This window comes from Melospiza georgiana, chromosome 8, assembly GCF_028018845.1.
Source record: "Melospiza georgiana isolate bMelGeo1 chromosome 8, bMelGeo1.pri, whole genome shotgun sequence".
In the NCBI taxonomy this organism is placed as follows: Eukaryota; Metazoa; Chordata; class Aves; order Passeriformes; family Passerellidae; genus Melospiza; species Melospiza georgiana.
Window position 1 is genome coordinate 33,198,514 of NC_080437.1, and position 107,973 is coordinate 33,306,486.

The 107,973-nt window shown below is 48.5% G+C and overlaps 1 protein-coding gene across 1 annotated transcript; it reads left to right on the plus strand.

The window, feature by feature from the left end:
• The first annotated feature begins 9,432 nt into the window (after window positions 1–9,432).
• Window positions 9,433–106,282, plus strand: DMBT1 (deleted in malignant brain tumors 1). Its single transcript, XM_058029701.1, has 89 exons — window positions 9,433–9,457; window positions 9,858–9,902; window positions 10,595–10,937; window positions 11,947–12,323; window positions 12,774–13,148; window positions 13,659–13,991; window positions 14,520–14,831; window positions 15,303–15,680; window positions 16,757–17,089; window positions 17,597–17,908; window positions 18,170–18,217; window positions 18,710–18,754; window positions 18,994–19,290; window positions 19,548–19,592; window positions 19,834–20,091; window positions 20,407–20,454; window positions 20,946–20,990; window positions 21,230–21,550; window positions 21,583–21,585; window positions 22,070–22,390; window positions 22,423–22,425; window positions 23,467–23,787; window positions 24,250–24,649; window positions 25,660–26,024; window positions 26,487–26,886; window positions 27,897–28,261; window positions 28,724–29,092; window positions 29,354–29,401; window positions 29,893–29,937; window positions 30,177–30,497; window positions 31,017–31,337; window positions 32,414–32,734; window positions 32,767–32,769; window positions 33,254–33,574; window positions 34,650–34,970; window positions 35,490–35,810; window positions 36,886–37,206; window positions 37,669–38,068; window positions 39,079–39,455; window positions 39,963–40,305; window positions 41,315–41,679; window positions 42,142–42,519; window positions 43,595–43,915; window positions 44,378–44,777; window positions 45,787–46,151; window positions 46,614–47,013; window positions 48,023–48,387; window positions 48,850–49,227; window positions 50,303–50,623; window positions 51,086–51,485; window positions 52,496–52,868; window positions 53,319–53,719; window positions 54,729–55,084; window positions 55,327–55,354; window positions 55,572–55,933; window positions 57,009–57,341; window positions 57,849–58,169; window positions 59,245–59,565; window positions 60,085–60,396; window positions 60,639–60,666; window positions 60,882–61,243; window positions 62,197–62,517; window positions 68,289–68,294; window positions 73,467–73,778; window positions 75,352–75,542; window positions 76,280–76,680; window positions 77,530–77,924; window positions 79,452–79,763; window positions 80,185–80,226; window positions 80,687–80,998; window positions 81,100–81,194; window positions 82,116–82,548; window positions 83,387–83,731; window positions 84,588–84,899; window positions 85,815–86,126; window positions 86,511–86,552; window positions 86,999–87,310; window positions 88,359–88,388; window positions 89,148–89,298; window positions 89,610–89,821; window positions 90,061–90,233; window positions 90,859–91,247; window positions 91,929–92,188; window positions 104,110–104,139; window positions 105,107–105,202; window positions 105,684–105,695; window positions 105,810–105,842; window positions 105,951–105,992; window positions 106,233–106,282. The coding sequence occupies exons 1-89, from the start codon at window positions 9,433–9,435 to the stop codon at window positions 106,280–106,282; spliced, it is 22,461 nt and encodes a 7,486-aa protein (XP_057885684.1).
• The last annotated feature ends 1,691 nt before the right edge of the window (window positions 106,283–107,973 follow it).

Consider the following 107,973-nt stretch of genomic DNA (forward strand, 5'->3'; position numbering starts at 1 on the left):
ATGTCCCCAAAGAGGTATTTGCCCTGTCACATTGGCATTAAGGCCTGAAGTTGTCCTCACCATTCCTTGACTATGTATAAGTCTTCTCCAGTCCTATATAAAATTTTAAGTTTAGGGCAAATGGTGTAGTCCTTAAAGTGCTCTTAGTTAATGTAAATGATGATTATTAATAAATTACATCTACTCTCATATGTTTGTTTTTTAAGCATGCTTCCCTGAAGTGCTCCACCAAATCTTATTTGAAAAGGGTTGTACTGACATTTATTTCTGGTCACTTCAGTAAAAGCCCACGTTATTATTATTCTTAGCTCAAGTTCTTGGTTCAAAACTACACCAATCTTGCTACACTGTAGGGTGGCAGCTACAAAGAGAACAATGGAATAAGTCAATGGCTATTGTCTCTTTCTTTCTGAAGGGATGACTCACCCATCCTTATGAAGGACAGAGGAGATTCATTGTGTTGCTGTATTCACATGGACCAGGGAACACCAAAGCCAGAGCTGCAGCACAGCGAAATCCTCAAGAAAAGCATCTAGGTCAGGGATGAGGATAGGATATAGCAAGAGATGAGATGTACTAAATTCTAACTTGCAAACACAATGCAGAATCTTTCCAGAGTACTTTGAATATTTCTGTGGATCTGATCTGGGTCCATATTTGTTGAGCTTGAAGTCAGTCTAATATATCTGAATATCAGTGAAAGTAATAAAAATATATTCTATATCCTCTCATTTTAAGATGTCTCCACCACCTTTCCCCCTTTCATTCTTTCCATTGGATTTAGATAAATAGACCAATACAAAATTCATCTTCTCTAACCAAGAGATGTTTGCTGAAATTCCTGGCTTAGGCAAGCAAGTCTTGCCAGCTTGTTCCAGCAGGCTGTGAGCCCTTGGACAGTCGGTGTCTGCCTGTGAATTACAGTGCAGCCAAATTCTGGGCCACAAATCCTTGGTTATATAAATAACAGCAAACACAGCATGGAGCCCACTGAACAGACCTCATCTCTGACTTTGAATGGTAAAGAACAAAACCTGCTGCTTGGCCATGCCCTGGTTGTGCCAGGCTGTGCACTGTGCGGGAGGGTGTGACACAGGTTTCTGGCTTGGTTCTGGGGAGTTTTCCAGTGTGGGGACTGAGGTATGTTTGCCCTCAATATGTATCATCATTGTGAAATTTACAAACTGAGAGCTTCACTCGAGCAGTGAGTAGTTCAGCAAATATCTTCAGGATGGATTTCCAGAAGTGTGTTGGAGGCCTGATCATGCAGAGGTTAGGGCAAACACTTAGCTGCCCCAGTGGTTTACAAAGAATTTGGGAAACTAGTCATAGTAGAAAAGTTATGCACATAACTTGTTTAAACATTTGTTAATTCAAATATTTTATTTTAATGGTTTCTCTTGGCTCACAGTTAAATGTCAATGCATATTTGCCATCATGCAATATTTCATACAGCAGTATATGTGTAAAACTGGTTTCCTTTGCTGTGGCAAAATTACCTAACTTCTCTTCCCAGTCTATGAATTGTTACAGAATGCCTTGTAAAGTGGGGGTAAGGTGAAATGTATTTCCAGTTGTCATTGCCCACTCATTCAGTAAATACTGCTGCCTCACATGGTCAGGTGTACAGCATCCCTCACACCATAAAAAGCACCCTGGCAGAAATTACCTGCCCAGTTAGGTGGGGAAAAAAATGTAAATGTGAATGGAAATGGCACATACTACACTTTGTTTTCCATCTTGCTACCTGTATGATTCAGAGAAAATAAAACATGCAAAACAGAAAACTAGATTGTGTTGCACTGAGTACTGGACTGCAGATAGAAATTTCTTTTGTTCATTGGTAATTTTTCTTTGATGCAGATTTTGATTATTAGAGCTGCACATTCCAAAGATAAACTGCTTGATTCTTCTAGATCTTTGGTTACTGCAAGGAAGAATGTAAAAAGTATTAATAAGTTTAAAGATTTGTGACAGATACAAACAAAAATCAAGTTCTACTTTAAATGACAAATCAAGGCACACATAATTTATACAAAGGATACAAATTACTGGGGCCTTGATTAGAAAAAATACAAAACCAGTAATCCTGCCTTTTTCGTTTTGGCTCTTCGGGGTTTTTCCTGGTTTTTGAGCTTTGAAAGAAAATGTTCCTAGAATAGACAAAGCATGGGGCAGCACACATAGATATCTGCTGTCCAGGGAATTCCTGGGAAGACTTTGCAGAAGCTGGGCTGAATAGGGAAATTATCAAATCCACTCTTGGTTAGAAATGTAGACTTACATGTTTGGGAATCACGACCTTCAGTGCAGTTGGCTTCTTTAGGATAAAGAATATTATGTAAATTTAATGTAGCTTTTCTTTCCCTGAGGACCACAGGTGTTTCTCCACATAAATAGACATGAAACAAAAGTACTGTGATACATGACACCACGTGTCACAATAAGTAATTTGTACTGTATTAGTTTTTAAATGTCCTTAAACACTATATATAAAGAAATTTAGCAACAAGTTTTCTTTTAATCCACTAACACTCCAAGTAAATACAGTTTATTATTTTTAAAGTAGTTTAATTCAGCTTTTTTTTTTTTTTTTTTGCATTTCTGTGTTTAAGCAGAAGGAATATTGCTTTAAGATGACTTCTTTTTAATTTTGTTAATTTCTGGGAGGTATATGGGATGAACAGAAATATTGTGGCCAAGGAATTAGTTTCAAATACATTTTCAAAACTCACGGGTTATTAAAAGGCTTCAGAAATATGTAATTCTTGCCAAGCTGTGAGAACAAAGAAAGAAATAATGAGGCTGGCTAAAGGCAGACATAGAAACACACTCTTGGAAAGGTAAAAGAACAGGCAAAAGCATTGAGACAAAATGGTGTATATAAGGTGAGTTTTATCTTTCTGGAGAAGGACTTTGAAGTTTATCAGATTGTACCAGCTTTAAAGTATCATAAAAGTTGAGCAACAGATTATAAACTGATTGGTGATGAGAAGTAATTACTGTGGAACTGTTAAATGACTGATTCCTTTTCTGTTTCTTGCTTTGAAAATACCTTTCACACAGACAGGAAGGTGTTGTCTTATCTATCAAGAGTTCTGTTATCATTATAGTGCAAGAGCGCCATGGCCTCAGAGTTTCCTACCTCCTCAACGTTTCTCATAGGCATCTCCTCTAAGCACTGACTGCTCCTGGTCCTTGCAGCAGCCATCTGACTCTAGTTCCTACCAATCCACTCTTTTATAACACTGTTCTTATTTGCTACAGGTGTGGCCTGTTTACATCAGGCCTGCTCCTAATCTTTAGTAATTGGTTCAGCTGCAACTCTTTGGGGGATAAGATTACATTCTACACCACCTTCATTTACGCATACTGTATCCCCCTACAATAATGCATATTCCTTTCCTTTATACCTCCCTTAGGTTTAGATGTCCACCATAAAGCTCCCAGCAGCAGCACAACACCTCTGGTGGATTCTCTCTTTTGAGCCCCTGTGGTTTTTCCTGCAATTAGGCATTTTTGCAAGTGGAGAGCTGACGTTCCTTGAGCCACTCCCTTTGGCAACTGGCAGCATCCTTTCCTTCCTGCTGGTCCTGCTGGCCTAAAGGCAAGGTCAGGGCAAGAAGGTGAACAGATTAACACTGAAAAGAGCTGGAAGTCTTGAAGCCAACACGCTTTCGGTGTTCACACCACCTCTTCCAGGAGCCACTTGTTCCAGACTCCCCCAATCAGGTGTTTTTTCTCTCAGTAAAACTCAGAAAGGAAACTGAAACATTTAATGAACACTACAGCTAAAAACACTTAAAAGAATTAAGGGTGATTTGAATAGAGGAGTATAAAAAGGGAGTGGAGGTTAAGAGCCAGGTTTGAGGATCAGGAATAACACAGTAGGAAAGAATTCAGCTGCAGGGTCACCAAGGCAGGCGCAGATATGGCCCAATAAGGAGCATCCACCAAAGTTATTCTCACGCTCCCTCCCTCCTGTATTGAAATCCTTCAAATACAGGCAGTTCTGGCTGCTGGGGACATTCATTCACTATGTGACAAAAATGCACATGTGTCATGTCCCAAGGGAAGTGCAGGTCTGTTCATACAAGGGGTTTTGAGGCTGTGAGACCCAGGACACCACCCGAATGTCAGACACAGGCATGGGTGGTGTACAGATAGATTTCACCTGAATGTGGCTTTTCATAAAACAACTGATATTTATTTTTGCCTCTTTCTTAGGCTTAAAACTGAACAGTTTTCCTTTTGTGGGGACAAAGCAAAGGAGACTAAGAGAAAAAGTCTGAGTGCTGGGTGCTTCCCTGGTGGGGTATGGCCCATCTGGTGCAACACAAAATGAAAAGGGACAGATATGGGAATTGAAGTCCTGCAGAACATTCCCGGGCAGATACAGAGACTGATTTTGTTCAAGTTCCCTCTTGCAAGAAGCATATGACAGGAAACCAGTACAGAGTGTTATTGTAAGTAAGTCTTCTTATTCTCTGTTAAACTGAAAGAAAATGATTGATCAATGAACACAGCAGGGCTTTCTATAGCGTTTAACAGGTCTGAGCCACTAAAAATGACAACTGTGATTGAAAAATTCAACAGTTGCCTCATTTTGATTGAAATTGCATAAAAAATATTTGGTTTTTAATCCAATTATAACAGTATATGATATTGTTCAATATATTATGTTCAATATATTATATGTTCAATATATTATATTGAACACTTGCTCCAGCAAGCCACTGACCTCTGAAAAAACAGGTTATACATTAATTGAGGTTGATATTCTTAGACAAATGTCTTAAAGTTTCCTGTGTCTCAAGGCTTTTGACCACAGTAAGACAAATTTGATCCCATGCATTTTATCTCACTAATCAGTGGTCAAGAGCCCAGGCAAAAGTTTTATTTATTCCTGATGTGATATATATCTATATATATATATATATATGTGTGTGTGTGTACATATATATATATATATATATATATATATATATATATATATATACACACACACACACACATATGTGTTCTGCTACCAGGAATGCAGTCTCAATAACTTGCGTTTTTTGTGGACTTTTATAATACTTCATTTTTCACAAAACTTCCTGCTGCTCTAATCTCAATATGTGCAATAGATAAGACAAATAATTTGAGGCATAATTTGTAGATTACATTGGAATTTTATCCTCTACAAATCAAAGGTGCCTGTTATTAAGGCATAGGTCCTCATATAAGTTAAAAAACGGTTACTGGAATTCCCAGAAATGCACTGGTGAGATCCAGGAAGTAGTCTGACATTCATGCGTTCATGAAACTTGCTAGCAGATTTAATTATTGTGGATTAATTTAACATTCAGTCCTTCTCTGTTGCTGAAAGTCCTTGATAACATCCATAGCTTTTCTGTTCACATTGTCTCATAGCAGCTATGGTTGGACAATCTGGATACCCTCAAGTCCATCCCCTTGCTCAAAGCAGGGTCAAAGAAAACAAGCTGCTCAGGACTGCCCAGTTGGTGTGAATATCTTGAATAATATATTGAGGAATCTATAAAATTTCTGGGCACCCTATTCCACTGCTTGTCCAGCCTCACAGTGGAATTCTCTTTCCTCATGTTGAGTTTATTGTAGTTCAGTTTATGCCCATTGCTTCCCAACCTGCCACCAGGCACCACTGAGACAAGTCTGGTTCATTTTTCAAGAATCTTAAAGCAGAATTGACCTCATGAGCCCCTCCCAATGACAATGTGTGATGACTCCACTGAGCACATGGTATTGTTTTTGCTCGTCAGGCTGTCAGGAGCAGTAGAGCTGTGAATAGCAATGCTCAGGCTTCCATTTCTTTATTAACATGTGAGTACAATCGGTTGTATTTAGCATTGTCCTCCAGTTTGTTTGCTCTCCTCAGAAACAGCTTTAACAACTTCTGATTCTGTTTCTGGACTCTGGCCTTTTGTCTTTCTTTCCTCAATTTGAGCACTGTGACCCTTTGCAGGAAGAGCACTCTTTATTCCCCTTGTTCTAGACCCAAGCTGTGCCTTTCTACACAAGGAGGGTTGGAACACACCAGCAAGAATATTGAGTTATGTCCAACTACTGCAGTTTGGTTGTAGCTGGTCTGGTAGCCAAAATAAACAGAGAGATACATCCTGGATGGGTGTAATGAAAAGAATATTGGACCAAAAACCGGCCTGTTTCTAGCTGAGCTCTATTTCTCCTCATCAGGTGAGCAGAAAGAATAGAAATGCAATAAAATGACCCCAGCAGACAGGACTTGTCATTCCCCTAAGTCATCATAAACTCCATTAAGACTTCACACAGACCAACCAAGGAAACCAGCCCAACAGGACTTTTGATTTCAGTTCATCCTTATTTTCTGTGATTGAAGGGGTTGAAGGGGGTCCTGCTGGCAGATGCATCTGAGGACCAAAGATGTAGACTGAGGGAAGACCCTGGTAAACCAGAGCAAGCTCAACAGAGCCCTGCAGGTGAGGTCCACTTAGGGTTTGTTACAAAAAATGGCATGAATTTACTTTTTATTCCTGACTTAATCCCATTTATGATGTGGGGTTTTTTTTGTGTACAAACAGCAGGGAAAAAACCTACAGTTTCAAATGGAGAACTAAGATATAATGATTTTTGAGACCAGGACTCTCTGCTGAAGAATTTATCAGAAAATCTACTGTGAATTTGCTGCTTCATCCTGCAATACCTTACAATCTGCCTAATCAAGCAATTACCTATTAAGAATAAATAAATAAAATTGGGATGGTTGAGGTAAAGAAACACATGTATTCACCAGTCTGGTTCCAAAGGTAACCCTGGGCCAGCACATACAGTTGAAGATAATGTATAATAAAGGGCTGGCATAGAGTTTCTTTTCTTCCTAGCAACACAAATTATCTAGGAAATGGAAACTTTATCGCTCCTCTGTAATCCTTCTGCAAAGATCAGTTAATCATAAAAAATATTGCCTAATAAATCAGACGCAGCATGGGCCAGGCTGACCTTGGGAGCCCAGTTTTTAGCAGAGTATAAAATCTAATGCTCAGTTTTACTGGGATCTCTTGACAAGATGGGTGCCACCAGGGACCTGCTGTGGTTATTCCTGATAAATGCAGCACTCCTGGATGCCAGCTCACCTAATCTACCCAAAAATTATTCTTCCCAAAAAGGTAGGAAAAAGGGTGTGTTACTTTGCTACTCTGGGTCTATACATGGCACTCAGAGGCCAGTTTAATCAACCCTTTGGAAAGATAGGAAGACAGATTGAAATTAGATAACATCAGGTTGTCTTATTAAAAATACAAACCAATCAATGCCACAATTAAGTATTATTTTTGTTGAAGTGAATTTAATGCGATGAAATTATCATTGTTTTGCAGTAGTGTCTTACAGCTAAGTTTGAATCAAATTTAAAAATAAATCTAGCAAGAAAGGACTGAGAGACCTTGTTCTTATAAATCTATGGCTTCCAGTATGGAATTATGAGGGATTGCAGTTTCTTCGGCTATAATGAATATTTGCTTTATAGTACTACTTGCAAATGCACGTGGAACCACTCAAAACTTATTTAGCTTGATATAATTTAGTGGGAAATGCTTATTTAGCTTTATATAATTTAATGGGAGTGCAACATAACGCCAGTTGCTGTGTTGTAGGGTGTCAGGAAGCCCCAGGTGTGTGCATTTTACTAACTTGGGACTTTCAGGCAGGTGGAATAAAAACCTGGGGACTGTAACAATCCAGCCTGCATATGTAAAAGTATAAAACAGTGTTTGGTTTCCACAGAAACCAATATTTAGTATTTCTAAGGACTTTCTAAACACTCTCAGTGTTTAAAAAAAGCTAAAACAACAAAAACCCAACAAATTAATAAAAAAGGTAAGACTCTCACTCCTCTTTCATAGAAAATATCTGAAGTCTTATGTTCCTGCTAGGAATTTCTTCTGACTCAGACACCTCTTTGTTCACTGTTTTTGTAGCTATAAAAAAGAAAAAAACCCTCATTATGTCCATGGGAATATTGGTGATAGAGGGTGCAATGCTAATTTTGCCCACTGCTTTTCAAAAGACTTGAATTATAAAAAGATAAACAAATGAAAACTAGTCCAAGGAAATTAGAATAAGAGACATTTAAATAATAAATAAGAGACATTTAAAACAATGAAATCATAGAACAGAGAAACCAAAAGGGTCTGATATCTGTCTCACTGCATAAAGTCACTTTCTATATATCTGGGAATTACCAAGTACTTTGTGTGTGCTACTCAGATAAAAGAGGCCTGAGAAAGACACAGCACTTGTATAATGCTGTATCAGATCATTTGCTCTGAATAAGCAGGTCACTGATTTATTTTTGCATTAAAATCATGAATACATTTATGCAAGTTTTCTTTGTTCTTGTTTTGGGGATTTTTATTACTCATTTAATTTTACAGATAAACCTGTGTATACAAACAACTGAAAGTACTGTGGTATTTCAAATTAGAAGCACATCTTTAACGGAGTTCCGAACATAATCTGTATTACTCATGACCAGGCACCTCTTCCTGTAAATTTTCAGCATTTCACTTTATCATGTTATCAGTAAGACTTTAATGCTTGGTTTATTGATCTCCCAGAAAATTCTGTCCATTCCTAGCAAATACACATTAAGAATTGCAACTAAAAAATTAAAGTATTAGTCAAAAATCCAAATTATTCTCTTTAGTCTGACCAGACATTAATCCAAGCATGCATGTATAAAAAGCAGGTTTGCTAGTTGGGAGATTTCCCTTCAGTTGTCTCTATTTGCATCCTTTTATTAATTGAAAAGATAATTTTGTGAGGCTACCACACCCTTGTGGAATATGACATTACTAATTATCTCTTATTTCACAGAGACCAGATCTTCGCTCTGCAACTGAGAAGATGCAGCTCTCTAGAGAAAAACATACCCGATATGAATTTGTTTGTCAGATGTATTGTAAATTAAATCTCTGAAAGCAGCCATGTACAACAAGAATCTGAAAGTAATGCACTCATGCAGTCAAAGAATTATAGAATTATTTATTTACAAGTTACAAGGCAATTTAAATAATCCTCTGGCTTAAACCTCCAAAAAGAAGAAGAGACAGTTTAAAACAGATGCTCAGAGACATGTCTGACCTGTAAAGTTGCCAGTGAAGGGAAATCCACAACATCTCAGGGCAACCAAAAAATTAGGGCTCATTTTATAGGAAAAAAGGGTTTTGAATACATGTCCAAAAATTCTTGGTTTCCTTACTCCTTCCACAAAAGATCAGCCTTGAGATTGACACATTGCTCTCCATCTCCAATTTGTCAGGGTTGGACCAAAATCCCTACCACTGGAAGGCAATTGATCATGGTTCTTCACCCACCAGGGACTCACCTGCTTCATCTCCCATCTCTCCATATGCCACAGGCACTGATACGTCCATGTTAATGTCCTCCATTCCTTCAGGTGAGTCTGAATCTCTGAAATTTCTGGCCAGTGCTTTTGAGGAAGCAATAATTCCTGCAGAGTTTGGGGTTTGGTTACCTCCATGGGACAGTAGAGCCCAGGAAAAGCACATGATAATTGAAGCCAAGGGTGGCACTCCTGGTGGCCTGAAACTTGTAGATGGCCAAGGTCCCAACAAGGGAAGGTGCCTGCTTGTGTCCTTGCTGGCTGGAATTTGGCAATGGGATGATGGTTATGTTTCTGGTTGATCCCACAATGAAAAACCACCCTGCTGACAAGCCCAAGCTCTCCATCTGCCATTGGACGGGGTGGCAGCACCATGCCCAGCACTGGGAGAAACCTGGTCATCCTACTTCATCCAACAGAGCCCTAATTGCTTCTTTCCTTTCCTCCCCTGCAGATGCCACCAGTGCCGCAGCCAGCCTGACCGCCTCTGCTCCTTCAGGTGAGTCTGAGTTTATCCTGGGTTTTCTGGCTGCTGCTTCCTGCAGAAACAATTAGTGCCTCAGAGTTTGGGATTTAGTCTTCTCCAAGGCAGAACAGAGCCTTGGAAAACCACAGCAGAATGCAGCTGAGACTGGGAGTCGTAGCAGCTTGAAATTCATAGAGCATTGCCCAGGGCCCCACAAGGAGAGGTACCTGCTTTTCATTTTTGTTGGCTGGAATTTGATGTGTGTTGGGAATGAGTGTAGAATTATGTTTCTGGTTGATCCCACAATGAAAGGCCACTGTGCTGACACCCTAAAGCTCTCAATCTCTCGTGATCCACGGTACCACCAAGAACCCCAGTCTTGGGAGTAACCTGGCCATGTTCCTTCATCCACCAGGAGCTCGCTTGCTACTTCTTCTTTCGTTCCTAGAGATGTAACAGACAAAGATCCGCACAAGTTAAAGTTAGCCATTCCTTCACATTTTTGTTGTCCACATATTTGTGGTGACTTCTATTCACTGAATAGTTAGTGGGGCAGAAGTTTGTGTTTAGTCTTCTCGCTCAAAGGGGAGAACACAACAGTTTAATACAGCCAAGACTGGGAGTTGTGGTGGCATGAAATTCATGGAGTGATTTGTCTGTGGCAAGAGAAAATGCCTTTGTGCTAAAATCTCTTCCCACGTTTTCCACACCTCCTTCTCTCCCAGGTGCCACCATCAGCCTGGTGAACGGCGGGAGCCGCTGCGAGGGTCGCGTGGAGATTTCCCACTCTGGGGGCCGGGGCACTGTCTGTGATGATGGCTGGGACCTGAGCGATGCCCAGGTGGTGTGCAGGCAGCTGGGATGTGGAGATGCTGTTTCTGCAACATCAGGGGCCTACTTTGGACAAGGCAGTGGCAGCATCTACCTGGACGATGTGAACTGTGCAGGCTGGGAGTCATCCATCTTCCAGTGCAGTCACCGTGGTTGGGGTGTCCACAATTGCGGCCACAATGAAGATGCTGGTGTTGTGTGTTCAGGTACAACGGGTTTGACTGCCTGCATACTATGAATTTTTCAGAGAGTGGTCTGAATTAGCTGGAATTAGATGATTTGTTGGGGATGAGGGCAGGGTCATATTTTTGGTTGCTCCCACCATGAGAGACCATTCTGGTGACACTCCTAGGCTCACCATGGCCCGTGTGCCAAGCTGGCAGCAACGTGTCCAGCACTGGGAGAAAGGCAGGCGTGGATCCTCATCCAACAGGCCTCACCGGCCTCTTTCTTTTCCTCCCCTACAGATGCTGCCAACATAACTACAGACAACCCCTTCATCTCTAATTCTTCAGGTGGGTCTGAATTTCTCCTGCGCTTTCTGGCTGCTGCTTTCTGCAGAAACAATTAGTGCCTCAGTGGTTGGGGCTTAGTCTCCTCTAAGGGAGAGCAGAGCTTGGGAAAAGCACAGCAGAATACAGCTGTGACTGAGAGCTGCAATGGGATCAGAATCACCCACCTTAAAGTGCAGCCACAGTGGCTGGGGCGTCCACAATTGTGGCCACAGTGAAGATGCTGGTGTTGTGTGCTCAGGTACCACTGGTATGGCTGCCTGCAGGCTGGGACTCTTTCAGGCAGTGTCCCCTCCTGGCTGGATATGGATGTGTGATGGGGATTATGTTTTTGGTTGGTCCCTCCTTGAGAGACCATTCTGCTGACATGCCCAGGCTCTCCATTGCCCATGTGCCAAGCTGGCAGCAACGTGCCCAGCACTGGGAGAAAGGCAGACATGGATCTCCATCCAACAGGCCTCACCTGCCTTTTTCATTCCTTTCCTCCCAAACAGATGCTGCAAGAATAACGACAGAGAGCCCCATCTCCATTCCTTCAGGTGAGTCTGAATTTCTCCTGGTTTTTCTGGCTGGTGCTTTTCACAGAAACAAGTAGTGCCCTAGGGATGGATGACTGGTTTTCTCCGTAGGAGAGGAGAAACCAGGAAAAGCAGTTTAATACAGCCGAGATTGGGAGTTGTGGTGGCCTGAAATTCATGGAGTGATTTGTCTGTGGCAAGAGAAAATGCCTTTGTGCTAAAATCTCTTCCCACGTTTTCCACACCTCCTTCTCTCCCAGGTGCCACCATCAGCCTGGTGAACGGCGGGAGCCGCTGCGAGGGTCGCGTGGAGATTTCCCACTCTGGGGGCCGGGGCACTGTCTGTGATGATGACTGGGACCTGAGCGATGCCCAGGTGGTGTGCAGGCAGCTGGGATGTGGAGATGCTGTTTCTGCAACATCAGGGGCCTCCTTTGGACAAGGCAGTGGCAGCATCTACCTGGATGATGTGAACTGCACAGGCTGGGAGTCATCCATCTTCCAGTGCAGCCACCGTGGTTGGGGCGTCCACAATTGCGGCCACAATGAAGATGCTGGTGTTGTGTGTTCAGGTACCACGGGTTTCACTGCCTGCATGCTTGGACTCATTCAGAAAGTGACCTTTCATGGCTGGGGATAGGTGAGGGATTGTGTTTTTGGTGCATCCCACCATGGGGACTGTTTCGCGTACACCCCCGGGCTCTCCATGGCCCCTGTGCCAAGCTGGCAGCAACGTGCCCAGCACTGGGAGAAAGGCAAACATGGATCTCCATCCAACAGGCCTCACCTGCCTCTTTCCTTTCCTCCCCTACAGCTGCCAGAAGCACAACTACATTCAGCCCCATCTCCGTTCCTTCAGGTGGGTCTGAATTTCTCCTGCTTTTTATGGCCATTGCTTCTTGCAGAAACAAGTAGTTCCTAAGAGTTTGATGTGTGCTTTTCTCCATAAGAGAGGAGAGGGCAGGAAAAGCAGTTTAATACAGCTGAGATTGGGAGTTGTGGTGGCCTGAAATTCATAGAGTGATTTCTCTCTGTGGCAGGAGATAATGCCTTTGTGCTAAAATCTCTTCCCACATTTTCCACACCTCCTTCTCTCCCAGGTGCCACCATCAGCCTGGTGAACGGCGGGAGCCGCTGCGAGGGTCGCGTGGAGATTTCCCACTCTGGGGGCCGGGGCACTGTCTGTGATGATGGCTGGGACCTGAGCGATGCCCAGGTGGTGTGCAGGCAGCTGGGATGTGGAGATGCTGTTTCTGCAACATCAGGGGCCTACTTTGGACAAGGCAGTGGCAGCATCTACCTGGACGATGTGAACTGTGCAGGCTGGGAGTCATCCATCTTCCAGTGCAGTCACCGTGGTTGGGGCGTCCACAATTGCGGCCACAGTGAAGATGCTGGTGTTGTGTGTTCAGGTACCACGGGTTTCACTGCCTGCATGCTTGGACTCATTCAGAAAGTGACCTTCCATGGCTGGGGATAGGTGAGGGATTGTGTTTTTGGTGCATCCCACCATGGGGACTGTTTCGCGTACACCCCCGGGCTCTCCATGGCTCCTGTGCCAAGCTGGCAGCAACGTGCCCAGCACTGGGAGAAAGGCAAACATGGATCTCCATCCAACAGGCCTCACCTGCCTCTTTCCTTTCCTCCCCTACAGCTGCCACAAGCACAACTACATTCAGCCCCATCTCCGTTCCTTCAGGTGGGTCTGAATTTCTCCTGTTTTTTATGGCCATTGCTTCTTGCAGAAACAAGTAGTTCCTCAGAGTTTGATGTGTGCTTTTCTCCATAAGAGAGGAGAGGGCAGGAAAAGCAGTTTAATACAGCTGAGATTGGGAGTTGTGGTGGCCTGAAATTCATAGAGTGATTTCTCTCTGTGGTAAGAGGAAATGCCTTTGTGCTAAAATCTCTTCCCACGTTTTCCACACCTCCTTCTCTCCCAGGTGCCACCATCAGCCTGGTGAACGGCGGGAGCCGCTGCGAGGGTCGCGTGGAGATTTCCCACTCTGGGGGCCGGGGCACTGTCTGTGATGATGACTGGGACCTGAGCGATGCCCAGGTGGTGTGCAGGCAGCTGGGATGTGGAGATGCGGTTTCTGCAACATCAGGGGCCTCCTTTGGACAAGGCAGTGGCAGCATCTACCTGGACGATGTGAACTGTGCAGGCTGGGAGTCATCCATCTTCCAGTGCAGCCACCGTGGTTGGGGCGTCCACAATTGTGGCCACAGTGAAGATGCTGGTGTTGTGTGCTCAGGTACCACTGGTATGGCTGCCTGCAGGCTGGGACTCTTTCAGGCAGTGTCCCCTCCTGGCTGGATATGGATGTGTGATGGGGATTATGTTTTTGGTTGGTCCCTCCTTGAGAGACCATTCTGCTGACATGCCCAGGCTCTCCATTGCCCATGTGCCAAGCTGGCAGCAACGTGCCCAGCACTGGGAGAAAGGCAGACATGGATCTCCATCCAACAGGCCTCACCTGCCTTTTTCATTCCTTTCCTCCCAAACAGATGCTGCAAGAATAACTACAGAGAGCCCCATCTCCATTCCTTCAGGTGAGTCTGAATTTCTCCTGGTTTTTCTGGCTGGTGCTTTTCACAGAAACAAGTAGTGCCTCAGAGTTGGATGTCTGGTTTTCTCCGTAGGAGAGGAGAAACCAGGAAAAGCAGTTTAATATAGCCGAGACTGGGAGTTGTGGTGGCCTGAAATTCATGGAGTGATTTGTCTGTGGCAAGAGAAAATGCCTTTGTGCTAAAATCTCTTCCCAAGTTTTCCACACCTCCTTCTCTCCCAGGTGCCACCATCAGCCTGGTGAACGGCGGGAGCCGCTGCGAGGGTCGCGTGGAGATTTCCCACTCTGGGGGCCGGGGCACTGTCTGTGATGATGACTGGGACCTGAGCGATGCCCAGGTGGTGTGCAGGCAGCTGGGATGTGGAGATGCTGTTTCTGCAACATCAGGGGCCTACTTTGGACAAGGCAGTGGCAGCATCTACCTGGATGATGTGAACTGTGCAGGCTGGGAGTCATCCATCTTCCAGTGCAGTCACCGTGGTTGGGGCGTCCACAATTGCGGCCACAATGAAGATGCTGGTGTTGTGTGCTCAGGTACCACGGGTTTCACTGCCTGCATGCTTGGACTCATTCAGAAAGTGACCTTTCATGGCTGGGGATAGGTGAGGGATTGTGTTTTTGGTGTATCCCACCATGGGGACTGTTTCGCGTACACCCCCGGGCTCTCCATGGCCCCTGTGCCAAGCTGGCAGCAACGTGCCCAGCACTGGGAGAAAGGCAAACATGGATCTCCATCCAACAGGCCTCACCTGCCTCTTTCCTTTCCTCCCCTACAGCTGCCAGAAGCACAACTACATTCAGCCCCATCTCCGTTCCTTCAGGTGGGTCTGAATTTCTCCTGTTTTTTATGGCCATTGCTTCTTGCAGAAACAAGTAGTTCCTCAGAGTTTGATGTGTGCTTTTCTCCATAGGAGTGGAGAGGGCAGGAAAAGCAGTTTAATACAGCTGAGATTGGGAGTTGTGGTGGCCTGAAATTCATAGAGTGATTTCTCTCTGTGGTAAGAGGAAATGCCTTTGTGCTAAAATCTCTTCCCATGTTTTCCACACCTCCTTCTCTCCCAGGTGCCACCATCAGCCTGGTGAACGGCGGGAGCCGCTGCGAGGGTCGCGTGGAGATTTCCCACTCTGGGGGCCGGGGCACTGTCTGTGATGATGACTGGGACCTGAGCGATGCCCAGGTGGTGTGCAGGCAGCTGGGATGTGGAGATGCTGTTTCTGCAACATCAGGGGCCTACTTTGGACAAGGCAGTGGCAGCATCTACCTGGACGATGTGAACTGTGCAGGCTGGGAGTCATCCATCTTCCAGTGCAGCCACCGTGGTTGGGGCGTCCACAATTGTGGCCACAGTGAAGATGCTGGTGTTGTGTGCTCAGGTACCACTGGTTTGACTGCCTGCATACTATGAATTTTTCAGAGAGTGGTCTGAATTAGCTGGAATTAGATGATTTGTTGGGGATGAGGGCAGGGTCATATTTTTGGTTGCTCCCACCATGAGAGACCATTCTGGTGACACTCCTAGGCTCTCCATGGCCCGTGTGCCAAGCTGGCAGCAACGTGTCCAGCACTGGGAGAAAGGCAGGCGTGGATCCTCATCCAACAGGCCTCACCGGCCTCTTTCTTTTCCTCCCCTACAGATGCTGCCAACATAACTACAGACAACCCCTTCATCTCTAATTCTTCAGGTGGGTCTGAATTTCTCCTGCGCTTTCTGGCTGCTGCTTTCTGCAGAAACAATTAGTGCCTCAGTGGTTGGGGCTTAGTCTCCTCTAAGGGAGAGCAGAGCTTGGGAAAAGCACAGCAGAATACAGCTGTGACTGAGAGCTGCAATGGGATCAGAATCACCCGCCTTAAAGTGCAGCCACAGTGGCTGGGGCGTCCACAATTGTGGCCACAGTGAAGATGCTGGTGTTGTGTGCTCAGGTACCACTGGTATGGCTGCCTGCAGGCTGGGAACTCTTTCAGGCAGTGTCCCCTCCTGGCTGGATATGGATGTGTGATGGGGATTATGTTTTTGGTTGGTCCCTCCTTGAGAGACCATTCTGCTGACATGCCCAGGCTCTCCATTGCCCATGTGCCAAGCTGGCAGCAACGTGCCCAGCACTGGGAGAAAGGCAGACATGGATCTCCATCCAACAGGCCTCACCTGCCTTTTTCATTCCTTTCCTCCCAAACAGATGCTGCAAGAATAACTACAGAGAGCCCCATCTCCATTCCTTCAGGTGAGTCTGAATTTCTCCTGGTTTTTCTGGCTGGTGCTTTTCACAGAAACAAGTAGTGCCTCAGAGTTGGATGTCTGGTTTTCTCCGTAGGAGAGGAGAAACCAGGAAAAGCAGTTTAATATAGCCGAGACTGGGAGTTGTGGTGGCCTGAAATTCATGGAGTGATTTGTCTGTGGCAAGAGAAAATGCCTTTGTGCTAAAATCTCTTCCCACGTTTTCCACACCTCCTTCTCTCCCAGGTGCCACCATCAGCCTGGTGAACGGCGGGAGCCGCTGCGAGGGTCGCGTGGAGATTTCCCACTCTGGGGGCCGGGGCACTGTCTGTGATGATGGCTGGGACATGAGCGATGCCCAGGTGGTGTGCAGGCAGCTGGGATGTGGAGATGCTGTTTCTGCAACATCAGGGGCCTCCTTTGGACAAGGCAGTGGCAGCATCTACCTGGACGATGTGAACTGTGCAGGCTGGGAGTCATCCATCTTCCAGTGCAGCCACCGTGGTTGGGGCGTCCACAATTGCGGCCACAATGAAGATGCTGGTGTTGTGTGTTCAGGTACCACGGGTTTCACTGCCTGCATGCTTGGACTCATTCAGAAAGTGACCTTTCATGGCTGGGGATAGGTGTGGGATTGTGTTTTTGGTGTATCCCACCATGGGGACTGTTTCGCGTACACCCCCGGGCTCTCCATGGCCCCTGTGCCAAGCTGGCAGCAACGTGCCCAGCACTGGGAGAAAGGCAAACATGGATCTCCATCCAACAGGCCTCACCTGCCTCTTTCCTTTCCTCCCCTACAGCTGCCAGAAGCACAACTACATTCAGCCCCATCTCCGTTCCTTCAGGTGGGTCTGAATTTCTCCTGTTTTTTATGGCCATTGCTTCTTGCAGAAAGAAGTAGTTCCTCAGAGTTTGATGTCTCGTTTTCTCCATAGGAGTGGAGAGGGCAGGAAAAGCAGTTTAATACAGCTGAGATTGGGAGTTGTGGTGGCCTGAAATTCATAGAGTGATTTCTCTCTGTGGTAAGAGGAAATGCCTTTGTGCTAAAATCTCTTCCCACGTTTTCCACACCTCCTTCTCTCCCAGGTGCCACCATCAGCCTGGTGAACGGCGGGAGCCGCTGCGAGGGTCGCGTGGAGATTTCCCACTCTGGGGGCCGGGGCACTGTCTGTGATGATGACTGGGACCTGAGCGATGCCCAGGTGGTGTGCAGGCAGCTGGGATGTGGAGATGCTGTTTCTGCAACATCAGGGGCCTACTTTGGACAAGGCAGTGGCAGCATCTACCTGGACGATGTGAACTGTGCAGGCTGGGAGTCATCCATCTTCCAGTGCAGCCACCGTGGTTGGGGCGTCCACAATTGTGGCCACAGTGAAGATGCTGGTGTTGTGTGTTCAGGTACAACGGGTTTGACTGCCTGCATACTATGAATTTTTCAGAGAGTGGTCTGAATTAGCTGGAATTAGATGATTTGTTGGGGATGAGGGCAGGGTCATATTTTTGGTTGCTCCCACCATGAGAGACCATTCTGGTGACACTCCTAGGCTCTCCATGGCCCGTGTGCCAAGCTGGCAGCAACGTGTCCAGCACTGGGAGAAAGGCAGGCGTGGATCCTCATCCAACAGGCCTCACCGGCCTCTTTCTTTTCCTCCCCTACAGATGCTGCCAACATAACTACAGACAACCCCTTCATCTCTAATTCTTCAGGTGGGTCTGAATTTCTCCTGCGCTTTCTGGCTGCTGCTTTCTGCAGAAACAATTAGTGCCTCAGTGGTTGGGGCTTAGTCTCCTCTAAGGGAGAGCAGAGCTTGGGAAAAGCACAGCAGAATACAGCTGTGACTGAGAGCTGCAATGGGATCAGAATCACCCGCCTTAAAGTGCAGCCACAGTGGCTGGGGCGTCCACAATTGTGGCCACAGTGAAGATGCTGGTGTTGTGTGCTCAGGTACCACTGGTATGGCTGCCTGCAGGCTGGGAACTCTTTCAGGCAGTGTCCCCTCCTGGCTGGATATGGATGTGTGATGGGGATTATGTTTTTGGTTGGTCCCTCCTTGAGAGACCATTCTGCTGACATGCCCAGGCTCTCCATTGCCCATGTGCCAAGCTGGCAGCAACGTGCCCAGCACTGGGAGAAAGGCAGACATGGATCTCCATCCAACAGGCCTCACCTGCCTTTTTCATTCCTTTCCTCCCAAACAGATGCTGCAAGAATAACTACAGAGAGCCCCATCTCCATTCCTTCAGGTGAGTCTGAATTTCTCCTGGTTTTTCTGGCTGGTGCTTTTCACAGAAACAAGTAGTGCCTCAGAGTTGGATGTCTGGTTTTCTCCGTAGGAGAGGAGAAACCAGGAAAAGCAGTTTAATATAGCCGAGACTGGGAGTTGTGGTGGCCTGAAATTCATGGAGTGATTTGTCTGTGGCAAGAGAAAATGCCTTTGTGCTAAAATCTCTTCCCACGTTTTCCACACCTCCTTCTCTCCCAGGTGCCACCATCAGCCTGGTGAACGGCGGGAGCCGCTGCGAGGGTCGCGTGGAGATTTCCCACTCTGGGGGCCGGGGCACTGTCTGTGATGATGGCTGGGACATGAGCGATGCCCAGGTGGTGTGCAGGCAGCTGGGATGTGGAGATGCTGTTTCTGCAACATCAGGGGCCTCCTTTGGACAAGGCAGTGGCAGCATCTACCTGGACGATGTGAACTGCACAGGCTGGGAGTCATCCATCTTCCAGTGCAGCCACCGTGGTTGGGGCGTCCACAATTGCGGCCACAATGAAGATGCTGGTATTGTGTGTTCAGGTACCACGGGTTTCACTGCCTGCATGCTTGGACTCATTCAGAAAGTGACCTTTCATGGCTGGGGATAGGTGGGGGATTGTGTTTTAGGTGTATCCCACCATGGGGACTGTTTCGCGTACACCCCTGGGCTCTCCATTGCCTATGTGCCAAGCTGGCAGCAACGTGCCCAGCACTGGGAGAAAGGCAAACATGGATCTCCATCCAACAGGCCTCACCTGCCTCTTTCCTTTCCTCCCCTACAGCTGCCACAAGCACAACTACATTCAGCCCCATCTCCGTTCCTTCAGGTGGGTCTGAATTTCTCCTGTTTTTTATGGCCATTGCTTCTTGCAGAAACAAGTAGTTCCTCAGAGTTTGATGTGTGCTTTTCTCCATAAGAGAGGAGAGGGCAGGAAAAGCAGTTTAATACAGCTGAGATTGGGAGTTGTGGTGGCCTGAAATTCATAGAGTGATTTCTCTCTGTGGTAAGAGGAAATGCCTTTGTGCTAAAATCTCTTCCCACGTTTTCCACACCTCCTTCTCTCCCAGGTGCCACCATCAGCCTGGTGAACGGCGGGAGCCGCTGCGAGGGTCGCGTGGAGATTTCCCACTCTGGGGGCCGGGGCACTGTCTGTGATGATGACTGGGACCTGAGCGATGCCCAGGTGGTGTGCAGGCAGCTGGGATGTGGAGATGCGGTTTCTGCAACATCAGGGGCCTCCTTTGGACAAGGCAGTGGCAGCATCTACCTGGACGATGTGAACTGTGCAGGCTGGGAGTCATCCATCTTCCAGTGCAGCCACCGTGGTTGGGGCGTCCACAATTGTGGCCACAGTGAAGATGCTGGTGTTGTGTGTTCAGGTACAACGGGTTTGACTGCCTGCATACTATGAATTTTTCAGAGAGTGGTCTGAATTAGCTGGAATTAGATGATTTGTTGGGGATGAGGGCAGGGTCATATTTTTGGTTGCTCCCACCATGAGAGACCATTCTGGTGACACTCCTAGGCTCTCCATGGCCCGTGTGCCAAGCTGGCAGCAACGTGTCCAGCACTGGGAGAAAGGCAGGCGTGGATCCTCATCCAACAGGCCTCACCGGCCTCTTTCTTTTCCTCCCCTACAGATGCTGCCAACATAACTACAGACAACCCCTTCATCTCTAATTCTTCAGGTGGGTCTGAATTTCTCCTGCGCTTTCTGGCTGCTGCTTTCTGCAGAAACAATTAGTGCCTCAGTGGTTGGGGCTTAGTCTCCTCTAAGGGAGAGCAGAGCTTGGGAAAAGCACAGCAGAATACAGCTGTGACTGAGAGCTGCAATGGGATCAGAATCACCCACCTTAAAGTGCAGCCACAGTGGCTGGGGCGTCCACAATTGTGGCCACAGTGAAGATGCTGGTGTTGTGTGCTCAGGTACCACTGGTATGGCTGCCTGCAGGCTGGGACTCTTTCAGGCAGTGTCCCCTCCTGGCTGGATATGGATGTGTGATGGGGATTATGTTTTTGGTTGGTCCCTCCTTGAGAGACCATTCTGCTGACATGCCCAGGCTCTCCATTGCCCATGTGCCAAGCTGGCAGCAACGTGCCCAGCACTGGGAGAAAGGCAGACATGGATCTCCATCCAACAGGCCTCACCTGCCTTTTTCATTCCTTTCCTCCCAAACAGATGCTGCAAGAATAACTACAGAGAGCCCCATCTCCATTCCTTCAGGTGAGTCTGAATTTCTCCTGGTTTTTCTGGCTGGTGCTTTTCACAGAAACAAGTAGTGCCTCAGAGTTGGATGTCTGGTTTTCTCCGTAGGAGAGGAGAAACCAGGAAAAGCAGTTTAATATAGCCGAGACTGGGAGTTGTGGTGGCCTGAAATTCATGGAGTGATTTGTCTGTGGCAAGAGAAAATGCCTTTGTGCTAAAATCTCTTCCCAAGTTTTCCACACCTCCTTCTCTCCCAGGTGCCACCATCAGCCTGGTGAACGGCGGGAGCCGCTGCGAGGGTCGCGTGGAGATTTCCCACTCTGGGGGCCGGGGCACTGTCTGTGATGATGACTGGGACCTGAGCGATGCCCAGGTGGTGTGCAGGCAGCTGGGATGTGGAGATGCTGTTTCTGCAACATCAGGGGCCTACTTTGGACAAGGCAGTGGCAGCATCTACCTGGATGATGTGAACTGTGCAGGCTGGGAGTCATCCATCTTCCAGTGCAGCCACCGTGGCTGGGGCGTCCACAATTGCGGCCACAATGAAGATGCTGGTGTTGTGTGTTCAGGTACCACGGGTTTCACTGCCTGCATGCTTGGACTCATTCAGAAAGTGACCTTTCATGGCTGGGGATAGGTGAGGGATTGTGTTTTTGGTGTATCCCACCATGGGGACTGTTTCGCGTACACCCCCGGGCTCTCCATGGCCCCTGTGCCAAGCTGGCAGCAACGTGCCCAGCACTGGGAGAAAGGCAAACATGGATCTCCATCCAACAGGCCTCACCTGCCTCTTTCCTTTCCTCCCCTACAGCTGCCAGAAGCACAACTACATTCAGCCCCATCTCCGTTCCTTCAGGTGGGTCTGAATTTCTCCTGTTTTTTATGGCCATTGCTTCTTGCAGAAAGAAGTAGTTCCTCAGAGTTTGATGTCTCGTTTTCTCCATAGGAGTGGAGAGGGCAGGAAAAGCAGTTTAATACAGCTGAGATTGGGAGTTGTGGTGGCCTGAAATTCATAGAGTGATTTCTCTCTGTGGTAAGAGGAAATGCCTTTGTGCTAAAATCTCTTCCCACGTTTTCCACACCTCCTTCTCTCCCAGGTGCCACCATCAGCCTGGTGAACGGCGGGAGCCGCTGCGAGGGTCGCGTGGAGATTTCCCACTCTGGGGGCCGGGGCACTGTCTGTGATGATGACTGGGACCTGAGCGATGCCCAGGTGGTGTGCAGGCAGCTGGGATGTGGAGATGCTGTTTCTGCAACATCAGGGGCCTACTTTGGACAAGGCAGTGGCAGCATCTACCTGGACGATGTGAACTGTGCAGGCTGGGAGTCATCCATCTTCCAGTGCAGCCACCGTGGTTGGGGCGTCCACAATTGTGGCCACAGTGAAGATGCTGGTGTTGTGTGCTCAGGTACCACTGGTTTGACTGCCTGCATACTATGAATTTTTCAGAGAGTGGTCTGAATTAGCTGGAATTAGATGATTTGTTGGGGATGAGGGCAGGGTCATATTTTTGGTTGCTCCCACCATGAGAGACCATTCTGGTGACACTCCTAGGCTCTCCATGGCCCGTGTGCCAAGCTGGCAGCAACGTGTCCAGCACTGGGAGAAAGGCAGGCGTGGATCCTCATCCAACAGGCCTCACCGGCCTCTTTCTTTTCCTCCCCTACAGATGCTGCCAACATAACTACAGACAACCCCTTCATCTCTAATTCTTCAGGTGGGTCTGAATTTCTCCTGCGCTTTCTGGCTGCTGCTTTCTGCAGAAACAATTAGTGCCTCAGTGGTTGGGGCTTAGTCTCCTCTAAGGGAGAGCAGAGCTTGGGAAAAGCACAGCAGAATACAGCTGTGACTGAGAGCTGCAATGGGATCAGAATCACCCGCCTTAAAGTGCAGCCACAGTGGCTGGGGCGTCCACAATTGTGGCCACAGTGAAGATGCTGGTGTTGTGTGCTCAGGTACCACTGGTATGGCTGCCTGCAGGCTGGGAACTCTTTCAGGCAGTGTCCCCTCCTGGCTGGATATGGATGTGTGATGGGGATTATGTTTTTGGTTGGTCCCTCCTTGAGAGACCATTCTGCTGACATGCCCAGGCTCTCCATTGCCCATGTGCCAAGCTGGCAGCAACGTGCCCAGCACTGGGAGAAAGGCAGACATGGATCTCCATCCAACAGGCCTCACCTGCCTTTTTCATTCCTTTCCTCCCAAACAGATGCTGCAAGAATAACTACAGAGAGCCCCATCTCCATTCCTTCAGGTGAGTCTGAATTTCTCCTGGTTTTTCTGGCTGGTGCTTTTCACAGAAACAAGTAGTGCCTCAGAGTTGGATGTCTGGTTTTCTCCGTAGGAGAGGAGAAACCAGGAAAAGCAGTTTAATATAGCCGAGACTGGGAGTTGTGGTGGCCTGAAATTCATGGAGTGATTTGTCTGTGGCAAGAGAAAATGCCTTTGTGCTAAAATCTCTTCCCACGTTTTCCACACCTCCTTCTCTCCCAGGTGCCACCATCAGCCTGGTGAACGGCGGGAGCCGCTGCGAGGGTCGCGTGGAGATTTCCCACTCTGGGGGCCGGGGCACTGTCTGTGATGATGGCTGGGACATGAGCGATGCCCAGGTGGTGTGCAGGCAGCTGGGATGTGGAGATGCTGTTTCTGCAACATCAGGGGCCTCCTTTGGACAAGGCAGTGGCAGCATCTACCTGGACGATGTGAACTGTGCAGGCTGGGAGTCATCCATCTTCCAGTGCAGCCACCGTGGTTGGGGCGTCCACAATTGCGGCCACAATGAAGATGCTGGTGTTGTGTGTTCAGGTACCACGGGTTTCACTGCCTGCATGCTTGGACTCATTCAGAAAGTGACCTTTCATGGCTGGGGATAGGTGTGGGATTGTGTTTTTGGTGTATCCCACCATGGGGACTGTTTCGCGTACACCCCCGGGCTCTCCATGGCCCCTGTGCCAAGCTGGCAGCAACGTGCCCAGCACTGGGAGAAAGGCAAACATGGATCTCCATCCAACAGGCCTCACCTGCCTCTTTCCTTTCCTCCCCTACAGCTGCCAGAAGCACAACTACATTCAGCCCCATCTCCGTTCCTTCAGGTGGGTCTGAATTTCTCCTGTTTTTTATGGCCATTGCTTCTTGCAGAAAGAAGTAGTTCCTCAGAGTTTGATGTCTCGTTTTCTCCATAGGAGTGGAGAGGGCAGGAAAAGCAGTTTAATACAGCTGAGATTGGGAGTTGTGGTGGCCTGAAATTCATAGAGTGATTTCTCTCTGTGGTAAGAGGAAATGCCTTTGTGCTAAAATCTCTTCCCACGTTTTCCACACCTCCTTCTCTCCCAGGTGCCACCATCAGCCTGGTGAACGGCGGGAGCCGCTGCGAGGGTCGCGTGGAGATTTCCCACTCTGGGGGCCGGGGCACTGTCTGTGATGATGACTGGGACCTGAGCGATGCCCAGGTGGTGTGCAGGCAGCTGGGATGTGGAGATGCTGTTTCTGCAACATCAGGGGCCTACTTTGGACAAGGCAGTGGCAGCATCTACCTGGACGATGTGAACTGTGCAGGCTGGGAGTCATCCATCTTCCAGTGCAGCCACCGTGGTTGGGGCGTCCACAATTGTGGCCACAGTGAAGATGCTGGTGTTGTGTGCTCAGGTACCACTGGTTTGACTGCCTGCATACTATGAATTTTTCAGAGAGTGGTCTGAATTAGCTGGAATTAGATGATTTGTTGGGGATGAGGGCAGGGTCATATTTTTGGTTGCTCCCACCATGAGAGACCATTCTGGTGACACTCCTAGGCTCTCCATGGCCCGTGTGCCAAGCTGGCAGCAACGTGTCCAGCACTGGGAGAAAGGCAGGCGTGGATCCTCATCCAACAGGCCTCACCGGCCTCTTTCTTTTCCTCCCCTACAGATGCTGCCAACATAACTACAGACAACCCCTTCATCTCTAATTCTTCAGGTGGGTCTGAATTTCTCCTGCGCTTTCTGGCTGCTGCTTTCTGCAGAAACAATTAGTGCCTCAGTGGTTGGGGCTTAGTCTCCTCTAAGGGAGAGCAGAGCTTGGGAAAAGCACAGCAGAATACAGCTGTGACTGAGAGCTGCAATGGGATCAGAATCACCCGCCTTAAAGTGCAGCCACAGTGGCTGGGGCGTCCACAATTGTGGCCACAGTGAAGATGCTGGTGTTGTGTGCTCAGGTACCACTGGTATGGCTGCCTGCAGGCTGGGAACTCTTTCAGGCAGTGTCCCCTCCTGGCTGGATATGGATGTGTGATGGGGATTATGTTTTTGGTTGGTCCCTCCTTGAGAGACCATTCTGCTGACATGCCCAGGCTCTCCATTGCCCATGTGCCAAGCTGGCAGCAACGTGCCCAGCACTGGGAGAAAGGCAGACATGGATCTCCATCCAACAGGCCTCACCTGCCTTTTTCATTCCTTTCCTCCCAAACAGATGCTGCAAGAATAACTACAGAGAGCCCCATCTCCATTCCTTCAGGTGAGTCTGAATTTCTCCTGGTTTTTCTGGCTGGTGCTTTTCACAGAAACAAGTAGTGCCTCAGAGTTGGATGTCTGGTTTTCTCCGTAGGAGAGGAGAAACCAGGAAAAGCAGTTTAATATAGCCGAGACTGGGAGTTGTGGTGGCCTGAAATTCATGGAGTGATTTGTCTGTGGCAAGAGAAAATGCCTTTGTGCTAAAATCTCTTCCCACGTTTTCCACACCTCCTTCTCTCCCAGGTGCCACCATCAGCCTGGTGAACGGCGGGAGCCGCTGCGAGGGTCGCGTGGAGATTTCCCACTCTGGGGGCCGGGGCACTGTCTGTGATGATGGCTGGGACATGAGCGATGCCCAGGTGGTGTGCAGGCAGCTGGGATGTGGAGATGCTGTTTCTGCAACATCAGGGGCCTCCTTTGGACAAGGCAGTGGCAGCATCTACCTGGACGATGTGAACTGCACAGGCTGGGAGTCATCCATCTTCCAGTGCAGCCACCGTGGTTGGGGCGTCCACAATTGCGGCCACAATGAAGATGCTGGTGTTGTGTGTTCAGGTACCACGGGTTTCACTGCCTGCATGCTTGGACTCATTCAGAAAGTGACCTTTCATGGCTGGGGATAGGTGTGGGATTGTGTTTTTGGTGTATCCCACCATGGGGACTGTTTCGCGTACACCCCTGGGCTCTCCATTGCCTATGTGCCAAGCTGGCAGCAACGTGCCCAGCACTGGGAGAAAGGCAAACATGGATCTCCATCCAACAGGCCTCACCTGCCTCTTTCCTTTCCTCCCCTACAGCTGCCAGAAGCACAACTACATTCAGCCCCATCTCCGTTCCTTCAGGTGGGTCTGAATTTCTCCTGTTTTTTATGGCCATTGCTTCTTGCAGAAAGAAGTAGTTCCTCAGAGTTTGATGTCTCGTTTTCTCCATAGGAGTGGAGAGGGCAGGAAAAGCAGTTTAATACAGCTGAGATTGGGAGTTGTGGTGGCCTGAAATTCATAGAGTGATTTCTCTCTGTGGTAAGAGGAAATGCCTTTGTGCTAAAATCTCTTCCCACGTTTTCCACACCTCCTTCTCTCCCAGGTGCCACCATCAGCCTGGTGAACGGCGGGAGCCGCTGCGAGGGTCGCGTGGAGATTTCCCACTCTGGGGGCCGGGGCACTGTCTGTGATGATGGCTGGGACCTGAGCGATGCCCAGGTGGTGTGCAGGCAGCTGGGATGTGGAGATGCTGTTTCTGCAACATCAGGGGCCTACTTTGGACAAGGCAGTGGCAGCATCTACCTGGACGATGTGAACTGTGCAGGCTGGGAGTCATCCATCTTCCAGTGCAGCCACCGTGGTTGGGGCGTCCACAATTGCGGCCACAATGAAGATGCTGGTGTTGTGTGCTCAGGTACCACTGGTTTGACTGCCTGCATACTATGAATTTTTCAGAGAGTGGTCTGAATTAGCTGGAATTAGATGATTTGTTGGGGATGAGGGCAGGGTCATATTTTTGGTTGCTCCCACCATGAGAGACCATTCTGGTGACACTCCTAGGCTCTCCATGGCCCGTGTGCCAAGCTGGCAGCAACGTGTCCAGCACTGGGAGAAAGGCAGGCGTGGATCCTCATCCAACAGGCCTCACCGGCCTCTTTCTTTTCCTCCCCTACAGATGCTGCCAACATAACTACAGACAACCCCTTCATCTCTAATTCTTCAGGTGGGTCTGAATTTCTCCTGCGCTTTCTGGCTGCTGCTTTCTGCAGAAACAATTAGTGCCTCAGTGGTTGGGGCTTAGTCTCCTCTAAGGGAGAGCAGAGCTTGGGAAAAGCACAGCAGAATACAGCTGTGACTGAGAGCTGCAATGGGATCAGAATCACCCGCCTTAAAGTGCAGCCACAGTGGCTGGGGCGTCCACAATTGTGGCCACAGTGAAGATGCTGGTGTTGTGTGCTCAGGTACCACTGGTATGGCTGCCTGCAGGCTGGGAACTCTTTCAGGCAGTGTCCCCTCCTGGCTGGATATGGATGTGTGATGGGGATTATGTTTTTGGTTGGTCCCTCCTTGAGAGACCATTCTGCTGACATGCCCAGGCTCTCCATTGCCCATGTGCCAAGCTGGCAGCAACGTGCCCAGCACTGGGAGAAAGGCAGACATGGATCTCCATCCAACAGGCCTCACCTGCCTTTTTCATTCCTTTCCTCCCAAACAGATGCTGCAAGAATAACTACAGAGAGCCCCATCTCCATTCCTTCAGGTGAGTCTGAATTTCTCCTGGTTTTTCTGGCTGGTGCTTTTCACAGAAACAAGTAGTGCCTCAGAGTTGGATGTCTGGTTTTCTCCGTAGGAGAGGAGAAACCAGGAAAAGCAGTTTAATATAGCCGAGACTGGGAGTTGTGGTGGCCTGAAATTCAGGGAGTGATTTGTCTGTGGCAAGAGAAAATGCCTTTGTGCTAAAATCTCTTCCCACGTTTTCCACACCTCCTTCTCTCCCAGGTGCCACCATCAGCCTGGTGAACGGCGGGAGCCGCTGCGAGGGTCGCGTGGAGATTTCCCACTCTGGGGGCTGGGGCACTGTCTGTGATGATGGCTGGGACATGAGCGATGCCCAGGTGGTGTGCAGGCAGCTGGGATGTGGAGATGCTGTTTCTGCAACATCAGGGGCCTCCTTTGGACAAGGCAATGGCAGCATCTACCTGGACGATGTGAACTGCACAGGCTGGGAGTCATCCATCTTCCAGTGCAGCCACCGTGGTTGGGGCGTCCACAATTGCGGCCACAATGAAGATGCTGGTGTTGTGTGTTCAGGTACCACGGGTTTGACTGCCTGCATGCTTGGACTCATTCAGAAAGTGACCTTTCATGGCTGGGGATAGGTGTGGGATTGTGTTTTTGGTGTATCCCACCATGGGGACTGTTTCGCGTACACCCCCGGGCTCTCCATGGCCCCTGTGCCAAGCTGGCAGCAACGTGCCCAGCACTGGGAGAAAGGCAAACATGGATCTCCATCCAACAGGCCTCACCTGCCTCTTTCCTTTCCTCCCCTACAGCTGCCAGAAGCACAACTACATTCAGCCCCATCTCCGTTCCTTCAGGTGGGTCTGAATTTCTCCTGTTTTTTATGGCCATTGCTTCTTGCAGAAAGAAGTAGTTCCTCAGAGTTTGATGTCTCGTTTTCTCCATAGGAGTGGAGAGGGCAGGAAAAGCAGTTTAATACAGCTGAGATTGGGAGTTGTGGTGGCCTGAAATTCATAGAGTGATTTCTCTCTGTGGTAAGAGGAAATGCCTTTGTGCTAAAATCTCTTCCCACGTTTTCCACACCTCCTTCTCTCCCAGGTGCCACCATCAGCCTGGTGAACGGCGGGAGCCGCTGCGAGGGTCGCGTGGAGATTTCCCACTCTGGGGGCCGGGGCACTGTCTGTGATGATGACTGGGACCTGAGCGATGCCCAGGTGGTGTGCAGGCAGCTGGGATGTGGAGATGCTGTTTCTGCAACATCAGGGGCCTCCTTTGGACAAGGCAGTGGCAGCATCTACCTGGACGATGTGAACTGTGCAGGCTGGGAGTCATCCATCTTCCAGTGCAGCCACCGTGGTTGGGGCGTCCACAATTGTGGCCACAGTGAAGATGCTGGTGTTGTGTGTTCAGGTACAACGGGTTTGACTGCCTGCATACTATGAATTTTTCAGAGAGTGGTCTGAATTAGCTGGAATTAGATGATTTGTTGGGGATGAGGGCAGGGTCATATTTTTGGTTGCTCCCACCATGAGAGACCATTCTGGTGACACTCCTAGGCTCTCCATGGCCCGTGTGCCAAGCTGGCAGCAACGTGTCCAGCACTGGGAGAAAGGCAGGCGTGGATCCTCATCCAACAGGCCTCACCGGCCTCTTTCTTTTCCTCCCCTACAGATGCTGCCAACATAACTACAGACAACCCCTTCATCTCTAATTCTTCAGGTGGGTCTGAATTTCTCCTGCGCTTTCTGGCTGCTGCTTTCTGCAGAAACAATTAGTGCCTCAGTGGTTGGGGCTTAGTCTCCTCTAAGGGAGAGCAGAGCTTGGGAAAAGCACAGCAGAATACAGCTGTGACTGAGAGCTGCAATGGGATCAGAATCACCCACCTTAAAGTGCAGCCACAGTGGCTGGGGCGTCCACAATTGTGGCCACAGTGAAGATGCTGGTGTTGTGTGCTCAGGTACCACTGGTATGGCTGCCTGCAGGCTGGGACTCTTTCAGGCAGTGTCCCCTCCTGGCTGGATATGGATGTGTGATGGGGATTATGTTTTTGGTTGGTCCCTCCTTGAGAGACCATTCTGCTGACATGCCCAGGCTCTCCATTGCCCATGTGCCAAGCTGGCAGCAACGTGCCCAGCACTGGGAGAAAGGCAGACATGGATCTCCATCCAACAGGCCTCACCTGCCTTTTTCATTCCTTTCCTCCCAAACAGATGCTGCAAGAATAACTACAGAGAGCCCCATCTCCATTCCTTCAGGTGAGTCTGAATTTCTCCTGGTTTTTCTGGCTGGTGCTTTTCACAGAAACAAGTAGTGCCTCAGAGTTGGATGTCTGGTTTTCTCCGTAGGAGAGGAGAAACCAGGAAAAGCCGTTTAATACAGCCGAGACTGGGAGTTGTGGTGGCCTGAAATTCATGGAGTGATTTGTCTGTGGCAAGAGAAAATGCCTTTGTGCTAAAATCTCTTCCCAAGTTTTCCACACCTCCTTCTCTCCCAGGTGCCACCATCAGCCTGGTGAACGGCGGGAGCCGCTGCGAGGGTCGCGTGGAGATTTCCCACTCTGGGGGCCGGGGCACTGTCTGTGATGATGACTGGGACATGAGCGATGCCCAGGTGGTGTGCAGGCAGCTGGGATGTGGAGATGCTGTTTCTGCAACATCAGGGGCCTCCTTTGGACAAGGCAGTGGCAGCATCTACCTGGATGATGTGAACTGTGCAGGCTGGGAGTCATCCATCTTCCAGTGCAGTCACCGTGGTTGGGGCGTCCACAATTGCGGCCACAATGAAGATGCTGGTGTTGTGTGCTCAGGTACCACGGGTTTGACTGCCTGCATGCTTGGACTCATTCAGAAAGTGACCTTTCATGGCTGGGGATAGGTGTGGGATTGTGTTTTTGGTGTATCCCACCATGGGGACTGTTTCGCGTACACCCCCGGGCTCTCCATGGCCCCTGTGCCAAGCTGGCAGCAACGTGCCCAGCACTGGGAGAAAGGCAAACATGGATCTCCATCCAACAGGCCTCACCTGCCTCTTTCCTTTCCTCCCCTACAGCTGCCAGAAGCACAACTACATTCAGCCCCATCTCCGTTCCTTCAGGTGGGTCTGAATTTCTCCTGTTTTTTATGGCCATTGCTTCTTGCAGAAAGAAGTAGTTCCTCAGAGTTTGATGTCTCGTTTTCTCCATAGGAGTGGAGAGGGCAGGAAAAGCAGTTTAATACAGCTGAGATTGGGAGTTGTGGTGGCCTGAAATTCATAGAGTGATTTCTCTCTGTGGTAAGAGGAAATGCCTTTGTGCTAAAATCTCTTCCCACGTTTTCCACACCTCCTTCTCTCCCAGGTGCCACCATCAGCCTGGTGAACGGCGGGAGCCGCTGCGAGGGTCGCGTGGAGATTTCCCACTCTGGGGGCCGGGGCACTGTCTGTGATGATGACTGGGACCTGAGCGATGCCCAGGTGGTGTGCAGGCAGCTGGGATGTGGAGATGCTGTTTCTGCAACATCAGGGGCCTCCTTTGGACAAGGCAGTGGCAGCATCTACCTGGACGATGTGAACTGTGCAGGCTGGGAGTCATCCATCTTCCAGTGCAGCCACCGTGGTTGGGGCGTCCACAATTGTGGCCACAGTGAAGATGCTGGTGTTGTGTGTTCAGGTACAACGGGTTTGACTGCCTGCATACTATGAATTTTTCAGAGAGTGGTCTGAATTAGCTGGAATTAGATGATTTGTTGGGGATGAGGGCAGGGTCATATTTTTGGTTGCTCCCACCATGAGAGACCATTCTGGTGACACTCCTAGGCTTTCCATGGCCCGTGTGCCAAGCTGGCAGCAACGTGTCCAGCACTGGGAGAAAGGCAGGCGTGGATCCTCATCCAACAGGCCTCACCGGCCTCTTTCTTTTCCTCCCCTACAGATGCTGCCAACATAACTACAGACAACCCCTTCATCTCTAATTCTTCAGGTGGGTCTGAATTTCTCCTGCGCTTTCTGGCTGCTGCTTTCTGCAGAAACAATTAGTGCCTCAGTGGTTGGGGCTTAGTCTCCTCTAAGGGAGAGCAGAGCTTGGGAAAAGCACAGCAGAATACAGCTGTGACTGAGAGCTGCAATGGGATCAGAATCACCCACCTTAAAGTGCAGCCACAGTGGCTGGGGCGTCCACAATTGTGGCCACAGTGAAGATGCTGGTGTTGTGTGCTCAGGTACCACTGGTATGGCTGCCTGCAGGCTGGGAACTCTTTCAGGCAGTGTCCCCTCCTGGCTGGATATGGATGTGTGATGGGGATTATGTTTTTGGTTGGTCCCTCCTTGAGAGACCATTCTGCTGACATGCCCAGGCTCTCCATTGCCCATGTGCCAAGCTGGCAGCAACGTGCCCAGCACTGGGAGAAAGGCAGACATGGATCTCCATCCAACAGGCCTCACCTGCCTTTTTCATTCCTTTCCTCCCAAACAGATGCTGCAAGAATAACTACAGAGAGCCCCATCTCCATTCCTTCAGGTGAGTCTGAATTTCTCCTGGTTTTTCTGGCTGGTGCTTTTCACAGAAACAAGTAGTGCCTCAGAGTTGGATGTCTGGTTTTCTCCGTAGGAGAGGAGAAACCAGGAAAAGCAGTTTAATATAGCCGAGACTGGGAGTTGTGGTGGCCTGAAATTCATGGAGTGATTTGTCTGTGGCAAGAGAAAATGCCTTTGTGCTAAAATCTCTTCCCACGTTTTCCACACCTCCTTCTCTCCCAGGTGCCACCATCAGCCTGGTGAACGGCGGGAGCCGCTGCGAGGGTCGCGTGGAGATTTCCCACTCTGGGGGCCGGGGCACTGTCTGTGATGATGGCTGGGACATGAGCGATGCCCAGGTGGTGTGCAGGCAGCTGGGATGTGGAGATGCTGTTTCTGCAACATCAGGGGCCTCCTTTGGACAAGGCAGTGGCAGCATCTACCTGGACGATGTGAACTGTGCAGGCTGGGAGTCATCCATCTTCCAGTGCAGCCACCGTGGTTGGGGCGTCCACAATTGCGGCCACAATGAAGATGCTGGTGTTGTGTGTTCAGGTACCACGGGTTTGACTGCCTGCATGCTTGGACTCATTCAGAAAGTGACCTTTCATGGCTGGGGATAGGTGTGGGATTGTGTTTTTGGTGTATCCCACCATGGGGACTGTTTCGCGTACACCCCCGGGCTCTCCATGGCCCCTGTGCCAAGCTGGCAGCAACGTGCCCAGCACTGGGAGAAAGGCAAACATGGATCTCCATCCAACAGGCCTCACCTGCCTCTTTCCTTTCCTCCCCTACAGCTGCCAGAAGCACAACTACATTCAGCCCCATCTCCGTTCCTTCAGGTGGGTCTGAATTTCTCCTGTTTTTTATGGCCATTTCTTCTTGCAGAAAGAAGTAGTTCCTCAGAGTTTGATGTCTCGTTTTCTCCATAGGAGTGGAGAGGGCAGGAAAAGCAGTTTAATACAGCTGAGATTGGGAGTTGTGGTGGCCTGAAATTCATAGAGTGATTTCTCTCTGTGGTAAGAGGAAATGCCTTTGTGCTAAAATCTCTTCCCACGTTTTCCACACCTCCTTCTCTCCCAGGTGCCACCATCAGCCTGGTGAACGGCGGGAGCCGCTGCGAGGGTCGCGTGGAGATTTCCCACTCTGGGGGCCGGGGCACTGTCTGTGATGATGACTGGGACCTGAGCGATGCCCAGGTGGTGTGCAGGCAGCTGGGATGTGGAGATGCTGTTTCTGCAACATCAGGGGCCTACTTTGGACAAGGCAGTGGCAGCATCTACCTGGACGATGTGAACTGTGCAGGCTGGGAGTCATCCATCTTCCAGTGCAGCCACCGTGGTTGGGGCGTCCACAATTGTGGCCACAGTGAAGATGCTGGTGTTGTGTGTTCAGGTACCACGGGTTTGACTGCCTGCATACTATGAATTTTTCAGAGAGTGGTCTGAATTAGCTGGAATTAGATGATTTGTTGGGGATGAGGGCAGGGTCATATTTTTGGTTGCTCCCACCATGAGAGACCATTCTGGTGACACTCCTAGGCTCTCCATGGCCCGTGTGCCAAGCTGGCAGCAACGTGTCCAGCACTGGGAGAAAGGCAGGCGTGGATCCTCATCCAACAGGCCTCACCGGCCTCTTTCTTTTCCTCCCCTACAGATGCTGCCAACATAACTACAGACAACCCCTTCATCTCTAATTCTTCAGGTGGGTCTGAATTTCTCCTGCGCTTTCTGGCTGCTGCTTTCTGCAGAAACAATTAGTGCCTCAGTGGTTGGGGCTTAGTCTCCTCTAAGGGAGAGCAGAGCTTGGGAAAAGCACAGCAGAATACAGCTGTGACTGAGAGCTGCAATGGGATCAGAATCACCCACCTTAAAGTGCAGCCACAGTGGCTGGGGCGTCCACAATTGTGGCCACAGTGAAGATGCTGGTGTTGTGTGCTCAGGTACCACTGGTATGGCTGCCTGCAGGCTGGGACTCTTTCAGGCAGTGTCCCCTCCTGGCTGGATATGGATGTGTGATGGGGATTATGTTTTTGGTTGGTCCCTCCTTGAGAGACCATTCTGCTGACATGCCCAGGCTCTCCATTGCCCATGTGCCAAGCTGGCAGCAACGTGCCCAGCACTGGGAGAAAGGCAGACATGGATCTCCATCCAACAGGCCTCACCTGCCTTTTTCATTCCTTTCCTCCCAAACAGATGCTGCAAGAATAACTACAGAGAGCCCCATCTCCATTCCTTCAGGTGAGTCTGAATTTCTCCTGGTTTTTCTGGCTGGTGCTTTTCACAGAAACAAGTAGTGCCTCAGAGTTGGATGTCTGGTTTTCTCCGTAGGAGAGGAGAAACCAGGAAAAGCCGTTTAATACAGCCGAGACTGGGAGTTGTGGTGGCCTGAAATTCATGGAGTGATTTGTCTGTGGCAAGAGAAAATGCCTTTGTGCTAAAATCTCTTCCCAAGTTTTCCACACCTCCTTCTCTCCCAGGTGCCACCATCAGCCTGGTGAACGGCGGGAGCCGCTGCGAGGGTCGCGTGGAGATTTCCCACTCTGGGGGCCGGGGCACTGTCTGTGATGATGACTGGGACATGAGCGATGCCCAGGTGGTGTGCAGGCAGCTGGGATGTGGAGATGCTGTTTCTGCAACATCAGGGGCCTACTTTGGACAAGGCAGTGGCAGCATCTACCTGGATGATGTGAACTGTGCAGGCTGGGAGTCATCCATCTTCCAGTGCAGTCACCGTGGTTGGGGCGTCCACAATTGCGGCCACAATGAAGATGCTGGTGTTGTGTGCTCAGGTACCACGGGTTTGACTGCCTGCATGCTTGGACTCATTCAGAAAGTGACCTTTCATGGCTGGGGATAGGTGTGGGATTGTGTTTTTGGTGTATCCCACCATGGGGACTGTTTCGCGTACACCCCCGGGCTCTCCATGGCCCCTGTGCCAAGCTGGCAGCAACGTGCCCAGCACTGGGAGAAAGGCAAACATGGATCTCCATCCAACAGGCCTCACCTGCCTCTTTCCTTTCCTCCCCTACAGCTGCCAGAAGCACAACTACATTCAGCCCCATCTCCGTTCCTTCAGGTGGGTCTGAATTTCTCCTGTTTTTTATGGCCATTGCTTCTTGCAGAAAGAAGTAGTTCCTCAGAGTTTGATGTCTCGTTTTCTCCATAGGAGTGGAGAGGGCAGGAAAAGCAGTTTAATACAGCTGAGATTGGGAGTTGTGGTGGCCTGAAATTCATAGAGTGATTTCTCTCTGTGGTAAGAGGAAATGCCTTTGTGCTAAAATCTCTTCCCACGTTTTCCACACCTCCTTCTCTCCCAGGTGCCACCATCAGCCTGGTGAACGGCGGGAGCCGCTGCGAGGGTCGCGTGGAGATTTCCCACTCTGGGGGCCGGGGCACTGTCTGTGATGATGACTGGGACCTGAGCGATGCCCAGGTGGTGTGCAGGCAGCTGGGATGTGGAGATGCTGTTTCTGCAACATCAGGGGCCTCCTTTGGACAAGGCAGTGGCAGCATCTACCTGGACGATGTGAACTGTGCAGGCTGGGAGTCATCCATCTTCCAGTGCAGCCACCGTGGTTGGGGCGTCCACAATTGTGGCCACAGTGAAGATGCTGGTGTTGTGTGTTCAGGTACAACGGGTTTGACTGCCTGCATACTATGAATTTTTCAGAGAGTGGTCTGAATTAGCTGGAATTAGATGATTTGTTGGGGATGAGGGCAGGGTCATATTTTTGGTTGCTCCCACCATGAGAGACCATTCTGGTGACACTCCTAGGCTCTCCATGGCCCGTGTGCCAAGCTGGCAGCAACGTGTCCAGCACTGGGAGAAAGGCAGGCGTGGATCCTCATCCAACAGGCCTCACCGGCCTCTTTCTTTTCCTCCCCTACAGATGCTGCCAACATAACTACAGACAACCCCTTCATCTCTAATTCTTCAGGTGGGTCTGAATTTCTCCTGCGCTTTCTGGCTGCTGCTTTCTGCAGAAACAATTAGTGCCTCAGTGGTTGGGGCTTAGTCTCCTCTAAGGGAGAGCAGAGCTTGGGAAAAGCACAGCAGAATACAGCTGTGACTGAGAGCTGCAATGGGATCAGAATCACCCACCTTAAAGTGCAGCCACAGTGGCTGGGGCGTCCACAATTGTGGCCACAGTGAAGATGCTGGTGTTGTGTGCTCAGGTACCACTGGTATGGCTGCCTGCAGGCTGGGACTCTTTCAGGCAGTGTCCCCTCCTGGCTGGATATGGATGTGTGATGGGGATTATGTTTTTGGTTGGTCCCTCCTTGAGAGACCATTCTGCTGACATGCCCAGGCTCTCCATTGCCCATGTGCCAAGCTGGCAGCAACGTGCCCAGCACTGGGAGAAAGGCAGACATGGATCTCCATCCAACAGGCCTCACCTGCCTTTTTCATTCCTTTCCTCCCAAACAGATGCTGCAAGAATAACTACAGAGAGCCCCATCTCCATTCCTTCAGGTGAGTCTGAATTTCTCCTGGTTTTTCTGGCTGGTGCTTTTCACAGAAACAAGTAGTGCCTCAGAGTTGGATGTCTGGTTTTCTCCGTAGGAGAGGAGAAACCAGGAAAAGCAGTTTAATACAGCCGAGACTGGGAGTTGTGGTGGCCTGAAATTCATGGAGTGATTTGTCTGTGGCAAGAGAAAATGCCTTTGTGCTAAAATCTCTTCCCAAGTTTTCCACACTTCCTTCTCTCCCAGGTGCCACCATCAGCCTGGTGAACGGCGGGAGCCGCTGCGAGGGTCGCGTGGAGATTTCCCACTCTGGGGGCCGGGGCACTGTCTGTGATGATGACTGGGACATGAGCGATGCCCAGGTGGTGTGCAGGCAGCTGGGATGTGGAGATGCTGTTTCTGCAACATCAGGGGCCTACTTTGGACAAGGCAGTGGCAGCATCTACCTGGATGATGTGAACTGTGCAGGCTGGGAGTCATCCATCTTCCAGTGCAGTCACCGTGGTTGGGGCGTCCACAATTGCGGCCACAATGAAGATGCTGGTGTTGTGTGCTCAGGTACCACGGGTTTCACTGCCTGCATGCTTGGACTCATTCAGAAAGTGACCTTTCATGGCTGGGGATAGGTGGGGGATTGTGTTTTTGGTGTATCCCACCATGGGGACTGTTTCGCGTACACCCCCGGGCTCTCCATGGCCCCTGTGCCAAGCTGGCAGCAACGTGCCCAGCACTGGGAGAAAGGCAAACATGGATCTCCATCCAACAGGCCTCACCTGCCTCTTTCCTTTCCTCCCCTACAGCTGCCAGAAGCACAACTACATTCAGCCCCATCTCCGTTCCTTCAGGTGGGTCTGAATTTCTCCTGTTTTTTATGGCCATTGCTTCTTGCAGAAAGAAGTAGTTCCTCAGAGTTTGATGTCTCGTTTTCTCCATAGGAGTGGAGAGGGCAGGAAAAGCAGTTTAATACAGCTGAGATTGGGAGTTGTGGTGGCCTGAAATTCATAGAGTGATTTCTCTCTGTGGTAAGAGGAAATGCCTTTGTGCTAAAATCTCTTCCCACGTTTTCCACACCTCCTTCTCTCCCAGGTGCCACCATCAGCCTGGTGAACGGCGGGAGCCGCTGCGAGGGTCGCGTGGAGATTTCCCACTCTGGGGGCCGGGGCACTGTCTGTGATGATGACTGGGACATGAGCGATGCCCAGGTGGTGTGCAGGCAGCTGGGATGTGGAGATGCTGTTTCTGCAACATCAGGGGCCTCCTTTGGACAAGGCAGTGGCAGCATCTACCTGGACGATGTGAACTGCACAGGCTGGGAGTCATCCATCTTCCAGTGCAGCCACCGTGGTTGGGGCGTCCACAATTGTGGCCACAGTGAAGATGCTGGTGTTGTGTGTTCAGGTACAACGGGTTTGACTGCCTGCATACTATGAATTTTTCAGAGAGTGGTCTGAATTAGCTGGAATTAGATGATTTGTTGGGGATGAGGGCAGGGTCATATTTTTGGTTGCTCCCACCATGAGAGACCATTCTGGTGACACTCCTAGGCTCTCCATGGCCCGTGTGCCAAGCTGGCAGCAACGTGTCCAGCACTGGGAGAAAGGCAGGCGTGGATCCTCATCCAACAGGCCTCACCGGCCTCTTTCTTTTCCTCCCCTACAGATGCTGCCAACATAACTACAGACAACCCCTTCATCTCTAATTCTTCAGGTGGGTCTGAATTTCTCCTGCGCTTTCTGGCTGCTGCTTTCTGCAGAAACAATTAGTGCCTCAGTGGTTGGGGCTTAGTCTCCTCTAAGGGAGAGCAGAGCTTGGGAAAAGCACAGCAGAATACAGCTGTGACTGAGAGCTGCAATGGGATCAGAATCACCCGCCTTAAAGTGCAGCCACAGTGGCTGGGGCGTCCACAATTGTGGCCACAGTGAAGATGCTGGTGTTGTGTGCTCAGGTACCACTGGTATGGCTGCCTGCAGGCTGGGAACTCTTTCAGGCAGTGTCCCCTCCTGGCTGGATATGGATGTGTGATGGGGATTATGTTTTTGGTTGGTCCCTCCTTGAGAGACCATTCTGCTGACATGCCCAGGCTCTCCATTGCCCATGTGCCAAGCTGGCAGCAACGTGCCCAGCACTGGGAGAAAGGCAGACATGGATCTCCATCCAACAGGCCTCACCTGCCTTTTTCATTCCTTTCCTCCCAAACAGATGCTGCAAGAATAACTACAGAGAGCCCCATCTCCATTCCTTCAGGTGAGTCTGAATTTCTCCTGGTTTTTCTGGCTGGTGCTTTTCACAGAAACAAGTAGTGCCTCAGAGTTGGATGTCTGGTTTTCTCCGTAGGAGAGGAGAAACCAGGAAAAGCAGTTTAATATAGCCGAGACTGGGAGTTGTGGTGGCCTGAAATTCATGGAGTGATTTGTCTGTGGCAAGAGAAAATGCCTTTGTGCTAAAATCTCTTCCCACGTTTTCCACACCTCCTTCTCTCCCAGGTGCCACCATCAGCCTGGTGAACGGCGGGAGCCGCTGCGAGGGTCGCGTGGAGATTTCCCACTCTGGGGGCCGGGGCACTGTCTGTGATGATGGCTGGGACATGAGCGATGCCCAGGTGGTGTGCAGGCAGCTGGGATGTGGAGATGCTGTTTCTGCAACATCAGGGGCCTCCTTTGGACAAGGCAATGGCAGCATCTACCTGGACGATGTGAACTGCACAGGCTGGGAGTCATCCATCTTCCAGTGCAGCCACCGTGGTTGGGGCATCCACAATTGCGGCCACAATGAAGATGCTGGTGTTGTGTGTTCAGGTACCACGGGTTTGACTGCCTGCATGCTTGGACTCATTCAGAAAGTGACCTTTCATGGCTGGGGATAGGTGTGGGATTGTGTTTTTGGTGTATCCCACCATGGGGACTGTTTCGCGTACACCCCCGGGCTCTCCATGGCCCCTGTGCCAAGCTGGCAGCAACGTGCCCAGCACTGGGAGAAAGGCAAACATGGATCTCCATCCAACAGGCCTCACCTGCCTCTTTCCTTTCCTCCCCTACAGCTGCCACAAGCACAACTACATTCAGCCCCATCTCCGTTCCTTCAGGTGGGTCTGAATTTCTCCTGTTTTTTATAGCCATTGCTTCTTGCAGAAACAAGTAGTTCCTCAGAGTTTGATGTGTGCTTTTCTCCATAAGAGAGGAGAGGGCAGGAAAAGCAGTTTAATACAGCTGAGATTGGGAGTTGTGGTGGCCTGAAATTCATAGAGTGATTTCTCTCTGTGGCAAGAGAAAATGCCTTTGTGCTAAAATCTCTTCCCAAGTTTTCCACACCTCCTTCTCTCCCAGGTGCCACCATCAGCCTGGTGAACGGCGGGAGCCGCTGCGAGGGTCGCGTGGAGATTTCCCACTCTGGGGGCCGGGGCACTGTCTGTGATGATGACTGGGACCTGAGCGATGCCCAGGTGGTGTGCAGGCAGCTGGGATGTGGAGATGCTGTTTCTGCAACATCAGGGGCCTCCTTTGGACAAGGCAGTGGCAGCATCTACCTGGACGATGTGAACTGTGCAGGCTGGGAGTCATCCATCTTCCAGTGCAGCCACCGTGGTTGGGGCGTCCACAATTGTGGCCACAGTGAAGATGCTGGTGTTGTGTGTTCAGGTACAACGGGTTTGACTGCCTGCATACTATGAATTTTTCAGAGAGTGGTCTGAATTAGCTGGAATTAGATGATTTGTTGGGGATGAGGGCAGGGTCATATTTTTGGTTGCTCCCACCATGAGAGACCATTCTGGTGACACTCCCAGGCTCTCCATGGCCCGTGTGCCAAGCTGGCAGCAACGTGTCCGGCACTGGGAGAAAGGCAGGCGTGGATCCTCATCCAACAGGCCTCACCGGCCTCTTTCTTTTCCTCCCCTACAGATGCTGCCAACATAACTACAGACAATCCCTTCATCTCTAATTCTTCAGGTGGGTCTGAATTTCTCCTGCGCTTTCTGGCTGCTACTTTCTGCAGAAACAATTAGTGCCTCAGTGGTTGGGGCTTAGTCTCCTCTAAGGGAGAGCAGAGCTTGGGAAAAGCACAGCAGAATACAGCTGTGACTGAGAGCTGCAATGGGATCAGAATCACCCACCTTAAAGTGCAGCCACAGTGGCTGGGGCATCCACAATTGTGGCCACAGTGAAGATGCTGGTGTTGTGTGCTCAGGTACCACTGGTATGGCTGCCTGCAGGCTGGGACTCTTTCAGGCAGTGTCCCCTCCTGGCTGGATATGGATGTGTGATGGGGATTATGTTTTTGGTTGTTCCCTCCTTGAGAGACCATTCTGCTGACATGCCCAGGCTCTCCATTGCCCATGTCCCAAGCTGGCAGCAACGTGCCCAGCACTGGGAGAAAGGCAGACATGGATCTCCATCCAACAGGCCTCACCTGCCTTTTTCATTCCTTTCCTCCCAAACAGATGCTGCAAGAATAACTACAGAGAGCCCCATCTCCATTCCTTCAGGTGAGTCTGAATTTCTCCTGGTTTTTCTGGCTGGTGCTTTTCACAGAAACAAGTAGTGCCCTAGAGATGGATGTCTGGTTTTCTCCGTAGGAGAGGAGAAACCAGGAAAAGCAGTTTAATACAGCCGAGATTGGGAGTTGTGGTGGCCTGAAATTCAGGGAGTGATTTGTCTGTGGCAAGAGAAAATGCCTTTGTGCTAAAATCTCTTCCCACGTTTTCCACACCTCCTTCTCTCCCAGGTGCCACCATCAGCCTGGTGAACGGCGGGAGCCGCTGCGAGGGTCGCGTGGAGATTTCCCACTCTGGGGGCCGGGGCACTGTCTGTGATGATGGCTGGGACCTGAGCGATGCCCAGGTGGTGTGCAGGCAGCTGGGATGTGGAGATGCTGTTTCTGCAACATCAGGGGCCTCCTTTGGACAAGGCAGTGGCAGCATCTACCTGGATGATGTGAACTGTGCAGGCTGGGAGTCATCCATCTTCCAGTGCAGCCACCGTGGCTGGGGCGTCCACAATTGCGGCCACAATGAAGATGCTGGTGTTGTGTGCTCAGGTACCACTGGTTTCACTGCCTGCATGCTTGGACTCATTCAGAAAGTGACCTTTCATGGCTGGGGATAGGTGGGGGATTGTGTTTTTGGTGCATCCCACCATGGGGACTGTTTCGCGTACACCCCCGGGCTCTCCATGGCCCATGTGCCAAGCTGGCAGCAACGTGCCCAGCACTGGGAGAAAGGCAAACATGGATCTCCATCCAACAGGCCTCACCTGCCTCTTTCCATTCCTCCCCTACAGCTGCCAGAAGCACAACTACATTCAGCCCCATCTCCATTCCTTCAGGTGGGTCTGAATTTCTCCTGTTTTTTATGGCCATTGCTTCTTGCAGAAAGAAGTAGTTCCTCAGAGTTTGATGTCTCGTTTTCTCCATAGGAGTGGAGAGGGCAGGAAAAGCAGTTTAATACAGCTGAGATTGGGAGTTGTGGTGGCCTGAAATTCATAGAGTGATTTCTCTCTGTGGTAAGAGGAAATGCCTTTGTGCTAAAATCTCTTCCCACGTTTTCCACACCTCCTTCTCTCCCAGGTGCCACCATCAGCCTGGTGAACGGCGGGAGCCGCTGCGAGGGTCGCGTGGAGATTTCCCACTCTGGGGGCCGGGGCACTGTCTGTGATGATGACTGGGACCTGAGCGATGCCCAGGTGGTGTGCAGGCAGCTGGGATGTGGAGATGCTGTTTCTGCAACATCAGGGGCCTACTTTGGACAAGGCAGTGGCAGCATCTACCTGGACGATGTGAACTGTGCAGGCTGGGAGTCATCCATCTTCCAGTGCAGCCACCGTGGTTGGGGCGTCCACAATTGTGGCCACAGTGAAGATGCTGGTGTTGTGTGTTCAGGTACCACGGGTTTGACTGCCTGCATACTATGAATTTTTCAGAGAGTGGTCTGAATTAGCTGGAATTAGATGATTTGTTGGGGATGAGGGCAGGGTCATATTTTTGGTTGCTCCCACCATGAGAGACCATTCTGGTGACACTCCCAGGCTCTCCATGGCCCGTGTGCCAAGCTGGCAGCAACGTGTCCAGCACTGGGAGAAAGGCAGGCGTGGATCCTCATCCAACAGGCCTCACCGGCCTCTTTCTTTTCCTCCCCTACAGATGCTGCCAACATAACTACAGACAACCCCTTCATCTCTAATTCTTCAGGTGGGTCTGAATTTCTCCTGCGCTTTCTGGCTGCTGCTTTCTGCAGAAACAATTAGTGCCACAGTGGTTGGGGCTTAGTCTCCTCTAAGGGAGAGCAGAGCTTGGGAAAAGCACAGCAGAATACAGCTGTGACTGAGAGCTGCAATGGGATCAGAATCACCCACCTTAAAGTGCAGCCACAGTGGCTGGGGCGTCCACAATTGTGGCCACAGTGAAGATGCTGGTGTTGTGTGCTCAGGTACCACTGGTATGGCTGCCTGCAGGCTGGGACTCTTTCAGGCAGTGTCCCCTCCTGGCTGGATATGGATGTGTGATGGGGATTATGTTTTTGGTTGTTCCCTCCTTGAGAGACCATTCTGCTGACATGCCCAGGCTCTCCATTGCCCATGTCCCAAGCTGGCAGCAACGTGCCCAGCACTGGGAGAAAGGCAGACATGGATCTCCATCCAACAGGCCTCACCTGCCTTTTTCATTCCTTTCCTCCCAAACAGATGCTGCAAGAATAACTACAGAGAGCCCCATCTCCATTCCTTCAGGTGAGTCTGAATTTCTCCTGGTTTTTCTGGCTGGTGCTTTTCACAGAAACAAGTAGTGCCCTAGAGATGGATGTCTGGTTTTCTCCGTAGGAGAGGAGAAACCAGGAAAAGCAGTTTAATACAGCCGAGATTGGGAGTTGTGGTGGCCTGAAATTCAGGGAGTGATTTGTCTGTGGCAAGAGAAAATGCCTTTGTGCTAAAATCTCTTCCCACGTTTTCCACACCTCCTTCTCTCCCAGGTGCCACCATCAGCCTGGTGAACGGCGGGAGCCGCTGCGAGGGTCGCGTGGAGATTTCCCACTCTGGGGGCCGGGGCACTGTCTGTGATGATGGCTGGGACCTGAGCGATGCCCAGGTGGTGTGCAGGCAGCTGGGATGTGGAGATGCTGTTTCTGCAACATCAGGGGCCTCCTTTGGACAAGGCAGTGGCAGCATCTACCTGGACGATGTGAACTGTGCAGGCTGGGAGTCATCCATCTTCCAGTGCAGCCACCGTGGCTGGGGCGTCCACAATTGCGGCCACAATGAAGATGCTGGTGTTGTGTGCTCAGGTACCACTGGTTTCACTGCCTGCATGCTTGGACTCATTCAGAAAGTGACCTTTCATGGCTGGGGATAGGTGTGGGATTGTGTTTTTGGTGCATCCCACCATGGGGACTGTTTCGCGTACACCCCCGGGCTCTCCATGGCCCATGTGCCAAGCTGGCAGCAACGTGCCCAGCACTGGGAGAAAGGCAAACATGGATCTCCATCCAACAGGCCTCACCTGCCTCTTTCCATTCCTCCCCTACAGCTGCCAGAAGCACAACTACATTCAGCCCCATCTCCATTCCTTCAGGTGGGTCTGAATTTCTCCTGTTTTTTATGGCCATTGCTTCTTGCAGAAAGAAGTAGTTCCTCAGAGTTTGATGTCTCGTTTTCTCCATAGGAGTGGAGAGGGCAGGAAAAGCAGTTTAATACAGCTGAGATTGGGAGTTGTGGTGGCCTGAAATTCATAGAGTGATTTCTCTCTGTGGTAAGAGGAAATGCCTTTGTGCTAAAATCTCTTCCCACGTTTTCCACACCTCCTTCTCTCCCAGGTGCCACCATCAGCCTGGTGAACGGCGGGAGCCGCTGCGAGGGTCGCGTGGAGATTTCCCACTCTGGGGGCCGGGGCACTGTCTGTGATGATGACTGGGACCTGAGCGATGCCCAGGTGGTGTGCAGGCAGCTGGGATGTGGAGATGCTGTTTCTGCAACATCAGGGGCCTCCTTTGGACAAGGCAGTGGCAGCATCTACCTGGACGATGTGAACTGTGCAGGCTGGGAGTCATCCATCTTCCAGTGCAGCCACCGTGGTTGGGGCGTCCACAATTGTGGCCACAGTGAAGATGCTGGTGTTGTGTGTTCAGGTACCACGGGTTTGACTGCCTGCATACTATGAATTTTTCAGAGAGTGGTCTGAATTAGCTGGAATTAGATGATTTGTTGGGGATGAGGGCAGGGTCATATTTTTGGTTGCTCCCACCATGAGAGACCATTCTGGTGACACTCCTAGGCTCTCCATGGCCCGTGTGCCAAGCTGGCAGCAACGTGTCCAGCACTGGGAGAAAGGCAGGCGTGGATCCTCATCCAACAGGCCTCACCGGCCTCTTTCTTTTCCTCCCCTACAGATGCTGCCAACATAACTACAGACAATCCCTTCATCTCTAATTCTTCAGGTGGGTCTGAATTTCTCCTGCGCTTTCTGGCTGCTACTTTCTGCAGAAACAATTAGTGCCTCAGTGGTTGGGGCTTAGTCTCCTCTAAGGGAGAGCAGAGCTTGGGAAAAGCACAGCAGAATACAGCTGTGACTGAGAGCTGCAATGGGATCAGAATCACCCACCTTAAAGTGCAGCCACAGTGGCTGGGGCATCCACAATTGTGGCCACAGTGAAGATGCTGGTGTTGTGTGCTCAGGTACCACTGGTATGGCTGCCTGCAGGCTGGGACTCTTTCAGGCAGTGTCCCCTCCTGGCTGGATATGGATGTGTGATGGGGATTATGTTTTTGGTTGTTCCCTCCTTGAGAGACCATTCTGCTGACATGCCCAGGCTCTCCATTGCCCATGTCCCAAGCTGGCAGCAACGTGCCCAGCACTGGGAGAAAGGCAGACATGGATCTCCATCCAACAGGCCTCACCTGCCTTTTTCATTCCTTTCCTCCCAAACAGATGCTGCAAGAATAACTACAGAGAGCCCCATCTCCATTCCTTCAGGTGAGTCTGAATTTCTCCTGGTTTTTCTGGCTGGTGCTTTTCACAGAAACAAGTAGTGCCCTAGAGATGGATGTCTGGTTTTCTCCGTAGGAGAGGAGAAACCAGGAAAAGCAGTTTAATACAGCCGAGATTGGGAGTTGTGGTGGCCTGAAATTCAGGGAGTGATTTGTCTGTGGCAAGAGAAAATGCCTTTGTGCTAAAATCTCTTCCCACGTTTTCCACACCTCCTTCTCTCCCAGGTGCCACCATCAGCCTGGTGAACGGCGGGAGCCGCTGCGAGGGTCGCGTGGAGATTTCCCACTCTGGGGGCCGGGGCACTGTCTGTGATGATGGCTGGGACCTGAGCGATGCCCAGGTGGTGTGCAGGCAGCTGGGATGTGGAGATGCTGTTTCTGCAACATCAGGGGCCTCCTTTGGACAAGGCAGTGGCAGCATCTACCTGGATGATGTGAACTGTGCAGGCTGGGAGTCATCCATCTTCCAGTGCAGCCACCGTGGCTGGGGCGTCCACAATTGCGGCCACAATGAAGATGCTGGTGTTGTGTGCTCAGGTACCACTGGTTTCACTGCCTGCATGCTTGGACTCATTCAGAAAGTGACCTTTCATGGCTGGGGATAGGTGGGGGATTGTGTTTTTGGTGCATCCCACCATGGGGACTGTTTCGCGTACACCCCCGGGCTCTCCATGGCCCATGTGCCAAGCTGGCAGCAACGTGCCCAGCACTGGGAGAAAGGCAAACATGGATCTCCATCCAACAGGCCTCACCTGCCTCTTTCCATTCCTCCCCTACAGCTGCCAGAAGCACAACTACATTCAGCCCCATCTCCATTCCTTCAGGTGGGTCTGAATTTCTCCTGTTTTTTATGGCCATTGCTTCTTGCAGAAAGAAGTAGTTCCTCAGAGTTTGATGTCTCGTTTTCTCCATAGGAGTGGAGAGGGCAGGAAAAGCAGTTTAATACAGCTGAGATTGGGAGTTGTGGTGGCCTGAAATTCATAGAGTGATTTCTCTCTGTGGTAAGAGGAAATGCCTTTGTGCTAAAATCTCTTCCCACGTTTTCCACACCTCCTTCTCTCCCAGGTGCCACCATCAGCCTGGTGAACGGCGGGAGCCGCTGCGAGGGTCGCGTGGAGATTTCCCACTCTGGGGGCCGGGGCACTGTCTGTGATGATGACTGGGACCTGAGCGATGCCCAGGTGGTGTGCAGGCAGCTGGGATGTGGAGATGCTGTTTCTGCAACATCAGGGGCCTACTTTGGACAAGGCAGTGGCAGCATCTACCTGGACGATGTGAACTGTGCAGGCTGGGAGTCATCCATCTTCCAGTGCAGCCACCGTGGTTGGGGCGTCCACAATTGTGGCCACAGTGAAGATGCTGGTGTTGTGTGTTCAGGTACCACGGGTTTGACTGCCTGCATACTATGAATTTTTCAGAGAGTGGTCTGAATTAGCTGGAATTAGATGATTTGTTGGGGATGAGGGCAGGGTCATATTTTTGGTTGCTCCCACCATGAGAGACCATTCTGGTGACACTCCCAGGCTCTCCATGGCCCGTGTGCCAAGCTGGCAGCAACGTGTCCAGCACTGGGAGAAAGGCAGGCGTGGATCCTCATCCAACAGGCCTCACCGGCCTCTTTCTTTTCCTCCCCTACAGATGCTGCCAACATAACTACAGACAACCCCTTCATCTCTAATTCTTCAGGTGGGTCTGAATTTCTCCTGCGCTTTCTGGCTGCTGCTTTCTGCAGAAACAATTAGTGCCACAGTGGTTGGGGCTTAGTCTCCTCTAAGGGAGAGCAGAGCTTGGGAAAAGCACAGCAGAATACAGCTGTGACTGAGAGCTGCAATGGGATCAGAATCACCCACCTTAAAGTGCAGCCACAGTGGCTGGGGCGTCCACAATTGTGGCCACAGTGAAGATGCTGGTGTTGTGTGCTCAGGTACCACTGGTATGGCTGCCTGCAGGCTGGGACTCTTTCAGGCAGTGTCCCCTCCTGGCTGGATATGGATGTGTGATGGGGATTATGTTTTTGGTTGTTCCCTCCTTGAGAGACCATTCTGCTGACATGCCCAGGCTCTCCATTGCCCATGTCCCAAGCTGGCAGCAACGTGCCCAGCACTGGGAGAAAGGCAGACATGGATCTCCATCCAACAGGCCTCACCTGCCTTTTTCATTCCTTTCCTCCCAAACAGATGCTGCAAGAATAACTACAGAGAGCCCCATCTCCATTCCTTCAGGTGAGTCTGAATTTCTCCTGGTTTTTCTGGCTGGTGCTTTTCACAGAAACAAGTAGTGCCCTAGAGATGGATGTCTGGTTTTCTCCGTAGGAGAGGAGAAACCAGGAAAAGCAGTTTAATACAGCCGAGATTGGGAGTTGTGGTGGCCTGAAATTCAGGGAGTGATTTGTCTGTGGCAAGAGAAAATGCCTTTGTGCTAAAATCTCTTCCCACGTTTTCCACACCTCCTTCTCTCCCAGGTGCCACCATCAGCCTGGTGAACGGCGGGAGCCGCTGCGAGGGTCGCGTGGAGATTTCCCACTCTGGGGGCCGGGGCACTGTCTGTGATGATGGCTGGGACCTGAGCGATGCCCAGGTGGTGTGCAGGCAGCTGGGATGTGGAGATGCTGTTTCTGCAACATCAGGGGCCTCCTTTGGACAAGGCAGTGGCAGCATCTACCTGGATGATGTGAACTGTGCAGGCTGGGAGTCATCCATCTTCCAGTGCAGCCACCGTGGCTGGGGCGTCCACAATTGCGGCCACAATGAAGATGCTGGTGTTGTGTGCTCAGGTACCACTGGTTTCACTGCCTGCATGCTTGGACTCATTCAGAAAGTGACCTTTCATGGCTGGGGATAGGTGTGGGATTGTGTTTTTGGTGCATCCCACCATGGGGACTGTTTCGCGTACACCCCCGGGCTCTCCATGGCCCATGTGCCAAGCTGGCAGCAACGTGCCCAGCACTGGGAGAAAGGCAAACATGGATCTCCATCCAACAGGCCTCACCTGCCTCTTTCCATTCCTCCCCTACAGCTGCCAGAAGCACAACTACATTCAGCCCCATCTCCATTCCTTCAGGTGGGTCTGAATTTCTCCTGTTTTTTATGGCCATTGCTTCTTGCAGAAAGAAGTAGTTCCTCAGAGTTTGATGTCTCGTTTTCTCCATAGGAGTGGAGAGGGCAGGAAAAGCAGTTTAATACAGCTGAGATTGGGAGTTGTGGTGGCCTGAAATTCATAGAGTGATTTCTCTCTGTGGTAAGAGGAAATGCCTTTGTGCTAAAATCTCTTCCCACGTTTTCCACACCTCCTTCTCTCCCAGGTGCCACCATCAGCCTGGTGAACGGCGGGAGCCGCTGCGAGGGTCGCGTGGAGATTTCCCACTCTGGGGGCCGGGGCACTGTCTGTGATGATGACTGGGACCTGAGCGATGCCCAGGTGGTGTGCAGGCAGCTGGGATGTGGAGATGCTGTTTCTGCAACATCAGGGGCCTCCTTTGGACAAGGCAGTGGCAGCATCTACCTGGACGATGTGAACTGTGCAGGCTGGGAGTCATCCATCTTCCAGTGCAGCCACCGTGGTTGGGGCGTCCACAATTGTGGCCACAGTGAAGATGCTGGTGTTGTGTGTTCAGGTACCACGGGTTTGACTGCCTGCATACTATGAATTTTTCAGAGAGTGGTCTGAATTAGCTGGAATTAGATGATTTGTTGGGGATGAGGGCAGGGTCATATTTTTGGTTGCTCCCACCATGAGAGACCATTCTGGTGACACTCCCAGGCTCTCCATGGCCCGTGTGCCAAGCTGGCAGCAACGTGTCCAGCACTGGGAGAAAGGCAGGCGTGGATCCTCATCCAACAGGCCTCACCGGCCTCTTTCTTTTCCTCCCCTACAGATGCTGCCAACATAACTACAGACAACCCCTTCATCTCTAATTCTTCAGGTGGGTCTGAATTTCTCCTGCGCTTTCTGGCTGCTGCTTTCTGCAGAAACAATTAGTGCCACAGTGGTTGGGGCTTAGTCTCCTCTAAGGGAGAGCAGAGCTTGGGAAAAGCACAGCAGAATACAGCTGTGACTGAGAGCTGCAATGGGATCAGAATCACCCACCTTAAAGTGCAGCCACAGTGGCTGGGGCGTCCACAATTGTGGCCACAGTGAAGATGCTGGTGTTGTGTGCTCAGGTACCACTGGTATGGCTGCCTGCAGGCTGGGACTCTTTCAGGCAGTGTCCCCTCCTGGCTGGATATGGATGTGTGATGGGGATTATGTTTTTGGTTGTTCCCTCCTTGAGAGACCATTCTGCTGACATGCCCAGGCTCTCCATTGCCCATGTCCCAAGCTGGCAGCAACGTGCCCAGCACTGGGAGAAAGGCAGACATGGATCTCCATCCAACAGGCCTCACCTGCCTTTTTCATTCCTTTCCTCCCAAACAGATGCTGCAAGAATAACTACAGAGAGCCCCATCTCCATTCCTTCAGGTGAGTCTGAATTTCTCCTGGTTTTTCTGGCTGGTGCTTTTCACAGAAACAAGTAGTGCCCTAGAGATGGATGTCTGGTTTTCTCCGTAGGAGAGGAGAAACCAGGAAAAGCAGTTTAATACAGCCGAGATTGGGAGTTGCGGTGGCCTGAAATTCAGGGAGTGATTTGTCTGTGGCAAGAGAAAATGCCTTTGTGCTAAAATCTCTTCCCACGTTTTCCACACCTCCTTCTCTCCCAGGTGCCACCATCAGCCTGGTGAACGGCGGGAGCCGCTGCGAGGGTCGCGTGGAGATTTCCCACTCTGGGGGCCGGGGCACTGTCTGTGATGATGGCTGGGACCTGAGCGATGCCCAGGTGGTGTGCAGGCAGCTGGGATGTGGAGATGCTGTTTCTGCAACATCAGGGGCCTCCTTTGGACAAGGCAGTGGCAGCATCTACCTGGATGATGTGAACTGTGCAGGCTGGGAGTCATCCATCTTCCAGTGCAGCCACCGTGGCTGGGGCGTCCACAATTGCGGCCACAATGAAGATGCTGGTGTTGTGTGCTCAGGTACCACTGGTTTCACTGCCTGCATGCTTGGACTCATTCAGAAAGTGACCTTCCATGGCTGGGGATAGGTGTGGGATTGTGTTTTTGGTGCATCCCACCATGGGGACTGTTTCGCGTACACCCCCGGGCTCTCCATGGCCCATGTGCCAAGCTGGCAGCAACGTGCCCAGCACTGGGAGAAAGGCAAACATGGATCTCCATCCAACAGGCCTCACCTGCCTCTTTCCATTCCTCCCCTACAGCTGCCAGAAGCACAACTACATTCAGCCCCATCTCCATTCCTTCAGGTGGGTCTGAATTTCTCCTGTTTTTTATGGCCATTGCTTCTTGCAGAAAGAAGTAGTTCCTCAGAGTTTGATGTCTCGTTTTCTCCATAGGAGTGGAGAGGGCAGGAAAAGCAGTTTAATACAGCTGAGATTGGGAGTTGTGGTGGCCTGAAATTCATAGAGTGATTTCTCTCTGTGGTAAGAGGAAATGCCTTTGTGCTAAAATCTCTTCCCACGTTTTCCACACCTCCTTCTCTCCCAGGTGCCACCATCAGCCTGGTGAACGGCGGGAGCCGCTGCGAGGGTCGCGTGGAGATTTCCCACTCTGGGGGCCGGGGCACTGTCTGTGATGATGACTGGGACCTGAGCGATGCCCAGGTGGTGTGCAGGCAGCTGGGATGTGGAGATGCTGTTTCTGCAACATCAGGGGCCTCCTTTGGACAAGGCAGTGGCAGCATCTACCTGGACGATGTGAACTGTGCAGGCTGGGAGTCATCCATCTTCCAGTGCAGCCACCGTGGTTGGGGCGTCCACAATTGTGGCCACAGTGAAGATGCTGGTGTTGTGTGTTCAGGTACCACGGGTTTGACTGCCTGCATACTATGAATTTTTCAGAGAGTGGTCTGAATTAGCTGGAATTAGATGATTTGTTGGGGATGAGGGCAGGGTCATATTTTTGGTTGCTCCCACCATGAGAGACCATTCTGGTGACACTCCCAGGCTCTCCATGGCCCGTGTGCCAAGCTGGCAGCAACGTGTCCAGCACTGGGAGAAAGGCAGGCGTGGATCCTCATCCAACAGGCCTCACCGGCCTCTTTCTTTTCCTCCCCTACAGATGCTGCCAACATAACTACAGACAACCCCTTCATCTCTAATTCTTCAGGTGGGTCTGAATTTCTCCTGCGCTTTCTGGCTGCTGCTTTCTGCAGAAACAATTAGTGCCACAGTGGTTGGGGCTTAGTCTCCTCTAAGGGAGAGCAGAGCTTGGGAAAAGCACAGCAGAATACAGCTGTGACTGAGAGCTGCAATGGGATCAGAATCACCCACCTTAAAGTGCAGCCACAGTGGCTGGGGCGTCCACAATTGTGGCCACAGTGAAGATGCTGGTGTTGTGTGCTCAGGTACCACTGGTATGGCTGCCTGCAGGCTGGGAACTCTTTCAGGCAGTGTCCCCTCCTGGCTGGATATGGATGTGTGATGGGGATTATGTTTTTGGTTGTTCCCTCCTTGAGAGACCATTCTGCTGACATGCCCAGGCTCTCCATTGCCCATGTCCCAAGCTGGCAGCAACGTGCCCAGCACTGGGAGAAAGGCAGACATGGATCTCCATCCAACAGGCCTCACCTGCCTTTTTCATTCCTTTCCTCCCAAACAGATGCTGCAAGAATAACTACAGAGAGCCCCATCTCCATTCCTTCAGGTGAGTCTGAATTTCTCCTGGTTTTTCTGGCTGGTGCTTTTCACAGAAACAAGTAGTGCCCTAGAGATGGATGTCTGGTTTTCTCCGTAGGAGAGGAGAAACCAGGAAAAGCAGTTTAATACAGCCGAGATTGGGAGTTGCGGTGGCCTGAAATTCAGGGAGTGATTTGTCTGTGGCAAGAGAAAATGCCTTTGTGCTAAAATCTCTTCCCACGTTTTCCACACCTCCTTCTCTCCCAGGTGCCACCATCAGCCTGGTGAACGGCGGGAGCCGCTGCGAGGGTCGCGTGGAGATTTCCCACTCTGGGGGCCGGGGCACTGTCTGTGATGATGGCTGGGACCTGAGCGATGCCCAGGTGGTGTGCAGGCAGCTGGGATGTGGAGATGCTGTTTCTGCAACATCAGGGGCCTCCTTTGGACAAGGCAGTGGCAGCATCTACCTGGATGATGTGAACTGTGCAGGCTGGGAGTCATCCATCTTCCAGTGCAGCCACCGTGGCTGGGGCGTCCACAATTGCGGCCACAATGAAGATGCTGGTGTTGTGTGCTCAGGTACCACTGGTTTCACTGCCTGCATGCTTGGACTCATTCAGAAAGTGACCTTTCATGGCTGGGGATAGGTGTGGGATTGTGTTTTTGGTGCATCCCACCATGGGGACTGTTTCGCGTACACCCCCGGGCTCTCCATGGCCCATGTGCCAAGCTGGCAGCAACGTGCCCAGCACTGGGAGAAAGGCAAACATGGATCTCCATCCAACAGGCCTCACCTGCCTCTTTCCTTTCCTCCCCTACAGCTGCCAGAAGCACAACTACATTCAGCCCCATCTCCATTCCTTCAGGTGGGTCTGAATTTCTCCTGTTTTTTATGGCCATTGCTTCTTGCAGAAAGAAGTAGTTCCTCAGAGTTTGATGTCTCGTTTTCTCCATAGGAGTGGAGAGGGCAGGAAAAGCAGTTTAATACAGCTGAGATTGGGAGTTGTGGTGGCCTGAAATTCATAGAGTGATTTCTCTGTGGCAAGAGAAAATGCCTTTGTGTTAAATCTCTTCCCACGTTTTCCACACCTCCTTCTCTCCCAGGTGCCACCATCAGCCTGGTGAACGGCGGGAGCCGCTGCGAGGGTCGCGTGGAGATTTCCCACTCTGGGGGCCGGGGCACTGTCTGTGATGATGACTGGGACCTGAGCGATGCCCAGGTGGTGTGCAGGCAGCTGGGATGTGGAGATGCTGTTTCTGCAACATCAGGGGCCTCCTTTGGACAAGGCAGTGGCAGCATCTACCTGGACGATGTGAACTGTGCAGGCTGGGAGTCATCCATCTTCCAGTGCAGCCACCGTGGTTGGGGCGTCCACAATTGTGGCCACAGTGAAGATGCTGGTGTTGTGTGTTCAGGTACCACGGGTTTGACTGCCTGCATACTATGAATTTTTCAGAGAGTGGTCTGAATTAGCTGGAATTAGATGATTTGTTGGGGATGAGGGCAGGGTCATATTTTTGGTTGCTCCCACCATGAGAGACCATTCTGGTGACACTCCCAGGCTCTCCATGGCCCGTGTGCCAAGCTGGCAGCAACGTGTCCAGCACTGGGAGAAAGGCAGGCGTGGATCCTCATCCAACAGGCCTCACCGGCCTCTTTCTTTTCCTCCCCTACAGATGCTGCCAACATAACTACAGACAACCCCTTCATCTCTAATTCTTCAGGTGGGTCTGAATTTCTCCTGCGCTTTCTGGCTGCTGCTTTCTGCAGAAACAATTAGTGCCACAGTGGTTGGGGCTTAGTCTCCTCTAAGGGAGAGCAGAGCTTGGGAAAAGCACAGCAGAATACAGCTGTGACTGAGAGCTGCAATGGGATCAGAATCACCCACCTTAAAGTGCAGCCACAGTGGCTGGGGCGTCCACAATTGTGGCCACAGTGAAGATGCTGGTGTTGTGTGCTCAGGTACCACTGGTATGGCTGCCTGCAGGCTGGGACTCTTTCAGGCAGTGTCCCCTCCTGGCTGGATATGGATGTGTGATGGGGATTATGTTTTTGGTTGTTCCCTCCTTGAGAGACCATTCTGCTGACATGCCCAGGCTCTCCATTGCCCATGTCCCAAGCTGGCAGCAACGTGCCCAGCACTGGGAGAAAGGCAGACATGGATCTCCATCCAACAGGCCTCACCTGCCTTTTTCATTCCTTTCCTCCCAAACAGATGCTGCAAGAATAACTACAGAGAGCCCCATCTCCATTCCTTCAGGTGAGTCTGAATTTCTCCTGGTTTTTCTGGCTGGTGCTTTTCACAGAAACAAGTAGTGCCCTAGAGATGGATGTCTGGTTTTCTCCGTAGGCGAGGAGAAACCAGGAAAAGCAGTTTAATACAGCCGAGATTGGGAGTTGTGGTGGCCTGAAATTCAGGGAGTGATTTGTCTGTGGCAAGAGAAAATGCCTTTGTGCTAAAATCTCTTCCCACGTTTTCCACACCTCCTTCTCTCCCAGGTGCCACCATCAGCCTGGTGAACGGCGGGAGCCGCTGCGAGGGTCGCGTGGAGATTTCCCACTCTGGGGGCCGGGGCACTGTCTGTGATGATGACTGGGACCTGAGCGATGCCCAGGTGGTGTGCAGGCAGCTGGGATGTGGAGATGCTGTTTCTGCAACATCAGGGGCCTCCTTTGGACAAGGCAGTGGCAGCATCTACCTGGATGATGTGAACTGTGCAGGCTGGGAGTCATCCATCTTCCAGTGCAGCCACCGTGGTTGGGGCGTCCACAATTGCGGCCACAATGAAGATGCTGGTGTTGTGTGTTCAGGTACCACGGGTTTCACTGCCTGCATGCTTGGACTCATTCAGAAAGTGACCTTTCATGGCTGGGGATAGGTGAGGGATTGTGTTTTTGGTGCATCCCACCATGGGGACTGTTTCGCGTACACCCCCGGGCTCTCCATGGCCCCTGTGCCAAGCTGGCAGCAACGTGCCCAGCACTGGGAGAAAGGCAAACATGGATCTCCATCCAACAGGCCTCACCTGCCTCTTTCCATTCCTCCCCTACAGCTGCCACAAGCACAACTACATTCAGCCCCATCTCCGTTCCTTCAGGTGGGTCTGAATTTCTCCTGTTTTTTATAGCCATTGCTTCTTGCAGAAAGAAGTAGTTCCTCAGAGTTTGATGTCTCGTTTTCTCCATAGGAGTGGAGAGGGCAGGAAAAGCAGTTTAATACAGCTGAGATTGGGAGTTGTGGTGGCCTGAAATTCATAGAGTGATTTCTCTCTGTGGTAAGAGGAAATGCCTTTGTGCTAAAATCTCTTCCCACGTTTTCCACACCTCCTTCTCTCCCAGGTGCCACCATCAGCCTGGTGAACGGCGGGAGCCGCTGCGAGGGTCGCGTGGAGATTTCCCACTCTGGGGGCCGGGGCACTGTCTGTGATGATGGCTGGGACCTGAGCGATGCCCAGGTGGTGTGCAGGCAGCTGGGATGTGGAGATGCTGTTTCTGCAACATCAGGGGCCTACTTTGGACAAGGCAGTGGCAGCATCTACCTGGACGATGTGAACTGTGCAGGCTGGGAGTCATCCATCTTCCAGTGCAGCCACCGTGGTTGGGGCGTCCACAATTGTGGCCACAGTGAAGATGCTGGTGTTGTATGCTCAGGTACCACGGGTTTGACTGCCTGCATACTATGAATTTTTCAGAGAGTGGTCTGAATTAGCTGGAATTAGATGATTTGTTGGGGATGAGGGCAGGGTCATATTTTTGGTTGCTCCCACCATGAGAGACCATTCTGGTGACACTCCCAGGCTCTCCATGGCCCGTGTGCCAAGCTGGCAGCAACGTGTCCAGCACTGGGAGAAAGGCAGGCGTGGATCCTCATCCAACAGGCCTCACCGGCCTCTTTCTTTTCCTCCCCTACAGATGCTGCCAACATAACTACAGACAACCCCTTCATCTCTAATTCTTCAGGTGGGTCTGAATTTCTCCTGCGCTTTCTGGCTGCTGCTTTCTGCAGAAACAATTAGTGCCACAGTGGTTGGGGCTTAGTCTCCTCTAAGGGAGAGCAGAGCTTGGGAAAAGCACAGCAGAATACAGCTGTGACTGAGAGCTGCAATGGGATCAGAATCACCCACCTTAAAGTGCAGCCACAGTGGCTGGGGTGTCCACAATTGTGGCCACAGTGAAGATGCTGGTGTTGTGTGCTCAGGTACCACTGGTATGGCTGCCTGCAGGCTGGGACTCTTTCAGGCAGTGTCCCCTCCTGGCTGGATATGGATGTGTGATGGGGATTATGTTTTTGGTTGGTCCCTCCTTGAGAGACCATTCTGCTGACATGCCCAGGCTCTCCATTGCCCATGTCCCAAGCTGGCAGCAACGTGCCCAGCACTGGGAGAAAGGCAGACATGGATCTCCATCCAACAGGCCTCACCTGCCTTTTTCATTCCTTTCCTCCCAAACAGATGCTGCAAGAATAACTACAGAGAGCCCCATCTCCATTCCTTCAGGTGAGTCTGAATTTCTCCTGGTTTTTCTGGCTGGTGCTTTTCACAGAAACAAGTAGTGCCTCAGAGTTGGATGTCTGGTTTTCTCCGTAGGAGAGGAGAAACCAGGAAAAGCAGTTTAATATAGCCGAGACTGGGATTTGTGGTGGCCTGAAATTCATGGAGTGATTTGTCTGTGGCAAGAGAAAATGCCTTTGTGCTAAAATCTCTTCCCACGTTTTCCACACCTCCTTCTCTCCCAGATGCCACCATCAGCCTGGTGAACGGCGGGAGCCGCTGCGAGGGTCGCGTGGAGATTTCCCACTCTGGGGGCCGGGGCACTGTCTGTGATGATGACTGGGACCTGAGCGATGCCCAGGTGGTGTGCAGGCAGCTGGGATGTGGAGATGCTGTTTCTGCAACATCAGGGGCCTCCTTTGGACAAGGCAATGGCAGCATCTACCTGGATGATGTGAACTGCACAGGCTGGGAGTCATCCATCTTCCAGTGCAGCCACCGTGGTTGGGGCGTCCACAATTGTGGTCACAATGAAGATGCTGGTGTTGTGTGCTCAGGTACCACTGGTTTCACTGCCTGCATGCTTGGACTCATTCAGAAAGTGACCTTCCATGGCTGGGGATAGGTGTGGGATTGTGTTTTTGGTGCATCCCACCATGGGGACTGTTTCGCGTACACCCCCGGGCTCTCCATGGCCCCTGTGCCAAGCTGGCAGCAACGTGCCCAGCACTGGGAGAAAGGCAAACATGGATCTCCATCCAACAGGCCTCACCTGCCTCTTTCCATTCCTCCCCTACAGCTGCCACAAGCACAACTACATTCAGCCCCATCTCCGTTCCTTCAGGTGGGTCTGAATTTCTCCTGTTTTTTATAGCCATTGCTTCTTGCAGAAAGAAGTAGTTCCTCAGAGTTTGATGTGTGCTTTTCTCCATAAGAGAGGAGAGGGCAGGAAAAGCAGTTTAATACAGCTGAGATTGGGAGTTGTGGTGGCCTGAAATTCATAGAGTGATTTCTCTCTGTGGCAAGAGAAAATGCCTTTGTGCTAAAATCTCTTCCCAAGTTTTCCACACCTCCTTCTCTCCCAGGTGCCACTATCAGCCTGGTGAACGGCAGGAGCCGCTGCGAGGGTCGCGTGGAGATTTCCCACTCTGGGGGCCGGGGCACTGTCTGTGATGATGACTGGGACCTGAGCGATGCCCAGGTGGTGTGCAGGCAGCTGGGATGTGGAGATGCTGTTTCTGCAACATCAGGGGCCTACTTTGGACAAGGCAGTGGCAGCATCTACCTGGACGATGTGAACTGTGCAGGCTGGGAGTCATCCATCTTCCAGTGCAGCCACCGTGGCTGGGGTGTCCACAATTGTGGCCACAGTGAGGATGCTGGTGTTGTGTGTTCAGGTACCACGGGTTTGACTGCCTGCATACTATGAATTTTTCAGGCGGTGGCCTGAGTTAGCTGGAATTAGATGATTTGTTGGGGATGAGGGCAGGGTCATATTTTTGGTTGCTCCCACCATGAGAGACCATTCTGGTGACACTCCCAGGCTCTCCATGGCCCGTGTGCCAAGCTGGCAGCAACGTGTCCAGAACTTGGAGAAAGGCGGGCGTGGATCCTCATCCAACAGGCCTCACCGGCCTCTTTCTTTTCCTCCCCTACAGATGCTGCCAACATAACTACAGACAACCCCTTCATCTCTAATTCTTCAGGTGGGTCTGAATTTCTCCTGCGCTTTCTGGCTGCTGCTTTCTGCAGAAACAATTAGTGCCTCAGTGGTTGGGGCTTAGTCTCCTCTAAGGGAGAGCAGAGCTTGGGAAAAGCACAGCAGAATACAGCTGTGACTGAGAGCTGCAATGGGATCAGAATCACCCACCTTAAAGTGCAGCCACAGTGGCTGGGGCATCCACAATTGTGGCCACAGTGAAGATGCTGGTGTTGTGTGCTCAGGTACCACTGGTATGGCTGCCTGCAGGCTGGGACTCTTTCAGGCAGTGTCCCCTCCTGGCTGGATATGGATGTGTGATGGGGATTATGTTTTTGGTTGTTCCCTCCTTGAGAGACCATTCTGCTGACATGCCCAGGCTCTCCATTGCCCATGTCCCAAGCTGGCAGCAACGTGCCCAGCACTGGGAGAAAGGCAGACATGGATCTCCATCCAACAGGCCTCACCTGCCTTTTTCATTCCTTTCCTCCCAAACAGATGCTGCAAGAATAACTACAGAGAGCCCCATCTCCATTCCTTCAGGTGAGTCTGAATTTCTCCTGGTTTTTCTGGCTGGTGCTTTTCACAGAAACAAGTAGTGCCTCAGAGTTTGACGTCTGGTTTTCTCCATAGGAGAGGAGAGGGCAGGAAAAGCAGTTTAACGCACCCAAGTTTGGTAGTTGTGGTGGCCTGAAATTCATGGAGTGATTTGTCTGTGGCAAGAGAAAATGCCTTTGTGCTAAAATCTCTTCCCACGTTTTCCACACCTCCTTCTCTCCCAGATGCCACCATCAGCCTGGTGAACGGCGGGAGCCGCTGCGAGGGTCGCGTGGAGATTTCCCACTCTGGGGGCCAGGGCACTGTCTGTGATGATGGCTGGGACCTGAGCGATGCCCAGGTGGTGTGCAGGCAGCTGGGATGTGGAGATGCTGTTTCTGCAACATCAGGGGCCTCCTTTGGACAAGGCAATGGCAGCATCTACCTGGATGATGTGAACTGTGCAGGCTGGGAGTCATCCATCTTCCAGTGCAGCCACCGTGGCTGGGGCGTCCACAATTGCGGCCACAATGAAGATGCTGGTGTTGTGTGCTCAGGTACCACTGGTTTCACTGCCTGCATGCTTGGACTCATTCAGAAAGTGACCTTCCATGGCTGGGGATAGGTGTGGGATTGTGTTTTTGGTGCATCCCACCATGGGGACTGTTTCGCGTACACCCCCGGGCTCTCCATGGCCCCTGTGCCAAGCTGGCAGCAACGTGCCCAGCACTGGGAGAAAGGCAAACATGGATCTCCATCCAACAGGCCTCACCTGCCTCTTTCCATTCCTCCCCTACAGCTGCCACAAGCACAACTACATTCAGCCCCATCTCCGTTCCTTCAGGTGGGTCAGAATTTGTCCTGTTTTTTATAGCCATTGCTTCTTGCAGAAACAAGTAGTTCCTCAGAGTTTGATGTGTGCTTTTCTCCATAAGAGAGGAGAGGGCAGGAAAAGCAGTTTAATACAGCTGAGATTGGGAGTTGTGGTGGCCTGAAATTCATAGAGTTATTTCTCTCTGTGGCAGGAGATAATGCCTTTGTGCTAACATCTCTTCCCACATTTTCCACACCTCCTTCTCTCCCAGGTGCCACCATCAGCCTGGTGAACGGCGGGAGCCGCTGCGAGGGTCGCGTGGAGATTTCCCACTCTGGGGGCCGGGGCACTGTCTGTGATGATGGCTGGGACCTGAGCGATGCCCAGGTGGTGTGCAGGCAGCTGGGATGTGGAGATGCTGTTTCTGCAACATCAGGGGCCTCCTTTGGACAAGGCAGTGGCAGCATCTACCTGGACGATGTGAACTGCACAGGCTGGGAGTCATCCATCTTCCAGTGCAGACACAATGGCTGGGGCAACCACAACTGTCGCCACAGTGAAGATGCTGGTGTTGTGTGCTCAGGTACCACTGGTTTCACTGCCTGCATGCTTGGACTCATTCAGAAAGTGACCTTTCATGGCTGGGGATAGGTGTGGGATTGTGTTTTTGGTGCATCCCACCATGGGGACTGTTTCGCGTACACCCCCGGGCTCTCCATTGCCCATGTGCCAAGCTGGCAGCAACGTGCCCAGCACTGGGAGAAAGGCAAACATGGATCTCCATCCAACAGGCCTCACCTGCCTCTTTCCTTTCCTCCCCTACAGCTGCCACAAGCACAACTACATTCAGCCCCACCTCCATTACCTCTGGTGAGTCTAAATTTCTCCTGTTTTTTCTGCCCATTGCTTCTTGCAGAAACAATTAGTTCCTCAGAGTTTGATGTCTCGTTTTCTCCATAGGAGTGGAGAGGGCAGGAAAAGCAGTTTAATACAGCTGAGATTGGGAGTTGTGGTGGCCTGAAATTCATAGAGTGATTTCTCTGTGGCAAGAGAAAATGCCTTTGTGCTAAAATCTCTTCCCACGTTTTCCACACCTCCTTCTCTCCCAGGTGCCACCATCAGCCTGGTGAACGGCAGAAACCCCTGCGAGGGTCGCGTGGAGATTTCCCACTCTGGGGGCCGGGGCACTGTCTGTGATGATGGCTGGGACCTGAGTGATGCCCAGGTGGTGTGCAGGCAGCTGGGATGTGGAGATGCTGTTTCTGCAACATCAGGGGCCTCCTTTGGACAAGGCAATGGCAGCATCTACCTGGACGATGTGAACTGTGCAGGCTGGGAGTCATCCATCTTCCAGTGCAGCCACCGTGGTTGGGGCGTCCACAATTGTGGCCACAGTGAGGATGCTGGTGTTGTGTGCTCAGGTACCACTGGTTTCACTGCCAGCATTCTCGACTTTTTCAGAGGGTAGTCTGAATTAGTTGGATTTCGATGATTTGTTGGGGATGAGTGCAGGGTCATGGTTTTGTTTGGTCCCACCCTGAGAAACCATCCTGCTGACACCCCAGGTTTCTCCATTGCCCATGTGCCAAGCTGGCAAAAATGTGCCCAGCACGGGGAGAAATTCAAGCACACACCTTCGTCCAGCAGGCCTCACCTGCTTCTTTCCCCCCCTACAGCTGCCACATGCACAGGCACAACCGCTCCCAGCATCACCTTCCCTGTTCCTACTGTGGGTCTGAATTTCTCCTGGGATTTCTGACCGCATGTTTTTGCAGAAAGAATTAGTGCCTCAGAGGTTGGTGTTTAGTTTTCTCTGGGGACAGGAGAAGCCAAGAAAAGCAGTTTATGACAGCCAAGACTGGGTGTTGTGGTGGCCTGAAACTCATAGAGTGTATCCAAGGCCTTGATGCCATCTTGGTTACTATCTTTTTTTCCTTTATATATCCTCTGTATCCTTTACAAACATATTTGTAGCTTTTTAGGTTTTTATTGTAACATCGCACCAGCATGTTCCTAGTCAAGAAGTCAAAACTCATTCCAGGATCCCTATGCTATCTTGGTTCTTCCTGGCTGAAAATGCCGAAAGATGGCTCTTCAGACACATTTCATCAACAAAGTACCGTCCCATTTGAAGGCAGAGAAGACTTTGATGGGACTTGGCCTGGGGGGGAGTTGCATCGCCACTTGTGGATATTTTGTGACTTTTGTGGATATGTTTCCATATCTGCCCTGGAGGCCTCCAATGAAGATCCACTTTTCTATTACTTCCTGTACAAAAATTATCCCCAAAGCTGTGTTATTTCATTTCTAGATTGAGAAAGGCATCACACTGGCGAGAAGTGGTGCCTTTGTGCTAGAGGATCTGTATCTCCTTCTTTCCCAGATGCCACCATCAGCCTGGTGAACGGCAGAAACCGCTGCGAGGGTCGCGTGGAGATTTCCCACTCTGGGGCCCGGGGCACTGTCTGTGATGATGGCTGGGACCTGAGAGATGCCCAGGTGGTGTGCAGGCAGCTGGGATGTGGAGATGCTGTTTCTGCAACATCAGGGGCCTCCTTTGGACAAGGCAATGGCAGCATCTACCTGGACGATGTGAACTGCGTGGGATCAGAATCATCCATCTTCCAGTGCAGCCACCGTGGTTGGGGCGTCCACAATTGTGGCCACGGTGAAGATGCTGGTGTCGTGTGCTCAGGTACCACTGGTTTGACTGCCTGCATGCTGGGACTCTTTCAGGAAGTGTCCCCTCTTGGCTGGGGATACGGGTGTGTGTTGGGGATTATGTTTTGGTTTTAATTTTTTGTTTTTAATTCGTTATATGCTATACACTAGTCTTTTGTGTTTGAGTGATTCCATGGCTGGGGATGAATTTCATGGTATGCTGATTACATGTGAGATTTTCTTTTGTTCATTCTCTGATTTTATGGCATTTAGGTGACAACCTTTTACTTTATTTCATACCCATGTGCCTGAAGCCCACAGAGTTAATAACTGCAAGCACAGGTCATAATTCTCTGAAGAGTTCATCACTCTTGTAGGCTAACTGAGAGGAGCACAATCATTATGTTTCTTTTGAGATTTAACCTTGTGTTTCCACGATTTCTGTATATAGAATATATTTTTATTTGATCCAAAGGAAATCTAAATTAATCACTTCTATCCCTAAATTTCTTTTCTTTTTCTTTCCTTTTTCAGGTCAAAAAATTATTTGTGGTGATACACTTTTTAAGTCCTCTGGAACATTTCAGAGTCCTTCTTTGAAGCCTTCAGATGAAGCAGATTGTTTGTGGCAAATACATGTAACAAACAATTTCCTCATTACACTCTCATTTGATAACATTCAGTAAGTAAACCACTTTATGCTTGGGCAATAAAATAATTCCAAATCTCAACTGCATCCACAGTTCCTGGGCACATTTCCCATCCTATAAGTGAATGATATATATACATGGGAAATGTGTGAGCACAGAATCCTGTTATATTGTTTGTTCAGCATTTAAACCTCAAAGTTTAGCAAATGCATTTTTTAATACATTCTCATTTCTTCCTCAGGTTGCAAGGTGGATGCCAGAATAACTATATTGAGATCTATGATGGGCCACCCAAATCTTCTCCTCTACTTGGAAGAATTTGTTCTAGTTCTCATCTCACATACACCTCATCTTCAAACTTCATGTCTGTGAGATTTTACTCCGCATATTCCAGTGGAAGTTTTAGGGCTCGGTATCAGTCCCTGCCAGCAGACCAGAACACCAGTAAATTTCCATTCTATTTGTAATTCTGTTCTCTTAGTAATGCTTGCTTTGCTCAAAAGCTTTTGTACACTGTTTTTTTTTAACTAAATAAGTATTTGTTAATGTCGTTGAAGGAATCTTACATAGATGATATTCCTGTTTGAGTTTTGTGACTGCTCACTTTCAGAAAATAACTATTTTTTTTCCTTAAAAATATTCAATTTATTTGCCTTTAGATATTTTCTGTTATTTTCTAAACTCATATTCTTTGTACAACATCATAATTCATATGTATTTTTGTGGACAAACTTTCATAGAAATGTTGATTAGAAGGGACTTTTGAAGTCTATTCAAAACAGAGCTACTGCCAACACCAGGTCAAGTCCATTAAGAACTGGTCTGGCTGAATGTCTAGAAATATTCAAAGGATGAAATATTGAAAGCTACTACTCTGGGTGACCTGTTCCAGTACTGTCCTATTGCTTTCCCATATCTAAGTCTCAAGTGTAAAAATAAGTGGTTTGGCTTATGAATTCTCTTCTCCAAATGGCAGCAGTGATTGCATTTGTTGGACTTCCAATATGAAAGCATTATCAAGTACCCAAAATCACTAATAATTAATATATTTTTTTTCCCCCTAGCCCTTCTGTGCTTGCCAACCTACATGTATGCAGTGGTAGACAGACATTATCTCCAGTCCCAGGGCTACTCAGTGGAGAACATCAGCCTGGCAGACCCTCAGTGTACACCAAAAATTACATCAACTGAGGTTATATTCAACATTTCATACAGTGACTGTGGTACAAGTAGACAGGTTGGTGTCAAGATATTTGGGACAGCTCTGGGCATGGGAATTTATTGGACATTTAGAAAATTGTCATGGATTGCAAAGGGTGTTGTAGGCCACAGGCATGCAAATCATAGAAAAGGAGCGTGTGTTTCTGGAGGTTGAATTTGGTTAAATATTTATACTTATCCTTCCCAGGGTACTTACATCCTAGATGTAAGTAAGTACCTAGAATGATGTTCTAGAGAACAAAAACAGAGGGGAGAGTTAAGACGGCAATCCCATCCTGGGTGCTTGGGATTTTTCAGTGTGACAAGTCCTTTCTGACCACCAGGACCTGGCACATGCAGTAGTTCATAATGCTCACAGTGAACATGACCCCATGTGGTAATTTAACACTCATTTAATGTGTCAAACAGGGCAACAACGAAACAATCACCTACTCCAACGTGATTAAAGTGCCTGCTCCTGGCACAGTCATCAAGAGGAAAAAGGACCTTCACTTCCACATCAGCTGCAAAATGCTGCAGAACACCTGGGTTCAGGTCATGTACATTGCTGATGATATCATCGATGTCAACAAAACCCAGTATGGCAGATACGAAGTGAGCCTGACGTTCTACAACTCCTCATCTTTCCAGTGGCCAGTGCATGACTTCCCTTACTATGTTGACATGGACCAGAATTTGTTCCTCCAAGCTTCTCTTCACAGTTCTGACCAAAATCTGACCGTGTTTGTGGACACCTGTGTGGCATCACCTAATTCTAGTGATTTTAGAACACTGGTCTATGAATTGAGCAAGAGTGGGTAAGAACTTTGTAAAAAATTACTTTAAAAACATCTCTATGTGTTGTTCTAAAAGAACTTAATTTGTGAAATAAGGTGATTTAGGACCAGTGGACATTGTCTGTAATTCTCAGGGCAAATGTTCTTCTAAGAATAACTTTTTGGCAAAGCCTGAGTAAAATTCAGAATGGCGACCAAATGTCATTCAGAAGTTGCAGTCAAGCACTGAGATTTCGCCCAAAGAGGCAATGAGGAAATTGAGGTCTGACTTTGTTTCTTAAATAGACATATGAAAGGGAAGGATGTCCATGGCTCTACATTTCTGTACATCATGAGTTTTACAGCATCATAACTGGAGTACAAAACTGTCTACTCAAAAAGAAGAGAAATTCCTTAGCCTTTTCTTACTATTCTAGAAACCTAAACCACTTTGCCTGAATTTATACCAAAGTACATTGAAACACTAAAGAGAATGTTTATTTTTAAAAAAGGTATATTAAAATTAGTTTTATGTTTCCAGAGAAGAAAGGAGAACTTTCTCTTTCTGCAACAACTTTCAAGGGTCTCTTTTCAGACAGTTAATCCTGTTTGTAAATGCAGAACAGGCTCTCACCTGAAACACAGAAACCAGCAGAACCACTAGCCATTTTTCAGCTATTCATGTTTACACAGAACTTGTTAAGTCATGAAATTTCTGTGCTGTGCACATTTAAGTAATTTCTCTTCTTTCTAAAAGCACTTTCTTTTTTTAAGCCTTTTGATTTCTCTTTTACTTCCTGGTTTTATACTTAACCTTGAAATTCATTGCAAAGAGAGGATGTAATAGTGCTTCTGCTCCTGAGAAGTTGTGAGCTAATAGCTAGTCTTGTTGATTTTATGTTGATTTTATGTCCTAATATTGATTTTATGTCCTCCCAGGTGTGCTAGCAGCCCTAGCTACGCTCTCTTCACCTCGCCACACAGCGGCATCGCTTGGTTTGGGTTTAACGCAAAGAGCAGCTGTAATGGTGCTTCTGCTCATGAGAAGCTGTGAGTTAATAGCTAATCTGTTGATTCCATGTCCTTCCAGGTGTGCTAGTGACTCTACCTACTTTCTCTACCCCTCGCCACGGAGCGACATTGCTCGGTTTGGGTTTAACGCCTTCTCGTTCGTGAACCGCTTCCCATCGGTGTTCCTGCGCTGCGAGCTGCTGGTGTGCAGGTACCGCGACTACCCCTCCCGCTGCTACCAAGGCTGTGTGAGCAGGTTCAGGAGGAATGCAGATTCTTCCCATGAGCAAGTGAATGTTGTTGTTGGACCCGTGCAGCTTCGGGAAGCTCATGCTGAGAGCAGGAACATTGGTAAGTTTAAATATCTTGAATAACGTAAGACTCTGTGTGTTACTGTCTGTTTGCGTTTCAGTTCAGACAGGAAATCCAGCTCTGAAATGTGCTTTTGCTGGTTTATTTACAATTTGGCTGTAATTCTTATGGGGGATGATTATTTTTTATTTAAATAAAATAGTTCTTTTAGATTTACAAGTTCTTTTAGATCTTTCTATGATAGTTTAGATCCATTCTTTGTTCTGCACACATCAAGTGGCAATTGGTTAAATTCTATGGGAAGAGGGATGAGATGTAACCAATCTGATTGATATTAATTTTCCAAAGCTGTCTGTGCCTTATTTGCATGTCTGTTATTTATTTACAATCAATCTCTAGGTCCTCTTGGAAATGCTGTTTCTCGGTGTCCTGTAGCTGCTGTTTCCACTACCAGAAAGCAACATCTTAAGGTCTTTCAGTGCAATCATTACAGACTCCCAGTTTCTCTTTAATTTCTTGCCACAATCTTTACTTGTTTTGCATGGCCACAGAATAATTTGTGAAATAATGTGCCGTTTTCCAATCAGATCCAGATTAGAGCTTTTTAACTCAAATTCTCTTTGCCTAATTATCTTTGCAATTAACCAGCTCAGGGGAAAAAAACAAAACAGTAAGTTTCTCTCCGACTCTTTTACGCACAGGGCTGGCCTCTGGCATCCAGGCAAAAGGGGAGACCCTGAGCTCAGACTCTGCTGCCAGCTTCCACGTTCCTCTGGCTGTGACCATCGTGGTGCTAGTTGCTGCTGCCCTCACAGTGGGAGGATTTCTTTGGAAGAGGAAACTGCAGGAGGGCATCCCATACCAGAGACTGTGAGAGGCAGCTCCAGGCATGGAGGTGGAAGGACACTTTCACCAGCCACCTGCCTTGTTATTTGGGTTTGCAATCAGTGTGAAGGGTAGCTCTTACTTGGCTATTCCACCATCCAGGCCATGTTTGGAGAATCAAGCTTACACCTGATGTTACCATGAACTGAATTTATAAAGCAGCCTGATTTTCAAAACCTGAGGTGTAAAGAAGGATTGATTCTTTCATCCCAGCATCCAAATAAGCACCTTCAGTGCTGGACATTTCAAAGCTTTTCTGTAGAGCTCCTCATTGAATGTCTGTCTGAGAAGACTGAAATAGGTGACTTGAGAAACAAGAACTGATTTATTTGGCCTTTGCTGATACATAGATGAGACACCTGTGTAGCACCATAGATACACTGGGAAGTAGTACAAGAAAAATATTTCTTTGCAGTAAAAAAAATCTCAATAATGAGCCATAAACACATATGCTCAGGGGTTGCATATGAAGAATTATTGCTGTACAGCATTCCTGACTTTGGGCAGATCGGTTCTTCCCAAATCCATATTTCTCTGAATAAATGTAGGCCATTTATATGATTGTGTATGGAGGATGAATACAATCCCATTACATAAATGTGTAATTAAAAACAACAGGAAAGAAAATGGTTTTTTGAGCAATATTTTTTTTTGTGTACTTGCAAACATCCCACTTGTATGTGTGTACTCATGGCTAACACAATGCTGGGTTTGAGAATGTGGCTTCTGACAAAGTGACTTTGCCAAGCTCCTGCTCTCACACATTTCTACACCTGGAATGGGTGGGAAGGAGAAAATGTAGATAAGTTCCCATAAGGAAGTGTGATCTCTCTCCTACCCCATGTGAAAACAAAATTAAAAAACAATAAAAAAGGAAGAATTTCTTGGAAGAAGCTGCTTGATACAGGTGGAAAGGTCACTGGTATTGATTGAGAAATGCCCTTCTTGAGACGTTCCTGTTCTCCAGCCAGGTGTGAAAGAGGCAAGTTCATTTGGAACTGAGCAGTGTCGGACGTGCAAGGTGAGCCAAAGTGGTGACGTGTGAGCAAGGTGAGCTGTGCTCGTGGGTGACATCCTGACCTGACCAGGAGGATGAGGGCAGCTCTGACAGGAGCCAGCCCCACAGCCTGGTCCATTTGTTCCTTCAAGCTGCCTTCTCCTCATGGCTCCAGGCAGGGCTCTCATCACCTCTCCGTGATGTAAAGAAGCGATCACACAGATAGGGGCTGGCACTGCACACAGAAAGTGAGAGGGGTTTTCCACACTTGAGGAACAAGGATTGAGGGTCTTCCTCCCCCCTCTGCCTGCAGCCACCTTTGAAGGGCAGAGCACCTCAGAAGGCTGAACTGCCTTCACCTGTTCTCTGGGCCAGAGATGGTCTGGGCTCAGAGGAATGCAGCCATCTGCTCAGCACAACAAGGACGCTCCTGGACCTGGGCTTTCCTACTCTGTAGAACAGGACCTTCCCCTGTGCTCTTCCCAGACCTGTATTCTCCTTCTTCCCGCTGCTGTGGTGCTCCTACCACACCATCTTGCAGGCACTTTTTTACCCTTCTCCTATTCTCTCAATATTATTTTCACAGACAAGCAGAAAGACCTCAGGCCTAGATCCTGGTGTCTCCAATCCTCAGCACCCCTGTGCTGTTCAGAGCTGAGGTTTTACGTAGCATGTCAGTGCCAGGGCTCTCAGATGCAGAAATACCGAGGCTGGATAAAAATACAAGGTAGAATTACCAAGTTCACTGGTTTTCATATTAAATATTGCCACAGCAAGTGTTGCCAAACTGCTCAGGTGGTAGATGTTTCAGACTCCTCCTCATATCTTGCTATCTGCCTTGATCCACAGGCATTATAGAAATGCAGGATTCAAGAAAATTGGGTTTGATGATGAGGAAAGGGTCATGTGATTGGGGAAGGATCTCTCTGCCACAAACCCTCCTGCCTGGATTCAGACTATCACTCCTTTGTGGAGAAGGCTGTGGTTATCCTTATTCCAGTGTAGATACTTTCCTACAGTCATGGGTGAAAGCTGATTAATCTTGTTTGTCCCTTCACTGGTTTCCAGTCTTACCTTTAAAAACCCAGTGTGTTTGCAAAGTGCCCTCACAATTGTCAGCAGAAGAAAAGGTGTTTTCAAAGCTCAGTGTAGCTTCATTCAGAGCTGGGAAATGCCTCAAGCTGCCAGAAAAAGACCTTGAGAACAAAAATGTGTTACTTCAAGAGATTTATCTAGCCAGGGGGAAGGGTTAAATACTGTATGGTATTTCACTAACTAAGGTTAATTAAACAAATTATTTATCCATTTCCATTGTGCAGAGATTGTCTGATAATAAAGATCTCTCAGAATATCTAGATTTTTGAAATGAATAATTTGTTTATGAGGAAGGTAGTGAAGAACTAATCAATTAAACAATCAATATTGATCTTTTACCTGGGCAGCTTAAGACTTTTTTTTACACTTGAACCATCTGGGAATTCCTTTTGTGTTCCCCTTCCTCCTTCCCCTTTTTCAGTTATTACAAAGGTTTGAAGAAGAACTGTGATCCATCATTCACTCTTGCTTCACTGCTTGCAGTGTTTGATTGGCCACTCAAATAAACTGGATTTCTCATTCTTGTCAGGGTGTCAAAACCAGAATATGAATAGTGAATACCAGGTGGTGTGTACACATCCTCATTCATGTGCAAATGTGGTTGTTTGGATAAAGAAGAAACATATTTACTATTCTGAATGTTCACTTTCAAGGCTTCCAAAGTTATCTTTGGCCTCTTATATTTTTCACTTCCTTCTTCCATTCCAATGATATTGGCCTGTGTGGAAAGATGTTTTAGATCATTCTCTTTCCCCCCTGGGCTTTGGTCTTCCTGCTTGATGGCTGTCCCTGGAGGCAACAAATACATATGTGGCAACAATTTTAACTGGTGATAATTCCATGCAAGTCATGATGGCTGTGGAGGTAGGGATGAGATGGAGAACAGTGTTCTGACTCTTCAGTTTTAGGATGATCATCAGATTTTCTTGTTAAATTGTTAGAAACATAGAGGAAAATAACCACTCTGGCAAAAGAGTTATGAATGAGAATTAAGCATTGTTTCATATTGTAGAAAAACCTTGGATTCATTCTTCAAAGAATCATACCGCTGTTTTTGTCACCATGTAAAATTAAACAAGGAATATATTAAGACATTTTCTTAATCCGAAGAAATCAGGACATTTTTTTCCTCCAATTTGTTGGTTCAAAGGATCATATGATATTTTAGAACAAAATTAGTTTAAATCTATGTAATTTCCTTCACCATGCACGAAATCCACAGATTTTTTCCACAGTGTTTGCACAAAAAGTTATCAGTTGACCCTGATTCTCAGACATTTCCTTGCAATCTGTCTGTCAGTGAATTTTGACTGGAATTTTGGCTTGTACTTTAATGTGCCCCAAAAATAATTGGTTTGTATTAGGGCTGGAGCTGTTGACTTCAGCTGCAAGGTTCTTCAGAGACCCCCCAGTTATACTTAAACAGGACCACCAGGTCTGATCTTACTTTATCTAAAGTCTGCTGAAGCTTTAGGACATTTATGCTCCCCAAGAAGATCTGCCACATCAGTTGGCAAAGGTCTCTTGCTATTTTGCTGCAAGAAATCCATTTAAGTTTCAAGATTCCACTACCAACCCAATACCTGACCAGGAACCTCCTCATGAAAGAAAAATGCTGAGATGCATCAGCCAGAACTGAAAGGTATCTTTGGACAGGAGCTCTCTTTTTTTTTGGTACAATGAGATGATTGTGAAACCTGTGGTAGCATAAATACTTCCTTCCAGGCAATGGAAAATGTTACTCTTGAGATATTGTCTTTTTGCAAAACCCAGGAAGTTACAAAATATTAAATAACAGATCAAACACATGTTTGTTTCAGATTAGAGGGCTGTGGTTGTTTTATTGTTCTGCTGAAGAAAAAGAGACCTGGAGAGCCACTCCCCTTCAGAAATAGAGTATATATTGTGAGGTCCTCTTTACCAACACCACCTGGTGAGATGGGTACCCCCATGGTTTTGACATGGCTTCTCTTGCTGGGTCCAGCAGTTCTGGAGGCCAAAACAGGTAAAAGACTTAGACTTGTTCCAGGGCAGATTAAAAAAATTATAAAGACTGCTTGGAGTCCTCTCTGTTGGTTCCAAGAGCAGAAATTAAATTCAGGCTGGTATTGGTTTGGGCAAAAGATTGCGAATTGGATGAAAGAGCAGAGGTTTGTTCTACTAAAATTGTGAACTAATCATCCAAGTGGATGATAAAAATTATTTGAACCATTTTGTGGGGTTCATTTTGCTGCCACAGGTTCCTACTCATTTTAGTGCCTTGTATCACTGCAAGAATTGTGTCTGTGAGTATGTCATGAATGAGGTATTCTTCCAGTTCCAGAAATCTGATCCAAAAATCATTGAAAGATTTATTTCTTTACTTTTTTCCATGAGTCTTTTATTCCAGAGTATACATGTGCACACATATTCTATGTATTTAATATTGCTTGTATCAGTTGGTTCTTCTTGGTATTATGCACAATTTAACAAAATATAACATGAAGCTAGGTTTCCACACTCTAGCACTGTGGTTAAATGATGGACATCTAAAAATTATGAGAGATTAAATACTTTTAGTTCAACTTTTTTTATGATCATAGAATTTTTCCTTCCATTATTGCTTTCTATCTCCTGAGCGGTTTGGGTGACTTTGAGTTAATAGTTCTGTGTGTATCTTAGAATAATTGCTGATGACTTTTCTAATGAGTTATTTAAGCTTCATGATGATAATTTATATTGCCACCATTCACCTCATCAATTCTCTCCCTCTGTCTCCTGCTTTTCTGGTGATAACTCATCTCACTCTGGCTGCTCTGTGTCCCAGAGCAGAGTATTTGCTGTATTTGTGTAATCACAGGCTTTTGTCTTTTTGATACCTTTGAAGTGTGAGGAAGGATCCAGCCTATCCAATTTCATCCCCAGCTGATGGTTATGCTCTCACAGCAATGACAGCCCTTGAATGAAAGCAAATAAAACTGGCTTAGGTTGGCTTAATTTCCTAATCCCACTCTGACTTTTTGCCAGGTTTGCTGTTTCACCTCTCAAAAACCCTGTGAGTAGGGCTCAAAAATGTGCGTGCTCAAGTAGATGTTTGAAGGAACAAGTCAAATATAAGTCAAGGGACACTTTTATAGCTTTGCCCATTTAAAGTCATACAAATCAGAGCCAATTTAGTTTGGTCACCATCTTGACTGTACTTCTGGATCAGCAGCAAAGAATTAGGTACAGTGAAGAAATCCTGGAGGTGTTAACTTTTGAAATTTGTTTTGCTCTGGATGACTTAGTGTTTAATAATAAGGTAAATATATACTTGGCAGCAATGTAAAATATAACAAGTGCAGCTGCATAGTTTGATTTCCAGAGTGTAAATACTGCAAATCCAAAGTTAAAATATTTGTTTGCTTGATTGCACTTGATAGCAAAGCTTTTAATAAACTTCTTCACCAAAAATGGATCTCTAAAATCAGAATTTTCATGCTGGTCACACCGCAATGTCTAAACAAGACATAAAACTGAAAAGCAGATGGGCTTTACCTGAATGAATGCAGTAATCAGCTGTATACAGGATAGGTTATTTCTTTATTTCAAAATGTATTAAATTTTACTGGTATATAAGTAATAAAGCCACTGAATTCCTGTTCAAATCTTTATAATCCTGTTGAAACAGAATCATCCATTCTGTTGAACATTTGGTGGAACTCTTTCACTAAAGTTAGTTTTATAAGCTATAGGATTTGGTGATGTGTGGACTCTCAGTCCTTAATCCTCTCCCAAAAATTTCTTTCCTTGCTTAAACCGCTTGTGCTTAGCCTGCTGCCTGAGTTTACTGCAGGGATCTTGCATAAAACACACGCGGCTGATTTTGAGAACTGGAAGAGAGGAATAAAAAAGGAACAAATCACCTCTGTCATCACAGGCACTTAATAGTGGACTGGGCAACACCTTCTAGGGACAACAGGGGAAGAAGGCAGAATAGATGCTCCTTCCAGTCCCTTCCAGCCTATTTCCCTGACTGTTTGTGCCCATCCTCTCTCTCCCAGCCTATTTCCCTGACTGTTTTGTGCCCATGCCCTCTCTCCCAAAGCTCCCTACGTCCACCTGGTGAACGGAAGGCACCGGTGTGAAGGTCGCGTTGAGATCTACTACCGGGGACGGTCGGGGACAGTGTGTGATGACTTCTGGGACCTCCCTGACGCCCAGGTTGTGTGCAGGCAGCTGGGCTGTGGCAGGGCCATTGCAGCTCTGGGAAGTGCCTACTTCGGGCAGGGCTCGGGTGACATCGTGCTGGACAACGTGAGGTGCAGTGGAAATGAGGCGTCCTTGCTGCGCTGCAACCACACAGGGTGGAGGATCCACAACTGCGCCCACTACGAAGACGCTTCAGTTGTCTGTTCAGGTAGTCCCACACTTTTTCACCCCCAAATCCTGTCCTTTCATTCCACTGACCCTGCAGAACCAGCATGGATTTGCGTTGTCATCTTATGGAAGGGGTCCCATACTGTTGTCTCCCTATCACAAAAGTTTCACACCTTCCTGGTGTTTCTCATGGGCATCTCCTCAGAGCTCTGACTCTTTCTCCTTCACAAAGCAACGACCAGACTCCAGTTCCCCTCTCAACCAGCCACCCCACTCTTTTATAGCACTCTTCTTCTCATTGCTTAGAGCTGTGGCCTGTTAAAGACAGGCCTGCTCCTAATCCTTGATAATTGGCCCAGCTGCAACTCCTTAGGAGTAAGATTACTTTGTACACTATCATTATTTTCTTATATTCTATCCCCATACAGATTTGTGTTTTTCTCATTATGTAAAACCTCTGCTTGCTCATCCATGCAAAGCAATTAAAAACCGCAAGGATCAGATATACATTGCAGATACACAAGGACAATTATTCCATCTAATCACCTGGCAGTGGCAATAAGGAAACAGTTCAAAATTAGAGGCAAAGCTATGTCTGATCAGCAAAGTTTATCAAGGAGGAATGGGGTTAGCTGAATTCTTAATGGATTTGTTATGGGCAATAATAATTTCATAATCACAGCTCAGATTGTCATAGCTCACAATTCACTTTGGATTGTTTCCATATTTTTCAAGTCATTTAGGTCCATTAATGCCTTTTTCCTTTGCAAATACCCATCCAATTTGAGTATCTTTCACCTCGCTGTGTCCATTTTACTTTCCCATTACTTTTTAGGAGAATTTATTTGTATCTTATTTTCTCATGTATTAACAACTGATCATCAATAACCAAGCATTGCTGATGACAATAGACTGTTCAGGTGTTTTGTATCGATATTGCAGTTTTCCATGTTTCCTTGGAGAGTAAGAGCCTGGAGAGCTGAATCCATGCTGGAAGGAAGTGCTAGCTACACCAGTGTTTTTCCCTTAGAAGAAAAGAATAAAAATTTCTACCAGACCTGTGAACACATCACACAGACCCTTTTTAAATGCCATTTATTTCTTGCCTGCATTCATAGCTCCAGTGCCTTCTACAGGCTGAATGTATTCAACAGATGATTCAGTCCACTCCTGCCCTTGCACCAAGCACCATCCAAGACCACTGCCCAGGCTGTTCCAGGGGATGTCCTGATCCTCTGCAGAAGGGCATTCACAATGGGGAGAGGCCCGAGCCCTGCTGCTGCCAGCAGCCCCACAGCTCCCCCCTCCATGCTAGGAGCCTGTGGAGTCTCAGGCTGAGCCTGGGCTGTGGAGTCCAGGGGCTGGGAGCAGATGCCACCCTGAACCTTACCCTGCTGACCATCTGGAAATACCGCTTCCAATAAAAAATTTAAATTGGCTGTTACCCACCTCCATTCTCTCCAGTGACCCCAAATAAGAAAGACCATGCCATAAGAGTAATTGCTCTTGATTTCACTTCATCCTTGAGGGTCTGGGCTTGTAGCTACCACACAGACATATCCATTGCACAGTGCTCATGTGTGGGGTGTTTTTCTTTTTTGTTTTTTTCACAGAGGAGTCTGATTCAAAACCAATGTCTACAGCAGATTCAGCACTGGGGACAGCCTCCACAGTATGGACAACACCCATAGAACCAATGATGTCTCTAAGAGAGACATCAATGCCAGCATCAAGAGTCTTCACAAATGAGATGACATCCCCTGAGGAGATGGTCACAACTGGATTAACCACCAGCACAGAGGAGGTACGTTTTGCGGAGATGATCAAAACTCCACAACTTTTGTGAAAGTTGTAAAGCTGGTATGTTTATTACAGCGCTGGACGCATGTGGGAATCGTTCTCCTAAAATGACATGCGTACTTCTGGGAACTTCAGGTCTCTTTTATCCCCCTCTCAAATACATATGCATCCAGTTTCACAATAGGTTCATGCATATTCATTTTTATGAATTTTGTGTGGCATTTGCCACTAGTTTTTCTTTATCAGAAAGAATTTCTAGGTCAGGTGGACCTGCTCTCACAGCAGTCTCTCTGTCTCTCTTTATCACTCTCTATCTCTTCCCCCTTATCTCTGTCCTTCTAGAAAAACTAGGCTTTTGCAGTTAGGCTAAATAGCTATGTTTTCTAACTACAAACTTAACTCAAAAATGTACATTTCACCTAAATCAAAATGGGTTTCTACTCTGGAAAATTTCCACTCTACCTCACGTGACAACCCCATTTCAGACAACCGCCATGGTGACATCATCCCCCACAGCAGAGGAATCCTTCCTAGAGCAGACGGTCACCTCAGTGCCAATGACAACCCTAGCAGTCACACCCAACCCATGGCAAACAACCATGAGAGGGATGTCTGCTCTACCAGAGACAGAAGTGCCATCCTCTGCCCCACCACTGCCGTACTCACTGCCTGATATGATCAGCACAGTGGAGGAGAGCACAACAGGTAACCCTGTTCACTGTCACTCACTGTTCTCTTTAGTACCCCTGGTCTTCCTTCCCAGACCTGACTGCACTGCAGATAGACTCCCAAAATGACAGGAGAGAGTTCTCCCATTATTTGTCCAGCTCTGCTTTTCATGTCCATTGCCATTGCACTAATGACCTCCTTAGCAGGAGCATCCAGCCCAACATACTCGACCAGCGCACCGCCACCCACCAGCCCACCAGAGACGCCCACCTCAGCAGAGACGTCCACCTCAGCAGTGATGCCCACTTCAGTAGTGATGCCCACCTCAGCAGAGATGTCCACCTCAGCAGAGACGTCCACCCCAGCAGAGATGCCCAGCTCACCAGAGACAACCACATTCACAAGGATGACAACCTCACCCTTGTTGGGCACCTCAGAGAAAATAGCTATGAGGCCAGAGGAGAACACACCAGGTAACCCTGTCATCTCTCACTCATAGGTCTCCAAAGTGCTCCTGATGTCTTTACTGAGTGACCCTAACCCCTGGTACATGTCCCACTGGTGGATTGGTACTTTCTGTTGCTTGGTGAGCTGAGCATATGCCAAGAAAAAGCCCTGTTTGCACAAAGAGAGCACAGCAGACTCTCCTGGCCTGCAGGAATAGGGTTTCAGAGAGGTGGCAAAGAGCAGGACAGAGGGGTGACTGAGCTGGGAGGCTGGGGAAGGACTCAGGGCATTTTGGGCTGGTGTCTCTATGGGAAATGACTGGGCAGAGCTTCACCCTGTCAACCAGCATTAATGATCCATCCTTGCCTGTCATACCAAATGCTGTGGACACTGTAAGAATTACCTCCCTAGCAGGGATACCCATGATAGAGCAGAAGATAAAGGAAACAACCTTCATAGCACAGACGACAACCTCAGCAGAGACAGCCACCTCAGCAGAGATGACCACCTCAGCAGAGACAATCGCCTCAGCAGAGATGGTGACTTCAGAAGGTATTCCAAGAGGGGAAAGCAGCACACCAGGTAACCCTGTCCACTCTCACTCACTGTTCAGTGTGTGAAACAGCAAAGTCAAAACAGTGATTTCAGATGAGTGAAAGAGATGACAGATCCTCTGCAGGATGTTGTAGGAATCACAGGACAGGGGCTCCTAGAAAACAGGCTGCACTCATTTGCATGACGTTGTGATGACTCTGTATGGAACATTTGTCATTGATACCAAATTCTTCCTTGCAGCCACAACTCCAGCACCCATCTCATCCTCACCATACTCCACAGGTAACTCCAGCCCCCCAGCCCCCTGCCTGGCCTTGCAGCAGCCCCGTTGCAGTGGCCCATGTGGGCAGAGAAGAGAGCTGGGCTGCTGTGAGCTCATCCTTGTCCCCGTGCCGTGTGCCAGGGCCCGGCGTGCGGCTGTCGGGCGGCAGGAACGGCTGCGAGGGCCGCGTGGAGCTGTACGACGGCAGCACCTGGGGCACCGTGTGTGACGACCAGTGGGACCTGAGGGATGCCCAGGTGCTGTGCCAGCAGCTGGGCTGTGGCCAGGCCCTGGCTGCGCTGGACACTGCTCACTTTGGCCCGGGCTCCGGCCACATCTTCCTGGACGACGTGCAGTGCCGCGGGGACGAGCCCTCCCTGCAGATGTGCCGGCACAGCGGCTGGGGCATGCACAACTGCAGGCACGTGGAGGATGCCAGTGTCATCTGTGCAGGTGGGTAGCCAGCAGAGACCATCAGCTCTCCAGCAGCTCACACTGGATGGGTTCTGGTGTCCTCCATGGGAAGCAGCCATGCAGATCCAGGGCAGAGATGAGAGTCTGGGGTTTTCTGCTGCCTGATGCTGAAATACGTGTCATGCAAAATCCCCATTTTTGCACAGAGAGGTCAGAACAGGCTCTCCAGTCTCACAGGTGTAGGTGCTCCATGTGGTTGCAAAGAGTAGGTTGGTGGGATCATGGCATAGGCTGTACCAGGGACGTGACAGGTTGGTGTCTGGATGGGTCAGTGGCAGGAGTTCCATGCCCTTTCATCCCTTTATTCCTTGAGTCTAGCTTTTCCAAGTCCATATCCATGCCCATGTCTGTGCCATGTCCATGCCCATGTCTGTGCCATGCCCATGGCCATGTCCATGTCCATGTCCATCCTCTGCCACAAGTTTGCTGCCTTTAGTACTCTTTCATTCACTCCCTCTTGTTCCTTGCAGGTGCCAATCCAACCCCTCCTGCTCAATGGCCGTACACAACAGGTAATTCCTTCCCAGCCAGCATATTTCCAGTTTTATAGTGGCACAAGAGGAGAAGAGAGAAGAAGGAGAAGAGAGTGGGCCTGCTGGGCTGAGCCTGCTCACTGCAATGCTGCTGGTCCCTTCTGCCCATGGCAAAGGGTTTTGTCATTTGAGGGCTTCTGCCAGAGGGGATCTGAGCCTCAGCAGAACGGCAGCTGCGGTGGTGCTGAGTCCAAGCCCTGGTCTGCCAGACACTCCATGGCTCCTGGCTGTGGGGCAGCAAGTACCAATGGGATGGGGGCAATCCCTTCCCTCAAGCCCACATGCTTGCCAGCCCAGCCCAAGACACAGGTATCTGTCCTGAGGCCAGGTCAGGGCTGTTGCTGTTCAGCCATCAAGCAAAGGTGGCCAGTTCCTTGTGGACGGTCTGCCAGGGCCCATAGCCACAAACCCCTGCAAGGTGTATGAGTGGTATGGGGGAATGTCACATGATCTTGGCGTGCAAAAATAGCTTTTTGGCAAATGCCCCATGCCCCCAGCAGCTCCCAGGACCCCCAGGCTGTTCTCATGGGGTTCCCCATATTGTAATACATGCTGCTCTGCAGCACCAGTACTCTACACTGAAGAAGGGCTGTAGTCTCGTTTCTTACAAAGAGTTGGGTTCTCAGGGTTTGCAGGTTTTTTTGTGTTAAGGTGTTACTCTTATACTCCTTCAATTATTAAAACTCAGATTGGAAATTGAGGTATGAAAATGCTGCCAGTCTCCCAAACATGGTACCAAAAGCACGTGAGACCATTGGGATTGTGTGGCACAGCTTTGCCTTGCTCATTATGCATCAGCCTTCCATGCACTGGGAGTCTTTGCTCTCTCACACCCCTTCCTTGGCCTCTTTAGGTTTGCTCACCTCAAATCAAAGTCACTGCGGCCAAATCTCCAAAACAGCAGGGGAGGTGGGGGCTGTGGGTGCTGAGGTGTTGGAAACCTGATGTTGTTGTGCCTCGTGCCGTGTGCCAGGGCCCAGCGTGCGGCTGTCGGGCGGCAGGAACGGCTGCGAGGGCCGCGTGGAGCTGTACGACGGCAGCACCTGGGGCACCGTGTGTGACGACCAGTGGGACATGCAGGATGCCCAGGTGCTGTGCCAGCAGCTGGGCTGTGGAGAGCCCCTGGATGCCCCACAAAATGCTCACTTTGGCCCGGGCTCCGGCCGCATCTTCCTGGACGACGTGCAGTGCCGCGGGGACGAGCCCTCCCTGCAGATGTGCCGGCACAGCGGCTGGGGCGTGCACAACTGCGGGCACGTGGAGGATGCCAGTGTCATCTGTGCAGGTGAGTGGCCTTCTGCATATCACTCCAAGTGTGTTCCGTGTTCTCTGGGAACAGCCAAGCTGAGCTCCCCCAGTAGGGCCAAGGCAGAGGCTGCCACCAGGGATCTTTTGCCACTAGGAGCTGAATCCTGTGTGATGCAAAAGACACATTTCTACACAGAGAAGGCACACTGGATACTCAACACTTCCTGCTTTAGAGGATAAAGGAGGGGGCAAATTGTTCCTTGGGGAAGATGGGGCAGGACTGGGGACAGGTCTGGCTAGTATAGGAATGGAGGGAAAGGCAGGACCCAAGCTCTGTTCCCCCTTTATTCCTACAGCCTGAATTTTGATGTCCATGTTCATGACCATGTCCACATCCAAGTCCATACACTGTCACAAGCCTCACTATGCTTTTGTTCACTCCCTCTTCTTCTTTGCAGCTGCCAATCCAACCACTCCTTCTCAGTGGCCCCTCACAACAGGTAGGTCCTGCTCACCCAGGTTATGCCCAGTTTCAAAGTGATGCCCAGCCTGGCACTAGATGAGAAAAGGGGAGTCCAACAGTGCCGATCCTGCTCAGTGCAAGGCTGCTGATCCCTTTGGCCCATGACAACTCCAGAGTGCTTGAAGGGTCCCCATCAGGGTTGGTTTGCTAGCAAGGGGTTGCAAAGAGTTTTTCTGGAAATGCCTCAGTGAATCCATGACTTCTGCAACCAGGCAGCTCCAACAGGACACCAAAAGGTCCCTGGATAGGGCTAGAATGGCTGTCTGTATGCCTAGAGTCTACCCTCAGTCACAAAACACCCCAATCCCCTTTGGCTCTGCACTACTCCACCTCATGGCCACTGTGGCAAAATCTGAAGAGCAGTTGGGAAGTTCGGGGCTACGGGTGCAGAGCTGGTGTAAACCTGTCCTTGTCCTTGTCCCCGTGCCGTGTGCCAGGGCCCGGCGTGCGGCTGTCGGGCGGCAGGAACGGCTGCGAGGGCCGCGTGGAGCTGTACGACGGCAGTACCTGGGGCACCGTGTGTGACGACCAGTGGGACCTGCAGGATGCCCAGGTGGTCTGCCAGCAGCTGGGATGTGGCCAGGCCCTGGATGCCCCACGCAACGCTCGCTTTGGCCCGGGCTCTGGCCGCATCTTCCTGGATGACATGCAGTGCCGTGGGGACGAGCCCTCCCTGCAGATGTGCCGGCACAACGGCTGGGGCGTGCACAACTGCGGGCACGTGGAGGATGCCAGTGTCATCTGTGCAGGTGAGTGGCCAGCAGGGAACTCTGGATCTTGGGCATATCATTCTAACAGGGTTTGGGATCAGGCCGGGGCAGAGGTGAGGCTGGGCTCTTCTGCGGCCTAGGACTCAAGCCCATGCCATCCAAAATCCCCATTCTTGCACAGACAGGGGGAACAGCAGGATCTCCACAATTCCTGCTGTTGGCATCCACTGATGAGGTAAAGCTGTGAATTGAGGGCTCATTCTTTATGGAGAATGGGACAGGACTGGGGACAGGTCAGGCTGGTGCCAGCATGGGGGAAAGGAAGGAAAGAGCTCCACCCTCTCGCCTGGCATTAGGCCTCCTGCTCTGCTTTTCAGGGCCATTGAACTCATCACATCCTCAACTTACAGAGACACCCACCCCTCTGGAAATTACCACCACAGCACCAGCCTCGGACTCAAGCGAGGTGTCTAGCCCAGCACTGCTGACCACCACAAGCACAGTGGCTAGCACAGCAATGAGCAGCACACCAGGTAACCCTGTCCACTCTCACTCACTGCCCTCCCCACTGCTCCTCCTCTCCCTTGTCAGAGCTCCTTGCACTGCAGGCAGTCCCCCAGCCCAGGGCCTCTCCTGTTAGGCCACCCCAAACTAAAGTGAGGATGCAAACAGAGCATGGGGAAGAGCTGGCAAATGGCACAGCTGTGCCTTGAGTCCAGAAACTTTGCAGGAATTGCTGGTTTAATGAAATTCTTTGCAGAGGGATTTTCTCTCACTGCAACCATAAGCAAAAATTTCATTTTGCCTTAACTGCCTCATGTCCAGCATGGGTAGTACCAGGGCTGTTTCCTAGACATGCTCAGGACCAGGAATGTGGATGGAGGAAAGAAAGATGCTGCTTAAAGTATTTGGACATTCAGGAGAGATTTCTGTGTGCACAGGGGTCCTGTGTGAAACAGCAAAGTCTGGATGGTGATTAGAGATGAATGAAACATCTCTGCAAGATGTAGGAATCACAGGACAGGGGCTCCTAGAAAACAGGCTGCACTCATTTGCATGACATGTGCTGATCTGTTTAGAGCATTTGTCATTGACACCAAATTCTTCCTTGCATCCGCAGCTCCAGCACCCATCTCATCCTCAACATACTCCACAGGTAACTCCAGCCCCCCAGCCCCCTGCCTGGCCTTGCAGCAGCCCCGTTGCAGTGGCCCATGTGGGCAGAGAAGAGAGCTGGGCTGCTGTGAGCTCATCCTTGTCCCCGTGCCGTGTGCCAGGGCCCGGCGTGCGGCTGTCGGGCGGCAGGAACGGCTGCGAGGGCCGCGTGGAGCTGTACGACGGCAGCACCTGGGGCACCGTGTGTGACGACCAGTGGGACCTGCAGGATGCCCAGGTGGTCTGTCAGCAGCTGGGCTGTGGCCAGGCCCTGAGAGCCCCAGGCAACGCTCGCTTTGGCCCGGGCTCCGGCCGCATCTTCCTGGACGACGTGCAGTGCCGCGGGGACGAGCCCTCCCTGCAGATGTGCCGGCACAGCGGCTGGGGCATGCACAACTGCGGGCACGTGGAGGATGCCAGTGTCATCTGTGCAGGTGAGTGGCCAGCAGAGACCATCTGAAGGGTTTTTGACTCCTCCACTGAAGGCAGGCAGGCTGAATTCTCTGGGCAGAGCTGGGGCTGAGTGATGAGGTCACAGAAAACACATTGAGAGGCTGTAGAGTGGGAAAGATGGAGCAGGACTGGGAGTACATCAGAGTGGTGTCTGAATGGGGGAAAGACTGGATGAAACTCCATGCTGTTGTCCCCTTGACATCCTACAGTCTGTGTTTTCATGTCCACATCCACATCTTCATCCATGTCCATGTCCATGTCAATGTCCGTGTCCGTGTCCTTGTCCATGTCTGTCTATGTCCATGTCCATCCATTATTACAATCCTGCTGCATTCACTGCTCATTTCTTGACTGCCTGTTTTTTGTTGCAGCCCCCCACCCAACCCCTCCTCCTCAATGGCCACTCACAACAGGTAAGTCCAGCCCACCCAGCTTAGGCCCAATTTTAAAGCCAGTCCCAACTTGGCACACTAAGTGAAGAGGGGTGTCCAACAGGGCTGATGTGGTTGGCGAAATACTGCTGTTCCCATAATCCCCTGACATCTCCAGGTTGCATGATTGTCCTCCACAGTGAATGAGACACATGCAAGGGTAGCAAAGGGTTTTTCTGCACATGAGCCAGGCTCTTGAGCATCTCTGTCCCCAGGGATCGAAATCAGGACAGTGGCAGCAAGGCCTGCCATCTGTATTCCAGCAATGTTTGCACAGTCACTGCCCTTCCCTGATCTCCCTAGATCTGCAACACCCCAGATCAAAGTCACAGAGGCAAAAATCTGTAAAACAGTAGGGGAAGTTGGGACTGTGGATGTTGGGTTGGAGAGACTCAAATAAATGCCTTGTGCCATTTGTCAGGGCCCAGCGTGCGGCTGTCGGGCGGCAGGAACGGCTGCGAGGGCCGCGTGGAGCTGTACGACGGCAGCACCTGGGGCACCGTGTGTGACGACCAGTGGGACCTGCAGGATGCCCAGGTGGTCTGTCAGCAGCTGGGCTGTGGCCAGGCCTTGAGAGCCCCAGGCAACGCTCGCTTTGGCCCGGGCTCCGGCCGCATCTTCCTGGACGACGTGCAGTGCCGCGGGGACGAGCCCTCCCTGCAGATGTGCCGGCACAGCGGCTGGGGCATGCACAACTGCGGGCACGTGGAGGATGCCAGTGTCATCTGTGCAGGTGAGTGGCCAGCAGAGACCATATGAAGGGTTTTGGGCTCCTCCACTGAAGGCAGGCCGGCTGAATTCTCTGGGCAGAGCTGGGGCTGAGTGATGAGGTCGCAGAGAACACATTGAGCAACTGTAGAGTGGGAAAGATGGAGCAGGACTGGGAGTACATCAGAGTGGTGTCTGGATGGGGGAAAGGCTGGACAGAACTCCATCCACTTGTCCTCTTTTCATCCTACAGCCTGGGTTTTCATGTCCACATCTACATCCACATGCATGTACATGTCCACATCTTTGTCCATGTCCATGCCCACATCCACGTCAATTCATTTTTACTATCCAGGTGTATTTGCTGCCCATTTGTTCACTGCCTGTTCTTTGTTGCAGCCCCCCAGCCAACTCTTCCTCCTCAATGGCTGCTCACAACAGGTAAGTCCAGCTCTCCCAGTTTAGTCCCAGTTTTATAGCCAGCCTCAATTTGGCACGATAAGAGAAGGGAGTTCAATGGGTCTGATATTAGTTAATGCAATGCTGCCATTCCCCAATTCCCCTGACGTCTCCAGGGGGCATGAATGTCCGCCACAGTGACTGGGACGCATGCACAGGTAGCATAGGGCTTTTCTGCACATGACACAGGCTCTTGAGCATCTCTGTCCCCAGGGACATCCAGCAGGGCCCTGGACAGGGCACTTGTGCCATCTCCATACGCAGGGTCTTTCCTCAGCAACTGTCCCCTTCTAGTCTTCGGAGTCTGTACCACCGCAGACCATGGTTACTGTGGCCAAATCTCCAAAACAGTAGGAGAGGTGGTGGGAACTGTGGATGCTGATTTGGAGTGACCCCAATCCCTGCCTTGTGCCATTTGTCAGGGCCCGGCGTGCGGCTGTCGGGCGGCAGGAACGGCTGCGAGGGCCGCGTGGAGCTGTACGACGGCAGCACCTGGGGCACCGTGTGTGACGACCAGTGGGACATGCAGGATGCCCAGGTGGTCTGTCAGCAGCTGGGCTGTGGCCAGGCCTTGAGAGCCCCAGGCAACGCTCGCTTTGGCCCGGGCTCTGGCCGCATCTTCCTGGACGATGTGCAGTGCCGCGGGGACGAGCCCTCCCTGCAGATGTGCCGGCACAGCGGCTGGGGCATGCACAACTGCGGGCACGTGGAGGATGCCAGTGTCATCTGTGCAGGTGAGTGGCCAGCAGAGACCATATGAAGGGTTTTGGGCTCCTCCACTGAAGGCAGGCAGGCTGAATTCTCTGGGAAGAGCTGGGGCTGAGAGATGAGGTCACAGAAAACACATTGAGAGACTGTAGATTGGGAAAGACGGAGCAGGACTGGGAGTACATCAGAGTGGTGTCTGGATGGGAGAAAGGCTGGACAGAGCTCCATCCTCTCATCCCCTTTACATCCTACAGCCTGGGTTTTCATGTCCACACCCACATCCATGTACATGTCCACATCCACATCCCCGTACATGTCCACATCCACATCCACATCTTTGTCCGCATCCATGTCCTTGTCCATGTCTGTCTATGTCCATGTCCATCCACTGTTGCAATCCTGCTGCATTCACTACCCATTTGTTCACTGCCTGTTCTTTTTGCAGCTCCCCAGCCAACCCCTCCTCCTCAATGGCCACTCACAACAGGTAAGTCCAGCCCACCCAGCTTAGGCCCAATTTTAAAGCCAGCCCCAACTTGGCACAATAAGTGAAGAGGGGTGTCCAACAGGGCTGATCTGGTTGGCGAAATACTGCTGTTCCCATATTCCCCTGACATCTCCAGGCTGCATGATTGTCCACCGCAGTGAATGAGACACATGCAAGGGTAGCAAAGGGTTTTTCTGCACATGAGCCAGGCTCTTGAGCAGCTCTGTCCCCAGGGATCAAAATCAGGACAGTGGCAGCAAGGCCAGAGGAAGTCACATCTGCCATCTGTATTCCAGCAATGTTTGCACAGTCACTGCCCTCCCCTGATCTCCCTAGATCTGCAACACCCCGGATCAAAGTCACAGAGGCAAAAATCTGTAAAACAGTAGGGGAAGTTGGGACTGTGGATGTTGGGTTGGAGAGACTCAAATAAATGCCTTGTGCCATTTGTCAGGGCCCGGCGTGCGGCTGTCGGGTGGCAGGAACGGCTGCGAGGGCCGCGTGGAGCTGTACGACGGCAGCACCTGGGGCACCGTGTGTGACGACCAGTGGGACATGAGAGATGCCCAGGTGGTCTGTCAGCAGCTGGGCTGTGGCCAGGCCCTGAGAGCCCCAAGCAACGCTCGCTTTGGCCCGGGCTCCGGCCGCATCTTCCTGGACGACGTGCAGTGCCGCGGGGACGAGTCCTCCCTGCAGATGTGCCGGCACAGCGGCTGGGGCATGCACAACTGCGGGCACGTGGAGGATGCCAGTGTCATCTGTGCAGGTGAGTGGCCAGCAGAGACCATCTGAAGGGTTTTGGATTCCTCTACAGAAGGCAGGCAGGCTGAATTCTCTGGGCAGAGCTGGGGCTGACTGATGAGGTCGCAGAAAACACATTGAGCGACTGTAGAGTGGGAAAGATGGAGCAGGACTGGGAGTACATCAGAGTGGTGTCTGGATGGGGGAAAGACTGGATGAAACTCCATGCTGTTGTCCCCTTGACATCCTACAGTCTGTGTTTTCATGTCCGCATCCACATCTTCGTCCATGTCCATGTCCATGTCAATGTCCGTGTCCGTGTCCATGTCTGTCTATGTCCATGTCCATCCATTGTTACAATCCTGCTGCATTCACTACCCATTTGTTGACTGCCTGTTCTTTGTTGCAGCTCCCCAGCCAACCCCTCCTCCTCAATGGCCACTCACAACAGGTAAGTCCAGCCCACCCAGCTTAGGCCCAATTTTAAAGCCATCCCCAACTTGGCACAATAAGTGAAGAGGGGTGTCCAACAGGGCTGATCTGGTTGGTGAAATACTGCTGTTCCCATATTCCCCTGATATCTCCAGGCTGCAAGAATGTCCCCCACAGTGAATGGGCTATGTGCACGGCTAGCATAGGGCTTATCTTCACAGGACACAGGGTCTTGAGCATCTCCATCCCCAGGGACAACCAGCAGGGCCCTGGACAGGGCACTTGTGCCATCTCCATACGCAGGGTCTTTCCTCAGTCACTGTCCTCTCCTATCTCCTAGTCAGAGTCTGCACCACCGCAGACCATGGTTACTGTGGCCAAATCTCCAAAACAGTAGGGGAGGTGGTGGGGACTGTGGATGCTGATTTGGAGTGACCCCAATCCCTGCCTTGTGCCATTTGTCAGGGCCCGGCGTGCGGCTGTCGGGTGGCAGGAACGGCTGCGAGGGCCGCGTGGAGCTGTACGACGGCAGCACCTGGGGCACCGTGTGTGACGACCAGTGGGACATGCAGGATGCCCAGGTGGTCTGTCAGCAACTGGGCTGTGGCCAGGCCTTGAGAGCCCCAGGCAACGCTCGCTTTGGCCCGGGCTCCGGCCGCATCTTCCTGGACGACGTGCAGTGCCGTGGGGACGAGCCCTCCCTGCAGATGTGCCGGCACAGCGGCTGGGGCGTGCACAACTGCGGGCACGTGGAGGATGCCAGTGTCATCTGTGCAGGTGAGTGGCCAGCAGGGAACTCTGGATCTTGGGCATATCATTCTAACAGGGTTTGGGATCAGGCCGGGGCAGAGGTGAGGCTGGGCTCTTCTGCGGCCTAGGACTCAAGCCCATGCCATCCAAAATCCCCATTCTTGCACAGACAGGGGGAACAGCAGGATCTCCACAATTCCTGCTGTTGGCATCCCTGATGAGGTAAAGCTGTGGATTGAGGGGTCATTCTTTATGGAGAATGAGGCAGGACTGGGGACAGGTCAGGCTGGTGCCAGCATGGGGGAAAGGAAGGAAAGAGCTCCACCCTCTCGCCTGGCATTAGGCCTCCTGCTCTGCTTTTCAAGGCCATTGAACTCATCACATCCTCAACTTACAGAGACACCCACCCCTCTGGAAATTACCACCACAGCACCAGCCTTGGACACAAGCGAGGTGTCCAGCCCAGCACTGCTGACCACCACAAGCACAGTGGCTAGCACAGCAATGAGCAGCACACCAGGTAACCCTGTCCACTCTCACTCACTGCCCTCCCCACTGCTCCTCCTCTCCCTTGTCAGAGCTCCTTGCACTGCAGGCAGTCCCCCAGCCCTGGGCCTCTCCTGTTAGGCCACCCCAAACTAAAGTGAGGATGCAAACAGAGCATGGGAAAGAGCTGGCAAATGGCACAGCTGTGACTTGAGTCCAGAAACTTTGCAGCCATTGCTGGTTTAATGAATCTCTTTGCACAGGGATTGCCTCTCACTGCATCCAGGAGTCAATCTGCCTTCGTCCCTTCAATTCCTGTACTAGTTGTACCAGAGTTGTTTTCTAGATATACTCTGGGTTTTGGGATATGATCAGAAGAAACTAGAATCCGGCCATTTGCAGTGCTTGCAACTGGGTCTCCCTTGGAGCTCATGGCCCTCTGTGCCTCATCTCCTGTTTTCACTTCCCTGCCTCTCTGTGGTCCCCATTTTATCACTCTGTGCCTCAAGGTGAGGCCATGTCCAGGCCCCAGTTCCTTTCTCACAAATTGCACTTCTCACATGTCTCTCTTCTTCCTTCACACCCACAGCTTCAGCGGCCACCTCAACACCTCCACCAGGTAATACTTTGCTGTGGCTCTCCTCACCTTATTTGTGATCTGTCTGTCTCCCTGTTGCACATTTCTGTAAATTTGTCTTTTGTCTCTGTGACAATATCGCTGCATGTTTGAGTGATCTTTTCCAAGCAGAATATAAAATGGATTTCATCTTTAAATGTCACATCTTGCAGCATTTATATTCAGAGGTTGTGCTCACCTTCCTACAAAGACACTTTTAGGATTACCTGTGACAAGAATTATGTCATTATTGCTGGCAGGAACACTAAAGCTTTTTGCAGCTATGTGTGTACTTAGGACTTTTCACAGCAGCCTGAAGGGCTTATTTCAGTCTGAGACCAGAAAATTGCTGTTTTCTAGAAAACTTGCAATTTTTTTACCCTCCAAAGACCTTAGGGGAATAAAGAGAAGCAGCTGAGTAACTGATGAGAGGCTGTCTGTTGAGGAAGGTGCTTCCATTTCAACTGTCATGACACCTCCCAGAATTGACCTTAACTCTAAAAAGGGGCAGAAAGCATCCAGGTGTTACCAGCCCAGCCTGAAGAGGGTAGTCTGACACCATGGATGGAAATCCACCCCTGAGGGAATTCCAAATCCAACATGAAAGCAAAAACAAATATTAGTTTTGACTCAGTTCCTATATCTACCACCTGCAGTCAGCAGGAGACCAGCTTTTCAATAACTGTGGGTGAGGCACACACAGCTCAAGTGCACTTTTTCAGAGGTTACTGTAAGTAAATTCTTTCCCATTTCTTTCTGCAGCACCTTATTTTTGTGGTGGCTCGGTCTCAGATCCCTCTGGGGTGCTGCAGAGTCCCAACTACCCTGGAAATTATCCAAACGACGCTGACTGCGTGTGGGAAATACAAGTGGAGAATAATTTCCGTGTAACGCTGACATTTAGAGATATTGTGTAAGTAAAACCTTGATTCCCTGGGCAAATATCAAAGTCAAAACTTACTTGACAAGTTTGAGATCTTATTTGAAACAATCAACCTTCCCAATTTTAAAGATAGTTCCAATGACATCCACAGGTGGAAGACCAGATCAAAATCTGGATTGATGTTGCATTTTTTACTCACCATTTTCTGCTAAAGCTGCATAAAAGCCAAATTAAATTTGTGCTGAGAAAACTTTAAATGCTGAAAGACTTTATCACATGTTAGGCAGTGAAATCAGAGTTTCTGAAACGGATTTGACAAAGTGCTGATGTTTTTCTACCAGGATGCAAAGTGGGACATGCCAGCATGACTACATTGAAGTCTATGATGGACCTCTCCACTCTTCCCCTCTTCTTGGGAGATTCTGTTCTGGCTCCTTTCCCACATACGTGTCCTCTTCAAACATGATGAGTGTTCGCTTCCACACTGATTCCAGATTCTCCTTCAGAGGCTTTCAGGCTCACTACTCCTCCATTCCAGCAGGTCACAACACCAGTAAGTTCCTGGCCAGTGTTTCCCAACAGACAAGCCTATTTATTGCTTTTGTTTGCAGAATAAATATCTGTGTAAATTTAAAGATTGTTGGAAATTGAATTGGGGAAATTGAACGATGGGTGTGAAATAGAGTGGGTTGGAGTGGGAACAGCCTGACTTCTAAATTCAGAAAAAAACTGTCTCTAATCATTACCAAATACCTAAATTCACAAATACATTGTACCTTCCTCTCCTACCAGCCATTCAGTGCTTGCCAGACTACATGCACGTAGTGGTCAGCAGAGATTACCTTCAGTCCCAGGGATACTCAGCACGGAGGGTCACCTTGAATGACAATCGCTGCAGACCGACAGTCACCTCACAGGAGGTTGTATTCAACATCCCCTACAACGGCTGTGGGACAATACAAGAGGTAAACTCCCTGTTCTGGGCACTCAATTGCATATCTAAGCTTGGCAAGACTTAGATGGAGCATGACTGTGGTGTTTGTGAGGGGTCAGGATGAGGAGAGACATGAGGAATCTGACTTCATGTTCTCAGAAAGCTGATTTACTATTTCATTATATTATATTATATTATATTATATTATATTATATTATATTATATTATATTATATTATATTACATTACATTACATTACATTACATTATATTATATTATATTATATTATATTATGTTATATTATATTATATTATTGATATGATACGATATGATATGATATTAAAGAATGCTATACTAAAACTATACTAAAGAAAGGAAAGGATACAGACAGAAGGCTTAACAAGAATGAATAATAAAAACTCGTGACTGACTCCTCAGAGTCTGACACAGCTGATGGTGATTGGTCATTAAGTAAAAGCAATTCACGTGTTTGGATAAACAATGTCCAGACCACATTCCAGAGCAGCAAACACAGGAGGAGCTGAGGCTTCTCATCTTCCCAGGAGAAGAAGTCCTGGCGAAGGGATTTTTCAGGAAATATGACAGTGACACATGACAAAAACACAATTCCTGATTTGAAATTGCATCGTTAAACAGGAGAACAACGACACAATCAACTACTCCAACACCATCAGGGTGGCATCTTCCGGGTACATAATCAAGAGGAAGAAGAACATCAACTTGCACGTCAGCTGCAAAATGCTGAGGAAGAGCTGGCAGCAGGTGGTGTACGCCGCTGAGGACACCGTGGATGTGGACGTGTACCAGTTTGGGAGATACAACATGAACATCACCTTCTACGAGTCCCCGGCGTTCCGGCGCCAAGTGCGCGCCTCTCCCTACTACATCGGCCTCAACCAAAACCTCTACCTGCAAGCCTGTCTCCACAGCTCGGACCCAAACCTGAAGGTGGTCGTGGACACGTGTGTGGCAGCGCCTGACCCCCGGGATTTTAACACGCTGGCCTATTACTTAGTCAGGAATGGGTAAGAGCTGTCTTCAAAGCTAGAAGCACACCCATCATCCACATTTATTTAAAATAATACAGCCAATCTGAATGGGGTTAGAACTCCCTGTCAATAGACTGAGAAAAGTGGTCTTTGATTTTTTTTTATTTTTGCAGTATGAACTTGGAAATAAGAAATTATATTTAGACCTTACTTTCATTTCACTTATTCCGTCTTTGTCCTGTGAACAAAATTTGAAGTAGTGGGAGAAAAGTGGACACAGTGAAAACTGGCAGTAGGATTTGTCATCCTAGGAGTTAAATATTTTAGTAAAGCCAGGTCAAGCACTAGACTAATTTTTTATGCCTTGTATAACACCGACATTAACAACTGTCTGTTGTTCCCTCTTCATCACTTAAAGTGTCCTTCTCTTGGATAAAGAAGAAGAGTTGCCAACACTCCAGCTGCTTCACAGTGCTTTAAAATATATTTTTTATCTTTTTATTTTATATATTTCTATCTTTTTAAAGTCTATACTATGCTATGAATGTTACATTTTTATCCCACTGCTTTCCTAGTACCCAACTATGACATAATTCAGTTTTAATCTGAATTTCGCGGGAATTTATCATAATAAATCAAATAATTTGAATTTAATTTTACAGAAATGCGCATGTGCGTGTCCATGAAGACTAATCCCCTTCTTTTGCTCCTTTTTAGGTGTCCTAGAGATTCTTCCTATGCCACCTACTACTCCCCTTCCAGCCACTTTGCTCGGTTCAAGTTCAACGCCTTCGAGTTCATGAGCCGGCACCCGTCGGTGTACCTCAAGTGCCAGATGCTGGTCTGCAGGCTCGGGGACTACTCCTCCCACTGCTACAGGGGCTGCAGCTCCAGGCCCAAGAGGGACGCCAGCCCTGCTGAGGAACAAGTGGAAGTGGTGGTTGGGCCCCTCCAGCTCCGAGGAGGGGATGCTCCCAGTGAGAGCACTGGGAAAGATGAATAAATTTCTCTCACGTTTGCTCCAGTGTGACCAACGGGCTCCAAGAAAAGCCACAGCTCTGTCATGTCTCACTGAAATCTGCTTTTGCCAACTTTGACATAAAAAGGAAGAGATCCACACCTTGCAAGCTTCTGCTTTCACCCACGTTTTAAAAAGTCTAACTTCCCTGGCTGCTCCAAAGGAGAGTTCCCTGTAATCTTTTTAGTGCTGTAACTCCTTGAATTGTGCTAATTAGCTCCAGTCTGATTGTGGATTTGGGGATATGGTTTCTTGGTGGACCTATCTGTGCTAGTTTAATGGTAGGACTCAATAACCTTAAAGGTCTTTTCTAACCTAAATGAGCCCATGATCCCATGACAGCAAACTCCCAGCCTTCTTGAGAAATATTTCATTTCCTCAGTTGTGTTCTGCTTATGAAGTTTGTTCAGTTGAGTTGTCATCCCTGCTAATGTGAAGCCTGTCCAAATAGTTGAAAGCAATGAATCTGTGAGTTTGCTTATTTCTGACTTCGATCTGGGAGCCATCCCTTTAGAACTGGAGCTTTTTGTGCCTTGACCTTCAATACATTGAGATCAAACCCCAGAAATTTCACTCATAGGGCTGGGCTCTTCTAGCAACAAGAATTGTGGCTACACAATATTCTAATTACTCTGAATATTGCTTTTAGTCCTATATTTCTCATTGAAACAATGATGGGTCTGGGTTTATTTGTAAAATGCAGAGATTTCCAAGCTAAAATTAATCTTTTCTGTGAGCAGTGTAATTTATAATCAAAGGAGGGAATATTTACAAAGCAATAAATCTGTTTTGTCTCTCAAATTAATGTCTCTGTGCTTAAAATACAAATGTTTTACTGTGTTGAAGAGTGTGGTCTGTTTGATTAAAAATTCCAAGTGATGGTCTGAGCCTCTGCTTCTGAAACACTACACAGGGAACTTCTAGATATCTTAATATAAAAATTACTTCAATATATTAAAATATAATTATAAATATTATAAATATTAGATAATATAAAGTATATTAAATATATCATTATATTATGTGTAATGTTATAAATATTATAATTATTAAAATTATAAATATTTCAATATCTTACCCCTGCTGCTGACAATTCCCTCGCACCAGTGGTTGGTGCTGTCACCCTCCTGGCAGCTGTTGTTTCTGTTCCTGATGGTTTTCCTGCCAGGCTGGCACTGAAGGAGCTGCTTTCACATGGCGCAATGTCAGAGCAAAGGTCAGCATCACTCACTGGATGGATGCAGGGCAAACCTTACATTTTATCAGCCACCAAAATTCCTCACTGATGACAGACTCACATGTGCCATTTGTGGGAAGCTGTGATATCTTTATCTTCAATAAATTCTGCTGCAATGCCTTAGAACAGCTTTGTAATCCTAACACCCCTTAAAGGATTAAGAAACAATTTCAACTTTCACGTCACGAGTAGTTTAGCACAATTATTTTATCATTTTCCTCCTCTTTAATTCTCCTCTCACATCATTCTAAAACCATTTATCTAATGCCTCAAAATTTTGTGAGCTGGAGTGAAAAGGTGAGTGAGGCATCAAGAAATATTTCAAGGTTTATTGAAAGGAAGGAAGATTTAATTTGATGAGAATGGATCATCTCTGGAAAGGAAATGTAAAAATTGATCTTACCACAGCAACTGGATTTGTGGCTATATAATATTCTAATTATTTTGAGCATTGATTAATATCTTTTCCACTAAGTTTTAGCTTCTCTAGATTGAATAAATTCAAATTCAAAATACACTGAGCTGTTAAAGATGTGTTGTTTGCAATCTTTTAGGCTGAAACACACAATCTATTCTAAAGGCTTGTTATATCAATTTTTAGCCTTCCATTAACACACACCCTAAACCAGGCAAAACCACAAATGTCATCCAAGAGATTGAATCCCAGCCAGGAGCCTTTTCAGCTCTCACCCAAATGTCAAGAGGTGAAAGACATTTCAAATCTTCTTTCCAGAAGGAAGAGTTTTGTTCAATTTTTATTACTTTTGGTTGCTGATCACAAAACTATTTAATTTGTTTTCTCCTCCATGGCTGTATGCTTCGCAGTTGTGAGGAGTTTGGCTTCTCAGGACTTACCCAGCCTTTCAGAATGCCTTGTGCACATTTATAAATCAGACTGAAATATGCTGGAAATGCAAACAGCCAAATGCCACATAAACATTTATCACTGATGCATGAAAACATGAAAAGCAAGACCTGGGATTTCTTGCCTTTCATGTCCCAGTTAAAAAATACAAGGAATTAAAGCCAAAAAGTAAGCTAAAATTGTTTATTTGGCCTTTTGTTTTGGTTTTTTGTTTGGTCTGTAGGGGATCAGTTATGCCAATCTTCCAGTGAAGGCAAACACAAGGGTGTCAAGAACCAGGAGCACGTGAAGGACCCTTCTTTTGCTCTTTAAATCAATTTTCTGGGGGCTGCTTATTTCTGTCACCTGCTCTGCCCTCAGACAAGACACACCAACCATCACTTGGCAGCTTTTTCCTTTGAACAACTGTCTGACTTTGGTTTTGGGTTATTTTATTTCCTCCTGGTGTGTCTGCCACGGCTCAGCCATGTGCTTGTTCACCCAGCACTCAACCCATCATCTCAGCACCAACAATAAATATTTTGTTTGCAGCACCATGAGAAAATCCCTTAGAAGTGTCAACCCAATGACAGAATCACACCCTGCACTGCTTCTGGCTGGGGCAGTTAATTTTCTGCCTAGCAGCTGGTACAGTGCCTTGTTTGGATTGAGGATGAGAATAATGTTGAGAAGACACTGATGGTTCTGAGCCATGCACACTCAATCAAGGATTTGTCAGCTCCTTGTACTGCCCTGCCAGTGAGGAGGCTGGGGAGCCCAAGACTTTGTTTTATTTTATTTTATTTTATTTTATTTTATTTTATTTTATTTTATTTTATTTTATTTTATTTTGTTTTATTTTATTTTATTTTATTTTATTTTATTTTGTTTTATTTTATTTTGTTTTATTTTATTTTATTTTATTTTATTTTATTTTATTTTATTTTATTTTATTTTATTTTATTTTATTTTATTTTATATTTTCTTTTTCCCCAACTGTCTCCCCCATCCCACCGGGAGAGGGGAATGAGCAAACAGCTGAAAGTGCTCAGAGCTCTGACAAAACTGCACATCCCTGAGAAATTCCCCTCAAGGTTTCTTTAACGGGAAGAGAAGGGATCAAAAGCAATTTGATTTGAAATGCATGTGTATTTTTTAGTAAATAATTGCATGGTGTCTTTGAATTCCTGACTTCATGCTGTTCCCAGTACCACCAAGGCACCTATTTGGCCAGAACAGGGACTGGAGCAAAGCTCACAAACAAAGTCCTTGTTTGCTTGTTTGTATGCTGGATTTCCTGTCCTGTTTATCCTTCCATTCTAATTTTGGAGAATGAAGCAGATCATTCAGCTCTGTAGCCCTCCTTCCCAGGAACCCACCACAAAAATATTTATAACGGGGTATAAATAAACACGGTTTTGTTTCTGCATCTCATAGCCAGCAAGTAGATTCCATTTTTTATTTGTTAATAACAAATCCTCACATAGGTTGAGATTTCAAAACCCAGGTAGGGTTTGCAGGGTATGGGTAAGGAACACCATTTTTCTGGTTTTCATTACTTTCTCTCCGTGCTTTGCCAGGGAATGCCACAGACATGCATTGACATCAAGCTGAATTCAGCAGCTGAGCACAACCTTCTGCTCCCAGCTCTGCCCATGGGGTCCTTTACTGCCCAAGCCCCACTGTTTGCACCAAATTCCAATTATATAACTAAAGGAATATACTCTGGAGATCATTTCACTCAACAGATAATTTTATTTTCTTAGCAAACTCCATCAGACTCACCAAGTCACAACCAAGCTTTTTTAACTGGATTGCACTAGAATCTCCCTATGGCATTTTTAAAAATTTTGGCTCTTTTTATCTAGATGGCAAAATCTAAGGAGACATTAAAATTCACGCAGCAGCTTGTGAAGGTTGGGAGATCTTCTCTCTCAGACTCAGGACACAAGAAGTTTATTTTAATGAAACCTCTCCTGGCTGAGGAAAGTCATCAGTGGCTGTGTCACTGGAGTGAGAGCTGTTTCCATTTCCTAGAATAACACCTGGAGCACCTCTTTTGCCCTGAATCACCATCCAACCAAATTTTCTCTTCTTTTTCTTTTTGTGAAATAAGTGGATTAGTCACAGGGTGTAATGTAGACATTAATTGTCCTGCTGCTGTTCTAAAGAGCCTGCCAAGTCTAATGACTGTCACTTTGTTTCTTCCTGTATTTTTCTCATCATTTCAGAGATGTGGACTCTTCTGTTTCCTCCCAGTGGCTGACTAGTGATGTTGAGATATTTTGGAAGCATTTGGCATTAATTTTCACCTTCTATTGCTAAGCCTGGATTCAAGCAGAGCTTTGTTGCACGAGATATGATGAAAATCAAGCTGTGTTCATGTGAGGGCTCTGTGCCTCCAGACAAAGGTGTTTCTTTTCCAACCTCAGTGATTCCATGACTGTTTGGCCAAGCCAAACCTTCTATCCCAAATGCTGGGTGTTGATATCGCTAGTTCAGGCTCAGAAATCCAAATTTTGGATTTCTGCTGCTTCAGTTTCCCTTGGAGGTCCCGGGCAGCGTCGGTTTGAGGAGCAGCACTCTGAGCAAGCAGAGCAAACACTTGATCTGAGCCTTGCCAGCCTGAGACAAGCCCTCTTTGTTCCAGGAGCTGCCTGGGTTTTGCTAAGGAATGCTTTGTTGGGGAGGACAAGAGGGCTGCTCCCTGCCAGCACCGCGAGGATCCGTCCGGGCCAAGGCAGCGGTGTCACAGCTGAGGGGACAGAAACCAAGCTGGGGATTAACTGTTTGAAACACAGGCTAGAATCACAGAATCACAGAAGTTCAAGGCTGGAAGAGACCTATAAGATCATCAAGTCCAGCCCATGTTCTAACTATTCAACTAGATCACGGCAGCAAGTGCCACATACAGTCTTTTTTTAATCTGGGCAGTCTTGGGGGGCTCCTGGCATTGCAACTCAGATTGGAAACCTTTCAGAGCATTTCAAGCAGTGCCACTCAGAGTCCACCCTGCTGTATTACCACCACGCTGCTTTAGTCACCTGTAGCCTCCTTTAACCAACTCTGTTTGCTCTCTACCAAGGCTTGGGAGGAACAACAAAATCAATCCCGAGGCACATTCTGCCCTCACAGAACCAGCAAACTGTCACACAGGAGACTTTTCCTGAACTTAAGGTTCTAATCTCACATATCTCACCTTGACAAAGCTTTTATTGAACACCTGAGGGTCATTTATTTGAGCGAGAAAACCAGGATAAGCCAAATGCAAAGGTTCAGACACACGACTCCTTTGCAGCTTAGGGACAGAAAGAAATAAAAAAAGAACCAGAGCTGTGTCAGAGCCCTCTGAAGGATATGCCATGACCTTCTGGCCCTTCTTGGTCCTTATCCAAATTTAACTTTGACAGCTTTTTTTAAATATCTGCCTGATGGTAAAAGAAGGTCAAAGTCTCGTTCTCCTCTGATTTTTCAAGTTGTTGGCAGGGACAGGCAGCTCTTAATTAATGATCCACTTGTTGGACACTCTGTGAAACAAAACAGGTTTTACAAAAAAGGTGAAGTGTTATCATAGAATCATAGAATTCTTGATTTGGAAACAATCCCTGATGTTTGAGTCCAGCTCCCTGCTCCTCACAGCACTACCTACACTGAAACCACCTGACTTACAATGCTGTCCAGGCACTTCTTGACCTCTGGTAGGTTTTGTGCTGTAACCAGAGGAGCTGCTCCAGTGCCCAACCGCCCTCTGGGGGAAAAACCTCTTTGAAAAATACAGTTAATTTTACAGAAACTGTAATTGCTAAAATGTATATTTTATCTATTTCCTCCTCTGACAGCTTCTATGTGAACTGAAATACCTGGTACTTTCAATTTCATATTTATTCAACCTTTTCTATCTTGAAAAAAAATTTTTTACCATAAAAAACTTGCTCTTTATTACTGATTTGCACCTTATTTAGTTTCTTCAGTAGCTTATGCATGAGGAAAAGCTTAAAATACAGTGTATTTTGACCACAGTGAAAGTAATTCTGAGTTACATGAGTTTTCATGAGGCTAACTATAGATTTTTAATATTTAAGGAGATTTAATATATGAAACTTAAATATAAATCTGATTTGCCACAGGGCTGAAAGGATGTGACCTTTTGAGTGTGAAAAACCTCTTCACTGGACCAGGTTGTCAAAGGTTCCAAGCCCTAAAAAAGAAAAGGTATTGCATAAAACATTTAATATTATCTGTTATCTCCATTTACCTCACACAAAAAAAACCCTAAGAGAATTTTTGTACTTCCTAATGAAACTCAAAGGCCCTTAAGTGATATTAAAATGCAAGGAGAAAAGGAAATGCAGTTATAAGGAAATTATGGTCATATTGTGCTGCTTTGGCTTGATTAACCTCAAGTCTTGGTCACCATTGTCTCAATAAGTTGAAACTTGATTTTGCTCTATTAATTTAAATATTTCGTTGTAAATATATCTATGAATACCGACCATCATTTGTCTAGCACAGGTAATTTATTTAATTATGACTGATTTCACAATCACCACTCAGCTGGGAATAAATCACTTTAACTTTGGCACCTACAGAGCCTTTCTTCTTCTCTGCACTGGCAGTGAGCTACACTGCAAACTTCATGTGTCTCACTGCACTGATCTAAAAATTAAAATTTAAAAATTGAAATTAAAATTTTTAAAATTGAAATTAAATTTAAAGGCAACAGCAGTGACAGCTCAGTCCCTGGCTCCCCTGGGCCACTCCTGTGCTTGATGACAAGTGTTCCAAGGGCGCTGGAGAAGGTCACCAGCACTGATGTGACCCTGCCCTGGCACCGCTGAGGTCAAAGGGATTTGCTGGAAGCTGAGGCAAGCTCTCCATTAAGACCATTGTCCACAGGAAAGGGGAAAGCAGAAAAAGCTGCAGGAACGCAGCAGGTGCCAAGACAAGCAGGGAGTGTTGACAGAAAGCTCAGTGGGTAACAGGATGGAACGACCTCTCCTGCCATGTGTGGGGACAAGGTCACTGACAGCCCTCGACTTTGGCACAGCCTTCACCCCTGACAAAGGTTTTTCCCTCACTGGAGCTTGCAGAGGCTGATGTGACATCCTTGTCCCAAAGGAATTCTCCTCTGGGGCTGGGCAGCTGGACACGCTGTGATGGTGTTCACCGGGGTTTTGGGATGAGGGAAGAGACGAGGATCTGACCCCACGTTTTAGAAGGCTTGATTTATTATTTTATTATATATATTACATTAAAATTATACTAAAAGAATAGAAGAAAGGATTTCATCAGAAGGCTGGCTAAGAATAGAAAAAGAAGGAATGGAATGATAACAAAGGCTTGTGTCTCGGACAGAGAGTCTGAGCCAGCTGACTGTGATTGGCCATTAATGAGAAACAACCCCATGAGACCAATCCCAGATGCACCTGTTGCATTCCACAGCAGCAGATAATCAATGTTTACATTTTGTTCCTGAGGCCTCTCAGCTTCTCAGGAGGAAAAATCCTAAGGAAAGGATTTTTGATAAAATTGAGACGCAGCACTCAGTACTCCAAACACAGTGGCTTCATACCTAAAATTTCCACTTTACAATAAATTCACCACAAATAGAGGCAACCACTTAGCAGGTTATATTATTGAGGGTGTGATTGACTTCGGCTGGATTTGCCTGTTGTCTATCATTCCTCAAAAAGACCTCTCACTTCAGAACTCATTGGACTTCAGTGGAAAGGCTGTCAGAGAGAAATCCTGGCCTGTTCCAGCACCGGTGTGCCAGCAGGATTGTTTCCAAATCAAGAATTCTATGATTCTGTGATAACACTTCACCTTTTTTGTAAAACCTGTTTTGTTTCACAGAGTGTCCAACAAGTGGATCATTAATTAAGAGCTGACTGTCCTTGCCAACAACTTGAAAAATCAGAGGAGAACAAGACTTTGAGCTTCTTTTACCATCAGGCAGATATTAAAAAAAGCTGTCAAGGTTAAATTTGGGTAAGGACCAAGAAGGGCCAGAAGGTCATGGCATACCCATCCCCTGTGCCAGCACTGCTGAGGCACCTCGGGATCATCTGTGGGTCCCTGAGGATAACAAAGCCTTTGAGGGGCTGGAGTGTGTCCAGGAAGGGAACAGAACTGGGCAAGGGGCTGGTACAGAACTGAGTTTGGCACTGGGAACACTTCCACTGTGGCAAGGCACTGGACAAGGCCCACCCCAGATTGCTGGGAATACAGTGGGTGCAGCAAAAACCAGGATTTATCCCATAAGAAAACTTTTCAGGAGTGCAGAATGATGCTGAAAGAAATGACAAATACATTGCTACAGCGTGGGAAAAAGTTGTGAGTTCACACATATCAGTGATTTTTATTTTTCCCCCAGGAATGAGAAATACAAATAAATACACGTACAGGAGAAAGGCAGCCAGCCCTAGTTTATTCCTTCAAAACCACTTTAGTGAAATTCCTTACAAATAAATACATGTGCAGGAGAAAGGCAGTCAGCCCTAGTTTATTCCTTCACAACCACTTTAGTGAAATTCCTTACAAAAATGTGTACTTTTGAAGGGATTTGCTCAGGTGGAGGGTTTTCATGGCTGCCACAGCAGCTCTGTGGTGTTGGAGCATCTTTTCCATCCCTGTGCTCTCTTCCCAAGGATGGGGCCCCGCTGCCCTCCAGTGGCAGCAGCCACCAGAACAGATCCACATTTTCCCTCTGCTTTCAGCCCCCTTAGGCCCAGATACTCAGAGAAATTCTAACTCTAAATAAAGTTGTTTCCAGGGAAGGGGAGATCCGCCAGGGCAGCAGAAGCTCGCTCTGTGAAGGAAGATTAACGCTGAGCCTCCAGCCCAAAGGGATCTCGCTGCACACCCTGTTTGTTTTCTGGAAGCAGATTTTGATAGATTTCTTTAAGATGTTCTGGGGAACAGCTTTGCCCTTCCAAGACCACAAAGGTCAGCCCTGCTGTCATCACTGCTGGCTCTTGGCACACAGGATTTACCCTCTGCATGACCTCCTTGGGGCCTCACCTGTTTGGTAAAGGAGACTGAGGAATGCTGAAAAAGCAAATCTTGATGCTTCTTAAAAACTAAAGATTTTTGCATTCAGCCATGTTCCTTCCATGTCACCTCCCATGCCTACATCAGGGCCCCAAACAGAGCTGTACTGTGCCATGAAAATAAGAAAAGCGTTTATGAAAAGAAAGAATTTATGTTCATTTTTAATTCAGCTAAGAAAATTCAGCTTTGTTTTTTTCTCTCTGTAGCTGAGTCCCTTCTCCCTGACAGGACAAAATGAGGCAGAGCTGGAGGCATCCTTTAGGATATCAGAGGCCATGGTGGTGTTGACCATGACCCAATGTCAGAGAGAAGACTGGAAGCTCTTCTATTGCTCTGGGGGCTACAAGTGAGACAGAGAGAGCTGCAGATCTGAAACATCCTGAGGGATCTTCTCCCAGGTTAAAGAGAAGTCAGGAAAATGAGAGAAACTGCTTCTTACATGAGTAATTTTGGCAAACAAAGAGAATTTGTTTGAGGCTTGCCTGCCACTTCTAGGATGCTAATCTTTTGGCACAATCCTCACGCCAATTAATCAGGTTAATGTGGTTGTAAATTGGAAAATGTCCTAATGGGTGGCATGAGAATCCTTACCAAACAGCCTAATCCCCAAAAGTAAATCACTGCTTCCTGGAACAGCCACAGCACCAACACAGGGCCACAGAGGTGCCCAGGGAGTGTTTGGGAAGATCTCAGTCTGGAACAGCTCCCTGAGCTGGATCTCCTCATCCGGATGTCTGGATGTACCCTGAGAAAGGAAAATCCTCACTGAATCCCTTCCTTGGCATCCATCTGGAAGGTCAGGGAGGGGCATCAGGTTGCACAGAACCCATTGGGTATAAATTGTGCAGCTGTGCTGGGCTAGAACAGACTGCCCCCAACAACCATGGACCTTCACGCGCGTCTCACCTGGCTGCTTCTGCTGAGCTCCACTCTCCTGGCCGAACCAGGTACGCCTTGAAAACCTCTTTGATTTTACAGAACTGTCACTGAATTATTTCTGAAATGTTACAGAATCACTGACTAATACAGGCTGGCTTGCTGGGAAGTGGTGGCAAAGATTGTCCTCGAATACTGCTGATGAATTTTATACCCTAGAATTGACGGTTTGTCTTCTACTTCAAAGACTCAGTCCAAATCCATAGGTTGTATTTCAAAATGCATTTCAAAATGTGTGCATTTAAAAATGTATGCATTTCAAAATACATAATACAATTTATATAATCTATGAAATATTATATTAAGATACTGTATTTCGAAATATAACCTTCACATTTCGAAATATGAAGGTTACAGACTGAAGAAGGCTGAAGAATATTCCTTTGTGTCTTTTTCACATGAGAAATAACTTGTGGAAGTTGTTTTCTAAATGTTCTTCATCCAATTTTCTAGTTTTAGTTAAAATTATTCTATACTGTACATTTTAAAATGTAGAGAAAGAGGGGGAAATAAACACAGAGCAGTCTGCCAGACTCGGTGGAAATATGCTCTCCATGACATGTTCCTTCAAACTTATAATCTTGTTAGTTCGAATGACATCATTTTAACTTTATTTATCTCCATAGTCACCATGAAAAAAGTCTTGCCAATCTCTTACAAAAAGAGGTGATTTCACAGTGAGATCAAGGGCTGGCTGTATCGAATTATTTACAAACCAAGAGTATGATGTGTTACTTCAGGGCTAATACATTTCCTTCTCTGCCACAGCAAGTGGAGCCTGGTGGGACCAGGCACAGACAGACCTAAACTCAATATGGGAAAAATTTGCCGAGTGGATTAAAGAAAAATTGGAGCCCAAAGGTAAGAGATGTGCTCCTGAGTGGGAACGTACCTGGCAGATGTGCAGAGCTCCCCGAGCCAGCTGTGGTGAGCTGTGCCTCAGCAGCACAGCCAGCCATCCCCCACCAGGGTAGATCAGGCCCTGCAGGCGGCAGAATCCGTGGGGATTCAAATTTAGACACCAGAAATTCGGCTATAAATAAACAAAATGAGATTTACCTGCCAACTTTTGCCTTAGTTCCACCACAACCACAGCTGAGAGTGGAATCTGGAGGGCGCCGATGCGCTGGGAGGGTTGAAGTTTATCACGATGGAAAATAGGTCTGTGATGATTATTTCAACATGAACAGTGCCAACGTTGTGTGCAGACAGCTTCACTGTGGCCAAGCTTCACTGTCTTACTTTGGCCAGAGTGGAAAAGTTATCCACTTGGATGATGTGAGGGTAGAGGAGGTGAATCCCACCTTTGGGAGTGCCGGCATGCTGGCTGGGGCGAGCCCAGCTGTGCACTCAATGAGGATGTTGGTGTCATCTGCTCACGTAAGATAAAAATGATAGTGAAAATAAAATGCTATAAAATAAGAAAAAACCTCCCTGGACCATGCTGTTCACTGTAAATGCAAGAAACATCAGGGTAGAGCTTGGAAATCAGGCCAGGGCTGAAAATGAAGGTGAGGTGCTTCTTCTGTTTATGTCTGAGTGATTGAGGAGCAAAAGGATGCCTTGCACAAAATAACAAGATGGGGCAGAAAGTCCTGGGTATGAAAATAGTGAAAAGCAGGTAGTTCAGGACCAGTTTAGCCAACAACTTACAGCCAACCCCCAAGATAACAAAGAGTAAGGAGAAAATAGAGGCCCATACAGTTGTGAAGCATGTGTGAGTGGAAACAAAAATAATTCTTGTCATAAATATATAATATAAATAACTGCCCAATAAAGTAAACTCTTGCTCTTTTTTTGCTGTTCACAGATGCAGTGCAGTCCACTGTTGCACCAACAGGTAAGGCTGAGCTTTTGGGACAGGAGTCCCAAAATTAGCACTGTAAAGGGTCTCCCCAGTGCTCAGAGCCTAATTTTTAACTCAAAAAATAATGTGCTTACAGCTCCTTGGCAGACAGTTTTCTAGGAAGCACATGCTCTGAATTACAAGTTATTGCTCTAAATTACTATTTATTCACCCACTGCAAAATTATTTCTTTATATTTTCATTATTTCTTGGCACTGCTAGTACAAACTGTATTTGCCACTTACCTATTAATAATTAATGAAAACATGAGGCAAGTCTTTACACTACAGGTATAAGTTTCTGATTCAATTTTTTTTTTTTTTTTTTTGCTGAAATAATCATAATATCCTGAAAACCTTAAAGTACAGACTCTATTACTGTTTCTTGGGATTTCTAGGTGTTAATTATGTTCTTCATAATCCACAGAAGGGCAAGTGTTAAAACGCATTTTTCTACCACATAGAATCACGAGTGTATGTTTTATTATATGCAACACAGAAATCAAAAGCTGGTTCCCAAAACCATTTATTCTTAGGGTTTTAACACAGGTTTTATTGCTGCTTGCAGCCACTTAATTTCTCACCCATTCAGCCTCCCTGCCTTCCACCACCACCGCAGAGGAGAGCAGGACATCAGAAATCCCAGTTACACCACAGACAGATAAAGGGCATTTGCACAAGGTGCAGCAGGTCAGACAGACGTGGCTGGGACAGGACTTCAGTGGAGGAGCCAAAATAAGCTGCCAAATGAGCATCTCTCAGTGCAGCTCATGTTTGTCCATGAATGTGGTGCCAGCAGGCAGGCGGGAGCTGTGAGTGCTGTGGGCAGAGCCTGCTGTGAGGATGGGGCACATTTTGAGCCCAGTGGAATCTGAAAGCATTTAAATTCATCAAGAGCTGATTCCAGACTTATCTGAGTGCTCTTTCCCTCTTGCTCCCACGTTTCCTCCTCTTTCTCACAGCCTCTGCAGGTACTTCAGAACCAAACCTGATACCTGCTGCCCTGGAAGCAAATGTGACAACCCCGGCTGCAGAAATCCTTTCCACACGGGCTGGAGGTGAGATACAGACACAATGCCATGAAATCTAATTGCAGTGCTTGAGTTTGATCAAAATGGATTACGTTGACGGGGTTAAAGTAAATTAATGAACCTCAAAATGAGTCAGCTGCTAGCTCATTGTCTCAGTGAAGAAGTTGGGGAGAGAGGCTGAACCAGGCAGTGTTTAAAGGATGGGAAAAAACAAACCCAAGCCATATCCCTTAAATTACTAGGAATCCCAGAAAAATTAGGCTCTACCACTGTTCTAAGCCCCGATTTCCTACAAACAGGAAATGCTGTAGGTCTCAGAAGAGAAGTATATAGTTAAAATGCAGACAATATTTAATTTCACCTTTTTGTTCTGTATTAAGTAAAACAGCATTACTCTGCTGCTTATGCTATGGGTCTTGGTGGAAAAAACTATACATTTAAAATTCCCATAATATTTAATTTAATCTTTTCTCTCTCACAGCAACAGTCTCTCCTGCTGAACCTGCAGGTGTAAACACACGTAAGTAAAATAGCATTACTGTGGTGTACATACTATCAGTCTTGAGGAAAAAACTATACATTTAACAAGCACATAAAATTTAATTTCATCTTTTCTTCTTTTTCTCTCTCACAGCAACAGCCCCTCCTAATGCAGATGTAAACACACGTAAGTGAAATAGCATTACTGTGGTGGATATGCTATCAGTCTTTAAAAAAACCCCAAAAAACATTTAAAATGCGCATAAAATTTAATTTCACCTTTTCTCTCTCACAGCAACAGTCTCTCCTCCTGCTGAACCTGCAGGTGTAACCACATGTAAGTAAAATAACATTACTGTGGTGGATATGCTATCAGTCCTTAGGGAAAAAAGAACCATTTAAAATGCATATAAAATTTAATTTCACCTTTTCTCTCTCACAGCAACAGTCTCCCCTAGTACTGCAGCAGTAGACATCACCACTAGTAAATAATACAGTGTTACTCTGGATTTTTTGCTGCCAGTTTCAGAGCAAAAACATAAATTTAACATTTAATTTCACCTTTTCTTTCTCACAGCAACAGGCCCTCCTAGTGCTGCACCAGCAGACATCACCCCTGATAAGTAATAAAGAGTAACTATGGCTTAAATGCCATGGGTGCTGGGGGAAAAAATACATGTAACATGCAGAAAATATTTAAATTCATCTTTTCTTTCTCACAGCAGCAGCAGCATCCACTGCTGCACCAGCAGACATCACCCCTGGTAAGTAATAAAGAATAACTATGGCTTAAATGCTATGGGTGTCAGGGGAAAAAAATATATTTAACATGCAGACAATATTTAAATTAATCTTTTCTTTCTCACAGCAGCAGCATCCACTGCTGCACCAGCAGACATCACCCCTGGTAAGTAATAAAGAGTAACTATGGCCTACATGCTACGGGTGTCAGGGGGAAAAAATACATGTAACATGCAGAAAATATTTAAATTCATCTTTTCTTTCTCACAGCAACAGTCCCTCCTAGTGCTGCACCAGCAGACATCACCCCTGGTAAGTAATAAAGAGTAACTATGGCTTAAATGCTATGGGTGTCTGGAAAAAAAAATACATGTAACATGCAGAAAATATTTAAATTAATCTTTTCTTTCTCACAGCAGCAGCAGCATCCACTGCTGCACCAGCAGACATCACCCCTGGTAAGTAATAAAGAGTAACTATGGCCTACATGCTATGGGTGTTTGGGGAAAAAATACATTTAACATGCAGAAAATATTAAAATTCATCTTTTCTTTCTCACAGCAGCAGCATCCACTGCTGCACCAGCAGACATCACCCCTGGTAAGTAATAAAGAGTAACTATGGCCTACATGCTACGGGTGTTTGGGGAAAAAATACATTTAACATGCAGAAAATATTAAAATTAATCTTTTCTTTCTCACAGCAGCAGCATCCACTGCTGCAGCTGCAGACATCACCCCTGGTAAGTAATAAAGAATAACTATGGCTTAAATGCTATGGGTGTCAGGGGAAAAAAATATATTTAACATGCAGACAATATTTAAATTAATCTTTTCTTTCTCACAGCAGCAGCATCCACTGCTGCACCAGCAGACATCACCCCTGGTAAGTAATAAAGAGTAACTATGGCCTACATGCTATGGGTGTCAGGGGGAAAAAATACATGTAACATGCAGAAAATATTTAAATTCATCTTTTCTTTCTCACAGCAACAGTCCCTCCTAGCGCTGCACCAGCAGACATCACCCCTGGTAAGTAATAAAGAGTAACTATGGCCTACATGCTACGGGTGTTTGGGGAAAAAATACATTTAACATGCAGAAAATATTAAAATTAATCTTTTCTTTCTCACAGCAGCAGCATCCACTGCTGCAGCAGCAGACACTACCACCTGTAAGTAATGAAATGTTGCTCTGGTTTCCATGTTTGGCTGTCTGCCATGCTCTGATCATGTATTGACTGCCTCCCTGCCTCCATAACAATATAATTTCATCAGTTAGAATTGGAGATAATCCCACCTGCCTCTCCTTTGGCTTCCAGATAGTAATAAAGGAGCAAAAGGGAAAAGGGGAAACAGAGAAAAACTGGCCCTGATGAAAGCCTGAAGGGGCAGACACCCTACATCAACACAAACTCAGATTTGCACCTGGTCATCCCATTCCCACAAAATCATCCTCCCTGCACCTCCCAGAGCTGCATCCCAATCCCTGCACACTCTGGGATGTATTTGCCATGGGAATGGGCAGCTCCAGTGCCCACCAAGGCATCCCCAGTGCCCTCACCAGCAGACGGCACTG

Coding starts and splice junctions, on each gene's coding strand:
- DMBT1 (XM_058029701.1), top strand. CDS start 9,433: ATGTTAATGTCCTCCATTCCTTCAG. Junction 42,520..43,594: donor TGTGTGTTCAGGTACCACGG/GTTTGACTGCCT, acceptor CTTCTCTCCCAG/GTGCCACCATCAGCCTGGTG. Junction 61,244..62,196: donor TGTGTGCTCAGGTACCACTG/GTTTCACTGCCA, acceptor CTTCTTTCCCAG/ATGCCACCATCAGCCTGGTG.